The 142,413-nt window shown below is 44.1% G+C and overlaps 2 protein-coding genes and 1 long non-coding RNA gene across 4 annotated transcripts; 1 reads left to right on the forward strand and 2 right to left on the reverse strand.

The window, feature by feature from the left end:
* Positions 1–11,833: 11,833 nt before the first annotated feature.
* LOC115167485 (uncharacterized) lies at positions 11,834–12,324 on the reverse strand. Its single transcript, XR_003870492.1, has 2 exons — positions 12,011–12,324; positions 11,834–11,915 (listed from the first exon to the last, which is right to left on the reverse strand). It is a non-coding gene; the product is annotated as an uncharacterized LOC115167485 (long non-coding RNA).
* A 17,997-nt stretch (positions 12,325–30,321) lies between these two features.
* On the reverse strand, positions 30,322–105,397 carry LOC115167478 (coiled-coil domain-containing protein 102A). 2 transcript variants are annotated; one of them, XM_029721919.1, is made up of 10 exons: positions 105,228–105,397; positions 73,517–74,258; positions 71,473–71,690; positions 70,534–70,642; positions 69,506–69,622; positions 68,472–68,681; positions 50,573–50,743; positions 49,097–49,200; positions 32,607–32,696; positions 30,322–31,782 (listed from the first exon to the last, which is right to left on the reverse strand). In XM_029721919.1, the coding sequence occupies exons 2-10, from the start codon at positions 74,165–74,167 to the stop codon at positions 31,653–31,655; spliced, it is 1,800 nt and encodes a 599-aa protein (XP_029577779.1). In that variant the 5' UTR covers positions 74,168–74,258; positions 105,228–105,397; the 3' UTR covers positions 30,322–31,652. The 2 variants fall into 2 exon arrangements, with proteins under 2 accessions (XP_029577779.1, XP_029577780.1); XM_029721920.1 differs by lacking the exon at positions 32,607–32,696 and having other exon boundaries at positions 105,228–105,396.
* A 17,017-nt stretch (positions 105,398–122,414) lies between these two features.
* Positions 122,415–134,811, forward strand: LOC115167477 (adhesion G-protein coupled receptor G5). The gene is made up of 14 exons (XM_029721917.1): positions 122,415–122,862; positions 128,643–128,735; positions 128,862–129,308; positions 129,464–129,515; positions 129,892–130,003; positions 130,090–130,212; positions 130,378–130,503; positions 131,145–131,187; positions 131,598–131,704; positions 131,829–131,944; positions 132,284–132,543; positions 132,673–132,772; positions 132,893–133,173; positions 133,608–134,811. The coding sequence occupies exons 2-14, from the start codon at positions 128,669–128,671 to the stop codon at positions 133,724–133,726; spliced, it is 1,953 nt and encodes a 650-aa protein (XP_029577777.1). The 5' UTR covers positions 122,415–122,862; positions 128,643–128,668; the 3' UTR covers positions 133,727–134,811.
* The last annotated feature ends 7,602 nt before the right edge of the window (positions 134,812–142,413 follow it).

A 142,413-nucleotide genomic window follows, 5' to 3' on the forward strand; every position in this document is an offset into this window, starting at 1 on the left:
TCTGTCTGTCTGTCTGTCTGTCTTTCTGTCTGCCTACCTCTGTCTATCTATCTGTTTACCTCTGTCTCGGTCTGTCCGTCTGTCTGTCTCTGTCTGTCTATCTGTTTGTCTCTGTCTGTCTTTGTCTGTCTTTGTCTGTCTTTGTCACTGTCTGTCTGTCTGTCTGTCTGTCTGTCTGTCTGTCTGTCTGTCTGTCTGTCTGTCTGTCTGTCTGTCTGTGTATCTCTCTGTCTCTGTCTGTCTCTGTCTGTCTTTGTCTGTGTTTTTGTCTCCATCTGTCGCTGTCTCTGTCTGTCTGTCTGTCTGCATGCCTGTCTCTGTCTGTCTGTCTGTCTGTCTGTCTGTCTGTCTGTCTGTCTGTCTGTCTGTCTGTCTGTCTGTCTGTCTGTTTGTCTCTGTCTGTCTCTGTCTGTCTGTCTGCCTGTCTATCTGTCTATATATCTGTCTCTGTCTGTCTGTCTGCCTGTCTGTCTGTCTGTTTGTCTCTGTCTGTCTATCTATCTGTCTCTGTTTGTCTGTCTGTCTGGCTCTGTCTGTCTGTCTGTCTGTCTGTCTGTCACTGTCTATCTCTGTCTGTCTCTGTCTGTCTCTGTCTGTCTCTGTTTGTCTCTGTCTGTCTCTGTTTGTCGCTGTCGCTGTCTGTCTGTCTGTCTGTCTGTCTGTCTGTCTGTCTGTCTGTCTGTCTATGTCTTTGTCTCGGTCTGTCTCTGTCTATCTGTTTGTCTGTCTGGCTCTGTCTGCCTGTCTCTGTCTGTCTGTCTGTCTGTCTGTCTGTCTGTCTTTGTCTGTCTCTGTCTGTCTGCCTGTCTGTCTGCTTGCCTGCCTGCCTGCCTGTCTGTCTGTCTGTCTGTGCATGTGTCTGTCTGTCTGTCTGTCTGTCTGTCTGTCTGTCTGTCTGTCTGTCTGTCTGTCTGTCTGTCTGTCTGTCTGTCTGTGCATCTGTCTGTCTGTCTGTCTGTCTGTCTGTCTTTGTCTGTCTCTGTCTGTCTGTCTGCCTGTCTGCTTGCCTGCCTGCCTGCCTGCCTGCCTGCCTGCCTGCCTGCCTGTCTGTCTGTCTGTTTTGTGATTCTCTGCTCTCAGTCCAATACTTTTTTTGTATTTTGGAGAAATCTCCTTGCCTGTAAACCTTTCGGCCTTTCAAAAGACGCAAGCCGTATATTTAATCACTCATCGATTTTTTTCCGAGAGCGGTGTTGAGGGGCCGTGAGAACGCTGACAGCCCTGATTCATGACCTGAGAACCTCACCTGAAACCCTGGGCCAGCCGGCCAAACATCTCCTCCTACTCTTACCACCATCTTCAGCCCGGCTATGTTTGGGCTGGACTCCATGTTTGGGCTGGACTCTGCTCATTTCTAAGAAAAAGCGGTGATGAGAGTGGGACATACTGTACATGAATGTACTGTATATCGCTCAGTGTATTGTCAGACTGATGTTAGATGTGACTCATGTGGCTTGGTATTGAACTGTTCCTGTGTGTCAATGCTACTGTGCTGTTGGATTCTCCATGCATGTCGAATCTGCACCAGCACTACACCACTAAGACACTACATAGCCCACTCCTTGACTCCTCGAATCAATACTACATGGCATGGTACTCAGTATCTAGAGATGGGGTAGGGCCCTCATATGCCCGTTGGTGCTACGTGTTATGTTCGTCACAAATTTAGACTGGGTAGGACACATTATGCAGAGAGTTGTTCCGTATGCTAGTTTGCAACATTGCAGAAAATGTAAGAAAAACTGGAGGAAAAACTGAATTCTGCTTTGCTAGAAGTGTGCTGTATACACAAAATTGATATACAGTACCAATCAAGAGTTTGGACACACCTACTCATTCAAGGGTTTTTCTTTATTTTTTCTATTTTCTATGTTGTAGAATAATAGTGAAGACATCAAAACTATGAAATAACACATATGGAATAATTTAGGTTCCAAAAAAGTGTTAAACAAATCAAAATATATTTTAGATTTTAGATTCTTCAAAGTAGCCACCCTTTGCCTTGATGACAGTTGTCATGACTGTCCTGTGATGATCCAAATAGGTCAGATCAGGTTTGCAATGAATAACTTCAACCAGACCCCCTCTAACCCACGGGGGGGGGGGGGGACTGGGGGACTGGTGTGTGGGTTAACAATGTACGCCCTGTTGTAAATCAAGGAGCGAATATTCAGGTCTCCCTGTAACGCCGGTCGTATAAAAGGGGACCAAGGCGCAGCGTGTAGAGTGCTCATGCTTTACTTTAATGAAAACACTTAAACAAAAACAACAAAACGACAGCCAACAGTTCCGTCAGGTATACTAACAAAACGGAAAACAACTACCCACACCAACACAGGAAAAACAGGCTGCCTAAGTATGGCTTCCAATCAGAGACAACGATAGACAGCTGCCTCTGATTGGAAACCATACCTGGCCAAAACATAGAAAACAAAAACATAGAATGCCCACCCACCTATCACACCCTGACCTAACTAAACAGAGAAAACACAGCTCTCCTAGGTCAGAGTGTGACAGTACCCCCACCAAAGGTGCGGACTCCCAGCCGCAAACCTAAACCTATTGGGCAGGGTCCGGGTGGGCATCCATATTTGGCGGCGGCTCTGGTTCCGGGCGTAGCATCCCCCCGCTTCTGTGTGTACGGAGGAACCAGACTGTGGGTCATCGCCAGAGGCTCTGAAACGCCAATCGCCGCTGAAGACTCTGGGCTGCAGACCGCTGTTGAAGACTCTGGGCTGCAGACCATCGTTGAAGACTCTGGGCTGCAGACCATCTCTGAAGACTGGGGGCTGCAGACCGTCTCTGAAGACTCGGGGCTGCAGACCGACGCTGAAGGCTCCGGACTGGGGAGCGTCGCTGGAGGCTCCGGACTTGGGAGCGTCGCTGGAGGCTCCGGACTGGGGAGCGTCGCTGGAGGCTCCGGACTGGGGAGCGTCGCTGGAGGCTCCGGACTGGGGAGCGTCGCTGGAGGCTCCGGACTGGGGAGCGTCGCTGGAGGCTCCGGACTGGGGAGCGTCGCTGGAGGCTCCGGACTGAGGAGCGTCGCTGGAGGCTCCGGACTGAGGAGCGTCGCTGGAGGCTCCGGACTGAGGAGCGTCGCTGGAGGATCCAGACTGAGGAGCGTCGCTGGAGGCTCCGGACTGAGGAGCGTCGCTGGAGGCTCCGGACTGGGAAGCGTCATTATAGGTTCCGGACTAGTGACCGTTGCTGCTGGCTCCATGCCATGGATCATCTCTACAGGTTCCGCGCCATGGATCATCACTGGAGGCTTCGTACCCTGGTTTATCTCTACAGATGCCGGGCCATGGATTATTCCTACAGGCTTCGTGCCATGGTTTATTCCTACAGGCTCCAGACCATTTATAATCCCTACAGGCTTTTTGCCAAGGATTATCTCTACAGGCTCCGGGCCATGGATTACCTCTGGAGGCTTCGTGCCATGGAACATCCCTACAGGCTCCGGGCCATGGATCATCACTAGAGGCTTCGTGCCATGGATCATCTCTACAGGCTTCGGACCATGGATTATCACTGGAGGCTTTATTCGTGGAGCTGGAACAGGTCTCACCGGACTGGGGAGATGCACTGAGGGCCGAGTGCTCAAAGCAGGCACCAGCTGTACTGGGCTATGGAGGCGCACTGGAGGGAGAGCGCGAGGAGCAGGCACAGGACGTACTGGGCTATGGAGGCGCACTGGAGAGAGAGTGCGAGAGGCAGGCACATGCTCACCACAATAAGCACGGGGAGTTTGCTCAGGTCTCACCCCTGGGCCAGCCAAACTACCCGTGTGCCCCCCAAAAAAATGTTTTGGGGGCTGCCTCTCGTTCTTCCCCGGTAGGCTCCGATATCTCTCTATTACCTGGCCCCAAGTCCATTCTCTCCTTTCCGTCCACTCCTTATGTGACCAGGTGTCCATTTCTGCCTGGGCACTTAGCTTGATCCAATCATGGTGGGTAGTTCTGTAACGCCGGTCGTATAAAAGGGGACCAAGGTGCAGCGTGCTCATGCTTTACTTTAATGAAAACCCTTAAACAAAAACAACAAAACGACAGCCAACAGTTCCGTCAGGTATACTAACAAAACGAAAAACAACTACCCACACCAACACAGGAAAAACAGGCTGCCTAAGTATGGCTTCCAATCAGAGACAATGATAGACAGCTGCCTCTGATTGGAAACCATACCTGGCCAAAACATAGAAAACATAAACATAGAATGCCCACCCACCTATCACACCCTGACCTAACTAAACAGAGAAAACACAGCTCTCCTAGGTCAGAGCATGACACTCCCTCACCAATGTTCACCACAAGAATGTGCCTTTGTTTCACAGACTTTCCTGCCTAAACTCTGACACATTCTAAAGCAAACTAATGGAACAATATTTCTAACATAGAACGTGGAGAATGTTCAGAGGTGATCTAAAGAACACTAATGACATTGTATTTGTTATTTTGTGATGTCATTAAAAATGTTATAAAGGAAATACTGTAACTTGGAAAGTATACCAACTACATGTGTGAAGTGTCCATCCTGTGTCCAATTGTTTCTATAATTGTGCACAGTAAGTAGTCACCGCCCCCTTGAGTGAGGTCAGAGAGCATGTCAGCCTGACGGAACCGCCGCTTTCTAACAAACTGTATAAAATTATGGGTTAATAATTAACATATCAGACCAGAGAGACGTAGAGCTGCAGCTCACGTTTAAAGTGGTTTGAACTCTGCAGTAGAGGTAACTCTGGGTCTTCCTTTAAATTTTCCGGATTGACTGAACTTCATGTCTTAAAGTAATGATGGACTGTCGTTTCTTTTTGCTTATTTGAGCTGTTCTTGCCATAATATGGACTTGGTCTTTTACCAAATTGGGCTATCTTCTGTATACCACCATACCTTGTCACAAGACAACTGATTGTCTCAAACGCATTAAAAAGGCAAGGAATCCCACAAATTAACTTTTAACAAAACACACCTGTTAATTGAAATGCATTTCAGGTGACTACCTCATGAAGCTGGTTGAGAGAATGCCAAGAGTGTGCAAAGCTGTCATCAAGGCAAAGGGTGGCTACTTTGAAGAATATATTTTGATTTGTTAAACACTTTTTTGGTTACTACATGATTTCAAATGTGTTATTCCATAGTTTTGATGTCTTCACTATTATTCTACAATGTAGAAAATAGTAAAAAAAAATAAAGAAAAACCCTTGAATGAGGTGTGCTCAAACTTTTGACAGGTAGTGTTTCCCGGACATCCTCACCCACTGGTGCACCTATGTCACTTATCTAGATAAAGACTACCTGTCAAAAGTTTGGAGCTCAACCCAAGCAAGGCATTTGATTGGTTTGACATGTTGCGAGGCGTCGCTGATTTACACCGGGTCTCCACCCTTATTTTGTATTTTTCTTTCATGAACTTCCCCATTTTAAGGAAGTCTGGTTGTCGACGAGGCTACAAGCACACAACCACACTGTGGAAGGTGGAGTATAGGGACAGGAGCTAGGGAAGTAGACACCCAGAAACCATTTTACCTGCCATTAGTGATCTGTCCGTATTGAGTAATATTGAGTTGCACCCCCTTTTGCCCTCAGAACAGCCTCAATTCGTCGGGGCATGGACTACAAGGTGTCAAAAGCATTCCGTAGAGATGCTGGCCAATGTTGACTCCAATGCTTCCCACAGTTGTGTCAAGTTGTCTGGATGTCCTTTGGATGTTTGACCATTCTTGATACACACGGGAAACTGTTGAGCATGGAAAAACCCAGCAGCATTGCAGTTCTTGACACACTCAAACAGGTGCACCTGGCATATACTACCAAAGCTCGTTTAAAGGCACTTAAATCTTTTGTCTTGCCCTCTGAATGGCACACATACAAAAATAATGTCAATTGTCTCAAGGCATAAAAATCCTTATTTAACCTGTCTACTCCCCTTCATCTACACTGATTGAAGTGGATTTAACAGATGGCATCAATAAGGGATCATAGCTTTCACCTGGATTCACTTGGTCAGTCTGTCATGGAAAGAGCATGTTTTGTACACTCAGTGTATTTTAACGTTTACACAGAAAGGGGAGTTCAGTCACTCCATCTGTCATTTCAGAGTTTCCTGCTAAATCACAATTATAATTGGACCTTAGCCTTATGATCAAGTGCCATGAATACAAACCAGTTCCAATTTGCCATAAGCCAGAGAGGCCTTAAAGTCTACAGTAAAGCATGCTTGTACAGTAGGTGTGTGTGTCCTTCATCCCAACAGGATCTTGAGTCTCTTGCCTTCCTGTCCTTGGAACCTGACATCAAGGCTTAGAGTTGAATTCCCCAATGGATAAGCGCTGAGATTGCTTATATATTTATGCATTTATGTACAGTAAATGAATGAAGGGCACTGACATGGGCAAACGAAACAGCCTAACCCATACTATTCTTCCTAAGTAAGAGAGAGAGCAAGAGAGGGAGAGAGAGTAAGAGAGAGAGAGGGAGAGTGAGAGAGGGGAAGGGAGGCGTTAGTAAAACAAGCAGGGGTGGGAATAAATCTAAGTAGGTGAAAACAGTCTTATGTTGCCTAAAAAAACAGAAAGAATTTGAAATAAGGACATGGCAGGACATTATTATGCAGCAGGCTGTCCCTGCCTCTGGGCTGGGGTGCTGGGACTAGGAAAGTGGACACAGTGTAGAAGTGCCTGGGCCTAGGGCTGAAGAGTGGGTAGCTAGTGGCTGGGAGAGTGATGGAGATATAATGAGGAGGAAAGAGTGAGGTTCATTGTTACCATGCAGACATACACTACCGTTCAAAAGTTTCGGGTCACTTAGAAATGTCCTTGTTTTTGAAAGAAAAGTACATTTTTTTTGTCCATTAAAATAACATCAAATTGATCAGAAATACAGTGGAGACATTGTTAATGTTGTAAATGACTATTTTTGCTGGAAACTGTAGATTTTTTATGGAATATCTACATAGCGTACAGAATCAGCAACCATCACACCTGTGTTCCAATGGCACGTTGTGTTAGCTAATCCAAGTTTATCATTTTAAAAATAGTACCCGCAAAACACCAGTCTCAACGTCCACAGTGAAGAGGCGACTCCGGGATGCTGGCCTTCTAGGCAGAGTTCCTCTGTCCAGTGTCTGTGTTCTTTTGCACATCTTAATCTTTTCTTTTTATTGGCCAGTCTGAGATATGGCTTTTTCTTGGCAACATTACCAAGAAGGCCAGCATCCCGGAGTCGCCTCTTCACTGAGACTGGTATTTTGCGGGTACTATTTAATGAAGTTGCCAGTTGAGGACTTGTGAGGCGTCTGTTTCTCAAACTAGACACTCTGATGTACTTGTCCTCTTGCTCAGTTGTGCACCGGGGCCTCCCACTCCTCTTTCTATTCTGGTTAGAGACAGTTTGCGCTGTTCTGTGAAGGGAGTAGTACACATAGTTGTACGAGATATTCAATTTCTTGGCAATTTCTCGCATGTAATATTTCTCAGAACGAGAATAGACTGACAAGTTTCAGAAGAAAGGGCTTTGTTTCTGGACATTTTGAGCCTGTAATCGAACCCACAAATGCTGATGCTCCAGATACTCAACTTGTCTAAAGAAGGCCAGTTTTACTGCTTCTTTAATCAGAACAACAGTTTTCAGCTCTGCTAACATAATTGCAAAAGGGTTTTCTTATGATGAATTACTATTTTTAAATGATAAACCTGGATTAGCTAACATAACATGCCATTTGAACACAGGAGTAGTGGTTGCTGATTTACATTTTACATTTTAGTCATTTAGCAGACGCTCTTATCCAGAGCAACTTACAGTAGTGAATGCATACATTTCATACATTTTTTTTTTCTGTGCTGGCCCCCCGTGGGAATCGAACCCACAACCCTGGCATTGCAAACACCATGCTCTACCAACTGAGCTACAGGGATAATGGGCCTCTGTACGCCTACGTAGATGTTCCATAAAAAAATCTGCCTTTTCCAGCTAAAATAGTCATTTACAACATTAACAATGTCTACATTGTATTTCTGATCAATTTGATGGTATTTTAATGGACGAAAAATGTACTTTTCATTCAAAAACAAGGACATTTCTAAGTGACCCCAAACCTTTGAACGGTAGTGTACATTGTGCAGGGAGAGTAGGTCGTATGGCCTATATGAACCATAGGGTCCACACCCACACTGTTCCCCTAGACCCACTTCTGAAATATTGAGTGACGTTGTGGCCTACCGAGCCTTCTGGACCATGAGCCTTTTGTAGGCCCTTGGGCATAGAAATAATTGGCTTGATTTCCAGATGAGCATCTTTCCCCTTTCTTTTTCCCTCCATTCATGCTTCCATCCATCCATCCCTGTCTTACTGTCTGCTCTCTCCTTGCCTTTGCCTTGCTAACAGTGGCCTTGTCCTGTCTACAGTTGCCTTTTTAGAATCTCCACAGTCGCATTTAATAACATTTACCTTGAACACAGAGTACTCCCTAAGACAGGGAGTTGCCAAACTGTTTTACTCCGTGACCCAGCAATTGGGGTGTCTTTTGAGGCGCGGCCCAACATAAGGGTTGAGTGGTGAAAAAACAAACACAGACCAAAGAATAAGTAAGAAAATATCATCTTAACAGCAGAGAGAAAATGTTGCAGTTTTAAATCTAATTTCCTGCAATTCTAAATACACTGCTCAAAAAAATAAAGGGAACACTTAAACAACACAATGTAACTCAAAGTCAATCACACTTCTGTGAAATCAAACTGTCCACTTAGGAAGCAACACTGATTGACAATAGATTTCACATGCTGTTGTGCAAATGGAATAGACAACAGGTGGAAATTATAGGCAATTAGCAAGACACCCCCAATAAAGGAGTGGTTCTGCAGGTGGGGACCACAGACCACTTCTCAGTTCCTATGCTTCCTGGCTGATGTTTTGGTCACTTTTGAATGCTGGCGGTGCTTTCACTCTAGTGGTAGCATGAGACGGAGTCTACAACCCACACAAGTGGCTCAGGTAGTGCAGCTCATCCAGGATGGCACATCAATGCGAGCTGTGGCAAGAAGGTTTGCTGTGTCTGTCAGCATAGTGTCCAGAGCATGGAGGCGCTACCAGGAGACAGGCCAGTACTTCAGGAGACGTGGAGGAGGCCGTAGGAGGGCAACAACCCAGCAGCAGGACCGCTACCTCCGCCTTTGTGCAAGGAGGAGCAAGAGAAGCACTGCCAGAGCCCTGCAAAATGACCTCCAGCAGGCCACAAATGTGCATGTGTCTGCTCAAACGGTCAGAAACAGACTCCATGAGGGTGGTATGAGGGCCCGACGTCCACAGGTGGGGGTTGCGCTTACAGCCCAACACCGTGCAGGACGTTTGGCATTTGCCAGAGAACACCAAGATTGGCAAATTCGCCACTGGCACCCTGTGCTCTTCACAGATGAAAGCAGGTTCACACTGAGCACGTGACAGACGTGACAGAGTCTGGAGACGCCGTGGAGAACGTTCTGCCTGCAACATCCTCCAGCATGACCGGTTTGGCGGTGGGTCAGTCATGGTGTGGGGTGGCATTTCTTTGGGGGGCTGCACAGCCCTCCATGTGCTCGCCAGAGGTAGCCTGACTGCCATTAGGTACCGAGATGAGATCCTCAGACCCCTTGTGAGACCATATGCTGGTGCGGTTGGCCCTGGGTTCCTCCTAATGCAAGACAATGCTAGACCTCATGTGGCTGGAGTGTGTCAGCAGTTCCTGCAAGAGGAAGGCATTGATGCTATGGACCGCCCGTTCCCCAGACCTGAATCCAATTGAGCACATCTGGGACATCATGTCTCGCTCCATCCACCAACGCCACGTTGCACTACAGACTGTCCATGAGTTGGCGGATGCTTTAGTCCAGGTCTGGGAGGAGATCCCTCAGGAGACCATCCGCCACCTCATCAGGAGCATGCCCAGACGTTGTATGGAGGTCATACAAGCACGTGGAGGCCACACACACTACTGAGCCTCATTTTGACTTGTTTTAAGGACATTACATCAAAGTTGGATCAGCCTGTAGTGTGGTTTTCCACTTTAATTTAGAGTGTGACTCCAAATCCAGACCTCCATGGGTTGATAAATTGGATTTCCATTGATTATTTTTGTGTGATTTTGTTGTCAGCACATTCAACTATGTAAAGAAAAAAGTATTTAATAAGATTATTTCTTTAATTCAGATCTAGGATGTGTTGTTTAAGTGTTCCCTTTATTTTTTTGAGCAGTATATTTTGCCATTGAGCTGAAATATGTTGCAGTTCTAAAGCAAACTTTTCAAGTTTTTAAGCTAATTCACTGCAATTCTACATATTTTGACATGACTAATGGCGTGTTATTTTACTCAACCATTATAACATCATTTAAGTCATTAAGTTTACACTGAAAGCGTCTTTCCATCACCCCACACCACCCTACCCCCCCAAAATACACAGTACAAGTCATACATACTCATTCAAGGGTTTTTCTTTCTTTTTACCATTTTCTACATTGTAGAGAAGTTGTGAATACAACCTATTAAATAAGACATATGGAATCATGTCGTAACCAAAAAAGTGTTAAATAAATGCAAATATAATTTCACATTTTAGATTCTTCAAAGTAGCCACCCCTTGATGACAGCTTTACACACTTGTCATGTCTTTGACATCATTAAACTGAAGACTTATTTTTAGTTTATCAAATCAATTCTCTGTAATTATTATTACGTGATTAGTTAAGTAGTTAATCAGGTAGATGTAATTACAGTTTTGCAAACTAGGCTGGTTTTATCAAAATACTTAACACAATTCACAAAACCACACACCCAAACTGTACAATACCTCATATCCTGCAAAATGAAGCACTGCAACCAAAACTACATCTAGCATTATCAAATCAAACGTTTGCATGAAATGGCACACACTTCATTCATATTACCAGATTTTTGTCTAACCAACTACACACTGTTGGGCATAATGAAAAGCACTCTAATCTTTAGTATGCTTTGCCATAATACTAAAATAGTTCAAATTGTAGAAAATTCTTCAAATGCACAGAAATATGTGCAGATACACACACATGCTGTTGAAACATTTTATTTTTTACCAAAGAAGTCAGTGCAACATATGCACAGTAGATATATTTACATTGAACTGAACAAAAATATGCTCACAAAAAAAACAGTAAACTGAAAATGAAAATTGCAGAAGAAATGTGCAGAGAAAAAAAATATATATATATATATATATATATAAAAAAGAGGCAAGAAAAATAATTAGGCAGCATCTTGCCGCACAGCTGGGTCTGGCCACAACGCCTCGTCCACATCACAGGCAATATCTTCCCTTGCCAGACATCGAGGGAAGAAGCGCCTTGAGTGCCTTATCCATCCCTGAATCGCACCCACATCAATCTCATCACATGCCTCTTCCATAGCCTGCACAAGAGGCATGCGCACAAAGGGCTGCCGGTCGTATACCTTCCACCGCCATGCCGAAAATAACTCTTCTATGGGGTTCAGAAATGGTGAGTATGGTGGGAGGTACTGCACGAGAAATGGTGGGTGGTCAGCAAACCAGTTTTGGACTGGGGCTGCACGATGAAAGCTCACGTTGTCCCATACTACAAAGTACCGGGTTCTTTGATGGTTCATTCATACGCTCTGGTGGTATGAGAATGTTATGGAGTCTCTCCAGAAATGTGAGAATATGGGCTGTGTTGTATGGTCCAAGGTTGGCATGACGGTGGAGGACACCATGCGTATTGGAGATGGCACCGCACATTGTGATGTTCCCACCACGTTGGCCAGGAACATCTATAATGGGTCTGTGGCCAATGACGTTTCTCCCCCTTCTTCTGGTCTTTGCTAGGTTGAACCCAGCCTCATCTATAAAGATGAACTCATGTGGGATTGCATGAGCATCCATTTCCAGTACTCCCTGAAAACAAAGAACAAAAGCAGTCAATATGGTGTTATCCAGTACACTGGGAAACAATGTTGCGTGTAGTGTACTGCAGTCAATATTGTACTTACATCCACATATGCTCGTCTGACCTTTTTGTTTCTTTGAGAGTTTCTCTCAAACGGCACATTATAAAGTTGTTTCATTCTGATTTGGTTTCGCTTGAGAATGCGAGCCAATGTGGACAGACTGACTCGTTGAATATTGTTGAATATGGTGTTGTCTTGGATGATGTGGCTTTGAATTTCTCGTAATCTGATTTCATTATTTTCCAAAACCAAGTTTACAATGGCAGCTTCCTGTACCCCGGTGAACATTTGGCCCCTTCCTCCACCATGGTTGCGTCTCTCAGGCCTTTAGAAAAACAAAAAAACAAGAATATAGGGCTTGGACAATGCAGCCTAAAGATATTTCCCCCACAGTAGAGTAAATTCTACAGGAAATTTGTGCAGCTAGTGTATGACATCAGCCATTCATGAAGTAAACAGGTGTCACCCAACTGATACACTATGACATGGGGTGTACTACATAGTGTGAAATAAATGTTGGTTACATACCTGTACTCCAGTCTAAATGTCCGGATGACACAGGCGACAGTAAAACGGCTCAAGTTGAGCTGCACTCTCTGTCCAGCCTCTCGCATTGTCAGCCCATGGTTGATGACATGATCAACTAAGGTTGCTCTGATTTAATTTGAAAGTTATTGTCTTCTTTGGCCATGAACTCCTCTACCAGCTCTACCCCTACCTCTCACTCTTCCTCCCCCTCTCATTCTCACCCTCCCTCTTCCTCCCCTCTTCCTCTCTCTGCAATGGCTTCCATTGTTGTTGTAAAACAAAAGGTGCTCACCTGTGGTCTTTTCATAGTGCTTACTTCCTGATTGAAGTGGTAACAATTAACCATTGAGGTGTTTGGCCAGGTGGCAGTTTGAATGGCAGTGTTTTGAAATGGCAAACGTGACTTTATGTAAGATTGTTGTGTCTTATGCAGAGAACCATGTGCAGTGCATTTAAAAAGTGCCATTTTGAATTGCAAAATGTGTGTAAAGCAGAAAATGTGTTTAGACTTTTGGAGACTTGAGAAGAGGTTTTGCTCTCTGTGTGTCAGTTTAAATAATTGTGCTGTGCAAGTCATTTTAGTGTGTTAGCGATTGGAAAAAACTGTAACTAGGAAGTCGGGGCACCAAGGAAAATATTCAGATTACAAAGTTATAATTTTTCTAATATAACTTTCAGATATTTTAATATCTGATCAATTAGTCTTCTAATTAATTATTTATTATTTACCTCACGTTAGTCTCATTCCAAACGTTGTAAATTGTTGTTGTAAATCTGCACGAACCCAGTCTTCGCTATGAGTCAGTCATCCATACATCAATTGTCTTAAATCATTTATTTACTAATGAAATAGTCATAGAAATGCACAATCAAACAGTAGATATAGTTACAAGGAAATGATAGGGGAATGTGCCCTAGTGGGCTAAACCGGCATGGCGGCTTGTTAGACAAAGGGACTGAGGAGGGCGCGAAAGATAAAAGACTACAATGTTGATAATTATAACAATTGAAATGCTAATCCTTTGCACATGAACGCTCACTCATTCGGGAATAATTGCAATCAATATATATATTTACACTCAGTGTGTCGTCGTGATCTCTGTTGGAAAGTTTGTTTCTGTTGGAGAGTTTGTCCGCCCTCTCTCTCTCTCTGCCGTGGTTAGAATGGATAGTTCAGAGTACATTTGACATTTTAGTCATTTAGCAGATGCTCTTATCCAGAGCGACTTACAGTAGTGAATGCATACATTTCATTTTTTTTTGTAGAGTAACATTCAGCAATGTTGTTATAGAATAGCTGTTTCGGCGGTTGTTGGTCTTTGCGTTCAATGGTACCGAATTCCTAGCTGCAGACTAGTAATTAGTATCAAAGATTTGTTCTTATTCTGTCGGTTCGATAGTCTCAGAGTTTAACCACGTGGTATGGTTAAGAATTCAGCAATGGGCTCAAACCTTAGCCCTCTCGTAATTGAGGTAAGCTTGGTCTCTACTCAAACCTTAGCCCTCTTGTAATTGAGAGAAGCATGGTCTGAAGATAAATTCCCAAGGTGGGGGTTATATTTGGAAGAGCAGAAAGGGGCTGTCCCATGACACCAGATCAATGTCTGTGCTCATGGGGCGGGCCTATGACTTAGTTAAACTCCAAAGGGAATTGGAGTTTCCTTCATTAAACAGTTTAAAATCACATTACATAATTTCACAAATAGTTTCATCTTTACTCATTCATTTTATACAACAATTAGATGCAAGCCTCACAACTGAGACTCTTGTATAAACAGGGTTATGGTAATGCGGCTGTATTGTCTGTCATGAGTTTCACAAAATTGTACCAAACGGACCAGTTTGTAGCTGGCTACTTCACCGACCGTACATGCATTCTCCAGAACATGAATATTGTTCAGTTCTCAAGTTCTGTGAGGTGGAAGAAGTTCCTTTGTTCTCTCTATGAAAACTCACACTCTCTCTACACTGTCTGGCCATGAGGAAGAATCTCCTTCAGGAATTTATGACCTGACCAACAGCAGCCTGGGTGTAGGAGAGAGAGGGGGGGGATGGTGCAGAGAGAGGGGGATGGTGCTCGCTGTACCCAAAGAGGGCAACGTCATGACACACTCTTTGCATTCTCTCAACCAGCTTCATGAGGAATGCATTTACAACAGTCTTGAAGGAGTTCCCACATATGCTGAGCACTTGTTGGCTGCTTTTCTTTCACTCTGCAGTCCAACTCATCCCAAACCATCTCAAATGAGGTTGGGTGATTGTGGAGGCCAGGTCATCTGATGCAGCACACCATCACTCTCCTTGGTCAAATAGCCCTAACACAGCCTGGAGGTGTGTTTTTGGTTATTGTCCTGTTGAAAAACAAATGCTAGTCCCACTAAGCACAAACCAGATGGGATGGCATATCACTGTAAAATGTTGTGGTAGCCATGCTGGTTAAGTGTGCCTTGAATTCTAAATAAATCACTGACAGTGTCACCAGCAAAGCACCCCCACACCATCACACCTCCTCCTCCATGCTTCACGGTGGGACCCACACATGTGGAGATCATCCGTTCACCTACTCTGCTTCTTACAAAGACAAGGTGTTTGGAACCAAAAATCTAAAATTTGGACTCCTCAGACCAAAGGACAGATTTCCACCGGTCTAATGTCCATTGCTTGTGTTTCTTGGCCCATGCAAGTCTCTTCTTCTTATTGGTGTGCTTTAGTAGTGGGTTCTTTGCAGCAATTCAACCATGAAGGCCTGATTCACTCAGTCTCGTCTGAATAGTTGATGTTGAGATGTGTCTGTTACTTGAACTCTGTGAAGCATTTATTTGGGCTGCAATTTCTGAGGCAGGTAACGCTAATGAACTTATCCTCTGCAGTAGAGGTAACTCTGGGTCTTCCTTTCCTGTGATGGTCCTCATGATAGCCAGTTTCATCATCGCGCTTGATGGTTTTTGCGACTGCACTTGAAACTTTAACTATTCAGGAAATGTTTCGGATTGACTGAACTTCATGTCTTAAAGTAAGGATGAACTGTCATTTCTCTTTCTCTCTATTTGAGCTGTTCCTGCCATAATATGGACTTGGTCTTTTACCAAATAGGGCTATATTCTGTATACCACCACTACCTTGTCACAACACAACTGATTGGCTCAAACGCATTAAGAAGGAAACAAATTCCACAAATGAACTTTTAACAATGCACACCTGTTAATTGAAATGCATTCCAGGTGACTACCTTCTGAAGCTGGTTGAGAGAATGCCAAGAGTGTGCAAAGCTGTCATCAAAGCAAAGGGTGGCTACTTTGAAGAATCTAAAATCTAAAATACATTTTATTTGTTTAACACTTTTTTGGTTACTACATGTGTTATTTCATAGTTTTGATGTCTTCACTATTATTCTACAACGTAGAAAATAGTACAAATAAAGAAAAACCATTGAATGAGTAGGTGTGTCCAAACTTTTGACTTATACTGTATGTATGTATATATATACAAAAGTCAAAAGTTATATATATATATATGTTATATTAAATGTTTTGCAATGCACAAAAAAATGTAATCCAGCGACACACCTGGACCCCTGCAGTGACCCAGAGTTCAGAAGTGTTTCCAGACCCATAGTTTGAGAACCACTGCCCTAAGAGACAGGCTTACTCATAGGAGTGTAGTCTGCAGATCAGTTGCAGAAACAGAAAATACTCCTGATACTCCAGAACTTATTATGTTATCTGCATGTCATACCTGTAAACAAAGAGCATGCATGTACGCATGCACGCACAGGTGTGCACACGCACATTCACACACAGTTAACTATCAAAACAAGCAAGTAAAAGAGGAGGCAGTGAACAGGGAAATTAGTATCATAATGCAAAATGCATTAATTTATAATGACATAAAACAAAGGGAAATCACCCCTGCTGTGAAATACACTCCTGCGGTGGAGAGACAGACAGAATGGCATGGCTTCATTAGCATGGAGCTCCCATTTGGCAGGCCATTAAATGTGCAAATTAAGAGTAAGCACAGAAACAAATGCTATTTTACATGCATCGGGGGCAATAAAAGTGAAGTTTTTCAAATCCGAACTGTGTATTTCACATAACAGATGGCAAAACAGCATCATTTCTTCAAGCTCGGATGGAGAATATACTTGTGCCTTCCAGCTCAAAGACGTCTCCTGTTAAACACTCCTATGAGATACATTCTCTTCCTTTGTTTCATGCAGAATTTGGCTCTCTCAAATACAAACCAGGTTCTCTCTACCTCTTCCACAGCTCTATCTCTAAAATGTCATATCATCTCATGGCAAATAATATTTCCCAATTGAGTGATAACAAACGCATCTGTCACTTCTTGGCACACATCATCTGCCATTCCACAAAGTCAGGAGCATAGCATCAGTAACATTACCCAAACAATGTGTTCCTGCACATTCAGTACTTTACCTTGAACATAGCCTCAAGTCAACAAGACAAGATCTGGAAGAATGACACAGTACATTTCAATTGTGACAACCCATGGACCAATTCAGGTCTTGGATTAATACGCACCATGAGAGTCTGCTTTTGTCTGTTACCTTCCAGGAAAGGTAAGAAACCCCTCTCCTGTAGATAAGAGCCCAACATAAAGGATATTTCCTTGACAAACATGGAGACCACTCCACTTAACTGCACTACTGAACTGATTGGCCTTTTAAGAAAGTGCAAGTGATTCAGTGCTTAATCAAGACTACAGGAAGGATAATTGGTATAGACCAAGAATCACAAAACTCATCCTCCAAAAATGTGACTCATTTCAGGAAACTAGGCTTATGTTGCGCGTCATTAATTCACATTTTAATCAAAATGCGTTTTTGGGCAGAAATGCCTTCTGGAACATGTGAACTTTCATGTGCCTTAATAACAAACTTGTATGCCATCTGTAAATATGAATAAATTGTTAAATTACGAGCCTAGTTGGTTTAGCCATGGAAAAAGTGAGCAACCTTCCTGCTAGCCATGATTGTCCGAGGAAATGAGTGGGCTGGACATGCCGAGAGATGAGTTCGGATTGGTCTGCCATGTAGCACGCTTCAGTATGTGTAGGTAATCCTTTCTAACGTGCTTTTTTGAAAGATGTCACGTAGTAGAACTGCATAAGTGTTGCTCTCCACTTTCTGGAGGACCAAGTTTTGAAATCAGTGGAATTAGAGTATGATAGCTAAGGAGATGGAGAAAATTCTGGCCTTTGATTGCAAATATGCAGACGGAGTCAAAAAGAGAACACACTGAAGCCTCCGGATTACATCTTCAAACTAAGGGTAACCATGGCATCCGTGACAGAGAGGGAGAAGCGTCCATCCATGTATACGGTAAGAGAGTCTAGCTAGCTAAATTTTCAGATATGACATGTTTCTAATTGTCAGAAAGTTGTTTTCATTTCAAGTTCAAGTAAACTGTTAGCTAGCTAGCTAACGCTAGCTGGCTGGCTGGCTAGCCAGTAATATGTAAGCTATTGCACTTTCAAATTAATTTTTATTGTGTATTATTCTGTTTTTATCTTTTATGTACTGTATTTTTAAGCACATGACCAAACGAATTTCCCCCTGGTTGGATTATATAGTTGATCTGTACTCTGTAGAAGTGCTCTACCCAACACTTGGTCACGCTATTATTTGAGTGTGCGCATTGAAAGGAGTGGAGGAAGAATAAGAAGATGAGGGTCTGTAGAGTAGACAAGAGACAAGAACAGTCAGCTCCATACATCAAGAAACACACACCACTACGCAAAAAATGGTGGAGCTTGGACTGTGCTGTGTCTATCACTGAACTCCAACCGAGCATGCAGTCTGAACTTTACCTGCTCTCCTGGTGTGGAGGAAAAAGAACACCAGGCCACAGTACACACAGACAGTCTGGACACAGCAACCTGTTTGTAAGCCACTTAGACAGGGAGACACAATAAGTCATCTAACCTGAACCTTGACAGGCCCTTCAACAAGTTGTGACCGACCGCATTACACTGTACCGGCACCTTTTGTTCAGTGGAAACTGAACTCACATCAACTCCATTACCACACATCGCTTCTGAACTCTCAATCAATAGGAAGAGAGGAGGGTTGGGGGGATGGGGAGGGGTGAGGAGGGGGGGTGTTGGGTGTACGCTATGACAGCCTGTGTCGTTTCTAATGGAGGGGTAGAATGGAGTCAGGTGACAGGACCTGTAATTACTGTCACTGAGACCAGACACTCTGTCTTCGTCTCCTCTCTCCGGGAGAACAAAAAGCAGCTGAGCGCTCTCCTCTCACATGCTCTGTGTCGTCACATGACTCACGGAGGTGTAGCCAGTCTGCCCGCCAGTGTCCCAGGGGAGAGGAGAGCCAGAGGGGCAGGAGGGAGAAATGCTTTGTGCCCCTTAATCCTCCTAACACAGCTCTAGGTGTGGCCAAACTAGGTCACCATGAGAAAGGACTTACAGTGGGGGAAAAAGTATTTGATCCCCTGCTGATTTTGTACGTTTGCCCACTTACAAAGAAAGGATCAGTCTACAATTTTAAATGGTAGGTTTATTTGAACAGTGAGAGACAGAATAGCAACAAAAATATCCAGAAAAACGCATGTCAAAAATGTTATAAATTGATTTGCATTTTAATGAGGGAAATACGTATTTGACCCCCTCTCAATCAGAAAGATTTCTGGCTCCCAGGTGTCTTTTATACAGGTAAAGAGCTGAGATTAGGAGCACACTCTTAAAGGGAGTGCTCCTAACCGCAGCTTGTTACCTGTAAAAAAGACACCTGTCCACAGAAGCAATCAATCAATCAGATTCCAAACTCTCCACCATGGCCAAGACCAAAGAGCTCTCCAAGGATGTCAGGGACAAGATTGTAGACCTACACAAGGCTGGAATGGGCTACAAGACCATCGCCAAGCAGCTTGGTGAGAAGGTGACAACATTTGGTGCGATTATTCGCAAATGGAAGAAACACAAAAGAACTTTCAATATCCCTCGGCCTGGGGCTCCATGCAAGATCTCACCTCGTGGAGTTGCAATGATCATGAGAACGGTGAGGAATCAGCCCAGAACTACACGGGAGGATCTTGTCAATGATCTCAAGGCATCTGGGACCATAGTCACCAAGAAAACAATTGGTAACACACTACGCCGTGAAGGACTGAAATCCTGCAGCGCCCGCAAGGTCCCCCTGCTCAAGAATACATATACAGGCCCGTCTGAAGTCTGCCAATGAACATCTGAATGACTCAGAGGACAACTCGTGAAAGTGTTGTGGTGAGATTAGACCAAAATGGAGCTCTTTGACATCAACTCAACTCACCGTGTTTGGAGGAGGAGGAATGCTGCCTATGACCCCAAGAACATCATCTCCACCGTCAAACATGGAGGTGGAAACATTATGCTTTGGGGGAGTTTTTCTGCTAAGGGGACAGGACAACTTCACCGCATCAAAGGGACGATGGAAAGGGCCATGTACCATCAAATCTTGGGTGAGAACCTCCTTCCCTCAGCCAGGGCATTGAAAATGGGTCGTTGATGGGTATTCCAGCATGACATTGACCCAAAACACACGGCCAAGGCAACAAAGGAGTGGCTCAAGAAGAAGCACATTATGGTCCTGGAGTGGCCTAGCCAGTCTCCAGATCTTAATCCCATAGAAAATCTGTGGAGGGAGCTGAAGGTTCGAGTTGCCAAACGTCAGCCTCTAAACCTTAATGACTTGGAGAAGATCTGCAAAGAGGAGTGGGACAAAATCCCTCCTGAGATGTGTGCAAACCTGGTTGCCAACTACAAGAAACGTCTGACCTCTGTGATTGCCAACAAGGGTTTTGCCACCAAGTACTAAGTCATGTTTTGCAGAGGGGTCAAATACTTATTTCCCTCATTAAAATGCAAATCAATTTATAACATTTTTGACATGCGTTTTTCTGGATTTTTTTGTTGTTATTCTGTCTCTCACTGTTCAAATAAACCTACTATTAAAATTATAGACTGATCATTTCTTTGTAAGTGGGCAAACGTACAAAATCAGCAGGGGATCAAATACTTTTTCCCCCCACTGTAGTATTGCAAGCATTTTCAAGTATTGTTTCAAGTACACTATTTTTCCCTATAGGAAAACCCTTTTGGTTCCAGGTAGAACCCTTTGGTGGTAAAAAAGGTTATACGTTGAAACTTTTTGTGGTGAAAGGGTTACACATAGAACATTGTATCAGTGAAAGGGTTACTACTTGGAACCAAAAATAGTTATTTTCAGAGGGTTCACCAAGGGGGACAATTGAAGAACCCATTATGGTTTTATGTAGCACTTATTTTTCTAAGAGTGTAGTGGAAGTCTTCAAATCTTAATCAGGTGACTGTAGCCACCCTAAGTGCCTCTCCGTCATGCGCTGGGCTTGGTGCTATAAACCAAAGAGACAGACCTAAGAAAGTCTCACAAACCCCGTATCCACAAATCATCTCAGAGTTGGAGTGCAAATCTACCATCACTTTTGACTTTGAGATCACAATGAATAGGGTTGTACGGACAGATCCTAGATCAGCACTCGTACTCTGAGACGCTTTGTGGATATGGGCCCAGGACTCACTGTGCACTGGATACAGGAGACTCAGCATCGACCGTTTTTATTTAACAGAGAAAACTGTAGACCAGAAGGTTTGTTTTTATTTGAACACAAATAGCCGCTTGTTGACAGAAATACTATGTGACACAGAGCAAGCAGAATTGATTTGTGTCTCTTACCCAGAGGTAAGGAACACAGCGACAGTCAGTCTAAAGGCAGGTTGAGCCCTGAAAGTGGTAGTGTACATAGTTTCCTGTCAACCATAATGTATCAACACCACACATTTATCAAATTGTTATGACAGTTGATAAGGTTACAGATTCTACCAAAAATATTTTAAAAATCGTTGATACCCCTACTACCAGTGCTAGTAAAGTGCCAAGTACTCTGTACTTCAGCAGAAAATAGAGCTTTTCATTTCAAGGGTGTTTTAATAATTCCTATTTTGGGGGGGTGTGGTCGTTGGGATATACAGTACATGGCATGAGGGCCATGTGACACAGTGTATCTGAGAGAAAGCAAAAAGACATGTGGAGAAATGAAACCTGCTCTGTGAGAAATCCCAGATGGAATGTCTTTCTGTTGGATATGTCTGTGCTGAGACAGAGCTTCGTGATGCTTGGAAGGGAAGCCAAGAACATGACGAGAAAAACGCGGCGAGACTTTGATGTACGACAAGCACATTAGAGGCAAAGTAACATTTTCTTATGAAAGGAAAAGGGATGGAGTCTTTTGTTGCCAGTGAGGCAATAATGTCTATTTTTCCTCTATTTGCTGTCTGTTACTTTCTGGAATCCAGCACACTCTTTTTTTTCCACTCTGACAGCAGTGAGGACTTTTTTTATTTTTGTTTTCTTGTTCCTTTCTTTAGAAATCCCAACTGATTGTCCTGTCACCATTTCCTAGCTGCCTCCTCACTCTGTGGGGACAGATCTCTCACAAAATGGAATAAGAAATGACATATTTAAACTCACCAGATTTCCCCGGTTTTATTGGAATTGAAGATTAGAATTCGGGATAAAGAAGCTCAATTGATGTTTTCTCCATGCCTGTGCACTTACTGTAGCCTTGTGATGATAACACATTACGAACAGCATCGTCGCAGCTTTGAAGTATTGATAAAATGCTGTTCAAAATGATCACCTCAACCAATCATTGTACTGTGTTACCCCTCTTGACCCCTAACGAGCTCCCTGTTCTCAACAGTAACTGAGATGTCCAGTATATTCTCTCACAGATGCACGGGCAGATCTCACAGTGCATCTACACCAGTGTCAAACTCTCTCATTTTACAACATCTGCCATATTTCATCAAGCAGTAAAGGCAATATTTTTAAGAGGCCTGAACTCTAGATTATAGCTATCTCCTTCGCACAGCCACATTGCCATTTGTGTGGGTGTGTGAGTCTCTAGCAAGTGGGGAAATAGATTAAAGTAAAAGGTTAAAACTCTCAGTTTCATTATTCATTCATCAAATCCAAGAGAAACAACTTCCCTGTTGACAATGTCTAAATTACAAATGACCTTTCAATCACATCCAAGTTATGAAACACACTTCTGGCCACCAGCCAACTCCAACAACGTGTGTTGAGGACACAGTATGTTGATCTCACCTGTCAGTCTCATAGTCTCGATGGCAAGTACCAGCCCTGCAAGAGTCAAAATACTGGATTGTGTGTGCGTGTGTGCGCGGGCGTGTGTGCCCCTACCAATGGGCATCTGGATGTCACCTGGAGAAGTGTAGCTCCAGCTGTAATATCATCGCCCCATCAGAACACGGCTGACACACAGAGTAGCTGTGCTGTGAGGTAGCGGGTTGGCTGCTAGTCCCACACATATGATTCACATGTAACAACCTGTTAAAAAAAACATTATGAATCAATGAAAATAGAACAGGAAGGAAAATAACATGTAAAAGAGAAAATAATGCACCTAAAGGCCAGTTGCTTGTTGTGCAGCTAAAAGTGAATGACACAGGCTATTTAAAAATTGAAAGTCAAACATTCTCACACAGTAAGGGAAAATAAAAACGATAAAATATTCATGTCTGTGCACATGGCTTGGAGCAGAATAGCTAAATGTACATACACATAATATACTATACTGTACATATGCCGCACACAATGTCCTTCACACACACAATGTCCTTCACACACACACACAGACACACAGACAGACACACACACACACACACACAGGCACACACACAGGCACACAGACACAGGCACACAGACACAGGCACACAGACACACAGACACACACACACACACACACACACCCCAGACAAAGGCGTGTGCTCTCACACATCCAGAGATTAAAGTGAATATCCGCTGGTCCCCAAGCATAATTATGCTCCGATCAATTTAATCTACTCCTTTCCTGCCTCAAACCCATTAGCTTCATAATGAGAAAGGCTGAGTGATTACACAATGGACTAAATGAACATAACGAACTCTGGTCTGGGCTACAAACACTGACGGCTCCGCTATGACACACAGCACAGGTCTGTGGAGAGGGGGGCAATACACACTGTACAGAATACCCAGGCCTATTGTGAAATACCAAGACAAGGAGGGAGAGAGACAGAGAGAGAGCGAGAGGAGAGGGAGAGAGAGAGAGAGAGCGAGAGGAGAGGGAGAGAGAGAGAGAGAGGGAGAGAGAGGGGGGGGACAAAAGAGGCCCGAGAGAAAATGAAAAGTGATTTGAAATGATATAATATTAACAAGTCCTCTGTCACATAATTGTGTTTCTGCTGAACACTCCCAGAAATGGAGCACTTACACACCTAGATGTACACACACATGCAGTGCCTTCGGAAAGTATTCACACCCCTTGATTTTTTACACATTTTGTTGTTACAAATTGGGATTAAAATGGATTTATATAATCATAATTTGTTGTCAACAATCTACACAAAATACTATGTAATGTCAAAGTGGAAGAAAAATTCGAACATTTGTAAAATAAAATCAAAATAAACACAAATACAGTGGCTTGCGAAAGTATTCACCCCCTTGGCATTTTTCCTATTTTGTTGCCTTACAACCTGGAATTAAAATAGATTATAGGGTTTGTATCATTTGATTTACACAACATGCCTACCACTTTGAAAATGTAAAATATGTTTTACTGTGAAACAAACAAGAAATAAGACAAAAAAAATCTGAAAACTTGAGCGTGCATAACTATTCACCCCTGTCACGACTGTGTATAAGAACGGACCAAGGCGCAGCGTGCGTATTGTTCCACATCTTTAATATATTGTGAAACGGAGCCAAACAAACAATAAACTATAAACAAAACACAAACCGTGACGACAGAGGTGCAACATGCACTAACTCAAAATAATCTCCCACAAACACAGGTGGGAAAAACAACTACTTAAATATGATCCCCAATTAGAGACAACGATGACCAGCTGCCTCTAATTGGGAATCATACAAAAACCCCAACATAGAAAAAAGAAACTAGATAAACCCCCCAGTCACGCCCTGACCTACTCTACAATAGAAAATATGAGTACTCAATGGTCAGGACGTGACAACCCCCCCAAAGTCAATACTTTGTAGAGCCACCTTTTGCAGAAATTACAGGTGCAAGTCTCTTGGGGTATGTCTCTATAAGAATGACAGGTTTCCCTCAAGAATTTCCCTGTATTTAGCACCATCCATCATTCCTTCAATTTTGACCAGTTTTCCAGTCCCTGCTGATGAATAACATCCCCACAGCATGATGCTGCCACCACCATGCTTCACTGTGGGGGTGGTGTTCTTGGAGTGATGGGAGGTATTGGGTTTGCGCCAGACATAGCGTTTTCCTTGATGGCAAAAAAGCTCAATTTTAGTCTCATCTGACCAGAGTACCTTCTTCCATATGTTTGGAGAGTCTCCCACATGCCTTTGGCGAACACCAAACATTGTTGCTTATTTTTTTCTGGACACTCTTCTGTAAAGCCCAGCTCTGTGGAATGTACGGCTTAAAGTGGTCCTATGGACAGATACTCCAATCTCCGCTGTGAAGCTTTGCAGCTCCTTCAGGGTTATCTTTGGTCTCTTTGTTGCCTCTTTGATTAATGCCCTCCTTGTCTGGTCCGTGAGTTTTGGTGGGCGGCCCTCTCTTGGCAGATTTGTTGTGGTGCCATATTCTTTCCATTTTTTTATAATGGATTTAATGGTGCTCCGTGGGTTGTTCAAAGTTTCGGATATTTTTTTATAACCCAACCCTGATCTGTACTTCTCCACAACTTTTTCCCTGACCTGTTTGGAGAGCTCCTTGGTCTTCATAGTACTGCTTGCTTGTGCCCCTTATTTAATGGCGTTGCAGACTCTGGGCCTTTCAGAACAGGTGTATATAAACTGAGATCATGTGACAGATCATGTGACGCTTAAATAAAGTCCACCTGTGTGCAATCTAACTAATTATGTGACTTCTGATGGTAATTGGTTGCACCAGATTTTATTTAGGAGCTTAATATCAAAGGGGGTGAATACATACAGTATGCACGCACCACTTTTCCAGTTATTTTTTAAATTTCACTTCACCATTTTGGACTATTTTGTAGATGTCCATTACATGAAATCCAAATAAAAATCAATTTAAATTACAGGTTGTAATGCTACAAAATAGGAAAAACACCAAGGGGGATGAATACAACTTATTATGTGACTTGTTAAACAAATGTTTACTCCTGAACTTAGGCTTGCCATACCAAAGGGGTTGAATACTTATTAACTCAAGACATTTCAGCTTTTCATTTTTAATACATTTTTATCATTATGGGGTAATATGTGTAGGCCAGTGACAAAAAAAAATCTAAATTGAATCCATTTTCAATTCAGGCTGTAGCACAACAAAATGTGGAAAAACTCACAGTACAGTATTATATGGTTGTAGCATCCATGCTCACCCCACACAGTTATTACTTTCCTCTTCCACTGACAAACACCCATGGGAGCGAGCTGAGATCGCACATTCAATTACCTGTTGTTAGCAGATTGTGTGCGTGGGTGTGTTGTATGTGAAACTATGTGGATGTGCCTATCTGTCATTATACCATTCCATAGTTATGTTACGTGTGTATAAGGTACACTGAGTATGCCAAACATTAGGAACACCTTCCTAATATTGAGTTGCACCTCCTCCCTCAGAATAGCCTCAATTCGTCAGGGCATGGACTCTACAAGGTGTTGAAAGCGTTCCACAGGGATGCTGGCACATATTGACTCCAATTTGGACCATTTGCATAGTGGAACATTCACACAGGAAACTGTTGAGCGTGAAAAACCCAGCAACGTTGCAGTCCAACCCACAATCCATGTCTCAAGGCTTACAAATCCTTTAACCCGTCTCCTCCCCTTCATCTACACTGATTGAAGTGGATTTAACAGGTGACATCAATAAGGCATCGTAGCTTTCACCTGGTCAGTCCATGTCATGGAAAGAGCCGGTGTTCCTGATGTTTTGTACACTTGGCGTATATTGGAATGAGGTGGGAATAGACACGAGGAAGAAGAGATTCCGTCGCGTTTTTCAACTCTGTATCCAATCACATTTTGGTGCAACCAACTGAAGTGAACAGCATGTCAATATGAGGAAGATCGCGGTGCACTCATACATGACGGAGTGATATTTTGCCGTTGGGAGCAGACCAGGGGCTGGTGTGGGAGCAGAAGGGTTAATCTATAACCAGATGGGTCAGTAGCATGCAGCAGTGGGTAGGTAGGAGGAGAAACAGTGGGTTGGACACATTGGTTGAGCGAGTAGCCTGAAGACTGAGAATCAGAGATCTGCTTGAAGCTATGAAGAACGTTCCCTCTATGAACGCTCTCTAGTCATGCAGCCTGGTATCAGTTGATAAGCATCACCTTGTGATGCTTTCGCATTGTCGTAACACCGAAGAACAGTCAAACACAGTCAGGGCACGGATTCCGTGTCAGTCTATCCCACTGCGCTGTACCTTTTCACACTTCTGCGATGCACGTTGTACTCGAGGGTGTTGAGAGCGTCTTTCTGAACAAAGACGGTGTGAGAGCAGAGTGAGTCCTAGAGACAGATGCAGTCAGACTAACCCACAATGGTGTGGTACTGTACCATGCCAGTCATCCCAGTGGAGGGAACAGTGAAACCGCTCTCAGGAATAACAATGCAGCATATCAACAGGCACATTCGGTACAGTTTCCATTTGACATAGACAACGGAACGCGCGCACCCACGCGTACGAACGCACGCACTCCCTCTCTTTCATTCATCATACACACTGGCACACACTTGCTACACACATGGGGACTAACGCAACAAATAGCCTTCCAGGCGCCATCAAAAGGAGGAAATGGTATTTGAGGCTGATCTATGATTTAGTTCTTTAACCTACATGGAGCTTAATCAGAGTAGTATAAAATATTCATGAAGCTTCCCTGTCTGAGGGGGTTCATATCACACACTATAATTACTAGCATGTCTGCCAGAGAAGAGCCAGAGCACACCATAGCCTGGTATTGTTGGCTCAGGGCTAAAAGTCAAGCAGAGTTACCATTGGTCTATCTCCATCTCATTTAAGTTGCCACTGAACACTAGAGAGCCAGTGGAGAGATTCACCCAAGCGTGAGTGAGTGTATAGGAGAGAGAGAGAGAGAGAGAGAGAGAGAGAGAGAGAGAGAGAGAGAGAGAGAGAGAGAGAGAGAGATACAGAGAGAGCCCATGTACGGTACAAATATAGATTCCTATAGAACACATATAGGGATTATAATAACATGGATTTAGGCCTACATTATTTCTTACAGTATTCTTACAGTACAAGCCATGCAGTAATGCAGAATAGTGAATTATTAGTGCGTGCCGGTAAAGCCTTTGAAAAAGTACGTGCAGGTCTTGCTTCAGTTGAACAGGGAAAGACAACCCGGCGTCAGCTTTGGTAACACTCAAGCAGGCATGGTGCAGCAAGAGCAGAGAAAGAGAGGAGACTTCAACAAAGAGAGAGGGACAGAGGAGGAGGAAAGAGGAGCGTTGTCTCTCTCTCTCTCTGCGGTGTAATCTGGGTCCTCCTCCTGCTGTCGTTCATGCTAATGGTCTCTGACTGGGAGGGAAGCCACACAGCAGAGTAGAGCAGAGCAGAGAATAGCAGAGCTGGGACTCTGACTGACGCAGGGACTGAGTGACTGGGGCCTCCTCAGTAATGGCCCAGCAACCAATGGGGCTGAACAGAACCTGACGCAGCATGAAGCTCAGACAGCCCCAGAAACACAGCCCCCAGTGTGCTTAGAGAGAACACAACACACAGACTCAAACCCATACAATTACACTCGCATGAATGTGACCACACAAATGTGTACAACATAGACTGGGCATAGAATTAGACAGAAGCAAAACAATCCCTGTTCTGCTTAGTAAAGGACACCAACGCCCAGCCTGCAAATGGTTGGTATTGATGAACAGTCTGAAGCCTAATTCCAATGATCTGATCAAAGCTGTTAGACAGAACTCTCCCCTTCTCATCCTTTTCAGTCTGTTTGCTTCTATCTCTCTCTCTCTCTCTCTCTGTGCCCTTATGCACTGGGCTTAATGAGCTGTAATGAATTGTCTTCAGTACACTGGACATCAGAGAGCCCTCCCAGAGCCCTGGTCACATGAGAGAGGACAGAGAGAAGAGGCCAGAGAGAAGAAGACAGAGAGGAGGAGAGAGAAGAGGGGACAGAGAGGAGAGGGCAGAGAAGAGAGGACAGAGGAGAGAACAGAGTGAAAAGGCCAAAGTGGAGAGAACCTGCCCTGTCAATACCTCAGTGTCAAAACATGAACAACCATACAGGTCTGAGGAAGAGGTGAATATACACTGATTGTACAAAACATTAGGAACACCTTCCTAATATTGAGTTGAACCCCCTTTTGCCCTCAGAACAGCCTCAATTTGTTGGGGCATGGACTCTACAAGGTGTCAAAGGCGTTCCACAGGGATGCTGACCGATGTTGACTCAAATTCTTGCCACAGTTTTGTCAAGTTGGCTGGATGTTCTTTGGGTGGTGGACCATTCCTGATACACACAGAAAACTGTTGAGCGTGAAAAACCCAGCAGCGATGCAGTTCTTGACACACTCAAACAGGTGTGCCTGGCACCTACTACCATACCCCGTTCAAAGGCACTTCAATCTTTTGGCTTGCCTATTCACCGTCTGAATGGCACACATACAGAATCCATGTCTCAAGTCTTAAAAAAATCATTCTTTAACCCGTCTCCTCCCCTTCATCTACACTGATTGAAGTGGATTTAACAGGTGACATCAATAAGGGATCATAGCTTTCTCCTGGATTCACCTGGTCAGTCTATGTCATGGAAATAGCAGGTGTTCATAATGGTTTGTACACTCAGTGTACAATCCTATCATATGACTCATTACAGAGTTTGGGTGAATGTCACTTTATGTTACAGTACAACAGCCAAGGGATGTTCAAGTCAATCCACTGGCACAAATAGAACAATGACACAAAATGTACAGTACCAACACGTTGTCTGTGTGTGGTGGAGTAGAGTTGAGAGTCTAACCCTCCTGAAGCACTGGTGGCTTGTTTTGGTCTCTGAAGAGAGGGATTACATTACCAAAGCCTGGCAAACCTCCCACGGTGACTGTACCGCATCATTATTCATCACCTAGAGGGAGAGGAAAGGGAGGAGATAAAAACAGGCTTTAAAGTTTAATGTGGGAGAACACGAGAGTCCTGAGGAGGACGACAAGACCATGGGAGGGAAGAACAGCTCCTGTTCGGGGAGCTTCCTGTGCGATACTACGCTGCTGACAGAGGGCTGGGAGATCCATTAGATCCAGACCTTTAAGAGGCTAGGTGTCGTAAGACTGATGGAACTACGGGGAAACGTCCCTGCAGTAGGCTGGATCACACCGCGTCTGTTGAGCCGATTCCCAATGAATTAACACAAGGACGTAAACAACATCCATGGAGTTTCTCTTCTACCCTGAGACGAGGAAGATATTACATTCGGAGATAGACGCGTCTTGTTTTTGAGGGAGAACACATGTGGCTGTCTTTCATTTCATGATTCACCTACACCTTGGCCCCGAAAGTAACACTGAGCTTCTTTCATGGCACAATAAAGCATTCAAACGCTTACCCCCCCACGCAGGGAGAGATATTACGCAGTCTTACACACACACACACACACACACACACACACACACACACACACACACACACACACACACACACACACACACACACACACACACACACTGAGACAATGCTCACGAAGAGAGACAAACAACGCAAGGTTTATACGTACACTTAACATTTATAGAGCTAAATACAAAAAAACCCCACTGTGGTTCACAGTACAGATCAATTATCAAAAACATCAACATAAATAATTTGCATGACCGTTACAAATAACCTGGTCCCTGTAGTAGCAGATGAGTAAGTGGGAGTGATAGCCGATGTCTTATTGCTTTCAGAATGAACTGAACAGAAAGGCCTGCGCACTGAATACGCTCCCAATTACCACATCATTGACAACGTTTCCATCCACAAGGGTCTTGGCCTGACGAAGATCCTTCCGGATCAAAACCGTGCAGTGTGCAGGCCTTTTCTGTTCTTTTCTAGTATACACTTAATTAGCCCGGGCACCTACGCTTTATTTAAGGATGTGTGTGCTGACCACAAACTTCTCTTTCAGAATGAACAACCCACGATGTCGAGAAGTTTATACTGTAGGTCTAACAGACCCGTCCTCCACACAAGCACCTTGTCCCTTAGTGGTTACGGTGAGGGGACAAGGGGACATAGCAGTGAAGGGCCTTCATATCCAGTCCCAGTCTCTCCCAGGAATACTGGAAGGATTTAGCTGTCTGAGGCTGAGCCCAAAACACTGATGAACTAATGACGACCCCAGGTGCCAGGCGCCGAGCACACACCCATAGCACAGTGACCTGAGGGCTAAACGCCCTTACTGTACCGAACGGTATGTACAGCTAACGACACAAATCCAAACGCATTACATAACATTCCCAGAACGCTGCTGGAACGTCACAGCTAGGTCAACACACCTTTCTTGAGTGTTTGTTTTATTTTTTATATACATCAGGAAGGATACTGTACAACATTCGCTGGGTGAAGTAACTCGGGACGCAAAGAGAAAGGGAAGGAAGGGTGAAAGAGGAGGCATGAGCTTTCGCCTGAGGAGTGCGAGAGCGTTTGAGAGAGCGGTTTTTTTCAACACCGCGGGTGTTGAAGATATGGGAGTGATAGTAATGACGGTTGAGGTGTAGGGAGTTGGAGGGCTGTAGGCTCAGGCCGTAGTGGCTTGTAACTGCAGTGCACTGTGGGTTGTACCGGAGTGTGGTAGTGTAGTGTATGGTCAGTCGTAGTGTAGCGGGGGCTCCCTCTGGGCCCCTGCTGGTAGCGCTGTAGTTCACAGGTACAGGTGGTGACAGGTTTCCATGGCAACCAGGTGCCAGTGTTTGTCTCTAACGGGATGAGCCAGGTCAATGGAGGTGAGTATGCGTCAAGATCACATCCGTCCAACTATCAGTCTGTCTGTCTATGGGACTCACACGGTGGGAAATGAAGAGGCCCTAAGTCAAGAGTCCGTGTGTCCTTCCTTTGTTCATGGGATCTGGATCTGTAGCTCCTCCTCCTCTTCGTCTGGGTCGCTGGGCGGTCCGTCTGGGTTCTCCGGGCTGAACCGAGCTGACCTCATCTTCCCAAACAGGCCCGGGCTCTTCTGCCGCCGCAGTCTAGAACAGAGGAACACAGAGGAGAGGACGAGTGAGTGGACTTGAGTGAGAAGGCTACTTCAGGTTTTGATCTGGATTTTTCAAAACTGGCACTTAAAGGCCCAGCGCTGTCAAAATGCAGTTTTTCCTGTAAAAGTCTGATTATTCCCTCGCAGAAAATCACTGTGGCGGTCTCAACAGTGACCGAGTAAACAAAGGCATATTTAAGGACTGCGTCGGCTAAACAAACAATGCATAATTCACCATCGCCTAAAAACCCAGCGCAACGGAGCTGCTTCCGTTGCCAGGTAACACTCAGTTAGCCAGCGATGACCAGTTACTGAGCCACGGCTGCCATACTGGTGATCATATCACTTGGACAACAGTGAAATACTAATATCATCTCTACAGAGGTAGAGCGGGGGGAGAGGAAGAGAGGGCGAGAGGGAGCGAGAGAGAGAGAGAGGGAGCGAGAGAGAGAGAGAGAGAGAGAGAGAGAGAGAGAAAGGGAGGGTCTTCTCTCTACAACCCACGTACATTTTTTGAAATTCAGCAGAAGGTTCCCATCGGACCTAGCTCTAATGAATCACTCTGAGGCTCAGAGAAAAGCTTACATTATTTATCAGCTTGCCGTTTGCCGAATTGATCATCATTTTGAGATGATTCATCGCCTTAACTTGGACCCAAAATCATACCTGCGTATTTGCAGCCGGCTCAGTCTGTGCCATAATGACAAAGACAAACAGATACAAGAGAAAAGCAGACCCAGTTAATTCCTAAAACCAACAAATGCTCTATTTGCTGTCTGTTTTGCTCTCTCTTTACCTCTCCTTCTCTCTCTTTACCTTCTCCCGCTCCCTCCTTCTCTCTCTTTTACTTTCTCCAACTGCTTCCTCCCTCTGTGTCGCAGCAGGCTCCGTCTATCTGCTGTCACGCTTTATTAGGACACAACAGCTTAACCGTCAGGAAACTTGTGTTTAAGACAATGCCTGTCGTCTGAGTCTGGCCTGGGTAAACGGACCGGCTGTCCAGGTAAATAGAGGATTTATTAGAGATGAGAGGAGGAGCCCAGCCAAGCCCCCAGACCAGACCAGCCCCCAGGCCGTGCAGTTACACTGCTGAACAACTAGAGTTTCTAGACAGTAGCACTTATGAACCTACGGTAGCTAACAACCCTGGGCCAGCCACCACTGTCTGCCTGGGACTGACTGACTGACTGACTCACTGACTGAATCACTGACTGAGTCACTGACTGAGTCACTGACTGAGTCACTGACTGAGTCACTGACAGACTCAAAATCAAATCAAATCAAATTGTATTGGTCACATACACATGGTTAGCAGATGTTAATGTGAGTGTAGTGAAATGCTTGTGCTTCTAGTTCCGACCGTGCAGTAATATCTAACAAGTAATCTAACAATTTCACAACAACTACCTTTTACACACAAGTGTAAAGGAATGAATAAGAATATGTACATATAAATAAGTGATGAGTGATGGCCGAACGGCATAGGCAAGATGCAGTAGATGGTATAGAGTACAGTATATACATATGAGATGAGTAATGTAGTGTATAAAAACATTATATAAAGTGGCATTGTTTGAAGTGACTAGTGATACATTTATTACAACCAATTTTTCCATTATTAAAGTGGCTAGAGATTTGAGTCAGTATGTTGGCAGCAGCCACAAGTGATGGCTGTTTAAAAGTCTGATGGCCTTGAGATAGAAGCTGTTTTTCAGTCTCTCGGTCCCAGCTTTGATGCACCTGTACTGACCTCGCCTTCTGGATGACAGCGGGGTGAACAGGCAGTGGCTCGGGTGGTTGATGTCCTTGATGATCTATTTGGCCTTCCTTTGACATCGGGTGGTGTAGGTGTCCTGCAGGGCAGTGTCATGACGTTGGCCTCTTTGGGTACAGGAAGGACAGTTGACCCCCTCCCCTTTGTACCATCACCCAACCTACCTTCCCCCCAACCCAGGGTTGTAAAAATTCCAAGAGGAGAATCTACTACCACATGTTTCATAGAAAGACAAAGGAAATTCTTCCAACTCATAGAATTGGAGAACCGAGCGACATGTGTGTTCCGGAGAAGATATGGAAGATTGGTGAAGACTCCAGCTACGAACTGGTCCGCTTGGTACAATTTTGTGATACTCAGAAGAGACAATATAGCCATATTACCATAAAACTGTTTATATAATAGCCTCAGCGATGAGACTGGCATCATAATGGTTGTATAAAATGTATTAATAAGGATAAAGCTATTTGTAATACATTGAGATGCTATGTAGTGATGTTAATGTGATAGAATTGTATTTCTGTAACCAAGTCTAACTCAGTCATAGGCACGCCCCCAGGGACACAGACAGGACCAGGCGTCATTTGACAAGCCTGTTCTATGGGCACTATAAAACACCCCCTGATTTACATTTCTTGAGACCAGGCCTGCACTCCATGGCCATTAGGTTTTATCATCCAAGTACTCTACTGAAAGTGAACCATACCACGTGGTTAACTTTTAGACTATCGATATCGACAGAATAAGAACAAGTCTTTGATATTAATTATTAGTCTGCAGCTAAGTAAATTATATCATCGAACGCGAAGACCAACGAAACATCCATTCTATGACGACATTAATGAATGTCGCTCTGAAAGATCCATTCTAACCGAGAGAGAGAGAACGCGGACAAAACTCTCCATCAGAACATAACTCTTCAAAAGGGATCCCGACGACACATGAGCGTAAATATATTTTGATTGCAATTGTTCCCGAATGAGTGAGCCTTCAATTGTCAATTGTTAATATTAATGAACTCTGTGTAACTTCTCAGCTGACCGTTTATGACCCATTGTCTAACAGACCAGCCATGCTTGTTAGCCAATTAGGGCACATTACTATACCAATCCTTTGTGACGATAATTACTGTTTGTATGTTTTCTGTTAATTACTTAGTGTAGTAAATAAATGATTTTAAGACAATTGATGTATGGATGATTTTAGTAAAGACTGGGTTCGTGCAGATACAACAATTTACGACGTTTGGAATGAGACTGGACGCGAGGTAAAATACGCCATTTAAACCAGAAGATAATCGGCCTATATTATAATATAGGAAAGTTATATTAGGAAAATTATAACTTTGTAATCTGAATATTTTTCTTGGTGCCCCGATCTCCTAGTTAATTACAATTAAGCGATTAATCAGTTTAATCGCGTGATAATAATTACAGGGAGTTAATTGATAAACCTATCTTCAGTTTAATGGTACCCAAAGACACGACAGCAGGTAGTTTGCCCCAGGTGATGCGTTGTGCAGACCGGATTACCCTCTGGAGGGCCTTCCGGTTGTGGGTGGAGCAGTTGCCGTACCAGGCGGTGACACTGCCCGACGGGATGCTCTTGATTGTGCATCTGTAAAAGTTTGTGAGTCTTTTTGGTGACAAGCCAAATGGTGGACCATTTCAGTTGTCCGTGATGTGTACGCCGAGGAATTTAAAACTTTCCACCTTCTCCACTACTGTTCTGTCGATATGAATGGGGGGAAACTCCCTCTGCTGTTTCCTGAAGTCCACGATCATCTCCTTTGTTTTGTTGACGTTGAGCATGAGGTTATTTTCCTGACACCACACTCCGAGGGCCCTCACCTCCTCCCTGTAGGCCATCTCGTTGTTGTTGGTAATCAAACCTACCACTGTAGTGTCGTCTGTAAACTTCATGATTGAGTTGGAGGCGTGCATGGCCACGCAGGCATGGGTGAACAGGGAGTGCGGGAGAGGGCTGAGAACACACCCTTGTGGGGCCCTAGGGTTGAGGATAAGCGGGGTGGAGATGTTGTTTCCTACCCTCACCACCTGGGGGCGGCCCGTCAGAAAGTCCAGGACCCAGTTGCACAGGGCGGGGTCGAGACCCATGGCGTTAAATGCTGAGCTGTAATCGATGAACAGCATTCTTACATAGGTATTCCTCTTGTCCAGATGGGTTAGGGCAGTGTGCAGTGTGATTGTGATTGCGTCGTCTGTGGACCTATTGGGGTGGTAAGTAAATTGGAGTGGGTCTAGGGTGTCAGGTAGGGTGGAGGTAATATGATCCTTGAATAGTCTCTCAAAGCACTTCGTGATGACGGAAGTGAGTGCTACGGGGCGATAGGTGTTTAGCTCAGTTACCTTAGCTTTCTTGGGAACAGGAACAATGGTGGCCCTCTTGAAGCATGTGGGAACAGCAGTCTGGGATAGAGATTGATTGAATATGTCCGTAAACACACCAGCCAGCTGGTCTGCGCATGCTCCGAGGACATGGCTAGGGATGCCGTCTGCGCCGGCAGCCTTTCCTGGGTTAACACGTTTAAATATTTTACTCATGTTGGCTGCGGTGAAGGAGAGCCCAAAGGTTTTGGTAGCGGGCCGTGTCAGTGGCACTGTATTGTCCTCAAAGCGAGCAAAGAAGTTGTTTAGTTTGTCTGGGAGCAAGACATCAGTGTCCGCGACGGGGCTGGTTTTCTTTTTGTAATCCGTGATTTATTGTAGACCCTGCCACATACGTCTTGTGTCTGAGTCGTTGAATTGCGACTCCACTTTGTTTCTATACTGACGCTTAGCTTGTTTGATTGCCTTACGCAGGGAATAGCTACACTCTTTGTATTCGGTCATGTTTCCGGTCGCCTTGCCCTAATTAAAAGCAGTGGTTCGCACGTTCAGTTTTGCACTCATGCTGCCATCAATCCACGGTTTCTGGTTAGAGAAGGTTTTAATAGTCAATGTGGGTACAACATCACCGATGCACTTGCTAATAAATTCGCTAACCGAATCAGCGTATACATCAATGTTGTTGTCCGATGCTATCCGGAACATATCCCAGTCCACGTGATCGAAGCAATCTTGAAGCGTGGAATCAGATTGGTCGGACCAGCGTTGAACAGACCTCAGCACGGGCGTTTCCTGTTTTAGTTTCTGTCTATAGGCTGGGAGCAACAAAATGGAGTCGTGGTCAGATTTGCCAAAAGGAGGGCGAAGGAGGGCTTTGTATGCATCGCGGAAGTTAGAGTAGCAATGATCCAGATTTTTGCCAGCATTCGATATGCTGATAAAATTTAGGGAGCCTTGTTTTCAGATTAGCCTTGTTAAAATCCCCAGCTACAATAAATGCAGCCTCAGGATATGTGGTTTCCAGTTTACATAGAGTTCAAAGAAGTTCTTTCAGGGCTGTCGAGGTGTCTGCTTGGGGGGGGGATATACACGGCTGTGATTATCGAAGAGAATTCTCTTGGTAGATAATGCGGTCGGCATTTGTTTGTTAGGAATTTTAGGTCAGGAGAACAAAAGGACTTGAGTTCACTGACAGTCTCACTGACTGACTCACCGACAGACTCACCGACTGACTCACCGACTGACTCACCGACTGACTCACCGACTGACTCACCGACTGACTCACTCACTGACTGGCTGACTCACTGACTGGCTGACTCACTGACTGGCTGACTCACTGACTCATACTGGAGAGCAGGGAATATATGAGGGTGAGTGAGCTGGCTGGAAATTTACAGATAGTGAGATTTACATTATGAGCTGTCCAGGTTCATGAGTAAGCAATGTGAGCTGGGAGCGCTAATCAGTCACTAATGATACTGTGGGACCCATAGTAATACTAGGCATAACAAATACGCACACCCCTTTTTCATATTATTATTATGGGTAATATCTTTAGACATGTGGCTCATTCACATGGTGCTGTAAAGCAGACTAGTATTTTAGGATATAAGATGGTTATTGTGGTTATTACTGAGTAATGCTCAATGTCATAGTTGCAGTCACCAACGCTCTGGATAACATGAAAACAGCCTAACCAGCTCTGCTAGGGCGAGTAAAATGTGAGGTGTTCTCTTATTTGTGTCTGGATGTAGCTAACGTTAGCCAGTTAGCTTGTGTGATTGACTGCCGTTGTGACGGTCAGAACGCTCGGATCAACCACCTACTCCTCGGCCTGAGCGTCCAGTGTGCCCTCTGAACGCTCCGAGAGGGAAATGCTCTGAATTTACAAACGGACAATCTGGCAACGCTCTGAATTTACCAACGCCCAGAGCGCACTCTGGCACTTTCAGATTGAATTTACGAACACAACCGAAGTGTCTAGCTAGTAATTTGTTACGCTAACAAGCTAGCACGAGGTTGCATAGCAACAGCATCAACTTCCGGTAGACAGGTGTAGCGCTAGTATGCTCAACTGAACGGATACCGTTTGTTTACAGTATACTAAAATGAACTAATAGTATATAGTATATACTCATAAAGTATATAGTATACAGTATGTTAATATGGGAATTCGAACACAGCTCTAATGATGATTCAGGCAGTATCATTAGACATGTACCATCATCTAGTGAAGATACATGTCTAATGTTCCATGTATGTTTTGTGATTTCAGGTGAGCAAAGATGGCCTTAAGTGCATGAAAGTGTTATTACACATGTTGAGTGAATGTATAAACAAGTAAGGGTATCAGGGAGATAAGTGATGCTTGTTTTAAAGTTCTCCAGGCACAGAGAAACACACCCACTGTGTTACTAACCGAGTGCCTTAGCTAGCCAACTGGCAAGGTGGTGCGTCGTAGTGAGATATGAAATTAGCCACCTGTAACCTCGAGAATGTGTGAATGTGTCCATAGTTTCACTTCTTCACTGTTTTATAATGTGAAAATGTGTTTTGTACACATTTATATCCTATAAGAGAATGAGAATGGACATATTTGTGATACAGAGACCATCATCAGAAGGAGACCTAGTGACGATAAAGGCAGCATGTCTGACGTGCCCTGTCTGTCTTGTGATTTAAAAAAATTCAATGTTCTAAACTTCTACATGGTAGAAAGTCGGTGACATTATTCAAGGGTGCAACAATACCAGCAATAGAGGGGTGAGTGTGTTCAGTGAGTGTTCAGTATGAGTTCAGCGTGTGTTCAGTGTGTGTTTAGTGAACGTTCAGTGTGTGTTCAGTCTGAGTGTTCAGTGTTTGTTCAATGTGAGTGTTTAGTGTGTGTTCAGTGTGTGTTTACTGTGGGATTAGTGAGCATTCACTGTGTGTTCAGTGTGTGTTCAGTGTGTTCAATGTGAGTTCAGTGTGTGTTTAGTTTGTGTTTAGTGTGTGTGTGTGTTCATTGAGTATTCAGCGTGTGTTCATTGAGTGTTCAGTGAGTGTTCATTGTGAGTTGTGTTCAGTGTGTGTTTAGTGAGTGTTCTGTGCGTGTTCAGTGTGTATTCAGTGAGTGTTTAGTATGAGTTCTGTGTGTGTTCAGTGTGAGTGTTCAGTGTTTGTTCAGCGTATTCAGTGTGAGTGGTCAGTGTGTGTTCAGAGTGTGTTCAGAGTGTGTTTAGTGTGTGTTTAGTGAGCTTTCAATGTGTTCAGTTTGAGTGTTCAGTGTTTGCTCAGCGTGTTCAATGTGAGTGTTCAGTGTGAGTGTTCAGTGTGCGTTCCGTGAGTGTTCAGTGATTGTTTAGTGAGCGTTCAGTGTCTGTTCAGTGATTGTTTAAAGTGAGTGTTCAGTGTGAGTGTTCAGTGTGTGTTCAATGTGTGTTTAGTGTGTGTTTAGTGAGCATTCAGTGTGTGTTCAGTGTGAGTTCTCTGTGTGTTCAGTGTGTGTTTAGTGTGTTCAGAGTGTGTTTAGTGAGCTTTGAGTGTTTGTTCAGTTTGAGTGTACAGTGTTTGTTCAGTGTGTTCATTGTGAGTGTTCAGTGTGTGTACGTCCAGTGTACGTTCAGTGTCTGTTCAGTGTGTGTTTAGTGAGCGTTCAGTGTTTGAGCGTTCAGTGTTTGTTCAGTGTGTTCAGTATGAGTTCAGTGTGTGTTCAGTGTGCGATCAGTGTAAGTGTCGAGCTGTGCCCCATGCAGCGTCCCTTTTGGGAGACAAAGTGACACTAACGTGACACGGTGGCTCTGCCGGGGCCACCTCTGATCCCTCACCCGCAGGCTTCAGCGCCTCACTCTGCACATCAAAAGACCCAACACAGCTTCAAATAATGAATCCACTCTCTCCTCAATTATGGATGACCCTCGTCTGAGCTGCAGCTCAAGCAGCAAAGGAAACATGCGAGAGTTGGAACTATTTCTAGAAATGTCCAGGATAGATGGGCGGGCATGTTCAAAGTGGACCTGCAGCAGTGTGCGCTGGCGTGTGTGTTGTGATGACGCACGGCTAGAATGGCTGCAGGGTGAACTAAGCCTCAGTTTAGAAAGAAAGAACACAGTCTCCCACTCAGCCAGAGATCACTCTCCGTCAAATTCGGTTATTCATCCAGGTAGAGAGAGAGTCAGCCTCTACGGTATGTTCGCTACGGTGGGAAAACTACAGCAGAATCTACTATGTTACTTCCAAGAAGCAGTATCTGTACTGCATCCCCATTTACTGCTCTCTTTTCTCATCCTCTGTGGTGTAATGCTAGCCTGGTTCCAGGTCTGTTTGTGCTGTCCTGTCAATGTCTGTGGTCATTGACCATATACAGGAGTTAGCAAGACAACACCAACAGATGTGGAATCAGGCTAGTATGATGGTGCCAGAGGCCTGGATGGACCCTCTCTGTTCCCCGTGCCACGTTAGTCTACTGGGGGACTCACGGACAGGAACAGAGATCCTTTCAATGGCGCTAAATTACACATAGTGTTTTGACCACAGTCACCCACTAAACGACTAAAAGCTTTTCCATTGCCCAAACACTTAGCAAGGCCATGTTAAGGTGTGAGACAGTACATCTGGAGAAGGGAGAGAGAGAGAGAGAGACAGAGAGAGAGACAGAAAGAGAGAGAGACAGAGAGAGAGACAGAAAGAGAGAGACAGAGAGAGAGACAGAAGAGAGAGAGAGAGAGAGAGAGAGAGAGAGAGAGAGAGAGAGAGAGAGAGAGAGAGAGAGAGAGAGAGAGAGAGAGAGGGGCAGCTGTAGGCAGACCTGGTTCTCAAGAGAAGACAGGCTATGTGCACACTGCCCACAAAATGAGGTGGAAACTGAGCTGCACTTCCTAACCTGCGGCCAAATGTATGACCATATTAGAGACACATATTTCCCTCAGATTACACAGATCCACAAATAATTTGAAAACAAACCAAATTTTGATTAACTCCCATATCTACTGGGTGAAATATCACATTGTGCCATCACAGCAGTAAGATTCGTGACCTGTTGCCACAAGAAAAGGGAAACCAGTGAACAACATTGTAAATACAACCCATATTTATTTTTATTTATTTTCCCTTTTGTACTTAAACTATTTGCACATCGTTACAACACTGTATATAGACATAATATGACATTTGAAATGTCTTTACTCTTTTTGAACGTCTGTGAGTGTAATGTTTGTTAATTTTTATTGTTTATTTCACTTTTGTTTATTATCTACTTCACTTGCTTTGCTAATGTTAACATGTGTTTCTCATGCCAATTAAGCCCTTGAATTGAATTTAATTTAATTGAGAGGGGTTTGGTGGGGGGGATAGAGAAACGATACCCAGTGGGCAAAAACTGGTTGAATCAACATTGTTTCCATTTCATATTTTTTTCACACAACTTTGAACTTAAATCCAATGGCTTGAAATGTTTTGTTGATTTCACGTTGAATTCACTGTAGCTGACAACTCACCCGAAATCAAATCAAAACTAGACGATTAAATTACGTCTGTGCCCAGTGGGTAGTCTATATTTTCATGCTGCTACTATAATTAATTGATCAAACTCAGGCCCAATTTCTTTCCACAACATTTCCGACAACAAAACCTCCGCAAACAAACGCACGAATGCAAATCAATCTAATCTATAAAAGCCAACAGCCTTGCTAAACTGGCTAATTTGATATTTCTGTCTGTTCACAGCTGGTACAATATCAAATAGCAATGTGACACTCTCCGTGGGAATATACAGTACGAAGGCTATATGATAGACTGAAAGGAGAGAGAAATCGAGGTTAGAAAGATCTCAAATGTCAATAAAATTCTAAGCCCTTTAAATCTATAGATGAAACCCTCGCTTTCCCTCTCTTTTCTAATCCTCCATCTCTTCTGCGATGTAATCTACCTCTCAGATCATGTTAAGCCCACTGGCGCGGCTCCCCAGAAAACACACAAGCTGGGAGGAGGAGAACCTGAAATGGCAGCACACACACAACCTGCTGTCAACATCCGCAGCTCCAAATGAGGGGTGCTGTGCGTGTTCAGCCAGAGTTGTGCTAATAACGCTGTTGCTTCACAACCTGCATCCCATTTTGAGGTCCGAATTGGCCCCCTGATTGAGCTAAACAGACAAGCCTGCTACAGTGACGGGAAATCAATAGAAAAGAGCATGGTTCATTTGATCCACTTTCTACCTGGCTTCAGAGTGCCGGGTATTTAAGAGAGATCTGAATGTCCTGCCGGTCCACCAAAAATGCCACAACACACAGAAAGACAAACACCCCTTCTTCCCACATGCACATGCATTACCATCACATGCACACATTTTCCTGAACAGTTCTTATGGACCATTAAGCTGTCAGTCTTCAGACCAAAGAGGTACACTACAAAGCAGGATCAATGAGTTAGCCAACTAACTTTGATAAAAAACCATGAATAACTATGGTTAATCAAGAAAGCTAAACTTAGATATGTGTTTTTGGTTGTTGAGTCAATTATAGACCATGCCCATTTAAAGCTTATTTTCCACATTTTTGTAAAAGTTATTTCAGAATATTAAGCCAAGTTAGCTGGCTAATTCATTGATTCTGCTTTGTGGAATAGGCCTACACCTCAGCCTTTGTAGTGGCTAGTTATTTATGGAGCGGCACAGTATCACAAAGCCTCACATGACATCACTACAACTCCGGATCAGGACCTTTCTGTTTTAACGATGTTCTGACAGCGTCATGGCGATAGCGTTACAATAATGCCCCCCGTTGTTAGAGACCTTTCTCACGGTGGCTAGCTGTCTGTCTGTCTGCCTGTATGTCTCTCTGTTGTGTTCATCTCTTATCTCCCTCTCCATGTCTCCCAGGCCATTATAGCCACATGCTTCAGCACCCTGCCGTCTGCATCTCACCCCTGACCATAGGCCTGTTAACTTCACTAGGGTAGGGGGCAGCATTCAGAATTTTGGATGAAAAAAGCGTGCCCAAATTGAACTGCCTGCTACTCAGGCCCAGACGCTAGGATATGCATAGAAAACACTCTAAAGTTTCCAAAACTGTTAAAATAATGTCTGTGAGTTTAACAGAACTGATATGGCAGGCAAAAACCTGTGGAAAATCCATCCAGGAAGTACTATTATTTTGAAAGGCTGTTTTTCCATTGAAAGCCTATCCACCATACAAAGACTTAGGACCCAGTTCATGATCTCTATGGCTTCTTCTACATGTGGCCAGTCTTTAGGCATTGTTTCAGGCTTTTACTCTGATGAGGGAGATACGGCACTTTCAATGAGTGGACAGTGGAAATTTCCAGACATGAGTCCAACGCATGATCGGGTGCTCGCCTTTCTTGTTTCTCCTTTTCTATTGACGAAGCTTTGGTCTGGTTGAAATATTATTTATTATTTTTTACAAAAACAACCTGAGGATTGATTTTAAACATCGTTGACATGTTTCTACGAACTTTTATTGTACTTTCTTGACTTTTCGTCTGGATGTTGAGAGCGCGCTTTGTGCCTTTGGATTACTGAACTAAACGCAACAACAAAACTGAGGTTTTTGGACATAAAGAGGGACATTATCGAACAAAACAAACATTTATTGTCTAACATGGAGTCCTGGGAGTGCCACCAGATGAAGATCATCAAAGGTAAGTGATTAATTTAATTGCCATTTCTGACTTTTGTGAGTCCTCTCCTTGGCTGGAAAATGTCTGTATGGTGTTTTGTGGCTAGGCGCTGTCCTAACATAATCGCATGGTGTGCTTTCGCCGTAAAGCCTTTTTGAAATCTTTGAAATCTTGTATGTTTGAGGAATTTTAATTATGGGATTTCTGTTGTTTGAATTTGGCGCCCTGCAATTTCACTGGCTGTTGTCGAGGTGGGACGCTACCAGAGAGGTTAACAGACCCGGGGGCCAAAGGTCATGCGTGTATGAGCTATGTGGAGTATGTTTGTGTGTGTGTATATGTTTGTGTGTGTGTGTGTGTGTGTGTGTGCACAGGATTAGATGATCCACAGAGAATTGATTGATAAATCAATGTGAAGGATGGACTTTTAACAAGCTACAGTAAAACAAGCATTTGGTAAGCTGGGCCCCTAACCACTCCTCCCCCGCCACACACACACACATTCACACACACGCAAACACACACACACATTCACACACACATACAGTACTGGCTGTCCCAGAATGCAACAGAGGTTTTCCCGGATCATCTGGCCTGGTCTGCTGTATTGATTTAGACATTAGCTTTATGATCATAGACTGGGCTGGAGCTGGGAGACCACTAGACTATTTATATCTCAGACAGACAGGCTGGGATGTGGTGGGAACTATTCCCCTGGTTAAAGGGATAGTGCGACATTTTAGCAATTACTTTTTCTTTTTCCCTAGAGTCAGATGAACTCATGGATACTATTTTATGTCTCCGCGTGCAGTTCGAAGGAAGGTGCAGGTTGTTTCTGGAGCCATTGCTAACTAGTGTTTGCACAATCACTGGAAGCATATAGGAACAGCTAGCATGCTAGTTCATCTGACTCTGGGTGAGTAGAAAAAAGGGCTTTATTGCCAAAAATGTCACACTATCCCTTTAGCGAACCAAGGGGAGAGAGAGTGTGAGAGCGATCAAAGAAAGCATGACATTTGGTTGGAAAAGATGGGAGAGAATGAAATTACAGAAAGAGAGAGAGGAGTGATAGGATAGTAAAATAAGCTTGGGAGAGGTAGTGAACACCCACTAAATCTCAAAATCCATTATCTATGAATATTACATTTTTTAGAACTATTAATATTCCCACTCCTATCCAGCTACGACCCGTGCATCAGGGTTAATGTGGTTTGAGCAAGTTCATCCACGTACAATACAGTGTTATACTAGGAGCCTGATGGGGCCTGACTCCCTCACTGTTCCAGGTCTGTCAGGGCTCCATGAGGCCGTGTGTGTGTGTGTGTTCCTCAAGGCGTTTCCATGCCAACACGCCTGTCACTCCTCTGCTAAGCTACAGGGGACCAGCACCGCTATGCTGCACGCAGGCTCCGTGTTATTACGGTAAACTGTGGCTGGGCGGCCCACGATTGGCTGTCGGTGTGGATGAGCTGGGACGCGGGTGGAATGATAAGAGAGAGAGAGAGAGAGGAGAGAGAGAGAGAGAGAGAGAGAGAGAGAGAGAGAGAGAGAGAGAGAGAGAGAGAGAGAGAGAGAGAGAGAGAGAGAGAGAGAGAGAGAGAGAGAGACAGAGAGACAGACAGACAGACAGACAGACAGACAGACAGACAGACAGACAGACAGACAGACAGACAGACAGACAGACAGACAGACAGACAGACAGACTGGCCTAGTGTGAGCAGGGCTGCCTGCCTGACAAACTAAGACACAAGCCTCACAGTGGGCTAATCTTCTCCAGCTAAGATATCTGGGAGAACTAGAGTTCATAACAGGAGCATGGCAGCCATACAGTACACTGTCTGATTAAACATCATACACTACCAAAGACCACTGAGAAGGTTATTGACTTCTGGCACCGACAGAGATGGCCGCCTCCCTTCGTGTTCCTAGGAAACTATGCAGTATTTTGTTTTTTTATGTGTTATTTCTTACATTGTTACCCCAGGTAATCTTAGGTTTTATTACATACAGTCGGGAGGAACTATTGGATATAAGAGCAACGTCAACTCACCAACATTACGACCAGGAATACGACTTTCCCGAAGCGGATCCTCTGTTTGGCCCACCACCCAGGACAATGGATCGGATCCCAGCCGGCGGATCCCAGCCGGGGCAGACGGAGCGGTCTTCTGGTCAGGCTTCGTAGACAGGCACATCGCGCACCGAGCATCCTACTCGCCAATGTCCAGTCTCTTGACAACAAGGTAGACGAAATCCGAGCAAGGGTAGCATTCCAGAGAGACATCCGAGACTGTAACGTTCTTTGTTTCACGGAAACATGGCTCACTCGAGACACGTTATCTGAGTCGGTACAGCCACCTGGCTTCTTCATGCATCGCGCCGACAGAAACAAGCATCTCTCTGGTAAGAAGAAGGGCGGGGGTGTATGCCTTATGATTAACGAGACGTGGTGTGATCATAACAATATACAGGAACTCGAGTCCTTTTGTTCACCTGACTTAGAATTCCTCATTATCAAATGCCAACCGCATTATCTACCAAGAGAATTCTCTTCGATCATAATCACAGTCGTGTATATCCCCCCCCAAACAGACACATCGACGGCCCTGAAAGAACTTCATTGGACTCTATGTAAACTGGAAACCACATATCCTGAGGCTGCATTTATTGTAGCCGAGGATTTTAACAAGGCTAATCTGAAAACAAGGCTCCCCAAATTCTATCAGCATATCGATTGTGCTACCAGGGGTAGCAAAACCCTAGACCACTGTTATTCTAACTTCCACGACGCATATAAAGCTCTCCCCCGCCCTCCCTTTGGAAAAGCTGACCACGACTCCATTTTGTTGCTCCCAGCCTATAGACAGAAACTAAAACAGGATGCTCCCGCCCTCAGGTCTGTTCAACGCTGGTCCGACCAATCGGATTCCACGCTTCAAGATTGCTTCGATCACGTGGACTGGGATATGTTCCGCATTGTTGCGAACAACAACATTGACGAATATGCTGATTCGGTGTGCGAGTTCATTAACAAATGCATCGATGATGTTGTACCCACAGCATCTATTAAAACATTCCCCAACCAGAAACCGTGGATTGATGGCAGCATTCGCGCAAAACTGAACACGCGAACCACTGCTTTTAATCAGGGCAAGGTGACCGGAAACATGACCGAATACAAAGTGTAGCTATTCCCTCCGCAAGGCAATCAAACAAGCTAAGCGTCAGTACAGAGACAAAGTGGAGTCGCAATTCACCGGCTCAGACACGAGAGGTATGTGGCAGGGTCTACAGTCAATCACGGACTACAAAAGAAAAACCAGCCCCGTCACGGATCACGATGTCTTGCTCCCAGACAGACTGAACAACGTTTTTGCTCACTTTGAGGACAATACAGTGCTACTTACACGGCCCGCCCCCAAAACCTGCGGGCTCTCCTTCACTGCAGCCAACGTGAGTAAAACATTTAAACGTGTTAACCCTCGCAAGGCTGCAGGCCCAGACGGCATCCCCGGCCGCATCCTCAGAGCATGCGCAGACCAGCTGGCTGGTGTGTTTACAGACATATTCAATCAATCCTTATCCCAGTCTGCTGTCGCCACATGCTTCAAGAGGGCCACCATTGTTCCTGTTCCCAAGAAAGCTAAGGTAACTGAGCTAAATGACTACCGCCCTGTAGCACTCACTTCCATCATCATGAAGTGCTTTGAGAGACTAGTCAAGGACCATATCACCTCCACCCTACCTGACACCCTAGACCCACTCCAATTTGCTTACCGCCACAATAGGTCCACAGACGACGCAATCGCCATCACACTGCACACTGCCCTAACCCATCTGGACAAGAGGAATACCTATGTAAGAATGCTGTTCATCGATTACAGCTCAGCATTTAACACCATAGTACCCTCCAAACTCGTCATTAAGCTCGAGACCCTGGGTCTCGACCCCGCCCTGTGCAACTGGGTCCTGGACTTCCTGACGGGCCGCCCCCAGGTGGTGAGGGTAGGTAACAACATCTCCACCCCGCTGATCCTCAACACTGAGTCCCCACAAGGGTGCGTTCTCAGCCCTCTACTGTACTCCCTGTTCACCCATGACTGTGTGGCCATGCACGCCTCCAACTCAATCATCAAGTTTGCAGACGACACTACAGTGGTAGGCTTGATTACCAACAACGATGAGAAGGCCTACAGGGAGGAGGTGAGGGCCCTCGGAGTGTGGTGTCAGGAAAATAACCTTACACTCAATGTCAACAAAACAAATGAGATGATCGTGGACTTCAGGAAACAGCAGAGGGAGCAGCCCCCTATCTACATTGACGGGACAGTAGTGGAGAGGGTGGAGAGTTTTAAGTTCCTCGGCGTACACATCACGGACAAACTGAAATGGTCCACCCACACAGACAGCGTGGTGAAGAAGGCGCAGCAGCGCCTCTTCAACCTCAAGAGGCTGAAGAAATTCGGCTTGTCACCAAAAACACTCACAAACTTTTACAGATGCCCAATCGAGAGCATCCTGTCGGGCTGTATCACCGCCTGGTACGGCAGCTGCTCCGCCCATAACCGGAAGGCCCTCCAGTGGGTAGTGAGGTCTGCACAACGCATCACCTGGGGCAAACTACCTGCCCTCCAGGACACCTACACCACCCGATGTCACAGGAAGGCCAAAAAGATCATCAAGGACAACAACCACCCGAGCCACTGCCTGTTCACCCCGCTATCATCCAGAAGGTGAGGTTAGTACAGGTGCATCAAAGATGGAACCGAGAGACTGAAAAACAGCTTCTATCTCAAGGCCATCAGACTGTTAAACAGCCATCACTAACATTGAGTGGCTGCTGCCAACATACTGACTCAACTCCACCCACTTTAATAATGGAAAAATGTATGTCATCAATTTATCACTAGCCACTTTATATTATATAATGTTTACTTACCCTACATTACTATACTGTACGCTATACCATCTACTGCATCTTGCCATCTGATGTAATTAAATGTATCACTAGCCACTTTAAACAATGCCACTTTATTTAATGCTCTCATACCCTACCTTGCTCATCTCATATGTATATACAGTACGCTATACCATCTACTGCATCTTGCCATCTGATGTAATGTATCACTAGCCACTTTAAACAATGCCACTTCATATAATGTTTTCATACCCTACATTACTCATCTCATATGTATATACTGTACTCTATACCATCTACTGCATCTTGCCTATGCCGTTCGGCCATCACTCATTTATATATTTTTATGTACATATTCGTATTGATTCCTTTACACTTGTGTGTATAAGGTAGTTGTTGTGAAATTGTTAGGTTATATTACTTGTTAGATATTACTGCAAGGTCGGAACTAGAAGCACAAGCATTTCGCTACACTTGCATTAACACCTGCTAACCATGTGTATGTGACAAATACATTTGATTTGACATTGGAAGTGAGCTTTTCCTGCATGTAGATGAACGTAGATGGAGTGTGTGTGAAAGCATATATGAGAGGTGTTTGTGCGTGCGTGCGTGCGTGCGTGTGTGTGTGTGAGAAAATCAGTCGTACCGGGACTGCAGATGTTCCAGTTGGACCTGGAGGTTCTCTGACTGCTCCACCTGCTCATCCAGAGACCGCTGTAGCTTCCTGGTCTGATTATGGGCCTCATCCAGCTGGGAGGGAGGGAGTGAGGGGGAGAGGCAGAGAGGGAAGGAAAGGGGGAGGGAGGGAGGGAGGGAGGGAGGGAGGGAGGGAGGGAGGGAGGGAGGGAGGGAGGGGAGGGAGGGAGGGAGGGAGGGAGGGAGGGAGGAGAAAGTGTGAGAGAGAAATCGGTCATTGCAAATCACAGTCACACCAGACTACAAATACCAGAATCAGTGTTCTGCATTGAATACTGTGGATCAAAATCCTAAATACCCAACATTGACAGTATGTACTGTATCTACAATGCCCTCTGTAATTGTTGGGACAGTGAAGCATTTCTTCTTCTTTTGGCTCTTGTGGTGGTTCATTTCTTTACTATCAAATGAGGAGAGACAAACTTATCCCACAAGTCCGAGTTATACTTCGACTAAATCTTTATTCACTTATTAATAATGGAGCAGGTCAATATAACACACACACATATAAAGTGAATCGATTGAGTGCTCTACGTTAATGATGGCTGGTCGACGAATCGCCCTCAGATGATTCGTTGAGAGCCCGAGACAAAGATACAAAGGTATTTTATAGAAACATTAACTCATGCTATGGAATGCGGTCTCTTTAGGTTTCATCACCCAAAAGACATCGTTAATCTTCTGTCAGTGTTAAATCTCCCAGAGGCCCCAGCTCAGTAGAACACACACAGATGAGTGTTCTAACAACCCCCTATTCTGTTGCATAAAACAACCATTTGAGGCAATAACAGCATTATAACATAATCTTGTGATTTCTGTTCTGACATTCTATACTCCAAAAGTTTGGATTTGAAATCAAACAACGACTATGAAGTTAAAGTGCCGACTGTCAGCTTTAATTTGAGGGTATTTCCATTCATATCGGGTGAACCGCTTCGAAATTACAGCACTTTTTGTACATATTCCCCCCATTTAAGGGGGACAAAAGTATTGGGACAAATTCACTTATATTTGTATTAAAGTAGCAAAAAGTGAAGTATTTGGTCCCATATTCATTGCACGCACTGACTACATCAAGCTCGAGGCTCTACAAATTATGTTTGTTTTGGTTGTGTTTTAGATTATTTTTTGTAAATACAAAATGAATGATAAATAATATATTGGTCCCAATACTTTTACCTCCCCTAAAATGGGGGAACTATGTAGAAAAAGTGCTGTAATTTCTAAACGGTTCAATGGATATGGGTGAAAATACCCTCAAATTAAAGCTGACAGTCTGAACTTTAACCTCAAAGTGATTGCTTGATGTAAACTCCAACGTTCTGAAGCATAGAGCCGAAATAACAAAAAATGCTTCTTTCTTCCAATAATTACGGAGGCAACTGTATATGTACCCATGTATAAGTGAATGTGGTGTGATGCTCACCTCGTCCTCCGCCTGACCCAGTTCTTTCTTCAGCTCCTCCACCCTCAGCCTCAGCTTCTTCACCTCTGTCTCGTGCTGCTCCACCCGTCGGTTGGCGTGGGCCAGCTCGGCCATCTTGTCCTGGTACTGCTTCTTCACCTTGGAGTGGATGTGGCGCATGTCTGCCAACTCCTGAGGAGCAGAGGGGTCAGGGTCAGTCAGCTAGTCTGTTAGAGTGGATTTAAAATCGGGCCTCGGGCCAGTTACATACCGGCGCTTACATGTCAATTTCAGTTTCAAGCATGTCGGATGAGTGTCGGATGAGTGTCGGATGCCGTTGGGTCAAATTACAGTACATTCCCCAGAAGCAGATCCTTCAAGAGATTCCTTGTGAGTTGAGTGAGTTTCTCTGGTCTTTGTTGTGCTAGACATCACCACTACTGTTCGTTGGAGCATTGAGGATCTGATCAATAATGGAAGCGCTTCTTTAGGAGAACTTTTAACACATTCCCACAATAGAGAAGCACAGACTCCCATTGGAAGTAAACGTACTATACCAGGAAAAGCTATACCAGGAAAATGAAGAAAACATAAAGAAAACCTTGAACCACTTGAACTGGACTGACCACCTGTACTGACCACCTGTACTGACCACCTGCATTTGACTCTTCACACCATAGCTGTCACGACTTCCGCCGAGGTCGGTCCCTCTCCTTGTTCGGGCTGCGTTCGGCGGTCGACGTCGCCGGTTTTCTATCCATCGCTGATCCATCTTTCATTTTCCATTGGTTTTGTCTTTATTTTCTACACACCTGGTTTTCATTATCCAATTCCATGTTCATGTATTTAACCCTCTGTTTCCCCCATGTTCATGTTCAGTTCGGTTCATGATGGCTGGTTTTTGGACGGGTGCTGTGTTCACCCGTGCGTAATGTTTACCGTTGGTTATTGGTCAAGTGTATTTATTTACCTTGTGCTTTGGTTTTTGAGTAAAGTACGTTGCTCACTCATTTTGCTCTCCTGCACCTGACTTCATGCACCAGCTACACTCACCTTCTGACAATAGCTCAGATGCACTCAAACACACACACACACACACACACACACACACACACACACACACACACACACACACACACACTCATGCTACACACACATCATAACTGCTGCTACCAGACTCTTATTATGATTGCTAAATACTGGACAGTTTAAACACTTGCCCCCCAATCCCCGCTTCCCCAAAATATGTAAATATTGGACTATAAATTGTGCCTTCCTGTATTATACTTATGCTAAAATGTCTATTCTATTCTACTGAGCCATTAACTTTATGTTCGTATTCTTATCTTTTCTTATTTCTTATTGTTGTTGCATTGTTGAAAAGGAACCTGCAAGTAACAACGTGTATCCTGCCCATAAGACTAATAAAAACTTGAAACTTGAAAAAGAAAAGACAACCACAAAGAAAACCATGTTCACAGATCTCAGATCAGTTGAGCACGTTCCCCATTTCTCTGCTTTGCATTGAGCAGTGAAATCTTGACCTAATCATCACTGTCATCGTTAACATCAATTGAGTTCTGCTGAGGACTCTCCTGTATGATCAGGGCAGAACAGCATGTACTACTGTTTTATAAGGCCAGAGAAATCAAACAGGGGTGAGGGAGGGGACACAAGAAAGGGCGGGAAAGTGGGAAGGAGGAAGGGAGGGAGGGAAGTAAGGAGAAAGTAACAGAGGGGGGAGAGTGAGGGAGTAAAAGAAGGAAGGAAGGAAGGAAGGAAGGAAGGAAGGAAGGAAGGAAGGAAGGAAGGAAGGAAGGGGGAGAGAGAGAGAGAGTATTCCCTAGCTGCATATCGAAGCATTCGAGCAGCCCTGGCTAGATGAGCTGTCCTACTGAAACAGACGAGCCACGGGTATCGATTCAGTGCTCCAGCCCTCCACTTAACAGAAAGGGAGAAAACACAACTGAAATAAAACAACATAGGGAGAAAGTTGAAGTTTGCAGTTGAGGCGATAAACTGCGTAAGCAATGCCTCAGTCCGCCACCGGCAGTGTGATCTGCCTGCTACGTACGCCCAATCGATGTGGCGCCAAGTCAGAAAATAACTTTCTCAAACATATTCTTTCCTACATCTAAGAATCATTGACGCCTTTAAATCAAAATGACAATCCACCACCGGCACATTCATAAATGTGTTAAAAAAAACTGTTAAATGCATCGCATGCATGTGACCAATAGGGCCTGACCTCTAGCATATCATAATAATCATATTAATAAATTGGTTATAAAAAAACTGAACGCCGTTACACATGTGACAGCAAAATGGACGCAGATGACGTGACAAATGAACTCGAAACGGGGGAATGTTTGGTTGCTCGGGAAGTAAAGGGGAAGTCAGATGTGTGGAATACACTACTTCAAATCGAATCAAATCCAATTGTATTGGTCACATACATATGGTTAGCAGATGTTAATGTGAGTGTAACGAAATGCTTTTGCTTCTGGTTCCGACAGTGCAGTAATATCTAACAAGTAATCTAACAATTCCCCAACAACTACCTAATACACACAAATCTAAAGGGGTGAATGAGAATATGTACATGTAAGTATATGGATGAGCGATGGCCGAGCGGCATAGGCAAGGTTCAGTAGATGGCATAAAATACAGTATATACATGTGATATGAGTAATGTAAGATATGTAAACACTATTAAAGTGGCATCATTTAAAGTGGCATTGTTCAAAGTGACTAGTGATCCATGTATTAAAGTGGCCAGTGATTGGGTCTCAATGTAAACAGCAGCCTCTCTGAGTTAGTGATTGCTGTTTAGCAGTCTGATGGCCTTGAGATAGAAGCTGTGGAAAAATAAGACAGGTGTCTTTTTTTTGCGACTGCTTGACTAAAGAAATCTAGGTCGACCAACAGTCTATCGACTAAACATTAGACCAGTCGACTACATGGGGTCTGCCCTACTCTCTAACCATACTGTCGCAGACAACTCACATAGGTAGAACCAGAGAAGTGAAAGATGGTGGGAATAGTCAGGGAGGCCATGGACACACAACAGGAGAAATACATCCATTGCCACCCCACTGGTCTCAGCGGGCAGATTGAGTCCTTGATTAAAGGTGAATTATTGATGTGTTTCTGCGGCTTTCGTGTGTTCTGTCAGGTTGGATATGGCTCCCACAGTGACTGGCCCCTGACCCGTACACTAGCTCACACACAGAGACACTTTAAATAACACCACGCTAGGTTAGAGTGACAACAGAGAGGCTAAAGTGCTGTGTACAGGAGAAGAGAGAGAAAGGGAGAGAAAGAGAGAAATATAGAGAGAGAGGGAGAGAAAGAGAGAAAGAGAGAGGGAGGGAGAGAGAGATTAGAGGGAGCACGTGGTTCATGAATAATTCAATGTGATAATCAAGTGTCCAGACTGTGTGAAAACACATTCATGATGTGGCTCCCACAACTCCCAGTACTGCCAAGACTAGGACTGGATGAGGGGATACACACACACACACACAAGAACGTGAACACACACACACACAAACTCCTGTAAAAAAAAAAAAACTTGAATCCCCAGACCACCTGAAGAGAAAATGTTCCTTGACTCTTTGTTTCTAGGTCACATCAATTCGAGGACATGGCCTACATCTAGAGCTTAGTCTGGGAGTCCCAGTATAAAATACAGTTAACCCTGGTGCATGACTACCAACGCATCACTCGAGGATTGGTTGGTCCATTGTATGTTTATTTATATTTTTTTCTTGATTTTCATTTCTAATACAACCCCATCCTTGACTATTGTTTTTACTGGCTGTCGTTGCGTTGACAATCTTGATCATTTTTTTTTTAGGATGTTAATATTGTTAAGGAATCATTCCATTTCCAAAGTGTGTTTTGGCAATACGTACTGTGCATTCTTATCTCCTGCTAATAAAGCAATTTGACATTGAAACGGATTACTATTGTACAGCATGTAGAACAGCACTATCTGACCCGGAGACTGTGTGTGTGGTGACAGTGGAGGAGCCACTGTAAAGGGGAAGATGATTTACGATACAATACCAAGGTTTTCAAAAATGAACAACGTAACCACAAACGCTGGTCCATAAAACTGCCATTTGGTGTACTGTAGCCTAAATAATAATAAAACAATCATTATTGTGTCTTTTTATCAAACTAAAAGGATCAGGCTTGTTCTGTCAGGTGGTGCGCTACTGGTGTAGAAGTCAGGTGCAGGAGAGCAGAGAGTCGTGACCAGGCGCACACTTTATTTGGCAGAAGCAAACAACAGACGGACGCAACGGCGTCAAACAAACCTCCAGCCAATGGCAAAAGTGAAAAGCGCGACAAAGTCCCAATGATGTAAAATGTTTAACAATTAAACATACCACGGGTGAACACGGTACCCGGAGAAAAACCAGCCTGGTGCGTCACACAAAATTACGTAACAAAAACAATTCCACACAAAGACATGGGGGGGGGACAGAGGGAATATATATGTAGTGTGATTAGCGAATATAAACCAGGTGTGCGGGGAAAACAAGACAAAACAAATGGAACAATGAACAGTAGAGCGGCGACGCCTAGAAGACCTGTGACGTCGAACGCCGCCCGAACAAGGAGAGGAGCCGACTTCGGCGGAAGTCGTGACATGTTCGTAGCAGCGGTGGTACAGTGGCAACATTAGCAGTAGATGGTGTTCTTTGAGCAGGAAAATCCCCGGTCACGTATGACCTCATGCAGATAATTGTTTGGTTGATGGATGTGAGATTGTGATAGGGGTTAAGTGGAGGGGGTCTTAAGGGCTGGATTGATACTATATACATAAGAGACACACAACGACAGACAGGGAGAATGCCCTCATCAAGTGCCTAGTTTAGACAAAGGGAGAGAGGGAGCGGGAGACACGGGGGGAAATGAGGGGGGGGTGGACGGAGAGATGGAATAAGAGGAAGGAGAGCGGTAAGGGAGGGGCTGCGAGCAGGAATAAACAGGACAGAGGTGAAGGCTAAGAACAAAGGGAATTTCCCGGAAGAAAAAGAGAAAAAGAGAAAAAAGGGGAGAAGAACTAGAGGAAGGCAAAGATGACAGTGCGATATCCAAGAGAAGAAAAAAAGAGAGTGCACTCAGAAACGCGTGACATCACCGCATCGCATCATCTGACAAAGAACCACTTCAGAGTTTGGATCTTGGAAGTCAGCGAGACGCCGCGGAATCAGACAGCATTCTCTACTGCTGGATGGAAAGTTTCACTCAGCTGTAATGTGGGTCTGAGTGTCCTCTGTGAAGGGACTGCTTCGATAGAGAGGGGGGGGGAGAGTCGCCAGGCTAAGAGCTGAGTCTACATAAAACACCAGGGAGAGACTGATGAATGATCTATGATGATGAAGATACTGGAGGTGAGGTGAGAAATGGAGATTTCGCATTCAAACTGATTCACAGACACACTGCTGCACGCACACACACACACACACACACTGGAAGAATTCTGTCCAAAAAGCACATCAAATGTAACACACAGATGAAGAGCCATGGAATGACACATGTAGGAAACACCCTTACAGATACATTTTTCACACCAAGCTTGACAGAAACACACACAGTAAGACAACCCGGCCCCATAGCCAATCAGTAAATAAAGAGAGGTAGATTGGTCGGAGGGAGCTAGATAAAGGAGGGTGTCACTCAAGGCTTGCTGTTAAATGTTTCTCCTTGACTGGCTCCAAGACCCTGAAATCTGCCGTAACATCTGCTGCACTGAAACAAAGACACACACTAGACACAATACACTACACACTCTAGTCAAAGTAAGCACACGCGCACTAACATTAACACGAAGACACGACACACAAAACGACCAACACATACTGAACAGCCAAACCAGATACAGCCTGGTTCGAATCCAGGCTGTATCACATCCGGCCGCGATTGGGAGTCCCACGGGGCGGCGCACAATTGGCCCGGCGTCGTCCGGGTTCGGCCGGGGTGGGCCGTCATTGTAAATAAGAATTAGTTCTTAACTGACTTGCCTAGCTAAATAAAGGTTGCAAAAATATTTTTTAAATCAAAGCCAAGATGGAGAAAGACTAAAAAGCTTTATGCAACCCAGATATTATTCACACATGATATCTTCCACCCACTCTCGTTTCCCCTCCTCCTCTACCATTAGCATATTTTCATACACGTATTGAGACCCACATATACTGTGGTCATGCATACAGCACACGCGCGCACACAGATGCATAGCCAAGGCAGAGATACACATACATCAATGATTGTTCAGGAATCTCGCTTACACCCTCCACTTTCCCCTACAGGTTTTTATAAAATGTAATATAGTATTCATTTAGACCCACACACTGCACGCCCACCCAATCCACACACAGACACAGACACACACACACATACCCTGGATAGCAGAATTGGGTTGATTATGAGGCTGCCTGAGGGAACGGAGCCTATTGCTATGCTCCAGCACGATTGGTCAGGATTAGATCAAGTCTATGGAGATGGGAGAGGGGGAGGGAGAGAGAAGATAGTGACAGAGTGATTAATCAATGGGAAACTGGGGGCATTGGGGTAGTAATGGTTCCACAGGCAGCTAACGTCTCCATAAGCCTATCTCTACCGAGAGCCACTGAGCCAGGTGTGTGATTCACAGTGGCCCCCTAGAGGAACCAGAGAGCTGCCAGAGGGAACACCTACCCCCCAGTGGACACCTCCGCCAGACGGCCTGCTCACACAGTTCCCCCGGGGTGTGTTCAGCAAGACACAACATTTTGGAACGGCCGACAACGTTTGGCAACGGAACGTGTCCATGGCTACTGTCTATACCTGCCATTCCACAGACGGATCCAACTGGGCTGGTTGAATGCAGTCTTAAAGGCTCGACAGCCTCAACCAGTCTGCCCTGGACCATACCGATCACAGTGTGCAATTCAGTTTGCAGGCTGCAATATCCATAATTAAATATCTGTAATATTTTCAAAGCAAACGCTTAGTTCTAATATGGCTAAAGCTCTCCCTCTGCCTAGGATGTAGAGACTCCCTATAGGCGATAATAAACACACACAGCTCCAAGTAGACCTGGCCCCCGACCGGGGTTGCCCCTGTGTAGGATAGCAGTGCCCAACTGCAGTAATTGACGGAGCAGGTGCATGCCCTTGGGGTCACCACCTGCAACTGCTGGATTTCATCTCCCCACGCACCTGGCAAAGGAGCAAACTCATTACCCTGGCCACGCCCTGGCCCTGCGACACCTGCCCCAGCCGCCCGCTCCTTGGCCTACCCTCACCTTTCTCTCCGGCTTCTCTCTTCAATACTGGTGCTCTTGCTCACCATCTTCAAAGCGAGTGTTTAACTTCTCTACAATGCCACTGCTCTGCTCTGTTCTCTTCCCCATCCACACCACTATGACTGCCCCCCTTCCATATAAACCCATACCTTTTTCCTCTAGCCTTCATTTCACCTCTCCTTTCCCTCTAGTCCTGTTCCCCTCCTCCCTTTCTCATAAAGATATTTTGCTGACCCTCACCCTGTAACGTACCTCTCTCCTCATAGCCGAGAATAAATGTCAGGTTAAAAAGCCGCTCCTTGGAGAGAGAGGGAAGGAAGCTAGGTCTGTCCTGTCAGAGCACACATCAGGGCAGATTTTCCCCTTTCTCTCTCTTTTGCTCTCTCTCTCTCTCTCTGTCTGTCACACACACACAGGCACGTTTATCTCAGTCCTCCAGCCTGAAAAGTATGTTCCCTCAAATTACCTCAGTTTCTGCATGGTATCAGTAAAATGCCTTCCCTCTCTGCTTCTCCTGCCGCACATTTATAGTATAGCAGTTATTTTTGGCCTTCAAACACACAGGAACACATAACACACACAGAGACAAACACCCCCCCCCCTCCCCCCTCTCTCGCTCTACAATCTGCTGTACCTGCTCTGTGTCCCTTGTCGGACTCAGTGCCACTCCAGCTCTCTCTCTCATTCTTAATGACGTCTCTGGGCTGCCTGCGAACTGCTGCATTAGCGACCAGGCTCATAAATAAGCCATTCAGGCAAGCAGTAATGGAGTCATTTACACTGAGCACAGGCCACATGGACTACCTGCAACTAACAGGCCTGTTTAGGCTGAATGGACTTCAGGGGAGAGCTGCGTCACACTGACTGATGTCCACTGGTTCTGCTCTGACACACTGGAGACGGTTACGTCCTGTGCGCTGTAGCATGATTCTTAGCCCTCCGTCACATAGCGCGCAACAGCACGTTCAACATTCAGACGTCCTTGTCATGCGAGGCTGTGCATGCTACGGATTAACAATAAGCATTCATGGAGTATCAGAGGGAGGAGGAGAGCGAGGAAGGGGGGAGGGGGAGGCGGTGAGAGCGACGGGGATATGAAAGAGAAGACTCCCTCACGGAAAGCACAGCAGGTCCAAATGGAGAAGTACTGAGACAGGAGCCCCTGAATCTGAGGAACAAGACAAATCATTTCACACTAATTAACCCCAGATGTTATTACCACACGCCAGGAGAGCTCATTTGCATACAGTATCAGCATGGAAGGATAACAAAACAAGGAATGTGTGTACAGGTACACACACACACACACACACAAACGCAAACACTGCCACAAACACATATTAAGCGTATCACCCGCAATGAAACACACACATTGCAAACCCATGCAACAGATGTTGCGATGACAATGAAGCTAACTAACTAGTGTAACCTGTTAACCAGCATCAACAGTGTGAGAGAGTCAGTCCATTATACAAGCAGAGCAGATGAGCAGTGTGTATGGGCTCATTGATCAGTGTGATTGGTGAGCGGTCAGGTTTTATTCCTGGAGATGGGAGGGGCCTGGGGGGGGGGGGCATCTGCAGGGAGGAGCAGGGGCAGCTGTTTCAGGAGGGGGAGGGGGGTAATGTATTGGCCCTATAGGCTGCAGCTGCATTGAATGGAGGGGGGTGGAGAGGTTTGGTTGGGTTTACTTGTGTTTGAGAAAGATAAAGAGAGAGCGAGAGAGAGAAACAGAGACAGAGGGTCAGACAGAGAGACAGAGAGAGAGGGTCCGACAGAGAGACAGAGAGAGAGGGTCAGACAGAGAGAGGGAGAGAGAGGGTCAGACAGAGAGAGGGAGAGAGAGCGAGAGAGAGACTGTATATACTGTAGCCATAATCTGACCTTTGAAATGTCTCTATTCCTAATATTTACTGTTCATTTTTAATTGTTTATTTAACATTTGTTTATTATCTATTTCAGCTGTTTTGTCAATGTAAACATATGTTTCCCATGCCAATAAAGCACTTTGAATTGAATTGAAAGAGAGAGAGAGCGAGAGAAAGAGAGAGAGCGAGAGAAAGAGAGAGAGAGAGCGAGAGAGCGAGAAAGAGAGAGAGAGAGAGAGAGAGAGAGAGAGAGAGCGAGAGAGCGAGAGAGCGAGAAAGAGAGAGAGAGAGAGAGAGAGAGAGCGAGAAAGAGAGAGAGAGAGAGAGAGCGAGAGAGCGAGAAAGAGAGAGCGAGAAAGAGAGAGAGCGAGAGAAAGAGAGAGAGAGAGAGAGAGAGCGAGAGAGCGAGAAAGAGAGAGAGAGAGAGAGAAAGAGAGAGAGAGAGAGAGAGAGAGAGAGAGGAAATCCTGTACGCTTCAGAAAAAAACTCCAACGCCTTTTTCTCACCAAACATGATGTTCTATTCACTGTTACACAAGGATTTCTGTTATCTGGCTGGGCCTGACACAAACCCCTTCACAAACCCACTCAGAGAGGTGAGAGGCTCCACAGAGCCAAGGTTCCGGTCCTTGGTGAGCGACTGGGAGGCTTGTCATTAAACAAAGCTTTCTTTATTTTTCCAGTAGGCATATCCAGAGGGAGTAGAGGGGGAGACAGAGGGTGTAGAGATAGGAAGCAAGAGTGGGAGAAAGAGAGAGGGGAGAGAGACAGAGAGAGAGAGAGAGAGAGAGAGAGAGAGAGAGAGAGAGAGAGAGAGAGAGAGAGAGAGAGGGGAAGGAGAGAGAGAGGGCAAGAGGGAGAGAGGGGGACAGAGAGATGGAGAGCGAGAGAGAGAAAGAGGGGGAGAGCTAGAGAGAGATGGGGAGAGAGAGAGAGATAGAGAAAGAGAAAGAGGGAGAGAGAGCGAGCGAGAGATAGAGAGAGAGAAAGAGGGAGAGAGAGCGAGAGAGCAATAGAGAGAGAGAAAGAGGGGGAGAGCTAGAGAGAGATGGGGAGAGAGAGAGAGATAGAGAAAGAGAAAGAGGGAGAGAGAGCGAGAGAGAGATAGAGAGAGAGAAAGAGGGAGAGAGAGCGAGAGAGAGAGAGATGGGAGAGAGAGAGAACAGAGTGAGTGCGTTACCTTGAGCTCCTTACCCTGTCTTTCTTTGATGTTTCAAACAGCTGATGTTTGAATTCTGCTGCGTGTACAGGGTTGACCTCAGGGGAGGCTGGTGGAAGGAGCTATGGGAGGACGGGCGCACACTAATGGCTGGAATTGGATCAGTGGAACGGAGTCAAACACGTTGTTTCCATGTGTTTGGTACCATTCCATTGATTCCATTCCAGCCATTACAATGAGCCCATCCTCCTATAGCTTCTGTCTCCAAAACCAGCCTCCTCTGGTTGACCTGGTGATCTCTCTCTCTCTCTCTCTGTCTCTCTGTCTCTCTCTCTCTCTCTCTCTCTCTGTCTCTCTGTCTCTGTCTCTCTCTCTGTCTCTGTCTCTGCCTGTTCTGTCTCCCACACTGCCGCTTCACACAGTACTAGGAACTGTGTTTCTACATTCATCTTTAACCTAAGATTTGTTTACGCACAGATGTCTGGATCTGTGTATGAAGCTGAAATAGAATCCCGCTGCGCTCCATATTAAATCTACTTTCTGTACTGGCATCTGAACATGTGTCACATCGTTTACTAGGGCTTCATAATGTGGAGGAAAGCAGTGCTGGCAGAGAAATGAGAGAAACGTGTGAGTAAGTCCTTGTGTGTGAGAGACGGAGATCGAGGTTAAACTGTACATGTATGGTGTGTGTGTGTGTGTCAGTGAGGGCAGGGGCTTGTCTCACATAGGGGGATTCATCTTATTCATCGAGCATCAAAGATGAAGCCCGGTGTATAATATTATAATATATAGCCGAGCAGTTCTCCTTGTCACCTTCAGCATATGTAGCAGTCTATAATCATCTACAGAGGCTTCATGATTAACTACCTGCAACGCAGACACACACGCACACACACACACACACACACACACACACACACACACACACACACACACACACGCGCACAGACACATATGCATGAGCACACACACACACGCAGGCACGCGCACAGACACATATGCATGAGCACACACACACACACACACACACACACACACACACACACACACACACACACAATGCAGTTTGATACCAAACTGCATTCACGCAGACAGACAGACAGACTGCTATCTCACATAGGGAGACAAGGCTTGGCCTTGTACGAGGCCTCCGGGGGGAGGAAGAGTAGAGATAGACTGTGGGGAACACAGGGGTAGTGTGTGTCAGACAGCTTAGACAGCACACTGATAAACCACTGGCCTGTTCTACAGGATGTGACCAGCACTGTGGCTCTCAGCTCAGCCTCTGATTAAATACATGTATCGAACCTCTCTTTACCTCTCTCTCTCTCTCTCTCTCTCTCTCTCTGCACTTTACTTTCTTCATCAATAGGCTGCAGTTCAACTTGTCTTCAATGGGACCAATGGAACCAATACACACACACACACACACATGCGTGCGCACACACACATACACACACAGGGGGAACAAACCCACAGTAGCCTACACACCAAGATGGATGACAACACACAGGAACACACACAAACACAGTCCCATTCCCTCTCTCTCTCCTCAGGCCATCTGAATTGCACTGCGACGGAGGACATCAATCTCCTAGCTGGCCGTGAGTTGCTCAGAAAGCCTGGGCTGGGGGACGGGTATGATTTTGGTATCAATCACACTTTGTTCTTTTGTCGGTGTCGCCACAGTGTCTTAATCGCTCGGCGTGTTTCTCTCCCCCTGTCTCGATCGATACCCTGCCTCAACAACACACAGGGAAGGACATCCATCAGCCCCACAGTCTCAGTGTCTCCAGGCCTGGCCTATTTGTATACTGGAGACACACACACATCCTATTCCTTATCTGGGTTGATATACTTGGTGCTTGGCCTCTTCCTTTTCAGGTCTTCTACTCTCCACACTCTCACTTACTCCCTGAGGGCCTCTTTCTTTCTCTACCATCCTTCATCCGTCCATCTTTTTGCTCCTCCTCCCTCTCGCCACCCCACCCTGGCTGACAGAGAGTGTGTGAGAACGACTGGATGAGAGAGAGAGAATGAATGAGTGAGTGGGTGGGTGAGAGAGCGCGAGAGAGAGAGAGAGAGATATTTACATTAACGAATTGGCCACTATTCTAGAAAAATCCTCAGCCCCTGGTGTTAGTCTCCACAATTCAGAAGCTAAATGTCTACTCTTCGCAGATGACCTATGCCTGCTGTCACCCACAGCACATGGCCTACAGCAGAGCCTGGACCTGCTAGAGCAGTACTGCCAGACCTGGGCCCTGGCAGTAAACCCCAAAAAGACTAAAATAATGATTTTCCAGAGAAGATCCAGATCTCAGGGAATTAGACCAAAGTTCTCAATTGGTACAAAATATATAGAGTACTGTACACACTACAATTACTTAGGTTTAAAAATAAGCTCAACTGGACACCTTAATGAGGCAGTGAATGAACTGAGAGAGAAAACACGCATTGCATTCTACGCCATTAAAAAGCAAATTCAAATTGAAATACCTATTCAAATTTGGCAGCGAGGTGTGGGGTCCACTTGCAAAACAAGATTTCATCAAATGGGACAAACACCCCATTGAAACCCTACATGCAGAGTTCTGTAAGATTCTCCTACATGTCTATAGGGAAACTACAAACAATGCATGCAGGGCAGAATTAGGCCAATATCCACTAATAATAAAAACTCAAAAAAGAGCAATTAAGTTTTGGAAACATCTAAAATATAGTGACCCCCTCTCATATCATTACCAAGCCCTGCAATGCCAAGAGCTGAGCAAAGAAAAAAGTCCCCTCATACAGCTGGTCCTGGGGCTGAGTTCACAAACCTGTTCTACTAACACACTGAAGCCTCAGGACCAGAACATCCAATCAATCAGAATAAACCAAATTACAACACAGTCAAAACAAAACTACATTGCTTATTGGGAAACACAAGCACAAACACAAAGCAAAATGCAGTGCTATCTGGCCCTAAATCGACAGTACACTGTGGCTAACTATTTGACCATGGTTACTGATCAAAACCTTAGAAAAACCTTGACAAAGTACAGGCTCAGTGAGCACAGCCTTGCCATTTAGAAAGGTAGACACAGGAAAACCTGGCTCCCTGTAGAGGAAAGGCTGTGCAACCACTGCACAACAGCAGAACCTGAGACGGAGCTGCATTTCCTGACAAAACGTAAAAAATATAAAACAATTAGAGAGTGTCATTTTCCCAAATTTGAAAGCCTTATTCAAGGTTTCAAAGACCTCTCTGATGAGGATAGGCTACCCGTCCTGTTGGGGGAGGACGTAGAGAGTTGTGGGTTGTCAGCGCACTACATTGCTGCCTGCTATAAATTGAGGGACAGTGTCTGACAGACCAATCAACCTGCACATGTACTCTACTGTATGCCTATTGTTATTGTTGAATGTATGGTTATTTTGACCCTTGGTTATTGTTGTTACTGTTGTCCCGTTGACAATTTTGATTCTCATTTTGATTTATTTTTATATTGCAAATACCCAAAATAAGCTTTGGGAATATGTACATTGTTACGTCATGCCAATAAAGCGAATTGAATTTAATTGAGAGAGAAAGAGAGAGAGTGAATGAGTGAGTGAGTGAGTGAGTGAGTGAGTGGGCAGGTGAGAGAACGAGTGCGTGAGTGAGTGAGTGAGTGAGTGAGTGAGTGAGTGAGTGAGTGAGTGAGTGAGTAAATAAGTTACTAAAGGAGAGTGAGTGTTGAGTGAGAGTGCGGGAGAGAGAGAGAGAGTGAACGAGTGATGCAGGGTGCTTTAGGCCCAGTCTATAAATCTGGGGATCCTGGAGAGAGACGGACGGCGCTCATAACGAGCCTACACCGAATGTTTTTATTCCTCCATAGATTCCTCTAACAGGGCACAGCTGGACCCAGAGATTACACCCAGACAGAGATAGATCGAGAGGGAAGAATGGCGGGAGGGAGGGACAGATGGAGGGAGGGAGAGCAACATATCCTCTCTTCTCCTCTATTCTCTCTCAGCGGCGACCTGAGTTGTCGCCCGTGATCAGTTGCCACAGCAGCCAGCTAGAGACCCTGTCGGATGAACACACGCTTCGTACGTGTCTGATGAGAGGCATATTTCCTACGTGTCGAACAAGCAGGCAGAGACCTAACGACTAGAGATTATTCACAGCTGTGCAGCGTGTAATGCGTAAGCACTGGTGGGAGGCTGCGTGCCATGCGGTGCACTGAGGCCTATCCAGCATGATGCATTCATGTCATCTAGTGCACAAGGACACTACCCAGTCGGAACAGGCCGCCTGCTCTTGACGGATAAGGGTCCTTAATCTCTGTGACACGGGCAGAATTTATGGACAGCACGGGATAATTGGGTCCTGTGGCAGTGTAGCACTGTGCATGGAGGGGACAGGTTTGAATTGAAGATGTGAAGGTTCCACCATCTCCATCTGCCTGTCTGTGTGCTCCACGTTCACTTTCCTTCCCACTCCTCTCTCCGTCTCCCAGTTCATGTGAGACTATTTGCAAATAAGTATCCCTCGGGGTGGAAGGCATGATGTGTGTTAATCCTATAGCCAGCAAGTGAAAGGTCTCTGGTTCAAATTCCTGAGCCGAAGAAAATGTAAAAGAATCCGTTGATGTGCCGTTACTCCTGAATTTCATTTGGGATAAGAGTGTCTTCTAAATGATTCACGTGTAAATGTCCTCGTTACAGGTAGGGCTGAGAATGCCCACAGACCTTATGATATTATCACGATGCTGAGGCGATTTGATGTTCTGAACATATTGCTCACTGAGTGCACAAAACATTATGAACACCGGCTCTTTCCATGACATAGACCATCCAGGTGTAAGCTATGATCGCTTATTGAAGTCACCTGTTAAATCCACTTCAATCAGTGTAGATGAAGGATGGGAGACAGGTTAAATAAGGATTTTGAAGCCTTGAGACATGGATTGTGTATGTGTGCCATTCAGAGGGTGATTGGGTAAGACAAAATATTTCAATGCCTTTGACCGGGGTCTGGTAGTAGGTGGCAGATGCACCGGTTTGAGTGTGTCAAGAACTTCAACGCTGCTGGGTTTTTCACACTCATCAGTTTCCTGTGTGTATCAAGAATGGTCCACCACCCAAAGGACATCCTGTCAACTTGACACAACTGTGGGACATATTGGAGTCAACATGGGCCCGCATCCCTGTGGAATGCTTTCGACACCTTGTAGTCCATGCCCGGATGAATTGAGGCTGTTCTAACGCTACCTAGAGTAACACATTTTTATATATTTTTTTATTTACAAATAGATACATGGTGTCAGATATCTGGGGTGGCAGGGTAGCCTAGTGGTTAGAGCGTTGGACTAGTAACCAAAAGGTTGCAAGATCAAATCCCCGCGCAGAACAAGGCAGCTGTTCCTAGGCTGTCATTGAAAATAAGAATTTTTTCTTAACTGACTTGCCTAGTTAAATAAAAAATCGATATAATATTATTTCATGAGCCTAGGACCTAGAGGCAGCCTTTAGCTATTATGTCCCCAGCATCTGGAATAGCCTGCAAGAGACCCTGAGGAAGGACAAAACTGTGGACATATTTAAAAGAAATCTTAAAACACACCTTTTAGCTTTGCTTTTCTTTGGGGTGCTTTTCCGTCGTTTAGTTTTCAAGAAACGTTAATCAAATACAACCACTGACTGTTTGCTCATTGCTGTAAGATGGCAACTCAGTGCAATTGCACATGTGCCAATTGAATCTCAACAAGGAAACAGCCCGTGGTTGTATTTGATTCACGTTTATTCAAGGAATGGATTTCAGCAAACAAAGAAAAAGCACACAACTAGAGGGCAAACATAGGTACACGGTTAGCATTTCATCATTGACATTTTTGGGATTGGGCGAATGTCAATAATATTTTTGTTACTATGGAATACTGAAGTATAATTACAAGCATTTCATAAGTGTCAAAGGCTTTTATTGACAATTACATGAAGTTGATGCAAAGAGTCAATATTTGCAGTGTTGACCCTTCTTTTTCAAGACCTCTGCAATCTGCCCTGGAATGCTGTCAATTAACTTCTGGGCCACATCCTGACTGATGGCAGCCCATTCATGCATCATCAATGCTTGGAGTTTGTCAGAATTTGTGGGTTTTTGTTTGTCCACCCACCTCTTGAGGATTGACCACAAGTTCTCAATGGGATTAAGGTCTGGGGAGTTTCCTGGCCATGGACCCAAAATATCGATGTTTTGTTCCCTGAGCCACTTAGTTATCACTTTGCCTCATGGCAAGGTGCTCCATCATGCTGGAAAAGGCATTGTTCGTCACCAAACTGTTCCTGGATGGTTGGGAGAAGCTGCTCTCGGAAGATGTGTTGGTACCATTCTTTATTCATGGCAGTGTTCTTCGGCAAAATTGTGAGTGAGCTCACTCCCTTGGATGAGAAGCAACCCCACACATGAATGGGCTCAGGATGCTTTACTGTTGGCATGACACAGGACTGATGGTAGCGCTCACCTTGTCTTCTCCGGAGAAGCTTTTTTCCGGATGCGCCAAACAATCGAAAAGGGGATTCATCAGAGAAAATGACTTTACCCCAGTCCTCAGCAGTCCAATCCCTGTACCTTTTGCAGAATATCAGTCTGTCCCTGATGTTTTTCCTGGAGAGAAGTGGCTTCTTTGCTGCCCTTCTTGACACCAGGCCATCCTCCAAAAGTCTTTGCCTCACTGTGCGTGCAGATGCACTCACACCTGCCTGCTGCCATTCCTGAGCAAGCTCCGTACTGGTGGTGCCCCGATCCCGCAGCTGAATCAACTTTAGGAGACGGTCCTGGCGCTTGCTGGACTTTCTTGGGCGCCCTGAAGCCTTCTTCACAACAATTGAACCGCTCTCCTTGAAGTTCTTGATGATCCGATAAATGGTTGATTTAGGTGCAATCTTACTGGCAGCAATATCCTTGCCTGTGAAGCCCTTTTTGTGCAAAGCAATGATGATGGCACGTGTTTCTTTCCAGGTAACCATGGTTGACTGAGGAAGAACAATGATTCGAAGCACCACCCTCCTTTTGAAGCTTCCAGTCTGTTATTCAAACTCAATCAGCATGATAGAGTGATTGTCCTTGTCAACACGCACACCTGTGTTAACAAGAGAATCACTGACATGGTGTCAGCTGGTCCTTTTGTGGCAGGGCTGAAATGCAGTGGAAATGTTTTTGTCGGATTCAGTTTATTTGCATGCCAAAGAGGTACTTTGCAATTAATTGCAATTCATCGGATCACTCTTCATAACATTCTGAAGTATATGCAAATTGTCATCATACAAGCTGAGGCAGCAGACTTTGTGAAAATTAAATATTTGTGTCATTCTCAAAATTTTGGGCCACGACTGTAGCTGAATTCCACAAAGCCTGGTCTCTGCGCCACTCCCTTGGTGGAGTTCATCAGAAACTCCACCAAAAAATGATACTTGGGTAAAAGCCTGGGGGTGTATGAAACCACTCCTGGGTAGACTACACTAGTGAACCTCCCATATGTGGCTTAGTCAGAGGTGCACAGAAGGGGGGAGTCAGAGGTGCACGGAGGGGGGGGGGGGGTTCCTGCTCTCTGCGCTCACCTTGTTCCTCTCAAACAGCTCAGTCTGGATGGTCTTGAGGTCAGTGTCCAGGGCACTGGCCGCCTGCCTCCGTTTACGGGCCAGCTGTTCCTCCAGGTCCTCCGTCTGCGCCCGCAGCTTCTTGTTGTCTCTCTCAAGCGCCAGCTTCTCGGTCTCCAGACGCTCCCGCCGGCCCCACTCGGCAGCGTTCTCCACCTGCAGCCGCTCCATCTGAGGAGGAGTGGGAGGAGGAGGGAGTGGGGGAGGAGAGGAGGGGAAAACCATGTCAAATCAGAGGGGAGAGGACGAGGTCAGAGGGAACGTTGAATCAACCAATCGCTGTACCAGAGGGGAATACAGAGACGCCTCCCTGCAGTCAGTCAGTCAGAGCACCAGTGTGCAGGTCGTGACAGTAAAGCCCTTTGTAAACGCTCTATGAGTGAAGGGGCTCTCCATTAGCATTTTATCATACTCTCCTTTCCTTCAGCCCCGGCCTCCCAGCCACCACAGCAGAGCCATTAAACATGCTCAGCGTGTATTCTCACGGCTGATATCCGAGTGGCGTTGAGCGGGGAGGATGTTGCTGCTGGGGCAATGAGGAAGAATACAGGAGAGGGAGAGAAATGTGGGGAGAGGCGTGAGGCACGTGTGGCTGACAGTGGACTGGTGTCGAGCCCCCAGGGGCCGCTGGGACAATGTGACCCGCTCCTCTGAGGGGGGACAGGCGATGGGAGGAAGGCGCTCTAAAGAACACTTCAAAGGAGAGGACTCGTTCCACTCCACCATGAGCCACAGGCGTGAAATATACTCTCCAAAAATGACAACTTAGTACGTCAGTGACACACTGCCCACCCAGCCAGCTCCCACTTCCACCATGTCAACTAGTGGGTCACAGTTAAAGACAAGTGTCAACTTGAGTTCAATTGATGTTGAATGGGCTGAATTACCCCCATTAAGTGTAAAGGGATTTGAGATCTATAAAGCGATCTAAGTCCAGTCCATTACAACCCATTATAGATGCTTAAAAGCCAACTGGCTGTGTGTTTCAGCCTCACCTCTGCTCGTAGCTCGGCCAGTTTCTTGTCCATACTAGTGCGCGCTCCCAGCTCATCCTCCAGGTCCTCCGACATGCGACCCAACTCATCCTGGTGTACCTCCTTCAACATGTTCAGCTGAGAGAGAGAGAGAGAGAGAGAGAGAGAGAGAGAGAGAGAGAGAGATGAGAGAGATGGATACAGCCAGACAGCAGGAACATCTACAGGTGTTAAGCTCCTTGGTAAGAATATCGGCATCCATGGTCTTAGTGTTAGTTCGCTCTCCTCCTATAAACTGAGCCACCTTCAAGGTTGATATGTTCCCATAAAACATGACTTCTGACTCAGCTGTGCAGGCTACAGTGGTATCTCCCTTTAACCTCGGAGATCCCACCGTGGTCCAGGCACATAATACACACGTGCCACAGCTCAACCTTCACCTCTCCTTCTCTGCGCTCTCCTTCTCATCAAACATTCATTCCCGCTCTCACTGTTCTCATCCCTCTTATCTCTCCTCTCCTCTCTCCTCCACCACCTCTTCTCCTCTCCTCTCTGCCCTTGATGATATCCGGAGAGATTATTCAGTCTTCACTGACTACCCTGCCAGTCCATTCATGGTTTTCCAATGACACACACACACACACACACACACACACACACACACACACACACACACACACACACACACACACACACACACACACACACAGAGCTTGTCTGGTCTGAGCACAGAGTGCCTCCTAGTGGCAATCTCTTGTAAACACACTCTGAGCCATCGGCTCTGGCTCTTTGAAGCCGCTGTCTCAGCAGGTGTGTCTGTGTGAGGTGGATGTGTGCCAGTCTGCCAGGCTGTATTGACGTAGGTACGGGGGGGTATATGGCCATATTCCCATGGTCAATATGATGTCAACACTTCTAAGACCACCAGGATGAAAGGGCTGACGTTTGATGCCTTTACCCCGTTTGATGCGTGGCCTCAGAGGGCACGTATACGTCCCCTGGACGGGTGTTGGGGGGGATCGGAAGGTAAAAGTGACCTTCAATCTCACCTGTTTCATTGCTTCCTGCTTGGTCTTGTTCTGCTCCTCGTATTTGAGTTTCCATTGGTTGAGATCTGTTTCCAGCTTTTCTATGCTCTTACTGAGTGCATGCTTATCCCTGGGGAGAGAACATAGACGGTTAAATACTACTCTAGCAACATAGGTGATGACTATTCAACAGAGATAGATCCCAAACCTTCAGAGAACAATCTAAAATGTAATCACTATTAGTTCTGAATATTTAATACAGGAAAATAGCTGTGCCTATTTAATATGTTTTTGAAGGAAGAGACTTGACAGAACCTGTGTCCCCCAAAATCCTATGTAACCGTGATGCCATCCAAACCAAGTTGGATAGATGTCGTGGTTAGCTAAAAGTGACAGCTGACTTCAACATTCTGGGTGAATATCAATGCCCATGGCACTGACAGAATGAATGGTCCAGAATGTTGCAGAATAGCCCAACAGAAACCAGTCTTAGAGACAGACGGGCTCTGCCAGATTGTTGGACCTGAAGATGCAGACCAATCACCAGCGAAAATCAGCAGCCTCCAGAGAGCTCATAAAACAGTTCCGATTCTAATGGAAAAGATAATGGGGCTGATGGTAGTGCTGGCGAGAGTGGGAAGCTACAGCGGTGCCAGAGCTGAGCTCAGGCAAAAAACAGGAGGCTCTGCTTGTAAATGATGAGACTGGCATCTCAGCCAGGGTGGAACAGAGAAGAGACAGAGCAGTTACTAGTCAACACTTTCCATACACTCAACATTAACGCTAATTTAATGATGAAATATGATGGACGGATGCATGGTGAAAGGTGTCTCGTATGGCTCCGATTCCATACGAGCCATAATATGTCTGAGGAAAGCACCTTCACATACAGTGATTGAATATTCCTCAACCTCTCTAAATATGGTCTTCCTTCCTACTCCCTTGATCCCCTCTCCTTACTCGCGTTCCTTGAGCAGGACCTTCTGTGATTCGTCGAGGCGGAGCTGGAGGGCAGTGATCTTGCCGGGGTCCTCCTCCATGGCAGCGATGTCATCCCAGAGCAGCCGGCTGCGGTCCTGACGACTCAGGGCAGAACGCAGGCTGCTGGCACTACGGGCGTCCCACGAGTCTGGACCTTCCGCCTTGGACCTCAGCACAGACTCCAACAGCTCCAGCTCCTAGGAGAAGGGAGGGATAGAAAGAAAGAACAGAATGACAGGTGATAGAGAAAGTGGAAGGGAGTGAGGGAGAGACAGAGGGCGTAAGTAAAAGGGAGAATCCGGGAGAATGTCCAAAAAGGAGAGAGGAACGAGGAAGAGGGATATATGCAATTTCATTCACTGTTAGTCTACACCTGTCGTTTACGAAGCATGTGCCAAATAACATTTGATTTGGTTAGATGAACCATGCAGTGGAGTCCCCCCACTCTGAAACCCTGACGTCAGCCATCACAGCTCCACTCCAAGCGAGAAGGCTGGAGAGCGAAGCGGACTCCTAGACTCAAATATTTACTTTTCTTAATTAATCCCCACCAGGGAGACAGGTTTTTTCCTAGCTCAACAGCGCCGGTACAGCAGCTATCATATTACCCCCATCCCAATTTCCTGTCTGTAAAAAATTAATTACCGGGCCGTTTCACGGAGTAATCAAACACTGCCTTTTTTTCTGTCTCTTCATGTCTCTGGGAGCCACACAGGGCTCCGGACCCTCTGCCAACTTCCTTTTACTGAGAGAGCTGAGCACAAGAGCACAAACATCAGATGGGAGGAAAAACACAGGCTGTTACCAGCGGTGGCCAGCAGGGGGACCTAGAGGTTAATGTATGAGGTGGAGGTGAGCGGGTAGCACCGCTCCTCTCACTCAGCCCGCCACATGTGGAAGCAATCAGCGTGTCTGTGTAAGACTGAGGGAGAGAACAATGGAGGGGCAGGAAATGGGATTGTATGTGAGCATCCCCACAATGCCCAGCTCAGCTTCATGCTGCTGTTTATCCAACAGTGATTTATTACAAATGGCCAGCTGCTTGCCTAGGGAGAGCTCAGTGTGTATGTTGGCCCATGGTGAGCCACTGAGGAAGAATCTGACTGGACATTCTCCTCCAGGTTGTGTTGTACGTCTTCTCATTATTCACTTATCTTCTGTGTTCCCTTTGGCTCCAGACTGGGAAACTGAGCACGGTTATCGCCATTACCTTTCATGCCTGAAGTGAACCTCCTGTTCTGTATGGGTGTGAAAGTGTGTCTGTCGAGCGTTTCCATGGAAACAGCAAGCCCCCATGTGTGAGTTGGCTGAAGGTCAAGTCAGATTGCAAATGACACTGATCTGTATTCACTGCTGCTTGAGCTGCACACAGCTGAACACTCCTTGCCAAGATTCACATTTCCTAAAAACAGAAACCTCATCTCGTCCAACTCTCAACAACGAGTTCTAAATAGGATTTGAATACACCTGATGAGCCAGCTCAGGGACTTTTTTTAATCTATTTTGACCTGTGTCTAATTGACAACGGACATCTGAGGACACCAACAGCTACTATGCCTTCCAATCACGCAAGATGACAGGCTTTTCTGTGACAGGAAGCTTGTTTTACTGTGTCTAAAGGGCATTTCCCTCCCCTTCAAAATGTCTGAGAATATGAGACTCATAGAGAGGGAACTGGGTTCCAATGCTGCAGTACCCAGTCTGTGCCCTCCTGGGTAGAAGATAGGGTTGTGCAGGGGGGATTCTATTTTAAGAACAACAGCTACACTTCAGCAGAGTTCCCACTGAGGCACAACGCTGGAGGTTAAGCTCTGAGACGTATCTGCTGCTGGCTCTTCATTAACAAGATGAAACGCTGGCCCAAATAAGTGACTGGTGCTCTATCGTCTACCAAGACCTCTGGCCAACCTTCCCCTGGCTCTGATCTGTGCAAACCATTCTCTGACTGTTCTGGGTTATGGAGTACTGGGGTGTGTCTCTTACTGACATTGTATGGTTCTAGAGTGTGTGACCATTCTCTCACCTTCTGTCTGTCAGGTTTCTCTGTGTCCACATCTCTCACTGGTTCCTGTTCTGGTGACCCGGGCCCCTCGCCCACCCTGTCCTGCTTGCTGTCCACAAAGGGCTGTGAGGAGGAGGAGGATGGGGTGGAGGAGGAGGAAGGTGGTGCTGAGGGGGCTTGGGAGGGTGAGGCCTGGTCAGCACGGAGACGCAGTGCTTCCTGTCTGAGTGTCTCGTTTTCGGAGGCCAGTTCTTGCCGCTCCCGCCTTGCGCCCGTCAGCTCCTTGGTCAGGGCGTCCAGCCTCTGGCGGAGCTGCCGCACCTCGTCCCGTGCCCGGTTCCTCTCGGAGCGCACCTTGCTCCACTTCTCCCTCCAGTTGGCCGTGCAGTCCGACCACCAGCGCATTGTCTTCTCCATCTGGGCAGCTCGCGCCCTGGCTTCCTCCAGCTCCCTCAGACGCAGCTCCTCACGGCTCTCCCAGTCCCCAGACTCGCCCAGGCCAGGGGAGAGCAGCAGGGGAGGGCTGGAGCTGGGGGTGCCCCCCGTGGGGCTGGGCGTGTGGGTCAGGCTATCAGGAGAGCGGACCCTGTCCGGCCCCAGGCCCAGGCCACAGAGCAGGCCCGCCCCGGACTTAGCGGCCTCGGCCATGTGGGGGCTAGGGGTGTGGTTCATCACTGAGCCGATGATGATCCAGGAAAAAGCAGGAAACACGAGCGATGCTATGCACTCAGGAGTGCATGGTCGCCTTTACTCAGTTGGCTACCTGCAGATTCAAACACAAAACAGAGACACTGGTTAGTTGGACAGTACTAGGGCTGTTGCAGTGACCGTGTTACCGCCACACCGGCGGTCACGAGTCATGAAGGCAGTCAAATTCCACATGACTGCTGAGTCACGGTAATTAGGCTTCTCCACGCTCTGATGCTGCTGATGGTCATTAGTAGCCTGCCAAACTTGCTAACTGCCTGGTACTCAGCACTCTATTGTCCCTCTAATCACTCTGACATCAATGCAAATCGAATCGAACATCTAATCAAACACTTCATGAGAGCCCATGAGCTCATGTTGCGCAACAGTTCTATAGGCTATGCCATTGCGGGAGAAAACAGAGTGATGGTCTCTACCAAAAAAAAGGAGGATCAGCTTTCTATGGGCTAGGCCTACTATATTTATTTCTCAACTTTCCTAATATTAAGCACATTGCTTATATTTACAACAGGAGTATAGGCTACCTGGCTGGCATGAAAATGAACCATGGGTTGAAAAGCGTCCTCCATTCACTATTTAACTGCATAGATGACAAGTATTTTTCCCCGCATAAAACGCCCAGCATAAGAAACAATGCCTTTTTTTTTTACTTGTTCGAATCATAGTCAAACACCTCATGCAGCCTAGCCCACAGGCCTATATGTTTTAATAAGCTTTGTATCACAACTAAAGTGGGCAAATAACTTCTTAAAATGAAACACATGAATCCGCTTTACAAGGGGTGTAGAGCCTAACTGGCATATATAAGCAGCGTGAGTTTCAAGTTTGGGGAAGATCATTTTCACCATAAAAATGCTCCTTTATAATAAAAGCATTACATGCATAATTGCATTTGCGGCCACTTTTGGTTATGGTGTTTTTTTCCGCTAATGGAACATTCGCCTACTACCATGTGCGCATTGCTGAGCTTTTAATGTGAAGAAATAGCCTAGTTTATCAATATTTTAAGCTAAACGTTCTGATATGTTGCGTCAGCCACATTGCATAAAAAGGTTTGTATTCATTTGGTATCTATCGCATCCCACAACCGTCCCAGACTATGTTTGGAATATTTATTTCTCGCACAGAATAGAATTGGTCGACTTTTGTACTATGGGGGATAGTAGATTGACATAGTCTAGTGCTTTTTCTGTTCGTTAGGCCTACTCATCTTGTTGGCTGATGAAAAAATATCTTCAATATGCACCTCGGAATTGGATTAGGACACGCGCAGTTGCGTCCCCGATTTGTCAGTCTGTGAGGAAAAACCCGATCACGTGACAGAGAGCAGTGTGAGGGAGATACGCTTCTGATTGCACACACACGGAGAAGGGCACAATGCAGCCCCACGGGCCGCAAAAGGCATGGATTTTTTGGGGGGTGCATTACGGCCACAAAGGGGATGCCGCCGTGATATTCGAGGAATTATCAAGTGCTTGTCAAATTGTGAATGAGAGACTATTGGAGTGTGTACACCCTGCGCAAAAAAAAACTAAGCAGAGCTCATGCCTTTCAAGCAACTTTTTTCAAATCTTCATTAGAGTCTCATCATGCAGCCTTATAATATATTAAAAATCAAAACATACAGCCCAACGTTTATAGAACAACTAAAGTTACATGAATAACTATAAATTAAGCACATAGCAGTACCTATATCTTTGTTAACCGCACAACACAGAATAGCCGCATGTGTGCACTCCCCCAAATCGTTTGGAGAAAATATGGATATTTTATTCAGCTTTGTTCAATTGTATTTTGAATACTATAAAATAATATAAAATAATGCCATGGAATTATAAGCAAATCTTGTCTGCTAAATGAATTAACGTAGCCCACAGACATTTGGCATAGCCACATCGGGACCTAACATAAAGACCACTCAGAGTGTGCTATTCTGTTCTTCTGAAATAGACTACATTTTCTTCATTTCAGGCTTCTTTAGACCTGTCTAAAGTAAATAATGGACTTATTGTGAAGTTGTAGGCTATATTACATGGATTTATTCGACTTTTGTGTGGAAGCCAGGAGATGCTAAATGTGTTCATGTTAATTAACGGTCAATTACAGTGAGACCGACAGCTATTTGTTTGACAATCACCAGCTGATGAAATGATTTCGACGCTCTAGTCTACTCCTATCCTATGATCATTAACCACAACTGCCACAGCAAAACAGTCTGGTCGATAAATGAGTAACATAAAGTCCAGTGTCCCTGTGGAGGTCAGAAATACGTTCTCCTGCTCGGTGTGATCTGGGGACAATCTGAGAAGGAGAGATACAATGGGCCATCCTCTTCATACTGTTCTGGTGCCAGTTACAGGAGGTTACAGATGAATGGTCACATGATGGAGATTACATCTTGAAGAAAATTGCAAAGGTAATTTGTAAAAAGCCAATGATGAGAAACAAAGCTTCAACTAGCACCATGGCAACCCAGTAAACCCATTGACCTCACGCATGTCCAGACTCAGACTTCGGCTTAACACCATGGCAACTTGCAGTCCCAAGACACCGATGAATCGGTTACCATAAAGGAAAGTATGCAGAAAGATAGAATTAAAATACTCTACAGATAAGTCATCACTCGCATTCCACACAACCCAACAGTCCCCGGAAGGTGGGGGGGCCCCCCAGATAGCATTTGAATGGCATGCCATGGCAAAAATGTTTAGAATTACAGGAAACCGTTGTCAACCACATCAAGAATACATTTGCATTTGCTGACAGTGAGGGTAGATGTGACAGACAGAAAAAGAAGAGAGGATAGTGAATTTATTTTAATTTTTATTTAACTATGCAGGTCATTTAAGAACAAATTCTTATTTACAATGACGGCTTACACGGCTAAACCCTAACGATGCTGGGCCAATTGTGCGCCACCCTATGGGACTCCCAATCACAGCCAGTTGTGATAAAGCCTGGAATCGAACCAGGCTCTGTAGTGATGCCTCTAGCGCTGCGAGAGAGAGAGAGAGAGAGAAAGAGAGAGGGGGCTGGATGAGACCGTTTGAGCTGATTTCTTGCGAGGGCAGAAACCGAAACTCACATAATTAATTTCCGATTCCCAGAGGCAGCGACAGCGTGGTTTATATATGTATGAGAACGAGGCGACTGAAGAGTCTGAGAGGACTTTGGTGTAAAAGGATATGAATTCTCAAATCAACACCCCAAACAAACTCTCTGGGGTGTAAAACACGAGATGTGCTTGGAGTCCAGTACAGAATCCCTCGGCTGATCACCCTCAGGGCCTGTATCTGACATGTTTACCGCACCTTAATCACACCAGCCCTATAACACATTGTGTGTGAGGGAGACTCATTTAACGGATCAATTGCATGGCTGAGCCATAATTATTTGCTCTGGCTTAAGGGAACAAGTTTATATGCTGATGAGAGAGACTAAATATAAAAATACACCCACCGTAGGCTACTAGTGTGTGGCACACCAAACGTACAAAGATGCAAATAGCGGACTAAACATAGCAATGATTCTGCAGTAATAGGCCAACGCATTAGTCCCAAACACCGAGCAGCAAACTCACCAGTTCCTGTGAGTAACACATTTATGAGGAAAGCTCGTACACCATGCTTTCTCTCAAAGACCTTGTCAAAAATACCATCTCTGTCTCTGACTGTTCTCTGTACAAGTGGATGTCTTGAGGATTCTCAAACACAAAGGAGATGATATGAAAGACCGGGAGCAGTGCCGTCAGAGATGTATTATGTATCTATGTAACACCTTCACTGCCTGCGTTATCCTTGTGATACATATTCCCCATTTCATATTCATTAATATTTCAGGGGGGGGGGGGGGTCTATAACATCTCACTATGCCATGCCATTTGAATGTCCCCTCCATATGAACTCCCTGCCTAACCCCCCTAGTAGGCACCCACCTCTCTCACTAACTCACTCTGTCACTCCCCACCAGGGCTCACGCTACAGCTCAGAGATTGTGGTGGGAGTCAGCTGAGGCAGCCCAGTAGAGTAAGGAGATAAACCTCCCACTTCCTATCACCGATACTGAACACTATCCTCTAAGAGTCTTGTCTCGTACTCTCTCTAAGGCAGACGGAGACAGAGAGGGAGATGGTTTGGGCCCTGTCGCCTTGGTACGACATCTCCATCAGGGATACATGGTTCTTGTTAAGTATGTAATCTGAACCTCATCCGACGCAGACAGGAAGGTAGAATGAGAGCAGGAACAAGAGAAGAATGAGAAGGTTAGAGAAAGCATGAAACAGAGAGACAGAAGAAGAGTGCAGAAACCTGACTGGAAGAGATTGCATTTTGGGTATCAGAAGGGAAATGTTTGGTCTGTGTCTGGCTTGGAGACAGAGGTTTTGAAGGCTGCAGCTGGACAAGACACCTGGGTGTTTTCGCTGTAAATCCACAGTGGTTTAGACCTAGGCCTACATGGAGGGGGCAGTACCGTATGAGTCAATCAAGCACTAAGTTGCTCCTCAGTATCAGGATTGCAAAGAAAATGATCTAGAACTCCTGTGTAGGAATGGTCTACAGTGGGGGGGAAAGTATTTGATCCCCTGCTGATTTTGTACGTTTGCCCACTGACAAAGAAAGGATCAGTCTTTCATTTTAAATGGTAGGTTTATTTGAACAGTGAGAGACAGAATAACAACAAAAATATCCAGAAAAACGCATGTCAAAAATGTTATAAATTGATTTGCATTTTAATGAGGGAAATAAGTATTTGACCCCCTCTCAATCAGAAAGATTTCTGGCTCCCAGGTGTCTTTTATACCAGTAGCGAGCTGAGATTAGTAGCACACTCTTAAAGGGAGTGCTCCTAATCTCAGCTTGTTACCTGTAAAAAAGACACCTGTCCACAGAAGCAATCAATCAATCCGATTCCAAACTCTCCACCATGGCCAAGACCAAAGAGCTCTCCAAGGATGTCAGGGACAAGATTGTAGACCTACACAAGGCTGGAATGGGCTACAAGACCATTGCCAAGCAGCTTGGTGAGAAGGTGACAACATTTGGTGCGATTATTCGCAAATGGAAGAAACACAAAAGAACTGTCAATATCCCTCGGCCTGGGGCTCCATGCAAGATCTCACCTCGTGGAGTTGCAATGATCATGAGAACGGTGAGGAATCAGCCCAGAACTACACGGGAGGATCTTGTCAATGATCTCAAGGCAGCTGGGACCATAGTCACCAAGAAAACAATTGGTAACACACTACGCCGTGAAGGACTGAAATCCTGCAGCGCCCGCAAGGTCCCCCTGCTCAAGAATACATATACAGGCCCATCTGAAGTCTGCCAATGAACATTTGAATGACTCAGAGGACAACTGGTGAAAGTGTTGTGGTCAGATGAGACCAAAATGGAGGTCTTTGACATCAACTCAACTCGCCGTGTTTGGAGGAGGAGGAATTCTGCCTATGACCTCAAGAACACCATCTCCACCGTCAAACATGGAGGTGGAAACATTATGCTTTGGGGGTGTTTTTCTGCTAAGGGGACAGGACAACTTCACTGTCAAATCTTGGGTGAAAACCTCCTTCCCTCAGCCAGGTCATTGAAAATGGGTCGTGGATGGGTATTCCAGCATGACAATGAGCCAAAACACACGGCCAAGGCAACAAAGGAGTGGCTCAAGAAGAAGCACATTAAGGTCCTGGAGTGGCTTAGACAGTCTCCAGACCTTAATCCCATAGAAAATCTGTGGAGGGAGCTGAAGGTTCGAGCTGCCAAACGTCAGCCTCGAAACCTTAATGACTTGGAGAAGATCTGCAAAGAGGAGTGGGACAAAATCCCTCCTGAGATGTGTGCCAACTTGGTGGCCAACTACAAGAAACGTCTGACCTCTGTGATTGCCAACAAGGGTTTTTCCACCAAGTACTAAGTCATGTTTTGCAGAGGGGTCAAATACTTTTTTCCCTCATTAAAATGCAAATAATTTTATAACATTTTTGACATGCGTTTTTCTGGATTATTTTTTTTTTTCTGTCTCTCACTGTTTAAATAAACCTACTATTAAAATTATAGACTGATCATTTCTTTGTAAGTGGGCAAACGTACAAAATCAGCAGGGGATCAAATACTTTCCCCTCCCACTGTATTTAGCAACTGTCTACTTTGAGTGTAAAAGGAGGTTGAACAGTCTGCTAAAATACATTTCTTTCAAGCAGACAGACAAGACATTGCACCTAAATGTGGTTTCACAAAGGAAACATGCATACATTTAAATGGAGTGCAGTTGACAGAATCACAGCTACAGTACTCTATCTGTAGAGACATTTTTGCAGGGTCATGACTGTTGTCAACCACATCAAGAATACATTTGCATTTTTGCTGATAGTGAGGGTAGACAGAGAAAGAAGAGAGGATAGTGAATTTATTTTAACTAGGCAGGTCAGTTCAGAACAAACTCTTGTTTACAATGACAGCCTACACAGCCAAAAACTAACGATGCTAGGCCAATTGTGCGCCGACCTATGGGACTCCCAATCACAGCCAGTTGTGATACAGCCTGGAATCAAACCAGGGTCTGTTGTGATGCCTCTAGCACTGAGATGTGGGGCTTTAGACCGCTGTGCCACTCGAGAGCTCTAAGAAAGAGAGAGCGAGAGAGAAAGAGAGGGGGCTGGATGAGACAGTTTCTTGTAAGAGCACGAACCGAAACTCAGATCATTAATTTCCGATTACCAGAGGCAGCGACAGCATGGTTTATCTATGTTTGAGAATGAGGCGACAGACATTGCACTTAAATGTGGTTACACAAAGGAAACATGCCTACATTCAAATGGAGCGCAGTTGACAAAACCACAGATACAGTACTCGATCTGTAGAGACAGCAGGCTCTTCCTGTCTCCTCATTTCATAGGTCAGGGGTGAAGAGTGTTTGAGTCTGTTTCTGGAATATGGAGTGTGTATGGGTGCTGAGATAAAGGGCTAAGCTGTTGCGTCTCGTTACATCATGATCAAAGACCCATCTCAACAATATCAAAGCCGACTGACAGACTAAGATTTGTCAACATGCCAATCAAAAGTTCAAGTTGATCTTCGGACCCATCCATGACCTAGAAGGTCAGCTGCTGTTCTATGAATTATTTCATTGGTTTGAATGGACTATCTGTTGTCTCCCTCTTATGGCTCCAGGGGGTATTTGTTCACCTTCACTGATCTGAGTCTTGTAGGGAAACATCAAAGAGGTGAACAAGGTATTGGACCGGGAAGTGATCCTAATACTGAGTGACTACTGCAGACAGATACAATAAGCACAAACAAAAGTCTAGTCAATGAACTTCAAGAGACAAAAAGTGGGGCAAATCAATGTGGCTCTACAACGGGTGAGTGAAAAAATTTGTGCAAGAAGGAGCTAGTTTCAAAAAGACTCCAGATGGAGAGAAGAGATGGACAGAGACTGTAAACTAGAAAATAAAGAATAAAGTAAAAGCTGGAGCTGAGTTTTTGCATTTCAATACAATCTGCTCCAAGACAGTGGTATCAGGGGTCAGCGATCCCAAAATGAAATGCCTCTATAAATAAGCTGATTACTCTGGGGAACTTCCTTTGGGATGTGTGGAATCCAGCCGATAGCTGCAGGGTATTGAGAAATGAAACACAGAAAGAGAGAGTAGAGTAGCCTTCACTAACACAGAGACGCACCACCACTCAAAGTAACGGAAACAAATATGAATAGATGTTCTACTATAAAGTGTGTTGCAATTTTAAATACACTTGAAATAAAGTTGGATTCGATTTATACTGTAAGACAACTGTGACATTTACTGTATATGCAAATTCTATTCCATCTAGACGTGTATCTATGTGGGGTAAAATGGTTAGGGAATACAAGGACAAAGTGCTGTCACTACACACAGCCTGGTGTTGCTGTGAGAAAACAGTGTTCTGCCATCAGAAATAGAGGAGAGACAGTGACGTAAATTGAGAACGAGATAGTCAGAACTGCCAGTGCTCTTTAGAGGATGCAGGCAGAAAATTCTACCCACATGGGAAACATGCTGTCACGGATCCCCCCGGTACTGATGCTCCTTCTGTTCACCAGTTCCGGAGGTCTACGTCACCGGCTTTCTAGGCTTCACTGAACGGGATTCATTATCATCAACCCTGGACTGTCTTATCTGATTACACACACCTGGTTCCCATTTCCCCTGATTAGTATGTTATATATGTGCCATCTGTTCCTTCTGTCGGTTATTGTTCCCATGTCCGTTGGTGGTGCGAGTACCTATGCGTAGGTGCAGCTGTTATGCTGCATGCTTTATATATTGTGTATTACGGGTATCGTCCCGTGTCGTTCAACGAGTTTTACCCTCGCTCTTTTGTTTGGGTACTGCCCAGTGTTTTGTGGACGTTTTTGGGGGGTGTATTAAAAACCCCAATTGTGTATTCCTACGCCCGTCTCCAAATCCTTTATACCTGCGTGACACATGCTCTGTTTACAACTGTATTCCAGTGAAAGAGAGAAAGGAACAATATGACTCGCTGCTGCATTGCAATGTACTTTCCTGTTTTTAACAAGACACACACAAACAGTATCTTTATATAAAAAGCACAACCGCTTTAGTTGTTACAGACTGTATTGCGCAATGTCTGAAAGCGCATGTCCCAGTTGGCAACACTCCAGCACCTTGCGGTTTTTACATCTGAAACTGCCAAAGGTAAGAAGGAAGTCAAACAGGATGCCTCGGGTCTACAACCACAGTGTTTTTTGTCTTTCTTCCGTTTTGGTGAAGCGGATAGCATTTTCTTTTGTCACTGCGCCATTCGTTTTGATCTGAAAAACACAGAAAACAAACACGTAGCTATTAACCTGAGTGCTTGTCTCTGCATCTCTTTACTTAACGTGCAGAAAGCCACAGGAGCAGATCTGAGATGGTAAACACAGACAGTGACGCTATCACTTTCTCTAAGTGCTTTGAGATGTTGTGTTATTGGTGCTACTGCAGGAAAGACAAGACTATCTGGGGCAAACACTTACAGTAAATCAGCATAGGAGGAAACAGTACACTTCACTACATCAGGTGACCTATAAAGTACCAAACAATAGTCTCACCGAATATATATGTAGGAGTGATGACAGAACTTCTGGTTAATTTTAATCTAGCTCATGTTATTCAATGGAGAAAATCATTATACTGTGACTTCGAGCTCACTAGCGTTAAATCCAACACCATCAGGAAAATGGGTCATGATTTGGTCATCTTGGTCTCATGATATTAAATCTTCAGACAGCAACAGCAGAGGGAAGCGTTTTGCAAAACGTAAGTACTAGAGACTTAAACAAGCTGGCCGAACATATGAACAGTCTCTGATAAATCTTTTTTTCTGTGAAGTTTGTCAAAATACCGCACGCAGTGTCATAGCTCATTAAAATCTCTCAGTCTGTAGTGCCTAACTGCAATGGCAAGCAAAAAAATCTCTAAATTCTAGACAGTAAAACAACGATCCATGGATTTTAGGCCTTGTTTCCTGTTAGGGGGCCTGGATAATGGAGAGGGAGGGACAGGAATTGGCATCTGAGTATTACAAAACTGGCATAGCAGTCTCCATCTTCTACATATCAATGATCCGAACAACCTGCCCTGGCTGTGACTGTGCTCTTAATAGGGGTTCCACCCAGCAGGATGAGGGGGGACAATAAGAAGGTCAGGGCATAGCTGACCAGCAGAGAGAGGGGAGTCTGCCGGGTTCATCTCAAATTATAAATTGCTTTCACTGAGGACATCAAGGTCAACACTAATGTGTGACATTTTATTAATCCAATATACAAGACTGTGTGTGTGTGTGTGTGTGTGTGTGTGTGTGTGTGTGTGTGTGGAGGGGGCCGGTGACTGCGGGGGTAACTGATAGAATAGAAGCTGACAGAGGTGTGAGGCTGACTGAAGAAGCTGGCCGTTTTAATCCTGTTAGCTGGCGTCAGGGCACAAGAGGGACACGGCACAGAGAGGGGATGTTTCAACACGAATTAGCCATCAAATAAAGAACCATGACCTTCAGGGGCCCTAGGGGACATAAAAGTATCAGAGACGTATTTCTAACACACACACACACACACGTGCATTTACGCAAACACGCACACACTCTCACACACACACACACACACACACACACACACACACACACACACACACACACACACACACACACACACACACAAATATACTAACCAGAGATCAAACCACCTGTGGCTTACACACTCTCACACATGTATTGAGACATAAATAAATGATGTTCATGTACTCACTCCCAAAGATGGGTTTAGGCAGAATACAAATCCCATCTTTTGTCCCTGCCTGTGAGTTTGTGTGTTTTTGAGACACTGCCAACAGACTATTTGGTTTCCGCTCTGACTCACTACAACAATATGAGAGCTGAATGGATTCCCTCCCACAACCCCTTCCCTCAGACTGGAGGTAGGCAGTGAGTAGAGGGCCAGGTGCATGGTGCTAACCATAGAAATATAATGACTAATTCTGTTTTTATGGCGCTAACCATGTGGAAGTGGATGTTTAGGAAGGGCGGCAGAACTTCCCTGTGTAAATAATTGAACCCCAACATAGTGTTTCCTTCACTGGACACCAGCTCCACTGTAGTGTATGTACAGTGACTTAGGAAAGTATTCAGACCCATTGACTTTTTCCACATTTTGTTACGTTACAGCCTTATTCTAAAATTGATTAAATAAATGTCCTCAGCAATCTACACACAAATGCCCATAATGACAAAGCGAAAACAGGTTTTTAGACATTTTTGCAAATGTATTAAAAATAAATAACAGAAATACCTTATTTACATTAGTATTCAGATCTTTTGCTATGAGACTCGAAATTGAGCTCAGGTGCATCCTGTTTCCACTGATCATCCTTGAGATGTTTCTACAACTTCATTGGAGTCCACCTGTGGTAAAATCAATTGATTGGACATGATTTGGAAAGGCACACACCTGTCTATAAAAGGTCCCAGAGTTGACAGTGCATGTCAGAGCAAAAACCAATCCATGAGGTCGAAGGAATTGTTCTTAGAGCTCCGAGGCAGGATTGTGTCGAGGCACAGATCTGGGGAAGGTATACCATAACATTTCTGCAGCATTGAAGGTCCCCAAGAACACAGTGGCCTCCATCATTCCTAACTGGAAGTTTGGAACCACCAATACTCTTCCAAACGCTGTCCGCCCGGCCAAACTGAGCAATCGGGGGAGAAGGGCCTTGGTCAGGGAGGTGACCAAGAACCCCGATGGTCACTCTGACAGAGCTCTAGAGTTCCTCTGTGGAGACCCTACGGTGAAGCATGGTGTTGGCAGCATCATGCTGTGGGGATGATTTTCAATGGCAAGGACTGGGAGACTAGTTAGGATTGAGGCAAAGATGAACGGAGCATAGTACAGAGAGATCCTTGATGAAAACCTGCCCTAGAGCGTTCAGGACCTCAGACTGCGAAGGTCACCTTCCAACAGAACAACGACCCTAAGCACACAGCCAAGACAAGATAGGAGTGGCTTCGGGACAAGTCTCTGAATGTCCTTGAGTGGGCCAGTCAGAGCCTAGACTTGAACCCAATCGAACATCTCTGCAGAGACCTGACGCTCCCCATCCAATCTGACAGAGCTTGAGAGGATCTGCAGAGAAGAATAGGAGAAACTCCCCAAATACAGGTGTGCCAAGCTTGTAGCGTCATACCCAAGAAGACTCAAGGCTGTAATCGCTGCCAAAGGTGCTTCAACAATGTACTGAGTAAAGGGTCTGAATACTTATGTAAATGTGATCTTTCATTATTTAATTTTTTATAAATTAGCAAACATTTCTAAAAAGCTGTTTTTGCTTTGTCATTATGGGGTAATGTGTGTGGATTGATGAGGGAAAAAAACGATTTAATACATTTTAGAATAAGGCTGTAACCTGGTCTTCCCTGTAGCTCAGTTGGTAGAGCATGGTGTTTGCAACGCCAGCATGGTGTGTGCAACGCCAGGGTTGTGGGTTCGATTCCCACGGGGGGCCAGTACAAAAAAAAATCATGAAATGTATGCGTTCACTACTGTAAGTTGCTCTGGATAAAAGTGTCTGCTAAATGACTAAAATGTAAAAAAAAATTACTAACAAAATGTGGAAAAAGTCAATGGGTCTGAATACTTTCCGAAGGCACTATATTGTTCGCTCAGAATGTACCGACCTTGCCGATAATGAGTCTCAGTAGAGAGTTTAAGAATCAAGTATATAACGGCTATCAGGAATTTCCTGCAGTCTCCCTCTGATGTGCCTAATCTGATGTATATTTAATTTGCTAGAAGACATGTCATACACCATTAATTTAAAACTCCAATCAGTTGTGCCTCAGTCAGCCTGGAGGACATTTGTTTTATTTATTTGACTAGGCAAGTAAGTTAAGAACAAACTCTTATTTACAATGACGGCCTATCCCAGCCAAATCCTAACGACGCTGGGTCAATTGTGCGCCGCCCTATGGGACTCCCAATCACGGCCGGTTGTGATACAGCCCAGGATCGAACTAGGGTCTGTAGCGACGCCTCTAGCACTGAGATGCAGTGCCGTAGTCCAGCTGCGCCACTCGGGAGCCCCAAAAGAAGAATCAAGAGAATTACACCAAAGCTGTTCATACCATTTACGTGTCAGCCAAAGGTAAACCCAGAGAGAGAATCTTAATCTGCAGGAAAACTGCTGTGTCTTGGAAGTTTCACTTCAGGTTGACACTAGGGGGCAATAGAAAGTGATGTGCAGTGCCACCCTGCAGCTAGCCTGAATACATGAATGACTAAACAGCAGCAGCCAGCTAATTAACACTGGAGCTGATCATGCTAATGACACAGCACCTGGCCACAGGGCTCTGCTCTACCGCCTACAGGGATTACATCACGTCGCCTCCGTTGCTAACAATAACCAAAGATCTGAGGGGGAGAAGCTAGCTGCCTTCAGGCGACGTTGATCTTGCAGTGTTGTCATCCGTCCAGCAAGTCTGACAACGTCTGAGCAATAATTAATGAAGAGAAGCAGAGCTGTGTTTAACTCAATATACAATATGTTAACTGTAATCTCCCTTTCAATCATTTACTTAAACGTGTATTTCTCTCCTCCCTATGACCAGGGCTGTCTTCCTGAAGGGCGGAGTTATTCTGAGCTCGAGTTTGTGATCAGGTGGTACATTTCCCTGTCCCGAATCTTCCTCGCGACACTTTATCACCCTGTCACTGTACAGGACATAGCGCCTGTGGACACCTGGCATCACCGCTTTAACAGAGTCACAGCAGCTTTCCAACAGTCACATCTGGCACCATTACAAGGACACACACTGGACTGCAAGATCGAGGGTTGAGGAAAAAGAGGGGTGGTAAACAGGGAGGAAATGGTAAAGCAATAAAAGACTGGAAAGCTTAAAGAAAAGCTTAGACTGAAGGTCAAAATAACGTGGGTGATGGGTCATTGCAAAATGCAAACGCTGAACCCTACGTGCTTGATTAAACGGCTTCGATGGATTATATGACGACACATGGATCATTGTTAACTTGCCATGTTAAATATGTTACACAGTATGAATCATTGGTGCCTCGCAATGGGAAACATATGTGAAGGATAATATATGACGTGAATAACGATGTGCATTGCCTTAACTCCCTCGAGCTATGGAAAGGGATTTTGCAAAGGCACAAAGACGGAGAACTGGAGAGAAGTAGAATTGCCAGTATTCACATTCACAGACCGTGAAGCCTAGCATGCGAGACTTGTGAAGGAAATGGAAAGCTTCAGTGGCTGGATAGACCATGTGGTTACTGAGATCCGAGTGACGGAAAAGTGACAGCCTTGATAAGGAATAGGGAAAGATGTGGTGAGTGAGAGACATTTCAGTCAGATAATTAGGGAGGGAGCAGAGCAGACCATGTGAGGCAGTAGCTGAGGGAGAGGCGGAGAAGAGGAGGGAGGAGAGGAGGCCTTTGACAGGGCAGCCGACTCAGCCGTAGATGGGGGAGTGTAACAGGCTTTTCAGAGGGCAGCAGATGGGAGAGTAGAGGCCTCTTGATGGGGTTCCCCCTCTGGATATAAATACATACAGGTTATTTAAAGCCCAGAGTCAGCCTGCCCTTCCGCCATCCACCATGCAGGCACAAACACACTCATTTGATTTACTACCGGCCCCACTACCCATTAGAGAGGAGAGGCAGATGAGAGATGGGAGGGTAGGTGAAAGGAGAGCAGGGGAATGAATAGAAGATGTCACGGCTGTGTGAGTATGAGGGTGTACCATGGAAGAATGTGTGAATGAGTGTGTGACTCATCGTGTGAGCGCTTGTGGTAACGTGTGTTGGGTTGGAGTGCAGAGCGAATGTTCACTTCCTTTCACTACCCGTTTTGACACTATGAAAATCCTTTTGTGTGTACAAAATGTGGATGTGAAGCGTGTGTTTGCGTGCGTGTGGTTAGATGACCCGACACTTTCTCTCTTTTGCTGAAACTAAATGAAGCTTGTTTGGCATCCCAATAAACACGCTATAAAAGTTTTTCACCAATGGGCCACGGCTCTGTGGCTCTTTTGTTCTGAGGGAAGTTTGGGCAGCAGCAGAGGGGAAATAAGCCACAACCATGTAACCCATGAAAGAGACCCAGGAGCTATGGAGCAAACCAGACAGGGTTGGCTTAGGTTGTTGACAACATGTTAACTACATTTCGTCTCCAATGTTTATTGAAAACATAAATAATGTTGCACAATGAGCACTTGTTGTCTCTCAAATACATCGTTACAGTTGTTTGTTAGCTACCTAGCAATTTTTTTGCCATATAAGCGTAGACGTGACATGAGTCAAAACACCTCAAGGTATCAAGAACAAGATACTATTAACTGAAACGGGTCACTTACGATTCCCCACATGGCAGTTTTTCGTCATTGTTGCTCGGTATCTGGCCATCCAGAACAACAACACACGGCCTTCTGCCTCATTGAAGCGTGTACATCGTTTTCTCAGCTAAGGATTGGTTACCACACACATATACAGTCGTCGCCAAAGGTTTTGAGAATGACACAAATATTAATTTTCACAAAGTCTGCTGCCTCAGTTTGTATGATGTCAATTTGCATATACTCCAGAATGTTATGAAGAGTGATCAGATGAATTGCAATTAATTGCAAAGTCCCTCTTTGCCATGCAAATGAACTGAATACCAAAAAAAAACATTTCCACTGCATTTCAGCCCTGCCACAAAAGGACCAGCTGACATCATGTCAGTGATTCTCTCGTTAACTTCTTTAGGATCGGGGGCAGTATTGAGTAGCTTGGATGAATAAGGTGCCCAGAGTAAACTGCCTGCAACTCAGGCCCAGAAGCTAGGATATGCATATTATTAGTAGATTTGGATAGAAAACACTGTAGTTTCTAAAACTGTTTGAATGATGTCTGTGAGTATAACAGAACTCATATGGTAGGCAAAAACCTGAGAAAAATCCAACCAGGAAGTGGGAAATCTGAGGTTTGTAGTTTTTCAAGTGATTGCCTATCCAATATACAGTGTCTGTGGGGTCATATTGCACTTCCTAATGCTTCCACTAGATGTCAACAGTCTTTAGAATGTTGTTTCAGGTTTCTACTGTGAATGGGGAGAGAATAAGAGCTATTTGAACCAGGTGTCTGGAAAAATGGCATGAGCTCAGTCATGCGCGCGGCCGTGAAAGCGAGCTGAGTTCCTTTTCATTTCTGAAGACAAAGGAATTGTCCGGTTGGAATATTATTGAAGATTTATGATAAAACCATCCTAAAGATTGATTCTATACATCGTTTGACATGTTTCTACAAACTGTAATGCAACTTTTTTGACTTTTCGTCTGGACTTAGTGCATGTGCCTTCAGCATTTGGAATAGTGAACTGAATGCGCGAACAAAAAGGAGGTATTTGGACATAAATATGGACTTTATCGAAACAAAACAAACATTTATTGTGGAACTGGGATTCCAGGGAGTGCATTCCGATGAAGATCATCAAAGGTAAGTGAACATTTATAATGCTATTTCTGACTTTTGTTGACTCCACAACATGGAGGGTATCTATATGGCTTGTTTTGGTGTCTGAGTGCTGTACTCAGATTATCGCATGGTGTGCTTTTGCCGTAAAGCTTTTTATAAATCTGAAACAGCGGTTGCATTAAGGAGAAGTGTATCTTTAATTCTATGTAAAACACTTGTATCTTATATCAACGTTTATGATGAGTATTTCTGTAAATTGATGTGGCTCCCTGCAAAATCACTGGATGTTTTAGAGGCAAACATTACTGAACATAATGCGCCAATGTAAACTGAGATTTTTGGATATAAATATGAACTTTATCGAACAAAACATACATGTATTGTGTAACATGAAGTCCTATGAGTGCCATTGATGAAGATCATCAAAGGTTAGCGATTCGATTTTATCTCTATTTCTGCTTTTTGTGACTCCTCTCTTTGGCTGGAAAATGGCTGTATGTTTTTTTGTGACTAGGCGCTGACCTAACATAATCATATGGTATGCTTTCGCCGTAAAGCCTTTTTGAAATCAGACACTGTGGCTTGATTAACAAGAAGTTAAGATTTAAAATGGTGTATAATACTTGTATGTTTGAGGAATTTGAATCATAAGATTTTTGTTATTTTGAATTTGGCCGCCTAGCGTCCCACATATCCCAGAGAGGTTAACACAGGTGTGAGTATTGACGAGGACAAGGCTGGAGATCACTCTGTCATGCTGATTGAGTTCGAATAACAGACTGGAAGCTTCAAAAGGGGGTGGTGCTTGGAATCATTGTTCTTCCTCTGTCAACCATGGTTACCTGCAAGGAAACGTGCCGTCATCATTGCTTTGCACAAAAAGGGCTTCATAGGCAAGGATATTGCTGCCAGTAAGATTGCACCTAAATCAACCATTTATCGGATCATCAAGAACTTTAAGAAGAGCGGTTCAATTGTTGTGAAGAAGGCTTCATGGCGCACAAGAAAGTCCAGCAAGCGCCAGGACCGTCTCCTAAAGTTGATTCAGCTGCGGGATCGGGGCACCACCAGTACGGAGCTTGCTCAGGAATGGCAGCAGGCAGGTGTGAGTGCATCTGCACGCACAGTGAGGCAAAAACTTTTGGAGGATGGCCTGGTGTCAAGAAGGGCAGCAAAGAAGCCACTTCTCTCCAGGAAAAACATCAGGGACAGACTGATATTCTGCAAAAGGTACAGAGATTGGACTGCTGAGGACTGGGGTAAAGTCATTTTCTCTGATGAATCCCCTTTCAGATTGTTTGGGGCATCCGGAAAAAAGCTTGTCTGGAGAAGACAAGGTGAGCGCTACCATCAGTCCCGTGTCATGCCAACAGTAAAGCATCCTGAGCCCATTCATGTGTGGGGTTGCTTCTCAGCCAAGGGAGTGAGCTCACTCACAATTTTGCCTAAGAACACAGCCATGAATAAAGAATGGTACCAACACATCCTCCGAGAGCAACTTCTCCCAACCATCCAGAAACAGTTTGGTGACAAACAATGCCTTTTCCAGGATGATGGAGCACCTTGCCACGAGGCAAGAGTGATAACTAAGTGGCTCAGGGAACAAAACATCGATATTTTGGGTCCATGGCCAGGAAACTCCCCAGACCTTAATCCCATTGAGAACTTGTGGTCAATCCTCAAGAGGCGGGTGGACAAACAAAACCCCACAAATTCTGACAAACTCCAAGCATTGATTATGCATGAATGGGCTGCCATCAGTCAGGATGTGGCCCAGAAGTTAATTGACAGAATTCCAGGGCGGATTGCAGAGGTCTTGAAAAAGGGTCAACACTGCAAATATTGACTCTTTGCATCAACTTCATGTAATTGTCAATAAAGGCCTTTGACACTTATGAAATGCTTGTAATTATACTTCAGTATTCCATAGTAACATCTGACAAAAATATCTAAAGACACTGAAGCAGCAAACTTTGTGGAAATTAATATTTGTGTCATTCTCAAAACTTTTGGCCACGACTGTACATGTCTGCATAAACAAATGCACGCAACACAACACACATATTGAACATATTTTGAAGGCTTCACAGATATGTAATAGTAATTTGGTATACTTATATTTGTCTTATTTCACACATGTACAAGAGTGTATTACACACGTGTGAATTGTAAATGTGTATTTTGTGTATCCCAACTCCCCATGAGACACCCTTGGAGAGTGGGGTCACAGCCAGCCACACCCTGGAGCAATTATGGCTACATGTCTTGCTCCAGGGCACAGCGACAGATTTTATACCTTATCGGCTCAGGGATTCGAAGTAGCGACCTTTCGGTTACTGGCCCAACGCTCTAGGCTACCTTGTGCCGGTGTTGTTGCAATGATGTGCTGTGTTCAGCATAGTGACCTTGCTCTGCCTCAGAGTTGTCTCTACCTGTGTATTGCTGACTGAGTGTCCAGAGTCTAAAGCAGCTCTGCATCACAGTGTGGTGCAGTATCAAATAGCCATCATTTATTCAGCAGCCAGCCCAGAGCCCAGGCAGGCCAGGAAGTGATGGAGGGCTGGAGAGATACTGTTTGACTCCATGTTTCACTGCCTGCTCTCTGCAGCTTGGTGAGAGTATATATCTTTCAACCCTGTGTTACAGCTCCTTAGCCAAGAGTAGATCACAGCTGACTGCAGGGTATGAGCTTCAAAGCGTGAAACAAATTAATTCATTTTGATGGGCAATTTCTGCATAAACTTTAAGGTTGGGGTTAAGTTTAGGCATTAACTCCGAAATCTTAAGGTTAGGCATTCTGCCTCTGATTCAAAGGTTGCAAGTTTGAATCCAGCAATAGAAAGTAGTTTTTTAAATGTTTGTATTAAGCCTATCCCAAGCCATAACCCTTACCTTAAGGTAAGGTAAGAATGGTTAAGGTAAGAATGGTTAAGGTAAGGGTTAATGTTTGGGATAGGCTTAAAACAAAAATCAAAAAAGTGACTTTCTATCACTGGATTTGAACTTGGAACCTTCAGGTCCTATGCTTCACCATTCCCGTCCACAACACCCTAGCAAAACTGAAACCTACTTGAAGGTAACGGTGCTCACTGTTGCACCTAGTGCCCAGTTTCCACATCATCTCCCGACGTCCTCAGACATGGATGGACGTTGAATACTGACATGGCTGGTTTGGATGCAGTACAAACCCCAATTTATCGCTCCGCGTTAGGGGGGGTCAACATTTCTGGGATTAGGGGGTAGAGAGGGAGGGGCAAATCACCCATACAAACTCCAACAGAAACACATAAAGTTGGTTGTAAAGGCCATCTGGTCCGTTGTTAGGTTGCTTCCTTGTTGGAGCAGAGTGACACAAGGCTCAGACCTGTCCTGTGGGCCGGGGGATGAGACGACTTAACCCCCCTTACAGGCATCTCCTACATGCACTGCAATGACCCAGCAGGATTAGGAAGTGTGTTTGAACGAAGCTGGGGGTGTAGGGAGAAGACACCCGTCACAGTAGGTTGTCATGAGGTGCAAAAGAAACAATCCCCATATATCCATTATCCCTCAGTTTAGTCAGTTTCTGCTCTCTTCTACCATCACCTCATTCCCTCTCCTTGTCCACTCGTACCTCTCCTCTATTCTTCCCACTATCTTCCCCTTCCTCCCCCTGCCTCTCTGTTGTCACTACTGGGGCTACAGTGAATAGAGCAGATTCTGAGTGACAGATTGAATCCTGCTTCTCCTCTCCTCCTCAGTGAAGCTGCTCCTCTCTGCAGGGCCTGTCAGCTCAGTGAGGAGTCCTGCTGTTTCAATCAGACGAAAACACCACGAGTCCACCACACCCTCCCATCTGTCCCCCTGCCTCTCAGCTCCCCTTCCCTTAATCATTCCTGTCCCCAAAACAGCATTTATTTTCCATTCAAATAGTATCAATAAACATGCCACCACAATCAGGAATAATTTGCAATAACACAATTTCAGCTTGCATGGTTTAATAAAAATTGGAAATGTACCACCTCACATGTTGTTGGGAATGATTAAATAAAATCAGCCAAGTGGATGAGTGTACAAGCTGCCTCTAAAGAGCCATTACCTACACACAACTTAAAGGTTAAGTCAATAAATTGTTTGGCCAGACAGGTGTCAAGGAGAGCAAGGGAGAGCGAGAAAGAAAAAGAGCGATAGAGACTCTCAGCTAGTTCGTTTAACTCGCGGCAAGTGTCAAGTAAGGAAAAAGGAAAAACATCCAATGGGATGGTAAGTACTGTGGCTGTAACATCAAGCAGGCACCTGGCTATGCTTTGCCACTAAGTGCAATACGCCCAAACCCTCACCACAGGATTGAGTCCATACTAGTTCTATAACACAGTGGGGTGGGGTAAAAGAAGTTAGTCACTAATGCTGGGGCGGGGACAGATCCTCAGTCCAGTTAGTAGTAGGTGTTAAGTTGCAGTAAAAGGATACAGGCTGTGCTGTTGAGTACGGATTAAAGCACCTTCAAATCAAATTGTATTGGCCACATACAGGCGTTTAGCAGATGTTATTGCAGGTGTAGCAAAATGCTTGTGCTTCTAGTTCCGACAGTGCAGCAGTATGAAACAAGTAATACCTACCAATTTCACAACATATACCCAATACACACAAATCTAAGTAAGGAATGGAATTAAGAATATATAAATATATGGATGAACAATGTCAGAGCAGCATAGACTAAGATACAGTAGAATAGTGTAGAATACAGTATATACTGTACATATCAGATGAGTAATGCAAGAAATGTGAACATTATTAAAGTGACATTATTAAAGTGACTAGTGTTCCATTTATTAAAGTGGCCAATGATTTCAAGTCTGTGTATATAGGCAGTAGTTTCTCTGTGCTAGTGATGGCTATTTAAGTCTGATGGCCTTGAGATTAGAGGTCGACCGATCATGATTTTTCAATGCCGATACCGATACCGATTCTTGGAGGACCCAAAAAAGCCGTTTTTTTTATTTTATTTGTAATAATGACAATTACAACAATACTGAATGAACACTTATTTTAACTTAATATAATACATAAATACTATCAATTTAGCCTCGAATAAATAATGAAACATGTTCAATTTTGTTTAAATAATGCAAAAACAAAGTGTTGGAGAAGAAAGTAAAAGTGCAATATGTGCCATGTAAAAAAGCTAACGTTTAAGTTCCTTGCTCAGAACATGAGAACATATGAAAGCTGGTGGTTCCTTTTAACATCAATATTCCCAGGTAAGAAGTTTTAGGTTGTAGTTATTATAAGAATTATAGGACTATTTCTCTCTATACGATTTGTATTTCATAAACCTTTGACTATTGGATGTTCTTATAGGCACTTTAGTATTGCCAGTGTAACAGTATAGCTTCCGTCCCTCTCCTCGCTCCTACCTGGGCTCGAACCAGGAACACATCAACAACAGCCACCCTCGAAGCAGCGCTACCCATGTAGAGCAAGGGGAACAACCACTCCCAAGTCTCAGAGCGAGTGACGTTTGAAACGCTATTAGCGCTATTAGTGCTAACTAGCTAGCCATTTCACATGGGTTACACCAGCCTAATCTCGGGGGTTGATAGGCTTGAAGTCATAAACAGCGCAATGCTTGAAGAATTGTGAAGAGCTGCTGGCAAACGCACAAAGGTGCTGTTTGAATGAATGCTTACGAGCCTGCTGCTGCCTACCATCGCTCAGTCAGACTGCTCTATCAAATATCAAATCATAGACTTAATTATAACATACTAACACACAGAAATACGAGCCTTTGATCATTAAAAATATATATACTTGTGTATTGATTTTAAAGAAAGGCATTGATGTTTATGGTTAGGTACATTGGTGACAGTGCTTTCTTTGCAAATGCGCTTGTTAAATCATCACCCGTTTGTCGAAGTAGGCTGTGATTCGATGAGAAATTAACAGGCACCGCATCGATTATATGCAACGCAGGACACGTTAGATAAACTAGTAATATCATCAACCATGTGTAGTTAACTAGTGATTATGTTAAGATTGATAGTTTTTTATAAGATAAGTTTAATGCTAGCTAGCAACTTACCTTGGCTTTTCGCTGCCCTCGCGTAACAGGTAGTCAGCCTGCCATACATTTCACTCCACGAGGAGCCTGCAAGGCAGGTGGTTAGAGCATTGGACTAGTAACCGGAAGGTTGCAAAAACGAATCCCCGAGGTGACATGGTAAAACTCTGTTGTTCTGCCCCTGAACAAGGCAGTTAACCCCCGTTCCTAGGCCGTCATTGAAAATAAGAATGTGTTCTTAATCTGACTTGCCTAGTTAAATAAAGGTGTAAAAAAAATAAAAAAATATGTTTTTAAAAAAACTCGGCAAATCGGTGGCCAAAAATACCGATTACCGATTGTTATGAAAACTTGAAATCGGCCATTCCGATTAATCGGTCAACCTCTACTTGAGATAAAAGCTGTTTTCAGTCTCTCGATCCCAGCTTTGAGGCACCTGTACTGATACCTTCTGGATGATAGCAGGGTGAACAGGCAGTGGCTCGGGTGGTTGTTGACCTTGATGATCTTTTTGGCCTTCCTGTGACATCAGCTGCTGTAGGTGTCCTGGAGGGCAGGTAGTTTGCCCCCAGTGATGGGTTGTGCAGACCGCACCACCCTCTGGAGAGCCCTGCAGTTGCTGTACCAGGCGGTGATATAGCCTGACAGGATGCTCTCAATTGTGCATCTGTAAAAGTTTGTGAGGGTTTTAGGTGACAAGCCACATTTCTTCAGCCTCCTGAGGTTGAAGAGGCGCTGTTGCGCCTTCTTCACCACACTGTCTGTGTGGGTGGACCATTTCAGCTTGTCAGTGACGTGTATGCCGAGGAACTTAAAACGTCCCACCTTCTCCACTGCTGTCCCATCGATGTGGATGGGGGGATGCTCCCTCTGCTGTTTCCTGAAGTCCACGATCATCTCCTTTGTTTTGTTGATGTTGAGTGAGAGGTTATTTTCCTAGCACCACACTCCCAGAGCCCTCACCTCCTCCCTGTAGGTTGTCTTGTCGTTGTTGTAGTGTTAGTGTCTGCAAACTTGATGATTAAGTTGGAGGCGTGCTTGGCTGCGCAGTCATGGGTGAACAGGGAGTACAGGAGGGGGCTGAGTATGCACCCTTGTGGGGCCCCAGTGTTGAGGATCAGCGAAGTGGAGGTGTTGTTTCCTTCCTTCACCACCTGGGGGCGGCCCATCAGGAAGTCCAGGACCCAATTGCACAGGGCGGGGTTCAGACCCAGGGCCTCGAGCTTAATGATGAGCTTGGAGGGTACTATGGTGTTGAATGCTGAGCTATAGTCAAATAACAGCATTCTTACATAGAGGAGGGGGCTGAGTATGCACCCTTGTGGGGCCCCAGTGTTGAGGATCAGCGAAGTGGAGGTGTTGTTTCCTTCCTTCACCACCTGGGGGTGGCCCATCAGGAAGTCCAGGACCCAATTGCACAGGGCGGGGTTCAGACCCAGGGCCTCGAGCTTAATGATGAACTTGGAGGGTACTATGGTGTTGAATGCTGAGCTATAGTCAAATAACAGCATTCTTACATAGGTATTCCACTTGTCCCAAAACATATCCCAGTCCTCGTGATCAAAACCATCTTGAAGCATGGATTCCGATTGGTCAGACCAGTGTTGAATAGCACGGGTACTAAGGACTTCCCTCTATGGATCTGACTGTAATTTATTTAGGCATGTATCACAGCTTTCTGCCAGACAAAGGGATAGGTAGAGATGCCTGGCGCTGTGCTGAGCAACTGTGCAGAGATTTTTTAAGTGTTACTTGTTCTTACTTTTCATCCAATAGCGGGTCCTATTCCTGACAGGGGGCCCAACCCTATTAGCCGGGCATCATGAGTAAGTGGTGGCGGCTGTAAGGCAGAAGTAATTGAGCATTAAAGCTCTCTAAATCTGTCTGCACATGGGCGGACGGAGAGAAACTACAGGATCAGACATTATGATAGGCTCTCCCAGAAGGAATGGTTTTACTGTGACGCCAACTGCCAAGACAGGGAAACAGAATACCTCCAGGAAGCTCAACAAAGGCTGACCAATGTTATTGTCTGAGACTCACATGTTGTCCCAGTTGGTGGCGAATGTGTTGGCAGCCCCCCACATCACAACAAAGCCCATTCAGTCAGTGTGGTCAGACTACCTGTGGGCATTTCTGTGTAACTGGCTTTGAGATCAACCACTGCTGCACAGCAATCGGATGATGCTTCAGAGACCTTCATGTGAGGAACATAGGAACATAGTCCTCCCTCACATCACTATGAAAGGCCGAACTGACGCCAGCCCAAAATAAATCCCTCTCATGGTCTTCTCATCAACACACAGAGGAAACAGTACGACAATAAAAGAAGGCATACCAGCATTTATGAGCTCATATTATAGCAATCGTTTTTGGCTACGTTGGCGCCAAATTTTGTCTGGTCAAGGCTGATGGCAGTCTTGGCCTCCGCCAATGAAAAGTTAAAGAGAGGAATTCAATTTCAATAAATTATCCATAAACAGAGACTGAATATGACTTGTTTTGCATCAGTGCTTTTATTACAGACATGTACCTACATTTGGTTTGCATGACACACTTGTGTCTTTAATACACACCAAACACACTCATAAATACACAGCGCCCAATGGAATCTGGGCTGCATTACATCAGGGAGAGCAGAGCTAGGTTCTTTAATGTATCCGAGGCCTGGTCCTCCTCACCATTCGTTCCACTGACGGACCAAACCAGGTCTGATGTCTGCGCTCTGTGGACGTAAATAGGGGCCTCTTTCTCTAATAATGAAGCAAATAGCATGCCACAGCCCCTCTCAACCTAAAGCCACTAGCAGCTGCTTCTGGTGCATCTGGCAGACTGCTTAGAGAGGCACAGACCGTCCAATGATGTCAGACCGTTTGTCCCACCCAAAAGGCTACAGGGTGACTTACGGTCACTCCCTGGAGAGAGAGCAGCCAAACTTGTTTCCAGGTTGGAAGGAGAGGGAAGGGAAGAGGGGGTTTGTCAGTGGTGGTCAGTCAATTCCCCAACTATGCTGTCTGCTCCACCCACATCTCCTTCCTGTGGTCTCTGGACAACAACATAACAATCTCTGAAAACAACGTTAAAGTCACTCTCTCACAACACACACTCGAGTTAAAGAAGCTAGAGTTAAACAGAAGGTTGCTTTAACGGCAGCAACCACAGCAAGATTGCTCGATAGTGATGCCCCATTGACAGACCAGACCAAAGGCATTCCATGCCTTGCTCAAATGTAACATTACTGCCAAACAGTAATTACAATGTCTTATATAAAGCTAAAGTTAGGCATTCTGACAGATTCACATGGAAAGACTTGCAGGCAGTACGGAGTTCACATCAATAGCCACTGAATCAGAGCTTTTTCTAAACTGTTTTGATGCCCTAATCTTTTTAATGCTTAAACTCAGAAAGGAGCAATATTGCGACAATCCACTACTCTCTGTAACAGCTGATGTTATGTCATCAAAACGTTCACAGGAGCCATGTGCCCCTGAGTCCATATTCATGGCAAGCAAGGTCATTCTTCCACTTTGTTCCAGTGAAATATGCAGTTTCCGAGTGTGTCTTGGGGGATTTCGGATATGCAAAAAACACACTTCCAATTCACACATGCGTATAATACACACTTGTACATGTGTGAAATAGAACACATATATTACTATGCAAAGGCCAGCAAATTCCTCCTAGATCCTCTCATCGTTGATACAGAGCCTTTTCTTCCCTCCGTTCTCCCAGGTTTGGCCATAGCTACAGAATGACAAGGCCAAACAACAAGTGTTGAGAAGGCGCTTTTATTCTGTTCAAGACACCCAATTAAGATGGCAGGTTACAGTGCGAGAGAGAGAGAGACAGACAGACAGACAGACAGACAGACAGACAGGCAGGCAGGCAGGCAGGCAGGCAGACAGGCAGACAGGCAGACAGACAGGCAGACAGGCAGACAGGCAGATAGACAGACAGGCAGAGAGAGAGACAGGCAGAGAGAGAGACAGGCAGAGAGAGAGAGACATGCAAAGAGAGAGACAGAGAGCAACAAAGAGAGACAGAAAAAGGGAGAGAAAGACAGAGAGAAAGACAGACAGAGAGAGAAAGACAGACAGACAGACAGACAGACAGACAGACAGAGAAAGAAAGACAGAGAATGAAAGACAGACAGAGAGAGAAATACAGAGAGAGACGCTAACACTAAATCAACATCTGGCTTATCACAGCTCCTCATCAGAGCCACAAGTCTCAATCTGACAGCAAGGGTAAAAAGGCTCACCAACCTAGCTGCTCAGAGCATGGACAGACGCGACTGACCGGACAGCCAAAAGCAAACTACGCAAACCAACCCTAACTGTCTCAAGATCTCAAGTAAAATAGTGATGGATGCTGGTTATTGATACATGATCCTTTACATGCAAGATAATATCTAAATCTGTGAGACTGTGCCATACTGAACACTATGCAGACCTCTGGATGTCAGCCATATCATTCGTTGTCACAGTGGTGTGTCACAAGTGAGCTCTGCAGAAGGCTGATAATTCAATTGAGAGATTAGGACACCGTCAAGCAAACAAAAACGGTCTCTTATCTCTTAACCTTTTCAAGTGTGAGTTCCAAATATCTCTAACGGTCGTCCCAGCGTGACTTTCTTTATGCGCGAGATGTCAGAATGCACTCACTGTTCCAAAATGTGATTGTTTACGCAACCGGACAGTTAACCCGCGCTGCCCTCATACCACGGCACACGCTGGCTACTAATTATCCATAGGCTGTGTTTCAACTTGTCAATTTCCAATTATTTTCTAAAAAGTTTTACAGTTTGAATTGAGGTGTGTTCCGCCTCCTCATTAATTCACATAGAAGTAGCCCACTTCACTGTTGCGGACAATTTATGTTTGCGGCTTTACAGCTATACAAACTTCTCTCTTTGAAGAGAGCCCAAGCACTTCCCCCAGTGTTTCCCCAGATCAAGTATGCAGACATTTGCAGTCTTGCACAAACTTTTTCCCCCTGGCACATTTTCTGGCTGGCGCTCGCATTGCCTTTATTGTTGTTTTCCTTACAAATAATAACTTTGAACATGTGCGTGTTCCTATCAAAGTAAGTGCCTTATTTTCTATATATCATGTTATAGTTTCTACTGTAGCATACCGTATGTATGGAGCATAATGTATTTATTTACTGTTTTATTCACATGTTTTCAAGTGCTGGTGACAAATCATGCATTCAGATTTTTGCATAGATTGTAATGAACATGTATGTAAAATACTTTTTTGAAGGTTATACTGATTATGATCAGCTAATGCTAAGCTAGTTATGTGTGGCGCCATGTTTCTTGACATTATACAATGCATTTTGGGGGTCACGTCTGTCAGACCAAAGATGTTATAACAAAATGAGGTGAAGGGATAGTGCACTCATCTTTCGAGTAAACTTCCGGGAGTGAATGAAGGGAAGTGAATGACAGTAGACAACACACCCCCTTCAACATACATACTGCAAACAGACCAAACTCATCTAGTCTCCACTTCCTATCTTTGGTTGGCACGAAAAAAACGAATATGGCGGCACAAACTACCCATCGGTGGATTACTTTCGATTTTTCTAACGTTTTTTACTCAATTATTTTGATCAATGGTGAGCTCACCCGTGATGTGATGAATTGTAAATAGTATTTGCTATTAGCTAATTCCTATTATGGTTTCCGTCAGCCGAATGTTAGCTAAATATGACAAATTGTGTTCTGTGAATGTCTGAACATTGCATCCAAAAATAAACTGGTCACACTCAGGACATAATGTTGTAACGACTGTGTTTATGCAAAATGTTTCCGTGAAAAAAACAGTGTGGCCAGCTCAAACGCTGACTGTTGCGTCAATCGAAACTGAACGTTCTAAATAAGCGTTCTAATCACACCTGTTTGATCGTACGCTGTAGGGACCACTGTAGAATGATCCCACCCGTGTGTTGGTAAGTGTCAAAGCGTTAATGAGCTTCTGGATCAGTCATTAACCCAAGCCTCAGACTGTATATCCATCCTAAGACTGATGATATGACAATAAGCATGGTCATGGGGCTGAGACAGCACTGCAATAGGAGCTTCTAGACCTCAATCGGTCATAGGGTCTCTATCCCTGACCATGAACTTACCAGCACAGAGCTGATAGAGGAAATGGCTCCTGTAAAAACAGTCATTACTTATTTCACCCAGTGCCGCAGAGTTCTACTGACGTCAGCTCTGATTGGTCACTTGTTTTTCTTCTGGACACGTCTTCCAGTCGGGAATAAATAGCAATATTTATGGATCTCCTGTTGACAGCAACAATGACCTCAATGCCCAAAGACATCAGTCTAATAACTGGATTAGAGAGAGAGAGGTTAGAGGGGGGAGCGAGAGAGCGAGAGAGAGAGAGAGAGAGAGCAAAGGGAATAGAGAAGGGAGTTTGAGGGGAGAGCAAACACTATGAGAGGGTAAAGAGCTGGGTGTGGAGGAATGGAATGCATTTAGCGAGGATGATTGTAGGTACACTGTCAATTTGGCAGGCAGGCTACATACCAATTGCTCTTGATTGCACCAAAATAAACACAGTATAACCTCCAGTATTTATCCTGGACATTCACTAAAAGAGTAGCCGTGCTACACTTAACCACCAGATCTCTATGAGCCATTGTTATATTCTGGCATTGTTTATGTAAGTGTTGAAATGGGTGGAGAGGTATTGGAGGATGTTGATATTCCACACAGGAAGTAAGACAAAGGAGAGGTATTTTCAAAGCCAAAGGCATAGTCTACTCTACAATTAGCGTAGAGTCTTTGGGTTTTCAGTAAAGCGGTACATCAATCCTGTGTAGTTATTGTTATCACACACACACACACACACACACACACACACACACACACACACACACACACACACACACACACACACACACACAGATTCAGAATGTCAGCTCACAGACACACAGCGTGCTGCATGTGGCAGACAAGCAGATGGGTCTCTGCCATCCTAAAAATGTGGTGTTGCCGTGACAACCACACACGGTGGAGTTGTCCATCTGCGTGTGTGCGTGTGTGTACGTGTGCATGAGAAGAAACCCAGTCGAGATGTGAATTATCTCAGTACTTGGGTCTGTCTGTTTAGCTGACCCAAGCATCACGTAGCCATTAAGTAGCTTACCAAAGCAAGCCCAGTTAGTGTTCGGACATGCATTCAGGGAGTTATGTGCCTGAATGTGGGGAGTACGGTTGTAAAGAAAAGATCAGTTGGACTCATCCCCATCATCTTCATTCTTGTCATCTTTATCAACAGTCATCCAGTAGATAGGCAGACTATAGTAGGCTAAACAGGGACATCACTGGCCAAGGTTTCAGTGAGCATGTCTCACTTAGCCCCAAGCCTGGTTAGTCAAGACAGGAGCATTGAGAAAAGAAGTGGAATAAAGGGGGACAAGTGGCCTCAAGATTATTTTGAAAAAAGGTGGAGGTGGAGAAAGGGGAACATGGTAGGAGGTATAGGGCCAAGCTGTCCTATGAATCCTTCCTCACTTTTCAGCAAGACACAATTATTTAACTGCTCTCTACTGTAACTATTTTAAAAACGGAAACCAATATGCAAATATGACAACCTACCATTATAATTTAGAATGGTGGGATTTATGGTGGAAGAATATTTGCTGCGGCCTTGGAGTTGCTATTACAAGTGTGGGAAATGTGAGAGTGACCTGGGCTTAATGAAACGTGTCTGACCTCAGGTTAACACTGTTTTGAAGTGGAAGACCAAGGGTGTTTTCTTTTTAAAGCTGGGTGTAAAGGCAGATGGCACAGACCCAGACCCAGCCTGGAGGGAAAAATATGGTGTTTTTAAAAACCTAAAGGCTATGTCTATTCAATCAAAACCGCTTGGTATGTTTGTGAAGGGGAGAAGAGATGAGGGAATGACAGCTGAGCTGGATGAAAGCGAGAGGAAGAGAGATACATGGAGATAGAAAGAGGAATAGAGTTCACTTGAAAACAAACCATAATAAGCATGTCCCATTGATTCAATGTCACTTTCACAGTATTATCGAAAATATAACAAAAACATGTAATGCAGTACCCTAAAATAAGATTTTACAGAATAGTAGGCTACAGAGCTGGCGTCATCTTCTGGGATACACCCAGTCATTACAACTAAAAAGAAGGGAAAAGTTGCATGCAAGCCATGTAACAATGGAATTTTAAAACAAAGTAGGCCTAGACAAACATTTATACTTAGAAAAAGATCATGCAGAGATGTCCAGTCCTGTAGAACTAACTTCCATGCTGATGTTAGCACAGTAGAGCTTGCGCTGCGACAACTATGATGGCACAATACTTTCAGCAGATGGATTCCCCAAGAATGATGCCACTGAATGTCAAAAATGTGTCATTCCACTAACCTAGATTATTCGGTGTCATTCAACGGTCTCATTCAACAGTCCTCTAAAATTGTCGTAGCAAATACTGTAGCGTCGCATGATTATTTCTTCAATAAGAGGTACAGTGTCAATCACAACTTTGTTGTGAGATTGTAACACACGCGCCTCGTTATAAACGAGTTATAAGTGCGTCATTGCAGTACATAAGCAAGGCCATTTCACAGGGGAAATGACGGTTAACTTAAACAGAGAATAATTTACTCCTGACAGCTACTATTAGCAAGCTAGGTGGAGTGAGGAAAAAAATGATTCCATTATATCAACTTCATGTTGTGGTGACTCTGTAGTAAAAGCGAGCAACAATGGGTTTGCAACAATGTATAAACATTGTCAAGTTAGTCAACATGCAGACAAACGTCTGTATTATATTTATTCACGAATGTTGAATAATATCCATGCACACACAGGGACAGAAAGGGATCAGGCTGAGCTTTCCTGCATGGAATTCTGCCGTGTTGTCTGTCATTTGACACCCCACAGCAAGCAAGCTGTGGCTTTCAAGTGAAACTAGCTGTCCACAGCAGAATAAAAATACATACATGCACATACCTTTATAATGGCCCAATTTCAGCTTGTTCTAAATGCCACTTGATGCGATATTTGTCGGGTAGAAGTCGCTATTCTCTCTTCGATAGTCTTCACGTCATTCTTCCTACAGGAATTTTTCCTTGGGAATTGGAGGTTCGTTAGCGGAGTGGGGAAGCGGAAAAGGGGTGGGACTTGTGGATGAGGGCGGTGCCAAAGACCATCCGTCCAACCTGCTGACAGTTTGAGAAGTTACTGAAAAGGCCAATCGAATTGTGCATTCACACTTTGATTGGGCATAAATCCCAAACGTGTGCAAAGGTTGTAAACCGTTTTCATTCCGTCCTTTTTCATTAGCAGAGTAACTGTATCGCTCACATTTTGCAACTTTGTACTTATGAGTCAGGGGTACTTTGTTACTCAGTCGGGGAGATAAGAAAAAATAACTAAGGACATAATGCAGACAACTGTGAATATCTGTAGCCTACCCCTTGTAGTCTGGAAGTATGGGAATTATAGCCTTGATTATATAATCATATCCGTGGTTAAATAAACAGCCAATGTAACTGTAACACGTTTTACTGAATTCCAAATGTCTATTACATATCAAAGAAAACAATGCAGATTAAAAGTGTTTTTCTTTCAACTTTGTTAAGGAAGAGGATCCAAGCTTTCTCTCTTTATGTAGGCTACAACTTCACAGAGTAAAACCTCTATGGTGTGTGTGCTTTCTCACCAGTAATTGGTTTTTCAGTGCGTTACATCAGCTGCGCTGTTGGAACTCAAACATCTTCCTTTGATAAATGATGTATGTGATCTCCGTTCTCCAGAACATTTGTGGCAAACACATAAAGTGATGCTAACATTTCTACACATTATGCACTCTCTCAATGGATGTAACATATACCTCCACCAAACTGTTAGGTCTTAAATTACCCCAAAATTGGGCGTATCCATTGAGATAACACTTACCAGGGTGCTAAATCCACAAAAAATGCTTCAGCTGATTGATGATGGCAGGCGTGGATTACTCTGTGCACAAACTCTGCAGTACAGAGAGAGGGCCTGGTGCCAAAGTAACTCTCTCTCCCTAGCCTATCATTGTCTGTGGGAGCCTGTCCATCAGTGTGGAGTGGTCTGCACCCCCTCCCAGGGAGACAACCAGGGAGCCAGAGAGAGGGTAAATGAAACCAGAGGGACTGAGGAGAGACTATGAAACCCCTGCCATGAGTAATGAAAGAGGATACCATCCTCTATTGCACTATACTAGAATATTAGCGTAATAGTCTTTGGTATGGGGTGTTCCTGGTTGGGTCAAGTGGTCAGGAAAAACTCCTGACTCTACCCATAAGGTGTGGTATTGAGCGTACCTGGGGTTAGAGGTCAAGGACGAGGTGGTGGTGAGAAGGTGAGTGACGGAAAGAGGCACATCCTTTCAAATCAACGATTTCATTGTGTTATGTATAATCCTGTCTAACTGTTATCTGTTATAACAATTGCAGCTTTTCTTCACCCTGTGGGGGAAGAGGGGGTGGCGAATAACGCTTCAGAGACGAGTTCAACAATATGGAGGCCAAGGACAGAATGACATGTGCACTGTAGTGGGCGCTCTGACTGCACTCCTCTCTCACAGCACTCTCTCTCATGTTCTCTAGGGAGCCGAGCAGGCCCCCCACACAGGCCCTCTCAGGATAACTGGTAATAGCTGATAATGAGGTCACTTCCTTTGGGGTTTCCTCTCAGACTCCACACAGCCAGGAGACTTACATATCTGTGGTCTGGGTGGGGGGACTGAGGTTTTTTGAATTTGAGACGGTATGGGCAAGGGGAAACACATTATTCAAATCTCTGAAACTAGGAGACTGATAGAAATTATGAAAGGGGGAGTGCCTCTTTTTTCTAACCCATTATTACTACTGGTTCGCGTTGCTACTCAATTTACCTACCTTTTGTTTGCCTGGCTGATTTTCATTTTTTTCAAGTCTCAGCTGGACTGTACAGGAAGGATGTGCCTTATTTACTTACATTAGCAACATGTAAAACATAACAGGACATACACTTGCACTGTCACTTCTATTCAGTCATCAGCTTTGAACCAGGGATGGGAGAAGACCATCCACACAAATCAAGCAGGGGATTCTTCAGGCAGAGAGCATAGTACACCCTGTGAACAGCAAGAAAGGAAGAAAGAGTCTTTCTTGTTCTCCCCTGCCTACCGCGGCACAGCCAGCAGCTCTCTCAGATGTTTGGGAAAATGCATGTAATACAAACGCGCTTTCAGTCGAGCACATCGGCACGGGCCTAGTTTATACAGTGTGGAGCAGGAGGGGGCCAGGCGGAGAGGGAGGGAAGGGTAAATGGGGCCAGGGGTTTTTCCTCCTGTTCTTTCCCAGTCCAGCAGCTAGTCTCTGGGGCTTGCCGTGTTGAAAGATCAGCATGTCTTCTGTATATCTGGTTCATGAGAAGTCCTACAAACCACAGAAGGAGTCATCATCATGTATACACGAGTGAATATTCCACCCACACTCTTACTTACTCAAGCATATCAAATCAAATGTTATTTGTCACATGCTCAGGTGTAGACCTTACGGTGAAAGGCTTCCTTACAAGCCCTTAACCACCAATGCAGATCAAGAAATAGAGTTAATAAAATATTTGCTAAATAAACTAAAGCAACAAAAAAAAAGAGAAAACTACATAACAATAACAAGGCTATATACAGGGGTACCGGTACCAAGTCAATGTATGGGGGTACAGGTTAGTCGAGGTACTTTGTAAAGGGACTATGCATAGATAACAAACAGCTAGTAGCTGTTAATGTAAATAGTCTGGGTGGCCATTTGATTCGTTTAGCTGTTCAGCAATCTTATGGCTTGAAACACATACATACACAGTACACACACACAAACAAGCACACACAAGTCAATGCAAAAAGGCACGCACAGATCGCTTCCAAAGAAAACAAATGAATGCTACGTCACATTGTGGAGCCCTGGAGGTGTTTTCAAAGCCAGGAAACTTTCACTGAAGCTCTGCCCAGCCACAGCAGGAAGACATCCAAGAAGAGGAGGAGGGACATGCGGAGGAGAGATGGAGAGAGAGGGTGCAGAGAGAGAGAGAGTAAGAGAGAGAGAGAGCGTAAGTAGTGGGGACACCTCAAAGTAGAGCTCGTAGAGAGAAGCCAAGCCTCTGAGTTGTTAGGATCAGCGTGATGGTGGTGTACACTTCGACAAGGATTCAGAGAGACCACACAAAAATAATACACACAGATCTACAGCAGAGTGCAGGGACTTTCCAGGGCTAGCTAACAAACTTTGATTCTGCACCCCACCCAGTGCTACACAAGTTCACTTTATAACAGTATTGCAGAATTGGGGCATGAAATAGGAAGTCATTGGGCCTCCCGAGTGGCGCAGTGGTCTAAGGCACTGCAGTGCAGTGCTTGAGGCGTCACTACAGACCTGGGTTTGATCCCCGGCTGTGTCACAGCGGGCTGTGACCGGGAGTCCCATAGGGCGGCGCACCATTGGCCCAGCATTATACAGTATCTGACTGTGAGTCAGTGTATCAGAGTGCATATGCTGTCACAACAATTACTCTGTTCTCAAATGTTCCACACCATCCGTATTTCTTCTGTCTTGCAGGGGAAAAGCTATGTATGAAATCTCTCTCTCTTTCTCTCTCTCTCTCACTCAGCTTTAACTTCAAAGAGGATGTTGAATGTGCAGAGAGACTGAGCTCTCTTATGTAGGCCATGTTTGGAATGTGAGAAACTGGAGGAATATGGTTTTGCTGATAATAAGATAATCACTTTCTGCACAGTCAACTCTTTCCCATCCTGTGGGACCTGGAATTTTGCTCTCTTCCTCTGCATCACTGGACACCACATCTGTCAGCTGTGCTTTACCTACAAACACACTGTAGGGTAGGACCATATAAGCATATAAATCAAATAACAGTAACAAAGCCTTATGTGGAATGTTGATCTCTGTGCTGTCCCTAGTTAATTACATGCAATATGCATTTTGTCCAAATGTGGCGCTATATATTCAAGTTCACCGCAGCCTCAGAGCAATTGCTTCATTCACTGTGTAGACCAGGCCTGGGCAAAGGCCGGCCCGGGGGCCGTATGAGGCCCGCGATCTGATTCAATACGTCCTGCGGAATCATGCTCAGATCAAATAAAGAATTTGCAATAGTAAAATATTGAAAAAACTTATTTGCTACTCAAATTAAAAGCCCAATGAATACTCGTCTTTATATAATGATTTAACTCCCACCGCTTGCGGGACATTTATTTTGAAGGCACGTATAAATAGGAAAGTTGACAATTAATGTAGGGTGTTCCAGCAAGAGTGGACATCGAAATATTTCTTTATTGAGGTATCAGGGAAAGATGTGTCCTTACACGGAACCCAAACCGGCTGCGCGTGTGCGCCATCGTGCGCTATCGTGCATACATTTATTTTGTCCCCCTACACCAAATGCGATCACGACACACAGGTTAAAGTATCAAAACAAACTCTGAACCAATGACATTCATTTGGTGACAGGTCGAAAAGCATTAAACATGTATGGCAATTTAGCTAGTTAGCTTGCATTTGCTAGCTAATTTGTCCTATTTATCTAGTTTGCTGTTGCTAGCTAATCTGTCCTGGGATATAAACGTTGAGTTGTTATTTTACCTGAAATGCACAAGGTCCTCTACTCCGACAATTAATCCACACATAAAACGGCCAAATCGTTTCAAGTCATCTCTCCTCCTTCCAGGCTTTTTCTTCTTTGAACTTATATGGTGATTGGCATCTAAACATTCATAGTATTACCACGACGACCGGCAAAACAGTTTGTCTTTCAATCACCCACGTGGGTATAACCAATGAGGAGATGGCACGTGGGTACCTGCTTCTATAATCCAATGAGGAGATGGGAGAGGCAGGACTTTCAACGCGATCTACGTCAGAAATAGAAAGGAGTTCTATTTTAGCTCTTGGCATCGCAGACACTCGTTGGCGCCCGCGATCAGTGTGGGTGCAATAATTGAATAACATGGATTTTAAAATGTATTTTGCTACGCTAGCACACGCGACGTGTCCGGTCTGGTCAGCATGTTAGTGTGTAAAGAGAGCATCGCTGTCTTGAAAGACTACAACTTGTCCCGACACTTCCAGACGAAGCATGCAGAGAAATATAGGAATATGTCTTCTGAGCAGAGGGCAAGTGCATCGAAAGAGTTGCTTTCTCAGTTGCAAAAGCATAAAGGACTTATCACAAAACTGCATTCAGCAAACGACGGAGTTGCGAGAGCTAGCTATGTACTGTCCCACAAAATTGCTAAACATAGCAAGCCATTCGCTGAGGGAGAATTACATTTTACATTTACGTCATTTAGCAGACGCTCTTATCCAGAGCGACTTACGAATTCATTAAAGAATGTTTAATTGACTCTGCAGCAATCCTTTGCCCCGAAAAGAAAGATAATGTTTACCTGTCAAGACTAACAGTGACGCTGCGTGTTGAGGACATTGCAGATAATATGGAACAACAGTTGAAAGACAAGGTAAATGAGTTCACCTATTTCTCCTTGGCCCTGGATAAGAGCACTGATGCACGTGACACGGCGCAGTTGTTGATATTCTTACGAGGCATAACCCCAGACTTTGAAATTATAGAGGAGCTTGCTTCAGTGTAGTCAATAAAGAGCACAACCACAGGGAAAGATTTATTGGAGGAGGTTAATAAGTGTGTGGCAAAGCTGGGACTGAGTTTTGAAAAGTTTTCCAGTGTGACCAATGATGGGTGCCCAAACTTGACAGGAAAAAACGTTGGCCTTTTGAAAAGGATACAAGATCAAGTAGCTGAGCTGAACCCAGATCAGAAAATTATTTTCCTGCATTGTATTATTCATCAGGAGGTGCTCTTTCAATGTGTTCTGAAAATGAGTCATGTTGTGGATACAGTCACTAAAGTGGTAAACTTCATAAGAGCAAAATCTTTAAACCACAGGCAGTTTGTCTCACTGTTGGAAGAGACAGAGTCGGGTACTGAAGATCTCCCCTACCATACAAACGTGAGATGGCTGAGTTTGGGGAAGGTGCTTAAAAGGGTTTGGGACCAGATTGCTGAGTTTTTGCAAATTAAAGGAAAATATGTGGATTTCCCTCAACTGCAAGATAAAGAATGGTTGGCTGATTGTGCCTTCATTCACGAGGGCCATGATGTCCACGGTGAACTGAATTCCAAACTACAAGGGAAGGGCCTTTTTGCACATCAGATGTACAGCCTTGTCAAAGCCTTCGAAGGAAAATTACTCCTCTTGACTCCTCAAGTAGAAGCCAACAATCTCACCCACCTTCCAACACTACTAGTCTGTTCCCTATCAGATGACCAGCGGGAGAAGTATACATCGCCGCTGCGTGCTTGAACGGTGAGTTCTCATTGTTTTGAGGATTTCAAAGTGTTGGAAAATGACACGCTGTTGGTTTCCTCTCCTTTCACCTTCAATGTGAATAACGCTCCCACTGACCTGCAACTTGAGCTTATCGATCTTCAGTGTGATGCAGTGATTGGAGAACTATTCAAAACAATGTCACTGATGAGGTTCTATGCATCTCTTGATGAACAAAACAATCCAAAGATTAGGAGTCATGCTCAGAAGATGTTTGTACTGTTTGGGTCAACCTATGTACAGTATGTGAACAGACATTTTCAGTGATGAAATATAACAAGTCAAGTCACAGATCATCTCTTACTGACTCTCACCTCTCAGCAATCCTGCACATAGCGACGTCAGAAACTATACCTGACTTCACTGCTCTAGTCAATGCCCATCAGAAACTTCACTCCTCACACTGATCGAGTAGTTTAAATGTAATGTTGAGCTCTCTTTCTTGTGTTTTTGTGCATACCTGTTAACAGGAGTTCTGTCCGTGGTGCTGGATGCAGTGTACTTTTCCCTCCATGTAGTTCGTTGCCTGTTTAATAATGAAAATACCTACCAAAAGGAGAACATGGATGTGGTTTATTTCTGTGCAAATAAGTATCATATCTGGACGTGATTTACAGTAGATATATCTGTCAACATAGTCATACACATGATGTATAATCCTGTAATATGATTCTGGCCGCGATGGCAAAAATATATTCTAATGTGGCCCTCCATGGAAAATAACTGCCTACTGGTGTAGACATACATACAGTCGACACCTCAATACCATTTCTAGGATCCGAGGTTAATCTGAGGCAATCTTTTAAAGTCTATAATGTATGAAAGTATGAAAACCAACCAAGAATACGCCATATCTGGTACTGAAACATTCTCAATGGTGCTGTGTTCACATTAGAAAACCATGAAATTACTCAGTGCCCCTACCTAATATGATGAGCAATATCCAGTAACAACTGAGTCACAATGATTTGTTTGTAATGAGGAACAATACTCCCATTACATACTCAGGGTTTAAACTAAACTTGAAACATACCATTTATTTGACTGTTAAGGATGATTTAAACCCATTTCTACTCTTTCACTATCATATGAGAACGGAAATAATCAAAGTCAGACACACGCCTGATCACACCGATATGATTGGGAGGAAATGCTGAGGGGATGCAAGGGGAGGAGGTCAGAGGTGGTACACACTGGCCAAAAAGAGATTAAATCCCAGCTGAGTCAGAAAGAATCTCTTTTATTAAGGCACAAAGACTTCACATTTAGATCAATTATTCTGCCTCCCCATCCCCCTCTTCCCCGTGTGACTTCCTGTAAAATTGATGTCCCTTACAAAAAACACATCAAATTTGCTTTTTCACATGTGAAATATCTCTTTTGACACGTTGAGCTTAAATTTTACATGTGAAACCATATCTTCATATGCATTACATTTTTCACGTGTCACACCCTGACCATAGAGAGCCTTTTATTCTCTATGTTGGTTAGGTCGGGGTGTGACTAGGGTGGGTAATCTAGGTTGTTTTATTTCTATGTTGGCCTGGTATGGTTCCCAATCAGAGGCAGCCGTTTATCGTTGTCTCTGATTGGGGATCATATTTAGGCAGCCATTTCCCACCTGTGTTTGTGGGATCTTATTTTGTGTTTGTGCATGTGCACCACGTAGTCACGTTTCGTTGTTCGTTTATTATTTTGTTTTGCTGAAGTTTCACTTGATAATAAAGATGTGGAACTCTACGTACGCTGCGCCTTAGTCCAGTTCTTACGACGATCGTGACAACATGTGAGGAGAATAAATAAAATTGTATTCGTCACATGCTTTGTGAACAACAGGTGTAGACTTAACAGTGAAATGCTTACTTACGGGCCCTTCCCAACAATGCAGAAAGAAAGAAAATATAGAAATAACAGAAACGTAATAATACGTAATAATAAAAGTAATAATAAATACACAATTAGTAATGATAACTTTTCTATATACACGGGGTACGAGTACCGAGTCGAAGTGCAGGGTACGAGGTAATTGAGGAATATACAGTATGTACATATATCTAGGAATAAAGTGACTAGGCAACAGGATAGATAATTAACAGTAGCAGCAGCGTAGGTGATGAGTCAAAAATGGTCAATGCAGATAGTCCGAGTAGCTATTTGGTTAACTACTTAAACTATTTAGCAGTCATATGGCTTGGGGGTAGAAGCTGTTCAGGGTCATGTTGGTTACAGATTTGGTGTATCAGTACTGCTTGCCATGCAGCAGCAGAGAAAACAGTCTAAGACGTGGGTGGCTGGAGTCTATGACAATTTTTAGGGTCTTCCTCTGACCCCGCCTGGTATAGAGGTCCTGGATGGCAGGGAGCTTGGCCCCAGTGACGTACTGGGCCATACACACTACCTTCTGTAGCACCTTGCATTCGGATGCCAAGCAGTTTCCATACCAAGAGGTGATGCAGCCAGTCAAGATGCTCTCAATGGTGCAGCTGTAGAACTCTGAAGGTCCATGCCAAATCTTTTCAGTTTTTATTGTCACATACACCAGATAGGTGCATATGTTGTTTTACAGGGTCACCATGGAGAAAGTTAGGGTTAAGTGCCTGGCTCAAGAGCACATCGACAGATTTTTCACCTTGTCGGCTCAGGTATTCGAACCAGCGACCTTTCTGTTACTGGTCCGATGCTGTAACCACTAAGCTGACAATGTTGGTGTGTGTGGACCATGATAGATCCTTAGTGATGTGGACACCGAAGAACTTGAAGCGCTCGACCCGCTCCACTACAGCCCCTCTGATGTGAATGGGGCCATGCTCAACCCTCTGTTTCCCTCTGGCCGTCCGTTTTCAGCTCCTTTGTCTTGCTGACGTTGAGGAAGAGGTTGTTGTCCTGGCACCGCACTGCCAAGGTCTCGTGCCTCCTCCCTATAGGCTGTCTCATTGTCATTGGTGATCAGGCCTACTTCCGTCGTGTCATCTGCAAACTTAATGATGCTGTCACACCCTGCTCTGTTTCACCTGTCTTTGTGCTTGTCTCCACCCCCTCCAGGTGTCACCCATCTTCCCCATTATCCTCTGTGTATTTATACCTGTGTTCTCTGTTTGTCTGTAGCCAGTTTGTTTTGTTTTGTGAAACCTACCATGGTTTGTTCCCCTGCTCCTGTTTTCTTGTCCTTCCCGGTTTTGATCGTTCTGCCTGGCCTGACCCTGAGCATGCCTGCCATTCTATACCTTGCCCCACCACAGTGACTGTACACACATATCCCAACCAGAAGCCATGGATTACAGGCAACATCCGCATCGAGCTAAAGGCTAGAGTTGCCACTCGTCGGATGTGGCAGGGCTTGAAAACTATTACGGACTACAAAGGGAAACCCAGCCTCGAGCTGCCCAGTGACGCAAGCCTACCAGACGAGCTAAATGCCTTTTATGCTCGCTTCGAGGCAAGCAACACTGAAGCATGCACAAGAGCACCAGCTGTTCTGGATGACTGTGTGATAATGCTCTCGGTAGCCGATGTGAACAAAACATTTAAACAGGTCAACATTCACAAAGCTGCTGGGCCAGACAGTTTACCAGGATGTGTACTCAAAGCATGCGCAGACCAACGGTCAAGTGTCTTCACTGACATTTTCAACCTCTACCTGACCGAGTCTGTAATACCTACATGTTTCAAGCAGACCACCATAGTCCCTGTGCCCAAGGAAGTGAAGGCAACCTACCTAAATGATTACCGCCCGGTGGCACTCACATCGGTAGCCATGAAGTGTTTTGAAAGGCTGGTCATGGCTCATATCAACAGCAGCCCGGACACCCTAGACGCACTCCAATTCACATACCGCCCCAACAGATCCACAGATGACGCAATCTCAATCGCACTCCACACTGCCCTTTCTCACCTGGACAAAAGGAACACCTATGTGAGAATGCTGTTCATTGACTACAGCTCAGTATTCAACACCATAGTGCATTCGAAGCTCATCACTAAGCTAAGGACTCTGGGACTAAACACCTCCCTCTGCAAATGGATCCGTAACTTCCTGACGGGCCGCCCCCAGGTGGTAAGAGTAGGCAACAACACGTCTGCCACACTGATCCTTAACACTGGGGCCCCTCAGGGTTGTGTACTTCGTCCCCTCCTGTATTCCCTGTTCACCCACGACTGCGTTGCCAAACACGACTCCAACACCATCATTACGTTTGCTGACAACACAACAGTGGTAGGCCTGATCACCAACAACGATGAGACGGCTTATAGGGAGGAGGTCAGAGAACTGGCAGTGTGGTGCCAGCACAACAACCTCTCCCTCAATGTGAGCAAGACAAAGGAGCTGATCGTGGACTACAGGAAAAGGCGGGCCAAACAGGCCCCCATTAACATCGACGGGGCTGTAGTGGAGCGGATTGAGAGTTTCAAGTTTCTTGTTGTCCACATCACCAACGAACTATCATGGTCCAAACATACCAAGACAGTCGTGAAGAGGGCACGACAAAACCTTTTCCCCCTCAGGAGACTGAAAAGATTTGGCATGGGTCCCCCGATCTTCAAAAGGTTCTACAGCTGCACCATCGAGAGCATCCTAACCAGTTGCATCACCGCCTGGTATGGCAACTGCTCGGCATCTGACCGTAAGGCACTACAGAGGGTAGTGCGAACGGACCAGTACATCATAGGGGCCAAGCTTCCTGCCATCCAGGTGCTATATAATAGGCGGTGTCAGATGAAAGCCCATAAAATTGTCAGAGACTCCAGTCATCCAAGTTATAGACTGTTTTCTCTGCTACCGCACGACAAGCGGTACTGGAGCGCCAAGTCTAGGACCAAAAGGCTCCTCAACAGCTTCTACCCCCAAGCCATAAGACTGCTGAACAATTAATAAAATCGCCACTGGACAATTTACATTGACCCCCCCTCCCCGCCTCCCTTTTGTACACTGCTGCTACTCGCTATTTGTTTGTTACCTATGCATAGTCACTTAGCCCCCACCTACATGTACAGATTACCTCAACTAGCCTGTACCCCTGCACACTGACTCGGTAATGGTGCCTCGTTATTGTTATTCTTATTGTGTTACTTTTTATTATTACTTTTTATTTTAGCCTACTTGGTAAATATTTTCATCTTGAACTGCACTGTTGGTTAAGGGTTTGTAAGTAAGCATTTCACGGTAAAGTTTACACTTGTTGTATTCGGCACATGTGACAAATAAAGTTTGATTTGATTTGATTATTGACCCCTGCCTGCCCTGACCCTGAGACTGCCAGCCATTCTGTACATTTTGCACCCTCTCTGGATTACTGACCTCTGCCTGCCTTTAACCAGTCGTTTGCCTGCCCCTGTACTAGAAATAAACTTTTGTTTCTTCGACACTGTCTGCATCTGGGTCCTACCTGAAGCCTGATAGATGGTGTTGGACTCGTGGGTGAACAGGCAGTACAGGAGGGGACTAAGCACACAACCCTGAGGGGCCCCCGTGTTGATGGTCAGCATGGCAGATGTGTTGTTGGATACCCTCACCACCAGGGGGCGGCCCGTCAGAAAGTCCAAGATATAGCTGCACATGTGAAAATCACATTTGCCATTTCACATGTAAAACAACTCCACATAAAAAAAACTAATTTGCATGTTAACATGTAAGAAATCTCCACAAGGAAAAATCTATCAATCACATGTGAACATTTTTTTTTTTTTTTTTACATATGAAAAGTTTTTCACATATGAAACAAATTGAAACAAATTTGATTTTCACATCTGCTTGTTTATCACATGTAAACTTACAATTCCACATATTTTCCACAATACTATACTTTTGATATCATGGATGGTTAGTCCTTGCATCCATAGCATAGTCTATGGATTTGAGAGTGGTTGTACTTCTCCAGCCCCCTCCCTCAGCTTTTTAACAAAACTGTGTTAACGTTTAAATGAAGGATTGCCTCTTTAAACACCTTTAATAGAGTAATAGTGTTATTATATGGTGTAATCCTCTTGTAATTGAGTTACTTTTGTGCCATTAATATCAAGCAAAGCCTCAGAAGTCGAGAACAAAATTCTTAGTATTGCAAACAAAAATAATGATATTGAAAGAAATACAAAGATAAACCCCAAAGTATTGATAGCAACAAAGAAATATTGCATGGAAATAATTTTTAAACGCCAGAATTTTTCAAAATGAAAATGCAATAATAACACGTTTCTCTTTCCTGCAATTTTCCCTATCTTTGGTTATGTTACCCTGGCCTTTGCATTCGCCGCCTTTTGTCCAGGTGTAAGTTCTGGCATATTAATTCCAGCAACATAGCAACCTGCATCCCACTGCTGGTTTGCCTCTGAAGCTAAGCAGGGTCGTCCCTAGATGGGACACCAGATGTAGATGGAATTGGTCAAAAATGATCATATGAAAAATAAATGTGTTGGAAAGAAATCACATGTGGAGAATTTCTTTTTCACGTGAGGAAAAAACACATGACAAATGTACATGTGAATCTTCACACAGGTCTGAAAACCACATGTTTTTCCACAAGTTTTTTGTAAGGGGTGTCAGGATCCTTATCAAGTAAGGCCAGGGAAAAAACAGCAGATAATTGATCAGTTAAGCACAGAATTGAATGTTTTTCATATAACCTAACTAAACAGCATACTATAGTGAGACAGCTGGGAAAGATGAGGAAATGAGTTCAGTGAGTGAGTGAGTAAGTATGGAGTGATATAATGGAAACCTTTGCATGTGTAACGCTTTCGTTTGGAGAAGTAGCGGAGTCAGGCGCAGGACACAGGGATAAGTGCAAACAAACGTGTTTACTCAAAAACCACAATCAAATATTCTCCCACAGCAAAATAACAGGATTGGGAAAAACACCTCCAACAACCACTAAACATGAACAATCACAGAAAAGACAGAAAGGGAAGTCAGAGGGCTAAATAAGGAACATAAATCAGGGAATTGAAAACAGGTGTTAAGACAAAACAAAACGAACAGGGAAACATAGATCGGTGGTGACTAGTAAGCCGGTGACGTCGACCGCCGAACGCCGCCCGAACAAGGAGAGGGGCCGCCTTCGGCGGAAGTCGTGACAGCATGTTTACTCTGTAATCATGTAGACTTTACTCTCTTACTAGCAACAGAGCTGGTCTCCTCACGTTCTTACATCTTCCTCTGGGTCCGATGGTTCTGAAATATACACACTACTCAGTAGCCATAAACCATAGCATTGGGATGTAATTACTCCTTTATCATAAGAACCAAAGTAAAATCCTATCAATATGACTATTTTGTGAGATGAGTTTTTTTTATGATACAGAACTCCAGTATAAGTGATACAGTCATTCAGTGGCTAAACAAACTCTATCTATATGGTAATGGCTGTAATGAGGCAGCTCAGTGTCTGACTGACTGCAGAGAGAGAGCCTGGGGGAGAAGCAACACTGACAAGCTAGTCCCTGGGCACCCACCCGTCACCTTGGTGACAGGACACAGCAGATGAAGACCTTATGTAATCGCAGGGTCGTTCAGGGTCCTAGTGAGTCCCTATGTTCAGTTAAAATCATTTTAATAATGCAGGGGAAGTCTTTGTCAGCCCAAGCCAAACCCCTGCCATCTGTCTACAGTGGGTTGTATTGTGAGAGATGCCACTGAACACACAACACGGGGGGAACCACACCAGACAGTCAGTCAGCTACAATGTTACTTCCCTCTGTGGGCAGACACAGACGAACCTAGAGAAAGGGGAAATACATACGGGGGGGGGGGGGGTAGAGAGAGAGTGTGTAAGAGAAAGACAAGGCATATCCAGAGGATGGAGAAAGGACGGATAGGGAGAGATGGAAAATTAGATGCTAGCTACCGCCTCGGGATAGAAATTCTCAACAGGAGATGGTGGGGAAAGGGGAAGAACATTTGTTATTCTGATTTTTAAATTAGATAACAGGGGCGGAAGAATGGAAGATTTAAAAAAAATGTAAGCTACCTAATGAAAACATCAAATTACCTATCATTGAAAAATGTGCTTGGGAGCATGTTGGAGCAGAATTTAGGATTGTCTTTCTTTACTCAAATGTTATATCATACCAGACACATCATAAATTACACACAGATCATGTAGACTAGAGAGGAAGTGTTTGCATTCTATCTAAAATAAGAGATTCTTATCAGCATTTGACTGTTAAACTCCACCTGCCAGGAACTATACAAACAGCCCCCAATAATCAATACACACTCAACTACATTTTGAAGAACATAGGCTACAGTCTGGGAACACTACAATATGACCTGTAACTGTGTGGAGTCTCTCACATAAACAGATATTATCTCTCCTTTGAGGCAACCACCTGGATTTCCCCTACATTCTATCACTGTGGGTAGTAGGAGTTAGGCAAAACAGGCGTGGGAGTAGGGGTACAGGCGGTGGTTTTAAGAAGTCTGCTGGCACCTCATTGGCAGGCAGCCAGTCTCAATGTTCCCCACCCTGGAATAACAACTACAATACATACATATGTAGTCATAATTGGGGCTGTGGTGATAATGAGGGCACATAAACTCAGAGATGCCAAAAATATGTGATTCCAAAGTGTAGTGAACTCAGTATTACAGGTCCAAAATACTGTTACTGTCACGGTTGTCGTAGGATGAAGCAGACCAAAATACAGTGTGATTATCATTCCACATATTTTTTTGAACTGTGAAACTATGCGATACATACAAAATAAACTGAATGAAAAAAAAAAAAACCCTGACAAAGAGTTACAACATACACTTACTCACAAACAATCTCCCACAAACCCAGGTGGGAAAAACACCTACTTAAGTATGATCTCCAATTAGAGACAACGATGACCAGCTGTCTCTAATTGGAGATCATCCCAAACAAAGCCCAACATAGAAATACAAAACTAGAACATAACAACATAGAAAATCTAAACTAGAAAACCCCTCCTGTCACGCCCTGACCTAATCTACCATAGAAAATAACAGCTTTCTATGGTCAGGACGTGACAGTTACATTTTTGTGTTTGCTGTGAATGTGGCTTTAGGTGCTATAACCATTGACTGGAGTTAGTGGTTGAGGCCCCAAATCACCCAAATTGTTATGAAAACATTGACTTGGACAATAACAAGAGGAGGTCTCAGAGAAGGGGAGTCCAAGTGTCTTGGTTTGCATCCATCAAATCTTTAATAGGGTAAGACCTAAGACACATTTGTGTGTGTGTGTGTGTGTGTGTGTGTGTGTGTGTGTGTGTGTGTGTGTGTGTGTGTGTGTGTGTGTGTGTGCAACCCTAGGCACAATGCTTCAGTGTTATTACCTTGGGGCGCCATGGCATTCCAGGGTTGAGGGAGGGAGAAAGGGTGTGATGAGTGTAACAAAAGTATCTCGGAGCAAAAGGCACCTGCTGTATTTGAGCCGTAGCTGTGGGTGTGCAAGTGTACGAGGGAAATCTACCTGATACTGTCTGAGGTGATACGGGACGTTTTAAGCTTTGAGCTTCAGAGCATTAACGACTGAATGTAACCTCCTACAAATGACATGATGTTCAAAGAAAGGTTTGAGGAAGTGTAGCTTCATTCAACACCAAGTTCACATCTTTTTTATACCTTTTTAGAAATGACAGACAATATTTTCACAAGCGGGTAAAGGCAAAGCACATTTGTGTTTTGATATGTTTTTAATGAAAGGTTGAAGGTGAAAACCAGAATTGCAGGATGTTGGAGTCCAGACAGAGGCTGCCAAACCTATAAAGGCTTGTAGCTGAGCTGACTCATCAGTACCTATTGGTCTCCTAGTGAAAACTACAACAACATGCAATTTTAACATTTCACAAAGACCATTACAGTTTTACAACTCTTAAACAAATGACAGACCTTCTATAACAGATGATAGGCATTTGTGTGTGTGTGTGTGTGTGAGCGCTGAGGAACCATTGTGAAGTTGTTACTTAACTGACTGGCGCAGTTAATAGTGAAAAAGCCTGACCATCAACCATCATAACCACTGTCTGTTTAAACTTCCTCTTTGTCTCTCATATGGAGGTGTGACACATTTCTGCTTCCGTTTATAACTCCTGGGGTAGGCTGGAGAGTTATTGGGGTGTCAGGGTGCATGCAGTGCTGGACGGACGGCCAGTTGTGACTCTCAACTGTAGCCCCGTATGCCTATATGAATTCTGTATTGTCCTATTCCCGATACCAACCCAAAAAACAAGCCACAAAGAATCAGCAGGCTCCTTTCATCACCAGTGAAATGGGACTTATCCTTATCTCGTTGAGGTTCAACAGCCATATAATAAAACGGTCAAATACTTCCACTCCACATATCAGACAAGTATCCCTTTGTTAGATTTTTTTCTTCCCATGCACGCATGCGCACACCCTCTTGTAAAGACACACAAACACAGACAGCTGAAGACTAAATCATTCTCTCTCTCCGTCCTGTGAAAAGGTTTTTCATTGAAAAATGTGACTTGCCAAAATGTCAAAAGTCAAAATGTCTACAGGTAATTGTTACCCATGGTTAAACATTAACTTGGCACAATATCACAGTTGGCTAGCCTACTGCTGATAACCTTGGGGAAATAACAGGGCATAACAATAGAAATGTGTACATTTTACTTATAGATAATGAAGTTCTCTAAGAAAACGTACAGAAGGCGAGAGCTAGGAACACGTTATAGCCTAAAATAAATTGTATAGTGAATAGCCTATTTTCTATTCTTCTTCTAGAGAAAAAACTCAACAGTTGCGCCACCTCTTACCAAACACCCACAGGCAGTCTGGCGTTCACACCTTTTCTGTGCTGACAGCTATTTTTTAAGGGTTATATGCAGGGGTTGGCAGCTCAAACAACACTGGGACCTTTTCTATGTGGCAGTACTGTGTAGCACGGGTGCCGGTGCAGTGTCTGATGTTCTGAAGTGTCTGGTAGTTGCCAAATTACATTTAAAAATACCCGAGTCTTTGAAAGATAAACTTCCAGTCATACATGGCTGAGCTCCTTTTCACACGCTGCTGTGGCTGTCTGAGTTTCTGGGAAGAATCCGGTTTCTTTTCGCCTTCCACTTCACACGGACAGTTTCTGTTTCTGTCACTATGATATAGCAAGATTATAGTCCGCGTGGGCAGTTGTGAAGAGCACCGTTTATAGGAAAACAAACATCTTTAGACATCGACGGAAAATCATAACAACACTTTTAGCAGAGGAGCAGACGGGTTCCGACTGTGTAAAGGTAAAACAACTTTTTTTTACTCCACTAATCTGTGATATTCTATTTCTTTCCCAATTTCACCATAACGTGTGTAGCCTACCGGTTAACAGTGTGGAGACAATGAATGTATTGACAAAGCAGAGGCAGGTGTTTCTATGTCTTAGGGTCTAATAGTGAACCTCAGATTTGGCCTGCTTCACATTGTGCTAAATTAGGCGACAACCCGTTACAAACCAGTTCATACATTTGTGTTGTTGACAGTTATCAAGTCAAGGTAACATATTAATTTCTTTGTCAGATTGACCGATGCAGTAGGCAAAAATAACTTGCTCTGAAGTATGTGACAGTTGATTTTGGCTTAATTTCTACAAAATTGTATCTGTTCTTACTTTTAGTAGGCGTAATTGTAATGGTATTACTTATTACTATTATGAAATGCAGAATCAAAGGATTAGGTGCTGCTAGTATTTATACCAAGGCTTGGGTGATGGTTTTGGTGTAGTTTAATGTTTGCCCACTTGCTTGACAGGTTGGCAAAAGAATACAGTTCAGTATAAGCCTTTTAATAACCAGCAGATTACAATTGTTGCTATAAACATCGGGACAAAATGCCTTGCAAAGACTGCAAAGTTCAATAACTATTGTGGTCAACTAAATGCACATTATCTAGTCAGTTGCACAACTGAATGCATTCTACTAAGCTATATGGAATTGTTTTAAGAAGGTCATACCAAGGATCATTTAGCTATTTGAATTAGAATTTTAAGTATAAAAAAATATATTAAAAAAAATATTTGATGAAAAATAACATTTGGCCTTACTGCCATTAGCCCATACAAATGCATTGAATAGCAGATTCACTACATGGAACAACAGATAGTCCCCCCAAAACATCTAAAGGAAGTTTGTTCTGAAGTGTCTATCCTATATCTGAGAGATATAAGAAACATTAGGAATAATATATATAGTTAATTCGGAAAGTATACAGACCCCTTGACTTTTTCCACATTTTGTTACGTTACAGCCTTATTCTAAAATTGGTTAATACGCACCTCTCTGATTCAGATGGGTTGGGTTAAATGCAGTAGACACATTTAAGTTGAAGGCATTCAGTTGTACAACTGACTAGGTATCCCCCTTTCCCTTTAATATACATTACCAGTCAAAGGTTTGGACACCTACTCATTCAAGGTTTTTCTTTAATTTACTATTTTCTACATTGTTGAATAATTGTGAAGACATCAAAACTATGAAATAACACATATGGAATAATGTAGTAAACAAAAAAGTGTTAAACAAATCAAAATATATTTTAGATTCTTCAAAGTAGCAACCCTTTGCCTTGATGACAGCTTTGCACACTCTTGCCATTCTCTCAACCAGCTTCACCTGGAATGCTTTTCCAACAGTCTTGAAGGAGTTCCCACATATGCTGAGCACTTGTTGGCTGCTTTTCCTTCCCTCTCCGGTCCAACTCATCCCAAACCATCTCAATTGGGTTGAGGTTGGTTGATTGTGGAGGCCAGGTCATCTGATGCAGCACTCCATCACTCTCCTTCTTGGTCAAATAGCCATTACACAGCCTGGAGGTGTGTTGGGTCATTGTCCTGTAGAAAAACAAATTATAGTCCCACTAAGCACAAACCAAATGGGATGGCATATCGCTGCAGAATGCTGTGGTACCCATGCTGTTTAAGTGTGGCTTGAATTATAAATAAATCACAGACAGTGTCACCAGCAAAGCACCATCACACCTCCTCCTCCATGCTTCACGGTGGGAACTACACATGTGGAGATTATCCGTTCACCTACTCTGTGTCTCACAAAGACACGGTGGTTGAAACCAAAAATCTAAAATTTGAACTCATCAGACCAAAGGACAGATTTCCACCGGTCTAATGTACATTGCTTGTGTTTCTTGGCCCAAGCAAGTCTCTTCTTCTTGTTGCTGTCCTTTAGTAGGGGTTTCTTTGCAGCATTTTGACCATGAAGGCCTGATTCACACAGTCTCCTCTGAACAGTTGATGTTGCTTGAACTCTGTGAAGCATTTATTTGGGCTGCAATCTGACGTGCAGTTAACTCTAATGAACTTATCCTTTGCAGCAGAGGTAACTCTGTGTCTTTCTTTCAAACGCATTAAAAAGGAAAGAAATTCCACAAATTAACTTTTAACAAGGCACACCTGTTAATTAAAATGAATTCCAGGTGACTACCTTATGAAGCTGGTTGAGAGAATGCCAAGCAGTCACTTGCTTTGACTGCTTTGCCACTCCTAGCTATACTACCCTGAAGTGATATACAGATGCTTTCAGTGACAGACAGGGTGAATCACTGATGTTGAAGACATCAAAATACTGCAGCTTAAAGAAAGTTTGAACAAGAGTTCATTGGATAGGGCAAGTTTCAATTGAGGCCACAATGTCACAAATGCAGCATCTTTGAAACTAATGGGTGGAAAGAGTGGGAAAGTGTGAAAAATTGGGTGTGCGAATTTACCCGTCTCATCAGAATGATCAAAATGGAAACTTGAGTTTCTTACACAATGGTATGTCTCATTTTTGTCACCAAGCTCATGCATTATGTGGCTAGCTACTATACAACATGCTTTGGCCTTGAGCATTTATAACTGTCTGAACTGTGTCAACACACACACACACACACACACAAACACGCACACACAAAGTTGAGAAGTGAAAAGGGACATTCTTTCACTGCGTCGAAGCCCTCGGCTTGAACAATGGAGAGGGGGTGGGGGCAGAGACTGGGTGGAGGTCGGGTTCGCCCTTCTCAAACAGAAGAGAACTGAGCACCTTGTGCACTTGTTGATTAGGTGAAGTCTGATTATGCGGTGGGGGGGAGACTGTGCATTTCTTATAAATATAGTCCAACGAATTCCTAACTGGAATTACACAATGCACTACTTAAAAAGTACAAAACCGTAGTATAGCTTATCAGTAGTATGATCTGTTTGCCATGAGGACCACGCTCAGAGAGGAAGAAAGAGTGGTTGAACATGGAGAAGAGTAGTATTGCAGACTTGTGTGACCTGACCCCATTGTGTTAGATTATGTGTGAGATATGTTCTGAGCATAGGACAAATATTGTGTAGGGAGGCAGGATAGGTAAAGACTTGGTTATAAACTCCACTCAGAGGAGAAAAGTGTGTGGAAATAGAGATGTTCCTCAACACCTGAAACGGGGAAGTCGGGGAAATTACGTCTTATACCATGGGGAAGTCACGCCTTATTAAAAATAGACTTTTGTTGCTACTCTCTCACCACATAGGGGAAATACAGAGACCACAATCAAGACATATAGAAAACGTAATTCACTGTTCTGTTTGTGACATCTCTCATATGATATCATCATATGATGCTGTTTTTACAGTGGGCCTATTGTGGGATCGATTGATGTCTCACTCGTGTTGGTGCTCACGCTCATGACGTAAGAAATACATTTTGTCGTAGATGAGAATAGGCCTTCATCCGTAGGAAACCTTTCTGTGTCAATATTTAGCTCAGTGCTTGTTTGTGTGTAGCATTTGCAGGTGACAGGTTTCTGATGTATGTTGTACATAGTCTATCTCCTCCACAAACCCCACTAGACTGTGGTTCAACGGCTGAGTGCAGTTTTTGTCTGACTTCTCTTGTGGAGGAGTGCAGCTTGACTTCTCTTGTGGAGGAGTGCAGCTTGACTTCTCTTATGGAGGAGTGCAGCTTTCCCACAGAAACCAAAGCATGCAGCTTCATCATGGGTTGCACTGCCATCATTCGTTTGTGTAATGCCATTGTTATAAACGCTCTAATGCTGCTGTTCACCATATTGGTGCCCAAAAGTTGACTGATGCCCAGTCATTCTGAAAGGGGCTAATGACTGTTTAGTCTAAATTACAATGGAATTACTAAAGTAGGCAAATATTTAGTAGGAAACAACTTTGCCATCATTATCATGTCGGCAAATTTACTTTAGAGAGATGGCAATGTTGCCATTAGCTAGCAAAGTTTGTCAAAAATAGCTAGCATTGTTAACGTTAGCTAGCTAAAATTCTGTCCTGTCCCCTCAATCTTAGTCCTCTTTACTTTGACGACGCAAACTAGTCCCAGGAAATATACTTTTGTATATTTAGACAGATCTCTAGACAGATCTAGATTCAAATCTTTCTTCAAGAGAAGTCTCCCACACTTCCTCCTGAGGTCATGTGGGAGACATCTACACCACATACCCCCCCTCTGAGTCGTACAGCGTAAACATAATGTCCCTCCAAGAATTACCTTAATTAACTTAATACCAGTAGACAGCATTTTTTTCTGTTAGCCAAATTGTAAAGTAAAGGCTTTAAAAATATCCACCAAAATATTTGTGAATAATATAATTGCATTAATCAAGTGTGCAACACTATGCACAATATGGTTTGGATGAGAAGCTCCTGTATAGTTTGAATTGGTGTCCTTATTTTGTTTGTCTATACACTATGGTATTTATGGTATGCTAATAGCTGCACTCACACAGGAAGCAGTAACCACATCAATCTGATGTTGAAAAGAGATAGATCTACTAATGTAGCGGAATCCACCCTTAGCTAGCTTCCATGTAGTTGTGTAGTTACCGACTGGAAATACACACAACTATTTTAGCCAAAAAATAATATGGGTGAAGTAGGCAAGAATTTCCTTTATTTTTCGGCATCAGACCTGCACAATTCTTACATGAAACATAGTTATGTTTATTAGGCTAAATTAAACATTCTGTTACATTTTACCCAAGTGATCTGTTCTTGCAATTTGTAGTCTATGACGTTTCAGATTTACATATGATAATTTTTCACAAAGTAATGTGGATGTAGTGGACTACTTTTCCAAAGTAACTTTAAATAAGTAAACTATAATTTTCTTCAGGGTAGCTTTAGTGTAGCTTCATTTCTTCCAGAGTGACATTTCTATACACTCTTAGAAAAAAAGGTGCTCTCTAGAACCTTAAAGGGTTCTTCAGCTGTCCCCATAGGAAAACTCTTTGATAACCCTTTTTGGTTGCAGGTAGAACCCTTCTGGATTCCATGTAGAACCTTTTATACAGAGGGTTCTACATGGAACCCAAAAGGGTTCTACCTGGAACCAAAAAGGGGTCTCCTATGGGGACAGCTGAAGATCCCTTTTGGAACCCTTTTTTTTTTAAAGAGTGTAGCTTCACTAACACTTTAAATTGTACACATGTAGGTCACATGTCTGCTACTACAGCTCAGTTGGAATTGAAATAAAAGACTGTGGCGTGTGTCTGTGGGAAAATGCTTTGATCACCATGGCAGCAGCCTCATGGGTTTTACACGTGTTCTGCAGAATAGCTAATGTGATATATTTTCGTTCTCAGACAGGGAATTAGTGTGAATACAGTGAATCAGTATTGTATTCATTGGTAAGTCTGCATCTGTGAGCCCTCAGAACACACACTTGTCATCGAAGACAGTGAATACAAGACTGAATGGTGTCTGTGTGACTGATGGAAGGACAATAGTGTTCTCATTGATAAGAACTCAAGAAAGGACACCGAATGTATTTTTAGGACTGAACAAATGTTTTTATTGATAAGGAAATAGTTAATTATAAAAAAAAAATTAAGATGGAGATGTGTTGTTTAGAGAAGAGTGTGTTGTTTAGAGAAGAGTGTGTTGTTTAGAGAAGAGTGACTGCAATCGCCCTGGGACAGATCTATCCTGCTTCTCACTGAGAGAAGTGTCTGGAACACTAATTAAAGTTGAGCAGTACTGATGTTTTACAACTGTGTTGTTCTTCTTGCCATTTTATAGAGGTCAAAGGTGAACATACAGTAACAATGGGGCCCAACCAGGGGTTTGGAGGTACCCTGTGGATGATCTTTCTCTTTACCATTTTTGCATCAGGTAAGTGAACATTTTATTTGCAATGGTCTACAAATAAAGCAAAATACTGTATAAATTGAAAGGGATTCTGTTTCTTTAAAATTCCAAAAGTAAAACATAAATAATTCTCAAAAACTGTCCAAACAGGATCAGGGGAAAACGACAGGAACTTCAAAATGTGTGGAACCTGGCGCCATGGCAACAGGACATTAAATCTGGCTCACGATTTGAAAAGGGGCTGTGGCACCATCACCATCTCAGCCAATGAGAGCTCCCTGTCCATCCATGGTCAGATAACGGCCCAATGTCAGAACTCTTCTGTCATCGAGCTGGGCCCGAGCCCAGAGGCAAGAGAGAGACCCTTCTGTGTGTACTGGGAGCCACTTCTGGACCACGTCTGGGTAGAGGTGAATGGAAAGAACCACACTCTGTGCTGGTCGTCTGGTCTACAGGGGAACTGCTGCACTAACCTGTCCCAAGGCAGAAACAAAGGGACTGCGACGTACGGGATAGTCAACGCGACACAATGGGATGATATCATAAATTACCAAACACACCCAGCCTATGGGTTTTTTGGCAATATGATCAACTGCAGTAAGCAAGCCTTTGAGTTATCTTGTCAGTTATATTGTCTGATGAGGAAATCACCTTTAATAAGTTATTGTTTATCTAAGTACATTTTGGGTGTGTTATACATTCTCGAAAATATAAATACTAGACTGCTTCTGAATGGATTCTTTGCCTTTCAGAAAACGAGTTTTGTGATGCGGCGAGTCAGGGATCTGGTGATAAAGTCAACATGTAAGTTGTACCTCTTTGTTTTGAATTACACCCCTCCATGTCATCTTTCAAACTCCTTTATCCTTGATGGCTATGCATATCCTCTTGAGTTGACTAACCAGCATGACAAGATGTTGTTGTAAACATGTTCGGGCAGTAGTGAAGTATGACGTCATCTATTATGAGTGAGCCGCAGAGCTTAGGCCACAAACCCCCAAAATTTAGCTCAGTGTGAATAATGGGTGGGGTCTGGTTGGTACACAAAACTTCCATCTATTGTACAGCAGTTTCTATATCACTATCACATGCCCAAAAGTAATGCCTATATGTAAATGCATAGAAACTACCTGTATGAGACAGATTGGGTTATAAATACTGTGTCTGTATTGGTCTGTAGGATAGAGGAGACAGTGATGAGGTCCAAGGTGCTGGGGAACGTGGTGCTGCCCTGTGCCCTGAGCACTGTGGTGGAGATGGAGGAAGGCTTTCAGGGCTACATCACTCTGCCTGTAAGACCACACACGCATACACCCGCACACACACACACATAATGTTATACGATTTTACAACTAACTTGTGTGTTGGTGTTATGTAGGCGCCTCGGGGAGTTCCTCCTCAAATGATTCCATCAGTTCACCTGCCTTCTTGTCTGAAACCTCCAGAAAAGAAAAAGGTCAAGGTTGTCTGCACCTACTTCAAAAACAGTACCTTATTCCAGGTAAGCGCCAATGGGGTTTTCCACTTGGCTGCTACCCTAGTCTATATAAGCTGTACATTACAGTTTACACTAAAGCACCAAAACATTCATAGTCCGAGACTGAGTTTAATCGTTGTCCATAAAGTATGAAGTGTAGTTGGGATTCTGGTTGTTGTGTGTTCACAGGGGAGTTCTAAGGCTGATCCTGTCATCGGGATTCTAGAAGACGTGGTGGGAATCACTGTGGAGAATGAGATCATCACCAACCTTACAGAGCCAATCAGGATTGGTTTCCATCATTCTGTCATACCAGTAAGTGTGTGCGTGTGTGCCTGAATGCATGCGTGCGTGTGTCTTAGTTAGACTTGAAGTGCCGCCGTTTTCTTCCCTTGATGTATTTTACTGTCGCAAACTCTCCGAGAACAAACCCCTTTCAGAAGCAAATGGAAACAAAAGTGAAAGATTTGTAGAAAACAAATGTCTGCTTCATCTCAGAATGAGTCACTCTAGCAAGTTGCTTTTTATTCAATACTCTACATCACAGGGGTGTTGCCACTGAGTACAGTAGATTTGTATTCTTAAACAGTTGTACAGTTAGAGTAATGTTAACTTTCTGTTGTATGGTTGTAGAGTTTAGTGTTTCTGGACTTTATCTCAGCATGGTCTTAGTGTTATCACCTTTAGATATTTTGAATGATACTGGTGCATCAGTTAAATTGAAAATGTTGTATTCAGGTCATTGTGCACTTGATCCTTTCTGTTCTGACTCAGTGTGTGAGCCGGTCAACAGTAACACTTGTAAAATATGTTTGCAGCTCATCTTGCATGCCAGACAGATATACAGTATTTGGTATGTGTGGTTGTTCAGTATCCAGATCACCATCTAGTGGTGAATTAAATATGTTAGTCCCTACTTGCCTCTCACCTCCCTTTTGTAACTTTTTTTTCTTCAGACAAGTCACTCAAGAAAATGTGTTTCTTGGGACACAAAGAAAGGTTTGTAAAGAAACATGTTTAAACTTGGTTGCAATAATAGCGTACTTATTTGTTTTATTATTATTTGTATTGAATATAGAGGATGTTTTATTAATGATTATAAACCGGGTCTTTCGAGCCCTGGATGCTGATTGGCTGAAAGCCGTGGTAAATGAGAAATGATAAACCTAATTATGTTGGTAACCAGTTTATAATAGCAATAAGGTACCTCTGGGGTTTGTGGTGTATGGTCAATATAGCATGGCTAAGGACTGTATCCAGGCACTTCTCGTTGCGTCGTGCGTAAGAACAGCCCTGAGCTGTGATAAATTGGCCATATACCACACCATCTCGGGCCTTAATTCTTAATTATGCTGTGTGAGCATTTCCAGGTCTTGCTAAGGCTTTTGGTATTGGTTTAATTGTTACAGATCCAACAGAGGTCACATGGAAAAAGGAAGGTTGTGAGACCATACAGAAAGGTGCAGAGGACACAGAATGCCGCTGTAATCATCTCACATACTTCGCCATCCTAGTGGTGAGCTATAACCTCGATCTAGAATATTTCCATGGGCAATCATTTGAATAAATCAATAACAACTAATCTCAAGTAGATTGGTAATAGTAGGCCTAAAATTGGTTTTGTCTTCTATTCACGTCAGCAATTGGAACCACGACCAGTGCGCCATCTGGAGGCTCTAACGGTCATTACATCAATAGGCTGTGCCGCTTCTACGTTGAGCTGTGTTGTCATCATGATCTTCCTTAACAAACAGAGGTACTTCTCCTCACATGCAATGGTCTATCTCCCTGCAGCCTGTCCTACCCATAATATCTCCTACCAGGCCTCAACATGTGACAATACTTCCTAATCATGTTGTGCAAATATCTCAAGAGATCATGGGAAATTCCTAAATGTCTTTAAAAAAACAAGATATGAGTGATATTTGTTTCATAACAGTTACCCACTCTCTCTTTGTCTATCTATTTCTCTCCCTCCATCCCCCCTGCCCTTACTCCCTCCCTCCAACCCTCCCTCTCTGTCTCTCACTCTCTCTCTCGCTCTCTCTCGCTCTCTCTCTCACTAACTTTCTCTTCTCTTCTTGCACTGTGGCAGGAGAGAGATGAACCCATCCACTGCGGTCCATCGAGGTCTGGCCATGGCACTGTTCCTTCTTAGCTCCCTCTTCTTCCTGACAGGGATTGTGGCCAACGTGGGAGGGAACAAGGCATGCTGGGTTTTTGGGGCGGCTCTCCACTATGCTCTGCTCAGTTCCTTCTCCTGGATGTCTATTGAAGGGTTACACGCCTTTTGGTTGGTCTACGTGGTGTTCAGACCCTCTCCCAGTCCTTACGTCTGGAACCTGGTTGGCTTTGGTGAGTGGAAACATACACAATAAATGGTTTATATTCCACTGCTCATTGTTGGTAGATGAATACAATTGACTTGAGTACAACTTTAAGCCAATGACTGTTACTGTACCATCATTTTCATCCTCTGTCCAGGTCTCCCAGCTGTTCCGGTCATTGTACTGCTTGCCATTGGAAAAGTCTATGGTTTGAAAGAGGTTGTGTCCAGTGATGATGTCGGCAACTCCTACTTAATGTGAGTACACTTTGGATCTACTGCACCTGTAAGATGAACAGTAGTTCAAGTTTTGACATTTGACTGAGGTGGTGAGTAAGTTAGCCCAGTGATTCATGCTTTTTCACCATGGTCTTCTAGGTGCTGGATGGATGTCTCTCCAGACTCTGTAGGCCTACTAGCCCATTACTTCATCAACCTGACCTTCCTGGCTGTAGTGGTCATTTCTGGTCTGATCATGCTCTTCCTGGTCCAGAGAAAGATCCAGAACCGAGACGAGTGGAGGAAGAACAAGGTGGCGTTCATCAGTATCTGGGGTCTCAGCTGCCTATTTGGGACCTCATGGGGCCTGGAATTCCTGGACTTTGGACAGCTCTCTGAGTTCATCCTCTTCCTTTTCTGCATCCTCAACTCCCTACAGGGTAGGTCCGCCTCTGTTGAGTCTAACAAAAGGTTAATATAGTCACATGACCAGAGGAGGCTGTCAGAGCCAACCGTCCATTGTGTTGCTTTGAAACAATGCCCTGTAAAAGTGTTCTGTTTCAGCAGTGTATCAGGAGAAAAACTCCCTGCAACCAGTCTGCTAGAAGTTCACAAAAAAACCCTGTACTTTATGGTGTGACCATTTTAAGATACCTATATGGATTTGTTTCCATGTCATTTGCTTCACAACTGTTGAAATAAGTGACATTCAATACGGGTTTAGCTGTTACAGGTAGCTTAGAATGATGTTGATTATAGGCTGTTTTGAATTCAGAATCTGGAATCTAATTCTGGAGCATAGATTCTAGCTTCTGTAAGGTGTTATTGGCCCATCACATAACTCATCTGAAACATTTTGTGGTCTGTCCCATAGGTTTCTTCCTGATGCTTCGATTCTACATTCTTGATCGGATGCGGAAACAATCGGGGTCTAGTTTGGATGGTAGCAGTAGCACAGCATCTTCCACCAGGCAACACATGCTGCAGGAGTAGAGCTGAGCTGGGGTACATGGGATACCATATTTTTGTAGGGTAAAGGAGGAGCAATGTACCAAACTCTGTCACTCAGAACATTCCAACTCTGGGGTTGAGATTCAGAATATTGTACTGCACAAGCCATTTCCATACACATATCTGAGTGACTGTAAAAAACTACTGTCAAAATGAAAGCTTAAAGCTAAAATCTGCATACGGTGAAACAGCGTCACTGGTCGCCCCAGGCGCATTTGTTAATCTTTTTTTTTTACGGGGCAGAGATGCACCCTGCATCGTGGGAAAAAAATAATATAGTACTCTGCTGATCTATCGCATGTGCGATGATGTCAGAGGCAAAAAAAAAACAGGTGTTCGTTGTTTGAAGTAACGTCTTTGTTGTTGTAATATTGGAAACGGACGTGACAGTTTCACCGCTATGGATTCCAGCTTTAAGCCCCAGGGCGACCCTTAAAAAGGTTTTTTTTTCTGTGTAAGCTTATTATTTCATAGATATCAGTCATTTCAAGCTTTTGAGCCTCATCGTTTACCCATTCATCATGTTGTAAAATCCCATATGTAAGAAAATTTCATACATAGTTTTCCAGAGAATGGCAGCCCATACATCAGTCATACGAATGTTAGAAGAAGTTAGATGAAACTGAAATGTGCTGTATGGGAGATATTCCAATTAAGATTGTGGATAATCGGTAGGTGATTTGTAATTTACAACGTCTCTAAAACTATGTACTCTTTCAGTGATTTTTCCCATTTACTTTACTCAGAAAAGGACTCATAGAAGTGTCACTGTAGAATGTCTGCTGAGTGTCTTTCAGATGATGGCCTATGACATTTGGTTGAAGTTGGCAACTTGCTCTATTCTGAGACCGACACACTGTACATTCAGATCATAGTTACTGGATTATGTTTTGCACTTTATTTTTTCACTTGTACAGATATTTATTTTTTAGAGAACATGACTGGTTGTGTCACTCACATCATTGTGTGTATATATTTTGCAACTTTTGAAAACGTATTGTATTTGTATATTAGTATGAATGTAAATGTGTATTGCTTCAATAAAAGTTTACTGTATAAGAAAAGAACACCAGGACCTTAGTTTGAATGTGTAACTACAAAAATATGTAATAATTGATATCTATACAATCCATAAGCAAAATATCTGCACTGTATACAACTACAATGACATAGACTGACCAGGTGAATCCAGGTGAAAGCTATGATCCCTTATTGATGTCACCTGTTAAATCCACTTCAATCAGTGCAGATGAAGCGGGGGAGACAGGTTAAAGAATAATTTTTAAGCCTTGAGACATGGATTGTGAACGGGCAAGACAAAAGATTTAAGTGCCTTTGAACAGAGCATGGTAGTAGGTGCCAGGCGCACTGGTTTGAGTGTCAAGTAAAGCTACGCTGCTGGGTTTTTCACGCTCAACAGTTTCCTGTGTGTATCAATAATGATCCACCACCCAAAGAACATTCAGCCAACTTGACACAACTGTGGGAAGCGAAGCATTGGAGTCAACATGGGCCAGGATTACTCTGGAACACTTTTGACACCTTGTAGTCCATGCCCGACAAATTGAGGCTGTTCTGAGGGCAAAAGAGGGTGCAACTCAATATTAGGAAGGTGTTCCTAATATTTGTACACTCGGTGTATGTTGATGCTGTAGTTTTGGTTTACAGTAAATTGCAGAGATTCAAAGGGAAAACACTGAGTGTATCATGATTGCTTAGTTGCAGAATGATTACAGTGACAGTGTGGAAACTTGCACAACAGGGTTTTTACGTGGCCACACACTGGGTTACTTCAGAGTGACAGGGAGCAGGGTAAATGCAATGTAAAAACACATGGTGGACAAGGGTGAGGGAGAATGAGGAAGTAAGCCATCAAACTGATACTTGTCTCTTTTAGGCTGTCAATGAGATGTCCATTCTTAAGTAGATGATTGACTATATTTAGCCTACATTAGAATTTACTGTTACCAGACTTAGATACAGCAAACCGATTGTGTCCACACTATATCCCTGTGCTTTTAATACACAAAGGCATGTGAGTAAAACATAGGGGTTAATATGACACAGTCCTCTTTTCATACCCATAAATATTTCAACTTACCCATTGTAAATAGCGTAACACCCTAACCACATCTTAAAGTAAATGGAAACAAGAATAGAGACACATATTACTTCCTCTTTGTCTGAGTCATCAAGGCCAGTTATGAACTCATCATATTGACACAATTATGATCTAAGTCAGATAGATTCAAATCAATGATGTGTATGATGAGCCCAGAGATGACCACGTCCATATTGCATTGTGACTATAGCGTGCCATTTCCCAAACTCTCCACCTTGTTAAAGACAGTCGGACATCGACTTATAAAACATTGTAAAAGTGAATGTCTACATATTGGCTGAAACATACTCATGTCTCAGCCATATCCCCTCCCAGGTAGCTCATTACAGTAATGTCGGTATTTTATCTGCCTTTGAGTATTTTAGTTATTAAGGCTGTTAAGGCTGTACCACTTCCCTGTTCTCCAGACCAGAGCTATTTTCGAATACCTATACTAACATACTGTATACTACATAGTAAAAGGATCATCATTTTTCTCTTTTTTAAACGGCAGCAGTGTGTGTGCAAAATCTCAGACTGATCCAGTGAAGAATTACATTACTGCACAATCTTTTGTATCAAGTCTGCCAGGAGTTTGCCCAAATGTGCCGAATTGGTCAATTAATACATTTTCAAGTACATAACTATAGAGAACATACAAAAAATGTAGTTTACACTCCCAGGAATGTCATACACGATGAATCATTAGCTTATACACTAACTTTCACACATCTAGATGGCCCGGGGACGGGGTGGCTGTGGAGACAGAGACAGCAGTGGGGTCAAACTGTCGACACCAGGTCCTACATTTGAACATAAAAATTGATTTTATCAAACAAAACTATGCTACATTTTATCTCTGGGACCCTCAGGATGACAAATCAGAGCAAGACTACTGAATGTAAGTACATTATTTACCTTCAGAGGTGAATGTATCAAACCAGTTGCCGCGATAAAAGTATTTTGTTGTTGTACACTCTCCTCAAACAATAGCATGGTATTTTTCACTGTAATAGCTACTGTTAACTGGACACTGCAGTTAGATTAACAGGAATTTAAGCTTTCTGCCCATATAAGACATGTGTTTGGGGTTTTAGGCTGGGTTTCTGTACAGCACTTTGTGATATCAGCTGATGTAAGAAGGGCTATATAAATAAATTTGATTTGATGTATGTGTCCCGGAAAGTTGGCTGTTGTATACAACGTCATTCTAGTCACATTAGCGCACGTTAGCAACAACCGTCCCGGTTTAGGGACACTGATCCCGTAGAGGTTTTTAATGAATATATACTACACACTCAATTTACGTCACAAATAGTATGGTTAGTGTGGTTAGTATGAGTATTCGAACTCAGCTTAGGAGATTGGCTAAAACGAATGGGGGCAAGAAATGTGAATTGCTTTGCTCTCAAGAAAAGGGTGCCATTGAGAGGAGTAATTACTGGGGTAGCAGTAAATGTACAAGTTGACCAACTGGAGGGGAAGATTCCTGGTGTTTGTGATGCTCGTCGTTTGGTGCGACGCAGACAGGGTGGCGTGAGTGGTGAAACAGAAGAGTCATTATCTGTTCTTTTGAGTTTTGATGTTGAGTCTTTGCCCAACAAAGTGATGTTAGAATATAATTGACTCTGTATGAGGTTTTGTGCCAAATACATGACTTTGTTACAGGTGTCAAGCTTATGGGCATGTGGCAGGAGAGAGGTTCCTAGGTGTGAGAAGTGTGCAGAAGGGCATGAGACAAAGGAATGTGTAGCATTGGGGAAAGTAGTTGTATGTGTTAATTGTAGGGGTGCCCATGGGGCTGGGGATCAGAAATGTCCCGTGGGAGAGAGGCAAGTTGAGGTTTCCAGGGTTAGAGTAGTGCAGAAGTTGTCATATGCTGAGGTGGTGAAGAAAGTAGAATAAGATGGGTCAAGGGGGAGGGATCCTGAGAGGAGTGATGTGAGTGGTAGATCTGTACCAGTACAGAGGGATAGGCCAACAAGTGATATATGTTTCAGTAAGATTGGATTTTTTTGGCATTTATAGCAATGGTTGTCAACTGTACTGCATGGATAGAATGTAAGTTGTACAAAATTGAGAGTGTGTTGGCAGCTGCAGAGAGGTATTTGGGTGTGCGAGACTTGACATCAGAAGAGTTACAGGGTGTGTTAAGTGGTGGTGTCCCATCCTTTCAGGTTGTTGGCCTGAGATAGGACTAAATAGATTTAAATAGTGGAGTAGGGTGCTGTTATTTTTTATTATTAGATTATTATTTATTTATTTTGAGTGTTGTGTTAGATGGTAGGCTTTTTGTTTATGTATTTATTTTTTCAAGCAAAGTATAAGGGAGTTGTACTTCAGTCTGTGGCGGTAATGCAACATTTATTGGATGCCAACCGTCGTTAAACCTCATCGAAGAAGAAGGAAATTGGATAGGCGGCGGCTCGCGTGCCACCTTACGGCTCGTGTACACTAGCACCCGGCAAATTGCTGCGATCCGATTAGGCCGCCCAGAGTGGCTCGCTTGTGAGCGTGCTGGCAGCACATTCGATTGTACGTTAAGAATTCAGCATAGCAAGTTTTTTGAAGGTCTGGTTATTAAATGGGTAAATAGTTTAATTCATTCTCCATTTCACGAATTTATTCACAGGTAAATAGTAATATGCTCTAAAACACTCTTGTGACAAACTTTGCTGCCCTTTTTCAATCATCCACATGACTGTGAGAACCTATTAAAATAAGTAAATACATTTTGAAAAGTGTATTATTAGCTAACTAGCTAAAGTGCCATGTTTTTTGTCATAAAGATAATTTACAAAAATCGCTATTTAGCAAGCTAGCTGACTAACTAACATTAGCCAGCTAGCTGGATAGCTTTATGGGTGTTGTGACATGAGTATGAAATTGTACTACTTTTACTACAAATGTAATGTACAATTTTGTAAGCTTGCCTTGCTGAAGTAACGTAGCTAGCTAACTATTTTCTTGCTTATTGTGCAGTGGGGGATAAAAAAAATACCTGTATGCCTATGGATGTGTAGCTAGCTATGTAGCCAATCTGTGTATGGACCCTAAAATGTTTGGTATACACATTAGTTCAGAACCTAGCTATGAACCTCACCTATCATAGCCAGTTGCTATGCTGAATTCTTGACGCACAATCGAACGTGCTGCCAGCGAGCCACTTTGCAATTTACAGCGTACACGCGCCGTAACGAGCGCGGGTTTGAGAAATAGCAATGGCGTCTTTTTGTAGGCACGAACTCCGCCATGGTTCGTTGGACAAAGCCTATGTGGAAATGAATGATGTTTTTGTAGGATTTTGTGATAACCGCCGAAAATAAGGTACGAGGTCAACAAGTTTAGGAGATCTTATAAGTTTTGTTCTATGAGAATCTTCATCAGCTAGTCACATTTTGTGAATTATGTAGCATTTATGTGATTCCAAAAAGCACATAAAGGCTTCGTAATTCATAAAGGTCATGTTAACTTATTGATATTATCTCGTAGAACAAAATGTATACAATCTAAGCTTGTGTTAACCTTATACCTTATTTTCGACGTTTATCCCAAAACCCTATTCTCTCCCCGTTCATTTTCACCATAGGATGACTGAACGAGCAAGAGGTTAGGACAACAAGCAGGCTATCTCTATTAAGGCGCTGACATACAGTGCTCGGCGGACATGGTGGCTCATCCATTTTCAATGAAGCCTAGGCGGTGGTGATATTCTATCCAGGTGGAGAGGAGAAAATGACAGTGTTCGAGAGCATCAAATCGACTGACTGATCAACAAATCACCTTGTATCATAAATAACGACTCATTATTTTTTGTAGGTCAGTCAGTCACAATTTACCCATGATACCTTTCTGTTTTGATCCTCTCCAACACAGCCCTTTGGCTTCTGCTCTACATTGTTGACCAATCACAGTAGAAAACGTGGCATGCGTGGTGAAACGTCAGGCTATGTGTAGCTGAAGAAGCTCCTTCATATTATCCTATAATTCGTTGGCTAATTATTAGGCCTAATAGGCTACTGCAGTAAATCAGAATCAAATCTGTCTTCATCACACCATCACCGGCTTTATTTCCTTTCAAACTCCCCAAATTTCTTCAAGTGCAGTCGCAAAAACCATCAAGCGCTATGATGAAACTGGCTCTCATGAGGTCAGCCACAGGAAAGGGAAGACCCAGAGTTACATCTGCTGCAGAGCATAAGTTCATTAGATTTACCAGCCTCAGAAATGGGCAATTAACTGCACCTCAGATTGCACCTCACAGAGTTCAAGTAACAGACACATCTCAACATCAACTGTTCAGAGTAGACTGCGTGAATCAGTCTTTTATGGTCGAATTGCTGCAAAGAAACTACTAAAGGACACCAATGAGAAGAAGAAACTTGTTTGGGCCAAGAAACACAAGCAATGGACATTAGAAATCTGTCCTTTGGTCTAATGAGTCCAAATGTGAGATTTTTGGTTCCAACCGCCATGTCTTTGTGAGACGCAGAGTCGGTGAACGGATGATCTCCGCATGTGTGTTTCCCACTGTGAAGCATGGAGGAGGAGGTGTGATGGTGCTTTGCTGTCTGTGATTTATTTAGAATTCAAGGGACACTAAACCAGCATGGCTACCACAGCATTCTGCAGCGATACGCCATCCCATCTGGTTTGCGCTTAGTGTTTTTCTACAGCACCATGACCCAACACACCTCCAGGCTGTGTAAGGGCTATTTGACTAAGAAGGAAAGTGATGGAGTGCTGCATCAGATGACCTGGCCTCCACAATCACCCAACCTCAACCCAATTGAGATGGTTTGGGATAAGTTGGACCGGAGAGTGAAGGAAAAGTAGCCAACAAGTGCTCAGCATATGTGGGAACTCCTTCAAGACTGTTGGAAAATCATTCCAGGTGAAGCTGGCTGAGAGAATGGCAAGAGTGTGGAAAGCTATCCATCAAGGCAAAGGGTTGCTACTTTGAAGAATCTCAAATATGAAATATATTTTGATTTGTTTAACACTTTTTTGGTTACTACATGATTCCATGTGTTATTTAATAGTTTGTTTTCACAATTCTACAATGTATAAAATAGTAAAAATAAAGAAAAACCCTTGAATGAGTAGGTGTGTCCAAACTTTTGACTGGTACTGTATATGTAGCAGAAAAGCTGGAAAAAAAACCCCAAACATGATATGTGTGGTGGTGGATGGGTTAATTTTTTATTTTTTTAAAACCCTATGCACAAGGACTACTTTTAAACATTTCCACTTTACATTTTACAAAAACACATTTACAGGAAGAACTGTGCAGATACAACGTTTGGTAACAGAATAAAACTAATTCTGTTATCAAACTTTGCATCTGGACAGTTTTTCCAGTAAATGTTTTTTGTTTGTTTGTTTTATTGAGTAACTTGTTCAAAGTAGTCATTCTGCATAGAGTTGTGTGGTTTGTTAACATTTTAAATAAATGTTTTTTGTTTGGCATACATTTTTAAGTGACAAAATGGAGTCTCAGCGTAATTCTGTTCATGGAATTTTTTTATTTACCCAGGTAGACCAGTTGAGAATAAGTTCTCATTTACAACTGCGTCCTGGCCAAGATAAAGCAAAGCAGTGCGACAAAAACAACAGAGTTACACATGGGATAAACAAACGTACAGTCAATGACACAATAGAACAATCTATGTACTGTACAGTGTGTGCAAATGTAGTAAGATTAGGGAGTCAATAAATAGGCCATAGAGGCGAAATAATTACAATTTAGCATTAACACTGGAGTGATAGATGTGCAGATGATGATGTGCAAGTAGAGATACTGGGGTGCAAAAAAACAAAAAAAACAATATGGGGATGAGGTAGTTGGGTGTGCTATTTACAGATGGGCTGTGTACAGGTACAGTGATCAGTAAGCTGCTCTGACAGCTGATGCTTAAAGTTAGAGAGGGAGATATCAGTCTCCAGCTTCAGTGATTTTGCAATTCGTTCCAGTCATTGGCAGCAGAGAACTGGAAGGAAAGGCGGCCAAAGGAGGTGTTGGCTTTGGGGATGACCAGTGAAATATACCTGCTGGAGTGCGTGCTACGGGTGGGTGTTGCTATGGTGACCAGTGAGGTGAGATAAGGCGGGGCGTTACCTAGCAAAGACTTATAGATGACCTGGAGCCAGGGGGTTTGGCGATGAATATGTAGCGAGGGCCAGCCAACAAGAGCATACAGGTCGCAGTGGTGGATAGTATATGGGGCTTTGGTGACAAAACGGATGGCACTGTGATGGCAAATCGGATGTAGTCTTAGTAGAGTGTGGGAGGCTATTTTGTAAATGACATCGCTGAAGTCAAGGATCGGTAGGATTGTCAGTTTTACGCGGGTATGTTTGGCAGCATGAGAGGAGGCGGCTTTGTTGCGAAATAGGAAGCCGATTCTAGATTTAATTTTGGATTGGAGATGCTTAATGTGAGTCTGGAAGGAGAGTTTACAGTCTAACCAGACACCTAGGTATTTGTAGTTGTCCAAATATTCTAAGTCAGAACCGTCCAGAGTAGGGATGCTAGTCAGCGGGCAGGTGCGGGCAGCTATCGGTTGAA

The sequence above is a fragment of the Salmo trutta genome, chromosome 29 (assembly GCF_901001165.1).
Source record: "Salmo trutta chromosome 29, fSalTru1.1, whole genome shotgun sequence".
NCBI classification, from domain to species: domain Eukaryota; kingdom Metazoa; phylum Chordata; class Actinopteri; order Salmoniformes; family Salmonidae; genus Salmo; species Salmo trutta.

Coding starts and splice junctions, on each gene's coding strand:
- LOC115167478 (XM_029721919.1), bottom strand. CDS start 74,167: ATGAACCACACCCCTAGCCCCCACATGGCCGAGGCCGCTAAGTCCGGG. Junction 70,643..71,472: donor GTCCTGCTCAAGGAACGCGA/GTAAGGAGAGGG, acceptor TTCTCTCCCCAG/GGATAAGCATGCACTCAGTA. Junction 50,744..68,471: donor AGCTGTTTGAGAGGAACAAG/GTGAGCGCAGAG, acceptor TCTGCTCCTCAG/GAGTTGGCAGACATGCGCCA.
- LOC115167477 (XM_029721917.1), top strand. CDS start 128,669: ATGGGGCCCAACCAGGGGTTTGGAGGTACCCTGTGGATGATCTTTCTC. Junction 129,309..129,463: donor TGGCAATATGATCAACTGCA/GTAAGCAAGCCT, acceptor TTTGCCTTTCAG/AAAACGAGTTTTGTGATGCG. Junction 132,544..132,672: donor CTGGAACCTGGTTGGCTTTG/GTGAGTGGAAAC, acceptor TCCTCTGTCCAG/GTCTCCCAGCTGTTCCGGTC.